General features: G+C 47.2%; 1 long non-coding RNA gene and 3 pseudogenes across 7 annotated transcripts; 3 read left to right on the top strand and 1 right to left on the bottom strand.

The window, feature by feature from the left end:
- The first annotated feature begins 48,195 nt into the window (after positions 1-48,195).
- Positions 48,196-50,455, top strand: LOC132476044 (phosphoethanolamine/phosphocholine phosphatase-like; annotated as a pseudogene).
- A 2,453-nt stretch (positions 50,456-52,908) lies between these two features.
- Positions 52,909-113,929, bottom strand: LOC132477079 (uncharacterized). 7 transcript variants are annotated; one of them, XR_009530178.1, is made up of 7 exons: positions 113,739-113,929; positions 112,493-112,589; positions 65,781-65,857; positions 65,121-65,363; positions 60,469-60,711; positions 57,973-59,651; positions 52,909-53,800 (listed from the first exon to the last, which is right to left on the bottom strand). It is a non-coding gene; the product is annotated as an uncharacterized LOC132477079 (long non-coding RNA). The 7 variants fall into 7 exon arrangements; XR_009530177.1 differs by lacking the exon at positions 112,493-112,589; XR_009530179.1 differs by lacking the exon at positions 112,493-112,589 and having other exon boundaries at positions 52,909-53,524.
- Positions 67,707-73,696, top strand: LOC132477078 (probable ATP-dependent RNA helicase DDX28; annotated as a pseudogene).
- Positions 75,726-77,418, top strand: LOC132477156 (dipeptidase 2-like; annotated as a pseudogene).
- Positions 113,930-144,179: the final 30,250 nt, after the last annotated feature.

Below are 144,179 nucleotides of genomic sequence, written 5' to 3'. Positions count from 1 at the left end.
CTTCTAACTCAGGCCCTGACATGATACCTAACGAAAGCTCTGATGCTAACCCTAACTAAGACCCTGACAGTGACCCTAACTAAGACCTTGACACTATTCCTACCTAAGGCCCTAGCCCTAACCCTAGCCCTGGCCCTCCGCTACCCGATCCCCATCCCTATCCCCATCCCCATCCCCATCCCCAGTCCCTGATGCTGATCCTACAGAGGCCCTTATGCTCCTCCTAGGTCTTGCCCTGACACTGTCCCTACCAAAGGCCGTGATACTGGTCCCAAAGAAGGCCCAGGTGCTCTCGATAACTAAGGCCTTCAAAGTGTCCCTTGCTCCGTTCCTGACTTTATCCCTAGTGGGTAGTTAATGTCCTGCCTCTTACCCTACCTGAAGTCCTAATACTGTGCCTAACTAAGGCCCTGACTAGTCATCACTAAGGCCCTGACACTGTTTGTAAGTAAGGCCTGGAAGGTGTCCCTAATGCAGGCCCTGCTGCCGGCAATAACTAAAGGCCTAACACTATCCTGAGCTAATATACTGACCCATCTCGAACCAAGGTCCTGACACTATCCCTAAGTGAGCCCTGATGCTGGCCCTAAATAAAGCCGTGAGGCTGTCCCTAACACAGGCCCTGAAGCTATCCGTCACTGAGGCCTTGACACTCCACCTAACTCAGGCCCTGATCATGTCTTTAACTAAGACCGTAATGCTGATCCTACAGAGGCCCTGATGCTGCTCCTGAGTCATGCCCTGACAGTGTCCCCAGCTGAGGACCTGATGCTAGGCCTCACTCGGGCCCTGTCGCTCTCCCTACATCAGGCTCTGACGCTGTCCCTACCTGAAGCGTACCCTGACACTGGTTCTAAAGAAGGCCCCGATATTCTCAGTAACTAATGTGTTGACACAATACCTGGGTCATGTCCTGACAGTATACCTAGATCATAACTTATCCCTGTCTTTAGCTAAAGTCGAGCCTCTTATGGCAACTAAAGCCCTGATGCTGTACTTAACTCAGGCCCTGAATTTAGCCCCAAGGCCGTGATACTGTACCTAACTAAAGCACTGATATTGCCCCTAAGTAAGGGCAGTACTCTCTTCCAAACTCTGGCCCTGCAATTATATATAACAAAGGCTCTGACGTTCGTCCTAACCAAGGCCCTGACACTGTCCCTCACTAAGGCCCTGACACTACTTCTAACTCAGGCCGTGACATTATACCTAACGAAGACTCTGATGCTAATCCTAACTACGACCCTGACAGTGACCCTAACTAAGGCCTTGACACTATTCCTAACTAAGGCCCTAGCCCTAACCCTAGCCCTAGCCCTCCGCTACCCGATCCCCATCCCTATCCCCATCCCCATCCCCATCCCCAGTCCCTGATGCTGATCCTACAGAGGCCCTTATGCTCCTCCTAGGTCTTGCCCTGACACTGTCCCTATCAAAGGTCGTGATACTGGTCCCAAAGCAGGCCCAGGTGCTCTCGATAACTAAGGCCTTCAAAGTGTCCCTTGCTCCGTTCCTGACTTCATCCCTAGTCCGTAGTTAATGTCCTGCCTCTTACCCTACCTGAAGCCCTAATACTGTGCCTAACTAAGGCCCTGACTAGTCATCACTAAGGCCCTGACACTGTTTGTAAGTAAGGCCTGGAAGGTGTCCCTAATGCAGGCCCTGCTGCCGGCAATAACTAAAGGCCTAACACTATCCTGAGCTAATATGCTGACCCATCTCGAACCAAGGTCCTGACACTATCCCTAAGTGAGCCCTGATGCTGGCTCTAAATAAAGCCGTGAGGCTGTCCCTAACACAGGCCCTGAAGCTATCCGTCACTGAGGCCTTGACACTCCACCTAACTCAGGCCCTGATCATGTCTTTTTTTTTTTTTTTTTTTTTGCGGTATGCGGGCCTCTCACTGTTGTGGCCTCCCCCGTTGCGGAGCACAGGCTCCGGACGCGCAGGCTCCGGACGCGCAGGCTCAGCGGCCATGGCTCACGGGCCCAGCCGCTTCGCGGCATATGGGATCCTCCCAGACCGGGGCACGAAACCGTATCCCCTGCATCGGCAGGCGGACTCTCAACCACTTGCGCCACCAGGGAGGCCCACCTGATCATGTCTTTAACTAAGACCGTAATGCTGATCCTACAGCGGCCCTGATGCTGCTCCTGAGTCATGCCCTGACAGTGTCCCCAGCTAAGGACCTGATGCTAGGCCTCACTCGGGCCCTGTCGCTCTCCCTACATCAGGCTCTGACGCTGTCCCTACCTGAAGCGTACCCTGACACTGGTTCTAAAGAAGGCCCCGATATTCTCAGTAAGTAGTGTGTTGACACTCTACCTGGGTCATGTCCTGACAGTATACCTAGATCATAACTTATCCCTGTCTTTAGCTAAAGTTGAGCCTCTTATGGCAACTAAAGCCCTGATGCTATACTTAACTCAGGCCCTGAATTTAGCCCCAAGGCCGTGATACTGTACCTAACTAAAGCACTGATATTGCCCCTAAGTAAGGGCAGTACTCTCTTCCTAACTCTGGCCCTGCAATTATATATAACAAAGGCTCTGACGTTCGTCCTAACCAAGGCCCTGACACTGTCCCTCACTAAGGCCCTGACACTACTTCTAACTCAGGCCCTGACATTATACCTAACGAAGACTCTGATGCTAATCCTAACTACGACCCTGACAGTGACCCTAACTAAGGCCTTGACACTATTCCTAACTAAGGCCCTAGCCCTAACCCTAGCCCTAGCCCTCCGCTACCCGATCCCCATCCCTATCCCCATCCCCATCCCCATCCCCAGTCCCTGATGCTGATCCTACAGAGGCCCTTATGCTCCTCCTAGGTCTTGCCCTGACACTGTCCCTACCAAAGGCCGTGATACTGGTCCCAAAGCAGGCCCAGGTGCTCTCGATAACTAAGGCCTTCAAAGTGTCCCTTGCTCCGTTCCTGACTTTATCCCTAGTCCGTAGTTAATGTCCTGCCTCTTACCCTACCTGAAGCCCTAATACTGTGCCTAACTAAGGTCCTGACTAGTCATCACTAAGGCCCTGACACTGTTTGTAAGTAAGGCCTGGAAGGTGTCCCTAATGCAGGCCCTGCTGCCGGCAATAACTAAAGGCCTAACACTATCCTGAGCTAATATACTGACCCATCTCGAACCAAGGTCCTGACACTATCCCTAAGTGAGCCCTGATGCTGGCCCTAAATAAAGCCGTGAGGCTGTCCCTAACACAGGCCCTGAAGCTATCCGTCACTGAGGCCTTGACACTCCACCTAACTCAGGCCCTGATCATGTCTTTAACTAAGACCGTAATGCTGATCCTACAGAGGCCCTGATGCTGCTCCTGAGTCATGCCCTGACAGTGTCCCCAGCTGAGGACCTGATGCTAGGCCTCACTCGGGCCCTGTCGCTCTCCCTACATCAGGCTCTGACACTGTCCCTACCTGAAGCCCTGACACTGGTTCTAAAGAAGGCCCCGATATTCTCAGTAACGAAGGTGTTGACACTCTACCTGGGTCATGTCCTGACAGTATACCTAGATCATAACTTATCCCTGTCTTTAGCTAAAGTTGAGCCTCTTGTGGCAACTAAAGCCCTGATGCTATACTTAACTCAGGCCCTGAATTTAGCCCCAAGGCCGTGATACTGTACCTAACTAAAGCACTGATATTGCCCCTAAGTAAGGGCAGTACTCTCTTCCTTACTCTGGCCCTGCAATTATATATAACAAAGGCTCTGACGTTCGTCCTAACCAAGGCCCTGACACTGTCCCTCACTAAGGCCCTGACACTACTTCTAACTCAGGCCCTGACATGATACCTAACGAAAGCTCTGATGCTAACCCTAACTAAGACCCTGACAGTGACCCTAACTAAGACCTTGACACTATTCCTACCTAAGGCCCTAGCCCTAACCCTAGCCCTGGCCCTCCGCTACCCGATCCCCATCCCTATCCCCATCCCCATCCCCATCCCCAGTCCCTGATGCTGATCCTACAGAGGCCCTTATGCTCCTCCTAGGTCTTGCCCTGACACTGTCCCTACCAAAGGCCGTGATACTGGTCCCAAAGAAGGCCCAGGTGCTCTCGATAACTAAGGCCTTCAAAGTGTCCCTTGCTCCGTTCCTGACTTTATCCCTAGTGGGTAGTTAATGTCCTGCCTCTTACCCTACCTGAAGTCCTAATACTGTGCCTAACTAAGGCCCTGACTAGTCATCACTAAGGCCCTGACACTGTTTGTAAGTAAGGCCTGGAAGGTGTCCCTAATGCAGGCCCTGCTGCCGGCAATAACTAAAGGCCTAACACTATCCTGAGCTAATATACTGACCCATCTCGAACCAAGGTCCTGACACTATCCCTAAGTGAGCCCTGATGCTGGCCCTAAATAAAGCCGTGAGGCTGTCCCTAACACAGGCCCTGAAGCTATCCGTCACTGAGGCCTTGACACTCCACCTAACTGAGGCCCTGATCATGTCTTTAACTAAGACCGTAATGCTGATCCTACAGAGGCCCTGATGCTGCTCCTGAGTCATGCCCTGACAGTGTCCCCAGCTGAGGACCTGATGCTAGGCCTCACTCGGGCCCTGTCGCTCTCCCTACATCAGGCTCTGACGCTGTCCCTACCTGAAGCGTACCCTGACACTGGTTCTAAAGAAGGCCCCGATATTCTCAGTAACTAATGTGTTGACACAATACCTGGGTCATGTCCTGACAGTATACCTAGATCATAACTTATCCCTGTCTTTAGCTAAAGTCGAGCCTCTTATGGCAACTAAAGCCCTGATGCTGTACTTAACTCAGGCCCTGAATTTAGCCCCAAGGCCGTGATACTGTACCTAACTAAAGCACTGATATTGCCCCTAAGTAAGGGCAGTACTCTCTTCCAAACTCTGGCCCTGCAATTATATATAACAAAGGCTCTGACGTTCGTCCTAACCAAGGCCCTGACACTGTCCCTCACTAAGGCCCTGACACTACTTCTAACTCAGGCCGTGACATTATACCTAACGAAGACTCTGATGCTAATCCTAACTACGACCCTGACAGTGACCCTAACTAAGGCCTTGACACTATTCCTAACTAAGGCCCTAGCCCTAACCCTAGCCCTAGCCCTCCGCTACCCGATCCCCATCCCTATCCCCATCCCCATCCCCATCCCCAGTCCCTGATGCTGATCCTACAGAGGCCCTTATGCTCCTCCTAGGTCTTGCCCTGACACTGTCCCTATCAAAGGTCGTGATACTGGTCCCAAAGCAGGCCCAGGTGCTCTCGATAACTAAGGCCTTCAAAGTGTCCCTTGCTCCGTTCCTGACTTCATCCCTAGTCCGTAGTTAATGTCCTGCCTCTTACCCTACCTGAAGCCCTAATACTGTGCCTAACTAAGGCCCTGACTAGTCATCACTAAGGCCCTGACACTGTTTGTAAGTAAGGCCTGGAAGGTGTCCCTAATGCAGGCCCTGCTGCCGGCAATAACTAAAGGCCTAACACTATCCTGAGCTAATATGCTGACCCATCTCGAACCAAGGTCCTGACACTATCCCTAAGTGAGCCCTGATGCTGGCTCTAAATAAAGCCGTGAGGCTGTCCCTAACACAGGCCCTGAAGCTATCCGTCACTGAGGCCTTGACACTCCACCTAACTCAGGCCCTGATCATGTCTTTTTTTTTTTTTTTTTTTTTGCGGTATGCGGGCCTCTCACTGTTGTGGCCTCCCCCGTTGCGGAGCACAGGCTCCGGACGCGCAGGCTCCGGACGCGCAGGCTCAGCGGCCATGGCTCACGGGCCCAGCCGCTTCGCGGCATATGGGATCCTCCCAGACCGGGGCACGAAACCGTATCCCCTGCATCGGCAGGCGGACTCTCAACCACTTGCGCCACCAGGGAGGCCCACCTGATCATGTCTTTAACTAAGACCGTAATGCTGATCCTACAGCGGCCCTGATGCTGCTCCTGAGTCATGCCCTGACAGTGTCCCCAGCTAAGGACCTGATGCTAGGCCTCACTCGGGCCCTGTCGCTCTCCCTACATCAGGCTCTGACGCTGTCCCTACCTGAAGCGTACCCTGACACTGGTTCTAAAGAAGGCCCCGATATTCTCAGTAAGTAGTGTGTTGACACTCTACCTGGGTCATGTCCTGACAGTATACCTAGATCATAACTTATCCCTGTCTTTAGCTAAAGTTGAGCCTCTTATGGCAACTAAAGCCCTGATGCTATACTTAACTCAGGCCCTGAATTTAGCCCCAAGGCCGTGATACTGTACCTAACTAAAGCACTGATATTGCCCCTAAGTAAGGGCAGTACTCTCTTCCTAACTCTGGCCCTGCAATTATATATAACAAAGGCTCTGACGTTCGTCCTAACCAAGGCCCTGACACTGTCCCTCACTAAGGCCCTGACACTACTTCTAACTCAGGCCCTGACATTATACCTAACGAAGACTCTGATGCTAATCCTAACTAAGACCCTGACAGTGACCCTAACTAAGGCCTTGACACTATTCCTAACTAAGGCCCTAGCCCTAACCCTAGCCCTAGCCCTCCGCTACCCGATCCCCATCCCTATCCCCATCCCCATCCCCATCCCCAGTCCCTGATGCTGATCCTACAGAGGCCCTTATGCTCCTCCTAGGTCTTGCCCTGACACTGTCCCTACCAAAGGCCGTGATACTGGTCCCAAAGCAGGCCCAGGTGCTCTCGATAACTAAGGCCTTCAAAGTGTCCCTTGCTCCGTTCCTGACTTTATCCCTAGTCCGTAGTTAATGTCCTGCCTCTTACCCTACCTGAAGCCCTAATACTGTGCCTAACTAAGGTCCTGACTAGTCATCACTAAGGCCCTGACACTGTTTGTAAGTAAGGCCTGGAAGGTGTCCCTAATGCAGGCCCTGCTGCCGGCAATAACTAAAGGCCTAACACTATCCTGAGCTAATATACTGACCCATCTCGAACCAAGGTCCTGACACTATCCCTAAGTGAGCCCTGATGCTGGCCCTAAATAAAGCCGTGAGGCTGTCCCTAACACAGGCCCTGAAGCTATCCGTCACTGAGGCCTTGACACTCCACCTAACTCAGGCCCTGATCATGTCTTTAACTAAGACCGTAATGCTGATCCTACAGAGGCCCTGATGCTGCTCCTGAGTCATGCCCTGACAGTGTCCCCAGCTGAGGACCTGATGCTAGGCCTCACTCGGGCCCTGTCGCTCTCCCTACATCAGGCTCTGACACTGTCCCTACCTGAAGCCCTGACACTGGTTCTAAAGAAGGCCCCGATATTCTCAGTAACGAAGGTGTTGACACTCTACCTGGGTCATGTCCTGACAGTATACCTAGATCATAACTTATCCCTGTCTTTAGCTAAAGTCGAGCCTCTTATGGCAACTAAAGCCCTGATGCTGTGCTTAACTCAGGCCCTGAATTTAGCCCCAAGGCCGTGATACTGTCCCTAAGTAAGGCACTGATATTGTCCCTAAGTAAGTGCAGTACTCTCTTCCTAAGTCTGGCCCTGCAATTATATATAACAAAGGCTCTGACGCTCGTCCTAACCAAGGCCCTGACACTACTTCTAACTCAGGCCGTGACATTATACCTAACGAAGGCTCTGATGCTAACCCTAACTAAGGCTTGACACTATTCCTAAGTAAGCCCCTAGCCCTAGCCCCAGCCCCAGCCCCAGTCCCAGCTCCTGCCCCAGCTCCTACAGAGCCCTTTATGCTCCTCGTAGGCCTTGCCCTGACACTGTCCTTAACTAAGGCCTTGACACTACTACTAAGTCAGGCTGTGATACTGGCCCTATCTAAGTCCCTGACAGTGTTCCTTACTAATTGCCTGACTCTCCTCCTAACTCTGGCCCTGCCATTATACATAACAATGGCTCTAAGGCTCGTCCTTACCAAGGACCTGACACTGTCCCTCACGAAGGCCCTGACACTACTTCAAACTCAAGCTCTGACATTATACGTAACAAAGGCTATGATGCTAACCCTAACTAAGGCCCTGACAGTGACCCTAACGAAGGCCTTGACACTATTCCTAACTAAGGCCCTAGCCCTCCCATATCCGATCACCATGCCCATCCCCATCACCAGTCCCTGATGCTGATCCTACAAAGGCCCTTATGCTCCTCCTAGGTCTTGCCCTGACACTGTCCCTACCAAAGGCCGTGATACTGGTCCCAAAGAAGGCCCAGGTGCTCTCGATAACTAAGGCCTTCAAAGTGTCCCTTGCTCCGTTCCTGACTTTATCCCTAGTCCGTAGTTAATGTCCTGCCTCTTACCCTACCTGAAGCCCTAATACTGTGCCTAACTAAGGTCCTGACTAGTCATCACTAAGGCCCTGACACTGTTTGTAAGTAAGGCCTGGAAGGTGTCCCTAATGCAGGCCCTGCTGCCGGCAATAACTAAAGGCCTAACACTATCCTGAGCTAATATACTGACCCATCTCGAACCAAGGTCCTGACACTATCCCTAAGTGAGCCCTGATGCTGGCCCTAAATAAAGCCGTGAGGCTGTCCCTAACACAGGCCCTGAAGCTATCCGTCACTGAGGCCTTGACACTCCACCTAACTCAGGCCCTGATCATGTCTTTAACTAAGACCGTAATGCTGATCCTACAGAGGCCCTGATGCTGCTCCTGAGTCATGCCCTGACAGTGTCCCCAGCTGAGGACCTGATGCTAGGCCTCACTCGGGCCCTGTCGCTCTCCCTACATCAGGCTCTGACACTGTCCCTACCTGAAGCCCTGACACTGGTTCTAAAGAAGGCCCCGATATTCTCAGTAACGAAGGTGTTGACACTCTACCTGGGTCATGTCCTGACAGTATACCTAGATCATAACTTATCCCTGTCTTTAGCTAAAGTCGAGCCTCTTATGGCAACTAAAGCCCTGATGCTATGCTTAACTCAGGCCCTGAATTTAGCCGCAAGGCCGTGATACTGTCCCTAAGTAAGGCACTGATATTGTCCCTAAGTAAGTGCAGTACTCTCTTCCTAAGTCTGGCCCTGCAATTATATATAACAAAGGCTCTGACGCTCGTCCTAACCAAGGCCCTGACACTACTTCTAACTCAGGCCGTGACATTATACCTACCGAAGGCTCTGATGCTAACCCTAACTAAGGCCTTGACACTATTCCTAAGTAAGCCCCTAGCCCTAGCCCCAGCCCCATCCCCAGTCCCAGCTCCTGCCCCAGCTCCTACAGAGCCCTTTATGCTCCTCGTAGGCCTTGCCCTGACACTGTCCTTAACTAAGGCCTTGACACTACTACTAACTCAGGCTGTGATACTGGCCCTATCTAAGTCCCTGACAGTGTTCCTTACTAATTGCCTGACTCTCCTCCTAACTCTGGCCCTGCCATTATACATAACAATGGCTCTAAGGCTCGTCCTTACCAAGAACCTGACACTGTCGCTCACGAAGGCCCTGACACTACTTCAAACTCAAGCTCTGACATTATACGTAACAAAGGCTATGATGCTAACCCTAACTAAGGCCCTGACAGTGACCCTAACGAAGGCCTTGACACTATTCCTAACTAAGGCCCTAGCCCTAACCCTAGCCCTCCCCTATCCGATCACCATCCCCATCCCCATCCCCATCCGCATCCCCATCCCCAGTCCCTGATGCTGATCCTACAGAGGCCCTTATGCTCCTCCTAGGTCTTGCCCTGACACTGTCCCTACCAAAGGCCGTGATACTGGTCCCAAAGAAGGCCCAGGTGCTCTCGATAACTAAGGCCTTCAAAGTGTCCCTTGCTCCGTTCCTGACTTTATCCCTAGTCCGTAGTTAATGCCCTGCCTCTTACCCTACCTGAAGCCCTAATACTGTGCCTAACTAAGGCCCTGACTAGTCATCACTAAGGCCCTGACACTGTTTGTAAGTAAGGCCTGGAAGGTGTCCCTAATGCAGGCCCTGCTGCCGGCAATAACTAAAGGCCTAACACTATCCTGAGCTAATATACTGACCCATCTCGAACCAAGGTCCTGACACTATCCCTAAGTGAGCCCTGATGCTGGCCCTAAATAATGCCATGAGGCTGTCCCTAACACAGGCCCTGAAGCTATCCGTCACTGAGGCCTTGACACTCCACCTAACTCAGGCCCTGATCATGTCTTTAACTAAGACCGTAATGCTGATCCTACAGAGGCCCTGATGCTGCTCCTGAGTCATGCCCTGACAGTGTCCCCAGCTAAGGACCTGATGCTAGGCCTCACTCGGGCCCTGTCGCTCTCCCTACGTCAGGCTCTGACGCTGTCCCAACCTGAAGCCCTGACACTGGTTCTAAACAAGGCCCCGGTATTCTCAGTAACTAAGGTGTTGACACTCTACCTGGGTCATGTCCTGACAGTATACCTAGATCATAACTTATCTCTGTCTTTAGCTAAAGTCGAGCCTCTTATGGCAACTAAAGCCCTGATGCTATGCTTAACTCAGGCCCTGAATTTAGCCGCAAGGCCGTGATACTGTCCCTAAGTAAGGCACTGATATTGTCCCTAAGTAAGTGCAGTACTCTCTTCCTAAGTCTGGCCCTGCAATTATATATAACAAAGGCTCTGACGCTCGTGCTAACCAAGGCCCTGACACTGTCCCTCGCTAAGCCTTGATACTACTTCTAACTCAGGCCCTGACATTATACCTAACGAAGGCTCTGATGCTAACCCTAACTAAGGCCCTGCCAGTGACCCTGACTAAGGCCTTGACACTATTCCTAAGTAAGCCCCTAGCCCTAGCCCCAGCCCCAGCCCCAGTCCCAGCTCCTGCCCCAGCTCCTACAGAGCCCTTTATGCTCCTCGTAGGCCTTGCCCTGACACTGTCCTTAACTAAGGCCTTGACACTACTACTAAGTCAGGCTGTGATACTGGCCCTATCTAAGTCCCTGACAGTGTTCCTTACTAATTGCCTGACTCTCCTCCTAACTCTGGCCCTGCCATTATACATAACAATGGCTCTAAGGCTCGTCCTTACCAAGGACCTGACACTGTCCCTCACGAAGGCCCTGACACTACTTCAAACTCAAGCTCTGACATTATACGTAACAAAGGCTATGATGCTAACCCTAACTAAGGCCCTGACAGTGACCCTAACTAAGGCCTTGACACTATTCCTAACTAAGGCCCTAGCCCTAACCCTAGCCCTCCCCTATCCGATCCCCATCCCCATCCCCATCCCCATCCCCATCTCCAGTCCCTGATGCTGATCCTACAGAGGCCCTTATGCTCCTCCTAGGTCTTGCCCTGACACTGTCCCTACCAAAGGCCGTGATACTGGTCCCAAAGAAGGCCCAGGTGCTCTCGATAACTAAGGCCTTCAAAGTGTCCCTTGTTCCGTTCCTGACTTTATCCCTAGTCCGTAGTTAATGTCCTGCCTCTTACCCTACCTGAAGCCCTAATACTGTGCCTAACTAAGGCCCTGACTAGTCATCACTAAGGCCCTGACACTGTTTGTAAGTAAGGCCTGGAAGGTGTCCCTAATGCAGGCCCTGCTGCCGGCAATAACTAAAGGCCTAACACTATCCTGAGCTAATATACTGACCCATCTCGAACCAAGGTCCTGACACTATCCCTAAGTGAGCCCTGATGCTGGCCCTAAATAAAGCCGTGAGGCTGTCCCTAACACAGGCCCTGAAGCTATCCGTCACTGAGGCCTTGACACTCCACCTAACTCAGGCCCTGATCATGTCTTTAACTAAGACCGTAATGCTGATCCTACAGAGGCCCTGATGCTGCTCCTGAGTCATGCCCTGACAGTGTCCCCAGCTGAGGACCTGATGCTAGGCCTCACTCGGGCCCTGTCGCTCTCCCTACATCAGGCTCTGACGCTGTCCCTACCTGAAGCGTACCCTGACACTGGTTCTAAAGAAGGCCCCGATATTCTCAGTAACTAATGTGTTGACACAATACCTGGGTCATGTCCTGACAGTATACCTAGATCATAACTTATCCCTGTCTTTAGCTAAAGTCGAGCCTCTTATGGCAACTAAAGCCCTGATGCTATACTTAACTCAGGCCCTGAATTTAGCCCCAAGGCCGTGATACTGTACCTAACTAAAGCACTGATATTGCCCCTAAGTAAGGGCAGTACTCTCTTCCAAACTCTGGCCCTGCAATTATATATAACAAAGGCTCTGACGTTCGTCCTAACCAAGGCCCTGACACTGTCCCTCACTAAGGCCCTGACACTACTTCTAACTCAGGCCGTGACATTATACCTAACGAAGACTCTGATGCTAATCCTAACTACGACCCTGACAGTGACCCTAACTAAGGCCTTGACACTATTCCTAACTAAGGCCCTAGCCCTAACCCTAGCCCTAGCCCTCCGCTACCTGATCCCCATCCCCATCCCCATCCCCAGTCCCTGATGCTGATCCTACAAAGGCCCTTATGCTCCTCCTAGGTCTTGCCCTGACACTGTCCCTACCAAAGGCCGTGATACTGGTCCCAAAGCAGGCCCAGGTGCTCTCGATAACTAAGGCCTTCAAAGTGTCCCTTGCTCCGTTCCTGACTTTATCCCTAGTCCGTAGTTAATGTCCTGCCTCTTACCCTACCTGAAGCCCTAATACTGTGCCTAACTAAGGCCCTGACTAGTCATCACTAAGGCCCTGACACTGTTTGTAAGTAAGGCCTGGAAGGTGTCCCTAATGCAGGCCCTGCTGCCGGCAATAACTAAAGGCCTAACACTATCCTGAGCTAATATACTGACCCATCTCGAACCAGGGTCCTGACACTATCCCTAAGTGAGCCCTGATGCTGGCCCTAAATAAAGCCGTGAGGCTGTCCCTAACACAGGCCCTGAAGCTATCCGTCACTGAGGCCTTGACACTCCACCTAACTCAGGCCCTGATCATGTCTTTAACTAAGACCGTAATGCTGATCCTACAGAGGCCCTGATGCTGCTCCTGAGTCATGCCCTGACAGTGTCCCCAGCTGAGGACCTGATGCTAGGCCTCACTCGGGCCCTGTCGCTCTCCCTACATCAGGCTCTGACGCTGTCCCTACCTGAAGCGTACCCTGACACTGGTTCTAAAGAAGGCCCCGATATTCTCAGTAACTAATGTGTTGACACAATACCTGGGTCATGTCCTGACAGTATACCTAGATCATAACTTATCCCTGTCTTTAGCTAAAGTCGAGCCTCTTATGGCAACTAAAGCCCTGATGCTATGCTTAACTCAGGCCCTGAATTTAGCCCCAAGGCCGTGATACTGTACCTAACTAAAGCACTGATATTGCCCCTAAGTAAGGGCAGTACTCTCTTCCAAACTCTGGCCCTGCAATTATATATAACAAAGGCTCTGACGTTCGTCCTAACCAAGGCCCTGACACTGTCCCTCACTAAGGCCCTGACACTACTTCTAACTCAGGCCGTGACATTATACCTAACGAAGACTCTGATGCTAATCCTAACTACGACCCTGACAGTGACCCTAACTAAGGCCTTGACACTATTCCTAACTAAGGCCCTAGCCCTAACCCTAGCCCTAGCCCTCCGCTACCTGATCCCCATCCCCATCCCCATCCCCAGTCCCTGATGCTGATCCTACAAAGGCCCTTATGCTCCTCCTAGGTCTTGCCCTGACACTGTCCCTACCAAAGGCCGTGATACTGGTCCCAAAGAAGGCCCAGGTGCTCTCGATAACTAAGGCCTTCAAAGTGTCCCTTGCTCCGTTCCTGACTTTATCCCTTGTCCGTAGTTAATGTCCTGCCTCTTACCCTACCTGAAGCCCTAATACTGTGCCTAACTAAGGCCCTGACTAGTCATCACTAAGGCCCTGACACTGTTTGTAAGTAAGGCCTGGAAGGTGTCCCTAATGCAGGCCCTGCTGCCGGCAATAACTAAAGGCCTAACACTATCCTGAGCTAATATACTGACCCATCTCGAACCAGGGTCCTGACACTATCCCTAAGTGAGCCCTGATGCTGGCCCTAAATAAAGCCGTGAGGCTGTCCCTAACACAGGCCCTGAAGCTATCCGTCACTGAGGCCTTGACACTCCACCTAACTCAGGCCCTGATCATGTCTTTAACTAAGACCGTAATGCTGATCCTACAGAGGCCCTGATGCTGCTCCTGAGTCATGCCCTGACAGTGTCCCCAGCTAAGGACCTGATGCTAGGCCTCACTCGGGCCCTGTCGCTCTCCCTACATCAGGCTCTGATGCTGTCCCTACCTGAAGCGTACCCTGACACTGGTTCTAAAGAAGGCCCCGATATTCTCAGTAAGTAGTGTGTTGACACTATACCTGGGTCATGTCCTGACAGTATACCTAGATCATAACTTATCCCTGTCTTTAGCTAAAGTTGAGCCTCTTGTGGCAACTAAAGCCCTGATGCTATACTTAACTCAGGCCCTGAATTTAGCCCCAAGGCCGTGATACTGTACCTAACTAAAGCACTGATATTGCCCCTAAGTAAGGGCAGTACTCTCTTCCTAACTCTGGCCCTGCAATTATATATAACAAAGGCTCTGACGTTCGTCCTAACCAAGGCCCTGACACTGTCCCTCACTAAGGCCCTGACACTACTTCTAACTCAGGCCCTGACATGATACCTAACGAAAGCTCTGATGCTAACCCTAACTAAGACCCTGACAGTGACCCTAACTAAGACCTTGACACTATTCCTACCTAAGGCCCTAGCCCTAACCCTAGCCCTAGCCCTCCGCTACCCGATCCCCATCCCTATCCCCATCCCCATCCCCATCCCCAGTCCCTGATGCTGATCCTACAGAGGCCCTTATGCTCCTCCTAGGTCTTGCCCTGACACTGTCCCTACCAAAGGCCGTGATACTGGTCCCAAAGAAGGCCCAGGTGCTCTCGATAACTAAGGCCTTCAAAGTGTCCCTTGCTCCGTTCCTGACTTTATCCCTAGTGGGTAGTTAATGTCCTGCCTCTTACCCTACCTGAAGTCCTAATACTGTGCCTAACTAAGGCCCTGACTAGTCATCACTAAGGCCCTGACACTGTTTGTAAGTAAGGCCTGGAAGGTGTCCCTAATGCAGGCCCTGCTGCCGGCAATAACTAAAGGCCTAACACTATCCTGAGCTAATATACTGACCCATCTCGAACCAAGGTCCTGACACTATCCCTAAGTGAGTCCTGATGCTGGCCCTAAATAAAGCCGTGAGGCTGTCCCTAACACAGGCCCTGAAGCTATCCGTCACTGAGGCCTTGACACTCCACCTAACTGAGGCCCTGATCATGTCTTTAACTAAGACCGTAATGCTGATCCTACAGAGGCCCTGATGCTGCTCCTGAGTCATGCCCTGACAGTGTCCCCAGCTGAGGACCTGATGCTAGGCCTCACTCGGGCCCTGTCGCTCTCCCTACATCAGGCTCTGACGCTGTCCCTACCTGAAGCGTACCCTGACACTGGTTCTAAAGAAGGCCCCGATATTCTCAGTAACTAATGTGTTGACACAATACCTGGGTCATGTCCTGACAGTATACCTAGATCATAACTTATCCCTGTCTTTAGCTAAAGTCGAGCCTCTTATGGCAACTAAAGCCCTGATGCTGTACTTAACTCAGGCCCTGAATTTAGCCCCAAGGCCGTGATACTGTACCTAACTAAAGCACTGATATTGCCCCTAAGTAAGGGCAGTACTCTCTTCCAAACTCTGGCCCTGCAATTATATATAACAAAGGCTCTGACGTTCGTCCTAACCAAGGCCCTGACACTGTCCCTCACTAAGGCCCTGACACTACTTCTAACTCAGGCCGTGACATTATACCTAACGAAGACTCTGATGCTAATCCTAACTACGACCCTGACAGTGACCCTAACTAAGGCCTTGACACTATTCCTAACTAAGGCCCTAGCCCTAACCCTAGCCCTAGCCCTCCGCTACCCGATCCCCATCCCTATCCCCATCCCCATCCCCATCCCCAGTCCCTGATGCTGATCCTACAGAGGCCCTTATGCTCCTCCTAGGTCTTGCCCTGACACTGTCCCTATCAAAGGTCGTGATACTGGTCCCAAAGCAGGCCCAGGTGCTCTCGATAACTAAGGCCTTCAAAGTGTCCCTTGCTCCGTTCCTGACTTCATCCCTAGTCCGTAGTTAATGTCCTGCCTCTTACCCTACCTGAAGCCCTAATACTGTGCCTAACTAAGGCCCTGACTAGTCATCACTAAGGCCCTGACACTGTTTGTAAGTAAGGCCTGGAAGGTGTCCCTAATGCAGGCCCTGCTGCCGGCAATAACTAAAGGCCTAACACTATCCTGAGCTAATATGCTGACCCATCTCGAACCAAGGTCCTGACACTATCCCTAAGTGAGCCCTGATGCTGGCTCTAAATAAAGCCGTGAGGCTGTCCCTAACACAGGCCCTGAAGCTATCCGTCACTGAGGCCTTGACACTCCACCTAACTCAGGCCCTGATCATGTCTTTTTTTTTTTTTTTTTTTTTGCGGTATGCGGGCCTCTCACTGTTGTGGCCTCCCCCGTTGCGGAGCACAGGCTCCGGACGCGCAGGCTCCGGACGCGCAGGCTCAGCGGCCATGGCTCACGGGCCCAGCCGCTTCGCGGCATATGGGATCCTCCCAGACCGGGGCACGAAACCGTATCCCCTGCATCGGCAGGCGGACTCTCAACCACTTGCGCCACCAGGGAGGCCCACCTGATCATGTCTTTAACTAAGACCGTAATGCTGATCCTACAGCGGCCCTGATGCTGCTCCTGAGTCATGCCCTGACAGTGTCCCCAGCTAAGGACCTGATGCTAGGCCTCACTCGGGCCCTGTCGCTCTCCCTACATCAGGCTCTGACGCTGTCCCTACCTGAAGCGTACCCTGACACTGGTTCTAAAGAAGGCCCCGATATTCTCAGTAAGTAGTGTGTTGACACTCTACCTGGGTCATGTCCTGACAGTATACCTAGATCATAACTTATCCCTGTCTTTAGCTAAAGTTGAGCCTCTTATGGCAACTAAAGCCCTGATGCTATACTTAACTCAGGCCCTGAATTTAGCCCCAAGGCCGTGATACTGTACCTAACTAAAGCACTGATATTGCCCCTAAGTAAGGGCAGTACTCTCTTCCTAACTCTGGCCCTGCAATTATATATAACAAAGGCTCTGACGTTCGTCCTAACCAAGGCCCTGACACTGTCCCTCACTAAGGCCCTGACACTACTTCTAACTCAGGCCCTGACATTATACCTAACGAAGACTCTGATGCTAATCCTAACTAAGACCCTGACAGTGACCCTAACTAAGGCCTTGACACTATTCCTAACTAAGGCCCTAGCCCTAACCCTAGCCCTAGCCCTCCGCTACCCGATCCCCATCCCTATCCCCATCCCCATCCCCATCCCCAGTCCCTGATGCTGATCCTACAGAGGCCCTTATGCTCCTCCTAGGTCTTGCCCTGACACTGTCCCTACCAAAGGCCGTGATACTGGTCCCAAAGCAGGCCCAGGTGCTCTCGATAACTAAGGCCTTCAAAGTGTCCCTTGCTCCGTTCCTGACTTTATCCCTAGTCCGTAGTTAATGTCCTGCCTCTTACCCTACCTGAAGCCCTAATACTGTGCCTAACTAAGGTCCTGACTAGTCATCACTAAGGCCCTGACACTGTTTGTAAGTAAGGCCTGGAAGGTGTCCCTAATGCAGGCCCTGCTGCCGGCAATAACTAAAGGCCTAACACTATCCTGAGCTAATATACTGACCCATCTCGAACCAAGGTCCTGACACTATCCCTAAGTGAGCCCTGATGCTGGCCCTAAATAAAGCCGTGAGGCTGTCCCTAACACAGGCCCTGAAGCTATCCGTCACTGAGGCCTTGACACTCCACCTAACTCAGGCCCTGATCATGTCTTTAACTAAGACCGTAATGCTGATCCTACAGAGGCCCTGATGCTGCTCCTGAGTCATGCCCTGACAGTGTCCCCAGCTGAGGACCTGATGCTAGGCCTCACTCGGGCCCTGTCGCTCTCCCTACATCAGGCTCTGACACTGTCCCTACCTGAAGCCCTGACACTGGTTCTAAAGAAGGCCCCGATATTCTCAGTAACGAAGGTGTTGACACTCTACCTGGGTCATGTCCTGACAGTATACCTAGATCATAACTTATCCCTGTCTTTAGCTAAAGTCGAGCCTCTTATGGCAACTAAAGCCCTGATGCTGTGCTTAACTCAGGCCCTGAATTTAGCCCCAAGGCCGTGATACTGTCCCTAAGTAAGGCACTGATATTGTCCCTAAGTAAGTGCAGTACTCTCTTCCTAAGTCTGGCCCTGCAATTATATATAACAAAGGCTCTGACGCTCGTCCTAACCAAGGCCCTGACACTGTCCCTCACTAAGGCCCTGACACTACTTCTAACTCAGGGCCTGACATTATACCTAACGAAGGCTCTGATGCTAACCCTAACTACGGCCCTGACAGTGACCCTAACGAAGGCTTTGACACTATTCTTAGTAAGCCCCTAGCCCTAGCCCCAGCCCCAGCCCCAGTCCCAGCTCCTGCCCCAGCTCCTACAGAGCCCTTTATGCTCCTCGTAGGCCTTGCCCTGACACTGTCCTTAACTAAGGCCTTGACACTACTACTAAGTCAGGCTGTGATACTGGCCCTATCTAAGTCCCTGACAGTGTTCCTTACTAATTGCCTGACTCTCCTCCTAACTCTGGCCCTGCCATTATACATAACAATGGGTCTAAGGCTCGTCCTTACCAAGAACCTGACACTGTCCCTCACTAAGGCCCTGACACTACTTCAAATTCAAGCTCTGACATTATACGTAACAAAGGCTATGATGCTAACCCTAACTAAGGCCCTGACAGTGACCCTAACGAAGGCCTTGACACTATTCCTAACTAAGGCCCTAGCCCTAACCCTAGCCCTCCCCTATCCGATCACCATCCCCATCCCCATCCCCACCCCCAGTCCCTGATGCTGATCCTACAGAGGCCCTTATGCTCCTCCTAGGTCTTGCCCTGACACTGTCCCTACCAAAGGCCGTGATACTGGTCCCAAAGAAGGCCCAGGTGCTCTCGATAACTAAGGCCTTCAAAGTGTCCCTTGTTCCGTTCCTGACTTTATCCCTAGTCCGTAGTTAATGTCCTGCCTCTTACCCTACCTGAAGCCCTAATACTGTGCCTAACTAAGGCCCTGACTAGTCATCACTAAGGCCCTGACACTGTTTGTAAGTAAGGCCTGGAAGGTGTCCCTAATGCAGGCCCTGCTGCCGGCAATAACTAAAGGCCTAACACTATCCTGAGCTAATATACTGACCCATCTCGAACCAAGGTCCTGACACTATCCCTAAGTGAGCCCTGATGCTGGCCCTAAATAAAGCCGTGAGGCTGTCCCTAACACAGGCCCTGAAGCTATCCGTCACTGAGGCCTTGACACTCCACCTAACTCAGGCCCTGATCATGTCTTTAACTAAGACCGTAATGCTGATCCTACAGAGGCCCTGATGCTGCTCCTGAGTCATGCCCTGACAGTGTCCCCAGCTGAGGACCTGATGCTAGGCCTCACTCGGGCCCTGTCGCTCTCCCTACATCAGGCTCTGACACTGTCCCTACCTGAAGCCCTGACACTGGTTCTAAAGAAGGCCCCGATATTCTCAGTAACGAAGGTGTTGACACTCTACCTGGGTCATGTCCTGACAGTATACCTAGATCATAACTTATCCCTGTCTTTAGCTAAAGTCGAGCCTCTTATGGCAACTAAAGCCCTGATGCTGTGCTTAACTCAGGCCCTGAATTTAGCCCCAAGGCCGTGATACTGTCCCTAAGTAAGGCACTGATATTGTCCCTAAGTAAGTGCAGTACTCTCTTCCTAAGTCTGGCCCTGCAATTATATATAACAAAGGCTCTGACGCTCGTCCTAACCAAGGCCCTGACACTGTCCCTCACTAAGGCCCTGACACTACTTCTAACTCAGGGCCTGACATTATACCTAACGAAGGCTCTGATGCTAACCCTAACTACGGCCCTGACAGTGACCCTAACGAAGGCTTTGACACTATTCTTAGTAAGCCCCTAGCCCTAGCCCCAGCCCCAGCCCCAGTCCCAGCTCCTGCCCCAGCTCCTACAGAGCCCTTTATGCTCCTCGTAGGCCTTGCCCTGACACTGTCCTTAACTAAGGCCTTGACACTACTACTAAGTCAGGCTGTGATACTGGCCCTATCTAAGTCCCTGACAGTGTTCCTTACTAATTGCCTGACTCTCCTCCTAACTCTGGCCCTGCCATTATACATAACAATGGGTCTAAGGCTCGTCCTTACCAAGAACCTGACACTGTCCCTCACTAAGGCCCTGACACTACTTCAAATTCAAGCTCTGACATTATACGTAACAAAGGCTATGATGCTAACCCTAACTAAGGCCCTGACAGTGACCCTAACGAAGGCCTTGACACTATTCCTAACTAAGGCCCTAGCCCTAACCCTAGCCCTCCCCTATCCGATCACCATCCCCATCCCCATCCCCACCCCCAGTCCCTGATGCTGATCCTACAGAGGCCCTTATGCTCCTCCTAGGTCTTGCCCTGACACTGTCCCTACCAAAGGCCGTGATACTGGTCCCAAAGAAGGCCCAGGTGCTCTCGATAACTAAGGCCTTCAAAGTGTCCCTTGTTCCGTTCCTGACTTTATCCCTAGTCCGTAGTTAATGTCCTGCCTCTTACCCTACCTGAAGCCCTAATACTGTGCCTAACTAAGGCCCTGACTAGTCATCACTAAGGCCCTGACACTGTTTGTAAGTAAGGCCTGGAAGGTGTCCCTAATGCAGGCCCTGCTGCCGGCAATAACTAAAGGCCTAACACTATCCTGAGCTAATATACTGACCCATCTCGAACCAAGGTCCTGACACTATCCCTAAGTGAGCCCTGATGCTGGCCCTAAATAAAGCCGTGAGGCTGTCCCTAACACAGGCCCTGAAGCTATCCGTCACTGAGGCCTTGACACTCCACCTAACTCAGGCCCTGATCATGTCTTTAACTAAGACCGTAATGCTGATCCTACAGAGGCCCTGATGCTGCTCCTGAGTCATGCCCTGACAGTGTCCCCAGCTGAGGACCTGATGCTAGGCCTCACTCGGGCCCTGTCGCTCTCCCTACATCAGGCTCTGACGCTGTCCCTACCTGAAGCGTACCCTGACACTGGTTCTAAAGAAGGCCCCGATATTCTCAGTAACTAATGTGTTGACACAATACCTGGGTCATGTCCTGACAGTATACCTAGATCATAACTTATCCCTGTCTTTAGCTAAAGTCGAGCCTCTTATGGCAACTAAAGCCCTGATGCTATGCTTAACTCAGGCCCTGAATTTAGCCCCAAGGCCGTGATACTGTACCTAACTAAAGCACTGATATTGCCCCTAAGTAAGGGCAGTACTCTCTTCCAAACTCTGGCCCTGCAATTATATATAACAAAGGCTCTGACGTTCGTCCTAACCAAGGCCCTGACACTGTCCCTCACTAAGGCCCTGACACTACTTCTAACTCAGGCCGTGACATTATACCTAACGAAGACTCTGATGCTAATCCTAACTACGACCCTGACAGTGACCCTAACTAAGGCCTTGACACTATTCCTAACTAAGGCCCTAGCCCTAACCCTAGCCCTAGCCCTCCGCTACCTGATCCCCATCCCCATCCCCATCCCCAGTCCCTGATGCTGATCCTACAAAGGCCCTTATGCTCCTCCTAGGTCTTGCCCTGACACTGTCCCTACCAAAGGCCGTGATACTGGTCCCAAAGAAGGCCCAGGTGCTCTCGATAACTAAGGCCTTCAAAGTGTCCCTTGCTCCGTTCCTGACTTTATCCCTTGTCCGTAGTTAATGTCCTGCCTCTTACCCTACCTGAAGCCCTAATACTGTGCCTAACTAAGGCCCTGACTAGTCATCACTAAGGCCCTGACACTGTTTGTAAGTAAGGCCTGGAAGGTGTCCCTAATGCAGGCCCTGCTGCCGGCAATAACTAAAGGCCTAACACTATCCTGAGCTAATATACTGACCCATCTCGAACCAGGGTCCTGACACTATCCCTAAGTGAGCCCTGATGCTGGCCCTAAATAAAGCCGTGAGGCTGTCCCTAACACAGGCCCTGAAGCTATCCGTCACTGAGGCCTTGACACTCCACCTAACTCAGGCCCTGATCATGTCTTTAACTAAGACCGTAATGCTGATCCTACAGAGGCCCTGATGCTGCTCCTGAGTCATGCCCTGACAGTGTCCCCAGCTAAGGACCTGATGCTAGGCCTCACTCGGGCCCTGTCGCTCTCCCTACATCAGGCTCTGATGCTGTCCCTACCTGAAGCGTACGCTGACACTGGTTCTAAAGAAGGCCCCGATATTCTCAGTAAGTAGTGTGTTGACACTATACCTGGGTCATGTCCTGACAGTATACCTAGATCATAACTTATCCCTGTCTTTAGCTAAAGTTGAGCCTCTTGTGGCAACTAAAGCCCTGATGCTATACTTAACTCAGGCCCTGAATTTAGCCCCAAGGCCGTGATACTGTACCTAACTAAAGCACTGATATTGCCCCTAAGTAAGGGCAGTACTCTCTTCCTAACTCTGGCCCTGCAATTATATATAACAAAGGCTCTGACGTTCGTCCTAACCAAGGCCCTGACACTGTCCCTCACTAAGGCCCTGACACTACTTCTAACTCAGGCCCTGACATGATACCTAACGAAAGCTCTGATGCTAACCCTAACTAAGACCCTGACAGTGACCCTAACTAAGACCTTGACACTATTCCTACCTAAGGCCCTAGCCCTAACCCTAGCCCTAGCCCTCCGCTACCCGATCCCCATCCCTATCCCCATCCCCATCCCCATCCCCAGTCCCTGATGCTGATCCTACAGAGGCCCTTATGCTCCTCCTAGGTCTTGCCCTGACACTGTCCCTACCAAAGGCCGTGATACTGGTCCCAAAGAAGGCCCAGGTGCTCTCGATAACTAAGGCCTTCAAAGTGTCCCTTGCTCCGTTCCTGACTTTATCCCTAGTCCGTAGTTAATGTCCTGCCTCTTACCCTACCTGAAGTCCTAATACTGTGCCTAACTAAGGCCCTGACTAGTCATCACTAAGGCCCTGACACTGTTTGTAAGTAAGGCCTGGAAGGTGTCCCTAATGCAGGCCCTGCTGCCGGCAATAACTAAAGGCCTAACACTATCCTGAGCTAATATACTGACCCATCTCGAACCAAGGTCCTGACACTATCCCTAAGTGAGCCCTGATGCTGGCCCTAAATAAAGCCGTGAGGCTGTCCCTAACACAGGCCCTGAAGCTATCCGTCACTGAGGCCTTGACACTCCACCTAACTGAGGCCCTGATCATGTCTTTAACTAAGACCGTAATGCTGATCCTACAGAGGCCCTGATGCTGCTCCTGAGTCATGCCCTGACAGTGTCCCCAGCTGAGGACCTGATGCTAGGCCTCACTCGGGCCCTGTCGCTCTCCCTACATCAGGCTCTGACGCTGTCCCTACCTGAAGCGTACCCTGACACTGGTTCTAAAGAAGGCCCCGATATTCTCAGTAACTAATGTGTTGACACAATACCTGGGTCATGTCCTGACAGTATACCTAGATCATAACTTATCCCTGTCTTTAGCTAAAGTCGAGCCTCTTATGGCAACTAAAGCCCTGATGCTGTACTTAACTCAGGCCCTGAATTTAGCCCCAAGGCCGTGATACTGTACCTAACTAAAGCACTGATATTGCCCCTAAGTAAGGGCAGTACTCTCTTCCAAACTCTGGCCCTGCAATTATATATAACAAAGGCTCTGACGTTCGTCCTAACCAAGGCCCTGACACTGTCCCTCACTAAGGCCCTGACACTACTTCTAACTCAGGCCGTGACATTATACCTAACGAAGACTCTGATGCTAATCCTAACTACGACCCTGACAGTGACCCTAACTAAGGCCTTGACACTATTCCTAACTAAGGCCCTAGCCCTAACCCTAGCCCTAGCCCTCCGCTACCCGATCCCCATCCCTATCCCCATCCCCATCCCCATCCCCAGTCCCTGATGCTGATCCTACAGAGGCCCTTATGCTCCTCCTAGGTCTTGCCCTGACACTGTCCCTATCAAAGGTCGTGATACTGGTCCCAAAGCAGGCCCAGGTGCTCTCGATAACTAAGGCCTTCAAAGTGTCCCTTGCTCCGTTCCTGACTTCATCCCTAGTCCGTAGTTAATGTCCTGCCTCTTACCCTACCTGAAGCCCTAATACTGTGCCTAACTAAGGCCCTGACTAGTCATCACTAAGGCCCTGACACTGTTTGTAAGTAAGGCCTGGAAGGTGTCCCTAATGCAGGCCCTGCTGCCGGCAATAACTAAAGGCCTAACACTATCCTGAGCTAATATGCTGACCCATCTCGAACCAAGGTCCTGACACTATCCCTAAGTGAGCCCTGATGCTGGCTCTAAATAAAGCCGTGAGGCTGTCCCTAACACAGGCCCTGAAGCTATCCGTCACTGAGGCCTTGACACTCCACCTAACTCAGGCCCTGATCATGTCTTTTTTTTTTTTTTTTTTTTGCGGTATGCGGGCCTCTCACTGTTGTGGCCTCCCCCGTTGCGGAGCACAGGCTCCGGACGCGCAGGCTCTGGACGCGCAGGCTCAGCGGCCATGGCTCACGGGCCCAGCCGCTTCGCGGCATATGGGATCCTCCCAGACCGGGGCACGAAACCGTATCCCCTGCATCGGCAGGCGGACTCTCAACCACTTGCGCCACCAGGGAGGCCCACCTGATCATGTCTTTAACTAAGACCGTAATGCTGATCCTACAGCGGCCCTGATGCTGCTCCTGAGTCATGCCCTGACAGTGTCCCCAGCTAAGGACCTGATGCTAGGCCTCACTCGGGCCCTGTCGCTCTCCCTACATCAGGCTCTGACGCTGTCCCTACCTGAAGCGTACCCTGACACTGGTTCTAAAGAAGGCCCCGATATTCTCAGTAAGTAGTGTGTTGACACTCTACCTGGGTCATGTCCTGACAGTATACCTAGATCATAACTTATCCCTGTCTTTAGCTAAAGTTGAGCCTCTTATGGCAACTAAAGCCCTGATGCTATACTTAACTCAGGCCCTGAATTTAGCCCCAAGGCCGTGATACTGTACCTAACTAAAGCACTGATATTGCCCCTAAGTAAGGGCAGTACTCTCTTCCTAACTCTGGCCCTGCAATTATATATAACAAAGGCTCTGACGTTCGTCCTAACCAAGGCCCTGACACTGTCCCTCACTAAGGCCCTGACACTACTTCTAACTCAGGCCCTGACATTATACCTAACGAAGACTCTGATGCTAATCCTAACTAAGACCCTGACAGTGACCCTAACTAAGGCCTTGACACTATTCCTAACTAAGGCCCTAGCCCTAACCCTAGCCCTAGCCCTCCGCTACCCGATCCCCATCCCTATCCCCATCCCCATCCCCATCCCCAGTCCCTGATGCTGATCCTACAGAGGCCCTTATGCTCCTCCTAGGTCTTGCCCTGACACTGTCCCTACCAAAGGCCGTGATACTGGTCCCAAAGCAGGCCCAGGTGCTCTCGATAACTAAGGCCTTCAAAGTGTCCCTTGCTCCGTTCCTGACTTTATCCCTAGTCCGTAGTTAATGTCCTGCCTCTTACCCTACCTGAAGCCCTAATACTGTGCCTAACTAAGGTCCTGACTAGTCATCACTAAGGCCCTGACACTGTTTGTAAGTAAGGCCTGGAAGGTGTCCCTAATGCAGGCCCTGCTGCCGGCAATAACTAAAGGCCTAACACTATCCTGAGCTAATATACTGACCCATCTCGAACCAAGGTCCTGACACTATCCCTAAGTGAGCCCTGATGCTGGCCCTAAATAAAGCCGTGAGGCTGTCCCTAACACAGGCCCTGAAGCTATCCGTCACTGAGGCCTTGACACTCCACCTAACTCAGGCCCTGATCATGTCTTTAACTAAGACCGTAATGCTGATCCTACAGAGGCCCTGATGCTGCTCCTGAGTCATGCCCTGACAGTGTCCCCAGCTGAGGACCTGATGCTAGGCCTCACTCGGGCCCTGTCGCTCTCCCTACATCAGGCTCTGACACTGTCCCTACCTGAAGCCCTGACACTGGTTCTAAAGAAGGCCCCGATATTCTCAGTAACGAAGGTGTTGACACTCTACCTGGGTCATGTCCTGACAGTATACCTAGATCATAACTTATCCCTGTCTTTAGCTAAAGTCGAGCCTCTTATGGCAACTAAAGCCCTGATGCTGTGCTTAACTCAGGCCCTGAATTTAGCCCCAAGGCCGTGATACTGTCCCTAAGTAAGGCACTGATATTGTCCCTAAGTAAGTGCAGTACTCTCTTCCTAAGTCTGGCCCTGCAATTATATATAACAAAGGCTCTGACGCTCGTCCTAACCAAGGCCCTGACACTACTTCTAACTCAGGCCGTGACATTATACCTAACGAAGGCTCTGATGCTAACCCTAACTAAGGCTTGACACTATTCCTAAGTAAGCCCCTAGCCCTAGCCCCAGCCCCAGCCCCAGTCCCAGCTCCTGCCCCAGCTCCTACAGAGCCCTTTATGCTCCTCGTAGGCCTTGCCCTGACACTGTCCTTAACTAAGGCCTTGACACTACTACTAAGTCAGGCTGTGATACTGGCCCTATCTAAGTCCCTGACAGTGTTCCTTACTAATTGCCTGACTCTCCTCCTAACTCTGGCCCTGCCATTATACATAACAATGGCTCTAAGGCTCGTCCTTACCAAGGACCTGACACTGTCCCTCACGAAGGCCCTGACACTACTTCAAACTCAAGCTCTGACATTATACGTAACAAAGGCTATGATGCTAACCCTAACTAAGGCCCTGACAGTGACCCTAACGAAGGCCTTGACACTATTCCTAACTAAGGCCCTAGCCCTCCCATATCCGATCACCATGCCCATCCCCATCACCAGTCCCTGATGCTGATCCTACAAAGGCCCTTATGCTCCTCCTAGGTCTTGCCCTGACACTGTCCCTACCAAAGGCCGTGATACTGGTCCCAAAGAAGGCCCAGGTGCTCTCGATAACTAAGGCCTTCAAAGTGTCCCTTGCTCCGTTCCTGACTTTATCCCTAGTCCGTAGTTAATGTCCTGCCTCTTACCCTACCTGAAGCCCTAATACTGTGCCTAACTAAGGTCCTGACTAGTCATCACTAAGGCCCTGACACTGTTTGTAAGTAAGGCCTGGAAGGTGTCCCTAATGCAGGCCCTGCTGCCGGCAATAACTAAAGGCCTAACACTATCCTGAGCTAATATACTGACCCATCTCGAACCAAGGTCCTGACACTATCCCTAAGTGAGCCCTGATGCTGGCCCTAAATAAAGCCGTGAGGCTGTCCCTAACACAGGCCCTGAAGCTATCCGTCACTGAGGCCTTGACACTCCACCTAACTCAGGCCCTGATCATGTCTTTAACTAAGACCGTAATGCTGATCCTACAGAGGCCCTGATGCTGCTCCTGAGTCATGCCCTGACAGTGTCCTCAGCTAAGGACCTGATGCTAGGCCTCACTCGGGCCCTGTCGGTCTCCCTACGTCAGGCTCTGACGCTGTCCCAACCTGAAGCCCTGACACTGGTTCTAAACAAGGCCCCGGTATTCTCAGTAACTAAGGTGTTGACACTCTACCTGGGTCATGTCCTGACAGTATACCTAGATCATAACTTATCCCTGTCTTTAGCTAAAGTCGAGCCTCTTATGGCAACTAAAGCCCTGATGCTATGCTTAACTCAGGCCCTGAATTTAGCCGCAAGGCCGTGATACTGTCCCTAAGTAAGGCACTGATATTGTCCCTAAGTAAGTGCAGTACTCTCTTCCTAAGTCTGGCCCTGCAATTATATATAACAAAGGCTCTGACACTCGTGCTAACCAAGGCCCTGACACTGTCCCTTGCTAAGCCTTGACACTACTTCTAACTCAGGCCCTGACATTATACCTAACGAAGGCTCTGATGCTAACCCTAACTAAGGCCCTGCCAGTGACCCTGACTAAGGCCTTGACACTATTCCTAAGTAAGCCCCTAGCCCTAGCCCCAGCCCCAGCCCCAGTCCCAGCTCCTGCCCCAGCTCCTACAGAGCCCTTTATGCTCCTCGTAGGCCTTGCCCTGACACTGTCCTTAACTAAGGCCTTGACACTACTACTAAGTCAGGCTGTGATACTGGCCCTATCTAAGTCCCTGACAGTGTTCCTTACTAATTGCCTGACTCTCCTCCTAACTCTGGCCCTGCCATTATACATAACAATGGCTCTAAGGCTCGTCCTTACCAAGGACCTGACACTGTCCCTCACGAAGGCCCTGACACTACTTCAAACTCAAGCTCTGACATTATACGTAACAAAGGCTATGATGCTAACCCTAACTAAGGCCCTGACAGTGACCCTAACTAAGGCCTTGACACTATTCCTAACTAAGGCCCTAGCCCTAACCCTAGCCCTCCCCTATCCGATCCCCATCCCCATCCCCATCCCCATCCCCATCTCCAGTCCCTGATGCTGATCCTACAGAGGCCCTTATGCTCCTCCTAGGTCTTGCCCTGACACTGTCCCTACCAAAGGCCGTGATACTGGTCCCAAAGAAGGCCCAGGTGCTCTCGATAACTAAGGCCTTCAAAGTGTCCCTTGTTCCGTTCCTGACTTTATCCCTAGTCCGTAGTTAATGTCCTGCCTCTTACCCTACCTGAAGCCCTAATACTGTGCCTAACTAAGGCCCTGACTAGTCATCACTAAGGCCCTGACACTGTTTGTAAGTAAGGCCTGGAAGGTGTCCCTAATGCAGGCCCTGCTGCCGGCAATAACTAAAGGCCTAACACTATCCTGAGCTAATATACTGACCCATCTCGAACCAAGGTCCTGACACTATCCCTAAGTGAGCCCTGATGCTGGCCCTAAATAAAGCCGTGAGGCTGTCCCTAACACAGGCCCTGAAGCTATCCGTCACTGAGGCCTTGACACTCCACCTAACTCAGGCCCTGATCATGTCTTTAACTAAGACCGTAATGCTGATCCTACAGAGGCCCTGATGCTGCTCCTGAGTCATGCCCTGACAGTGTCCCCAGCTGAGGACCTGATGCTAGGCCTCACTCGGGCCCTGTCGCTCTCCCTACATCAGGCTCTGACGCTGTCCCTACCTGAAGCGTACCCTGACACTGGTTCTAAAGAAGGCCCCGATATTCTCAGTAACTAATGTGTTGACACAATACCTGGGTCATGTCCTGACAGTATACCTAGATCATAACTTATCCCTGTCTTTAGCTAAAGTCGAGCCTCTTATGGCAACTAAAGCCCTGATGCTATACTTAACTCAGGCCCTGAATTTAGCCCCAAGGCCGTGATACTGTACCTAACTAAAGCACTGATATTGCCCCTAAGTAAGGGCAGTACTCTCTTCCAAACTCTGGCCCTGCAATTATATATAACAAAGGCTCTGACGTTCGTCCTAACCAAGGCCCTGACACTGTCCCTCACTAAGGCCCTGACACTACTTCTAACTCAGGCCCTGACATGATACCTAACGAAAGCTCTGATGCTAACCCTAACTAAGACCCTGACAGTGACCCTAACTAAGACCTTGACACTATTCCTACCTAAGGCCCTAGCCCTAACCCTAGCCCTAGCCCTCCGCTACCCGATCCCCATCCCTATCCCCATCCCCATCCCCATCCCCAGTCCCTGATGCTGATCCTACAGAGGCCCTTATGCTCCTCCTAGGTCTTGCCCTGACACTGTCCCTACCAAAGGCCGTGATACTGGTCCCAAAGAAGGCCCAGGTGCTCTCGATAACTAAGGCCTTCAAAGTGTCCCTTGCTCCGTTCCTGACTTCATCCCTAGTCCGTAGTTAATGTCCTGCCTCTTACCCTACCTGAAGTCCTAATACTGTGCCTAACTAAGGCCCTGACTAGTCATCACTAAGGCCCTGACACTGTTTGTAAGTAAGGCCTGGAAGGTGTCCCTAATGCAGGCCCTGCTGCCGGCAATAACTAAAGGCCTAACACTATCCTGAGCTAATATACTGACCCATCTCGAACCAAGGTCCTGACACTATCCCTAAGTGAGCCCTGATGCTGGCCCTAAATAAAGCCGTGAGGCTGTCCCTAACACAGGCCCTGAAGCTATCCGTCACTGAGGCCTTGACACTCCACCTAACTCAGGCCCTGATCATGTCTTTTTTTTTTTTTTTTTGCGGTATGCGGGCCTCTCACTGTTGTGGCCTCCCCCGTTGCGGAGCACAGGCTCCGGACGCGCAGGCTCCGGACGCGCAGGCTCAGCGGCCATGGCTCACGGGCCCAGCCGCTCCGCGGCATATGGGATCCTCCCAGACCGGGGCACGAAACCGTATCCCCTGCATCGGCAGGCGGACTCTCAACCACTTGCGCCACCAGGGAGGCCCCCCTGATCATGTCTTTAACTAAGACCGTAATGCTGATCCTACAGAGGCCCTGATGCTGCTCCTGAGTCATGCCCTGACAGTGTCCCCAGCTAAGGACCTGATGCTAGGCCTCACTCGGGCCCTGTCGCTCTCCCTACATCAGGCTCTGACGCTGTCCCTACCTGAAGCGTACCCTGACACTGGTTCTAAAGAAGGCCCCGATATTCTCAGTAAGTAGTGTGTTGACACTCTACCTGGGTCATGTCCTGACAGTATACCTAGATCATAACTTATCCCTGTCTATAGCTAAAGTTGAGCCTCTTATGGCAACTAAAGCCCTGATGCTATACTTAACTCAGGCCCTGAATTTAGCCCCAAGGCCGTGATCCTGTACCTAACTAAAGCACTGATATTGTCCCTAAGTAAGGGCAGTACTCTCTTCCTAACTCTGGCCCTGCAATTATATATAACAAAGGCTCTGACGTTCGTCCTAACCAAGGCCCTGACACTGTCCCTCACTAAGGCCCTGACACTACTTCTAACTCAGGCCGTGACATTATACCTAACGAAGACTCTGATGCTAATCCTAACTAAGACCCTGACAGTGACCCTAACTAAGGCCTTGACACTATTCCTAACTAAGGCCCTAGCCCTAACCCTAGCCCTAGCCCTCCGCTACCCGATCCCCATCCCTATCCCCATCCCCATCCCCATCCCCAGTCCCTGATGCTGATCCTACAGAGGCCCTTATGCTCCTCCTAGGTCTTGCCCTGACACTGTCCCTACCAAAGGCCGTGATACTGGTCCCAAAGCAGGCCCAGGTGCTCTCGATAACTAAGGCCTTCAAAGTGTCCCTTGCTCCGTTCCTGACTTTATCCCTAGTCCGTAGTTAATGTCCTGCCTCTTACCCTACCTGAAGCCCTAATACTGTGCCTAACTAAGGCCCTGACTAGTCATCACTAAGGCCCTGACACTGTTTGTAAGTAAGGCCTGGAAGGTGTCCCTAATGCAGGCCCTGCTGCCGGCAATAACTAAAGGCCTAACACTATCCTGAGCTAATATACTGACCCATCTCGAACCAAGGTCCTGACACTATCCCTAAGTGAGCCCTGATGCTGGCCCTAAATAAAGCCGTGAGGCTGTCCCTAACACAGGCCCTGAAGCTATCCGTCACTGAGGCCTTGACACTCCACCTAACTCAGGCCCTGATCATGTCTTTAACTAAGACCGTAATGCTGATCCTACAGAGGCCCTGATGCTGCTCCTGAGTCATGCCCTGACAGTGTCCCCAGCTGAGGACCTGATGCTAGGCCTCACTCGGGCCCTGTCGCTCTCCCTACATCAGGCTCTGACACTGTCCCTTCCTGAAGCCCTGACACTGGTTCTAAAGAAGGCCCCGATATTCTCAGTAACGAAGGTGTTGACACTCTACCTGGGTCATGTCCTGACAGTATACCTAGATCATAACTTATCCCTGTCTTTAGCTAAAGTCGAGCCTCTTATGGCAACTAAAGCCCTGATGCTGTGCTTAACTCAGGCCCTGAATTTAGCCCCAAGGCCGTGATACTGTCCCTAAGTAAGGCACTGATATTGTCCCTAAGTAAGTGCAGTACTCTCTTCCTAAGTCTGGCCCTGCAATTATATATAACAAAGGCTCTGACGCTCGTCCTAACCAAGGCCCTGACACTACTTCTAACTCAGGCCGTGACATTATACCTAACGAAGGCTCTGATGCTAACCCTAACTAAGGCTTGACACTATTCCTAAGTAAGCCCCTAGCCCTAGCCCCAGCCCCAGCCCCAGTCCCAGCTCCTGCCCCAGCTCCTACAGAGCCCTTTATGCTCCTCGTAGGCCTTGCCCTGACACTGTCCTTAACTAAGGCCTTGACACTACTACTAACTAAGGCTGTGATACTGGCCCTATCTAAGTCCCTGACAGTGTTCCTTACTAATTGCCTGACTCTCCTCCTAACTCTGGCCCTGCCATTATACATAACAATGGCTCTAAGGCTCGTCCTTACCAAGGACCTGACACTGTCCCTCACTAAGGCCCTGACACTACTTCAAACTCAAGCTCTGACATTAAACGTAACAAAGACTGTGATGCTAACCCTAACTAAGGCCCTGACAGTGACCCTAACTAAGTCCTTGACACTATTCCTAATTAAGGCCCTAGCCCTAACCCTAGCCCTCCCCTATCCGATCACCATCCCCATCCCCATCCCCATCCGCATCCCCATCCCCAGTCCCTGATGCTGATCCTACAGAGGCCCTTATGCTCCTCCTAGGTCTTGCCCTGACACTGTCCCTACCAAAGGCCGTGATACTGGTCCCAAAGAAGGCCCAGGTGCTCTCGATAACTAAGGCCTTCAAAGTGTCCCTTGCTCTGTTCCTGACTTTATCCCTAGTCCGTAGTTAATGTCCTGCCTCTTACCCTACCAGAAGCCCTAATACTGTGCCTAACTAAGGCCCTGACTAGTCATCACTAAGGCCCTGACACTGTTTGTAAGTAAGGCCTGGAAGGTGTCCCTAATGCAGGCCCTGCTGCCGGCAATAACTAAAGGCCTAACACTATCCTGAGCTAATATACTGACCCATCTCGAACCAGGGTCCTGACACTATCCCTAAGTGAGCCCTGATGCTGGCCCTAAATAAAGCCGTGAGGCTGTCCCTAACACAGGCCCTGAAGCTATCCGTCACTGAGGCCTTGACACTCCACCTAACTGAGGCCCTGATCATGTCTTTAACTAAGACCGTAATGCTGATCCTACAGAGGCCCTGATGCTGCTCCTGAGTCATGCCCTGACAGTGTCCCCAGCTAAGGACCTGATGCTAGGCCTCACTCGGGCCCTGTCGCTCTCCCTACATCAGGCTCTGACGCCTTCCCTACCTGAAGCATACCCTGACACTGGTTCTAAAGAAGGTCCCGATATTCTCAGTAACTAAGGTGTTGACAGTCTACCTGGGTCATGTCCTGACAGTATACCTAGATCATAACTTATCCCTGTCTTTAGCTAAAGTCGAGCCTCTTATGCCAACTAAAGCCCTGATGCTGTGCTTACCTCATGCCCTGAATTTAGCCCCAAGGCCGTGATACTGTCCCTAACTAAGGCCTAGATGTTGGTCCAACATCAGGGCGTGATACTGTCCATAACAATTCCCTAGCACTATATGTGTCTCAGGCCCTGACAGTGTACCTAACAGAAGGCCTTGACGCAAGTCCTAACCAAGACCCTGACACTGTCCCTAACAAAGGCTCTGATGATAGTCCTAATCAAGGCCCTGACACTGTCCCTAAGTAGGCCCTGAGTCTACGGCTAACTCAGGCCCTGACACGATAACTAACGAAGGCTCTGATGCTCGTCCTACCTAAGGCCCTGACACTGTCCTAACTTATGCCCTGACACTATACCTAACACAGACCCTGACACTGTTCCTAAGAGAGGCACTGATTTCACTCCTAACTCAGGCCCTGACACTGTCCCTAACTAAGGCCCTGACACTACTCCTAGCTCAAGCCCTGACAGGATACCTATTGAAGTCTCTGATGCTAATCCTAACTAAGTCTCTTACACTAATCCTAACTAAGGCCTTGACAGTATTCCTAACTAAGGCCCTAGCCATAGCCCCAGCCCTAACCCCAGCCGTAGACCCAGCCCCATCCACTGATCCTACAGAGGCCCTCATGCTTCTCCTAGGCCTTGCCTTGACACTGTCCTTAACTAAGGCCTTGACACTAATACTAAGTTCGGTCATGATAGTGTCCCTAACTAAGGCCCTGACAGTGTCCCTAACTAAGGGCGTGACTCTCCTCATAACTTTGGCTCTGCCATTATATAGAACAAAGGCTGTGATGCTCATCCTAACCAAGGCCCTGACACTGTCCCTCACTAAGGCCCTGACAGGACTTCTACCTCAGTCCCTGACATTATACCTAACGAAGGCTCTGATGCTAACCCTAACTAAGGCCCTGACAGTGACCCTAACTAAGGCCTTGACACTATTCCTAACTAAGGCCCTAGCCCTAGCCCTAGCCCCAGCCCCAGCCGCAGCCCTAGTCCTTGATCCTACAGAGGCCCTTATGCTCCTCCTGGGCCTTGCCCTGACACTGTCCTTAACTCAGGCCTTGACACTACTAATAACTCAGGCTGTGATACTGTCCCTAACTAAGGCCCTGACAGTGTCGCTAACTAAGGGTCTTTCTCTCCTCCTAGCTCTGGCCTTGCCATTATACATAACAAAGGCTCTGGCACTCTTCCTAACCAAGGCCCTGACACTGTCCCTTACTAAGGCCGTGATACTACTTCTAACTCAGGTCCTGAGATTATACCTAACGAAGGATCTGATGCTAACCCTAACTAAGGCCCTGACAGTGACCCTAACTAAGGCCTTGACACTATTCCTAAGTAAGGCTCTAGCCCTAGCCCCAGCTCCAGCCCCAGCCCCAGCCCCAGTCCCAGCTCCTGCCCCAGCTCCTACGGAGCCCCTTATGCTCCTCCTAGGCCTTGCCCTGACACTGCCTTAACTAAGGCCTTGACACCACTACTAACTCAGGCCGTGATACTGTCCCTAACTAAGGCCCTGACAGTGTCCCTATCTAAGGGCCTGACTATCCTCCTAACTCTGGTCCTGTCATTATACGTAACAAACGCTCTGATGCTCGTCCTAACCAAGACCCTGAGACTGTCCCTCACTAAGGCCCTAACACTACTTCTAACTCAGGCCCTGACATTATACCTAACGAAGGCTCTGATGCTAACCCTAACTAAGGCCGTGACAGTGACCCTGACTAAGGCCTTGACACTATTCCTAACTAAGGCCCTGAAGCTACGCTTAACTCAGGCCCCGACACTGTCCCTAAATAAGGCCCTGATGCTACACCTACAAGAGGCCGTGACACTGTTCCTAACAGAGGCACTGATGCTAGTCCTAACTCAGGCCCTGACAGTGTCCATTACAAAGGCCCTGCTGCTGTCAATATCTAAAGTTCTGACAGTGTCCTTAGCATATATCCTGTCCTATCTCTTACTAAGTTCCTGAAACTGTCCCTAAGTGAGCCTTGACGCTGTCCCTACGTGAGACCCTGAGCCTGTCCCTAAGTGAGGTCCTGAGAATGTCTTTAACCAAGACCCTGATGCTGATCTTATAGAGGCCGTCATGCTCCTCCTAGGCCTTACCCTGACACTGTCCCTACCGAAGGCTGTGACGCTGGTCCTAAAGAAGGCCCAGGCGCTCTCAGTAACTAAGGCCTTCAAACTGTCCCTTGCTACATTCCTGATTTTATCCCTAGCCCGTAATCTGACTCAGTTCATAGTTAATGTCCTGCCTCTTACCCTACCTGAAGCCCTAATGCTGTCCCCAACTAAGTCCCTGACTAGTCATCCATAAGGCCCTGACACTGTTTGTAAGTAAGGTCCGGAAGCTGTCTCTAATGCAGGCCCTGCTGCCGGCAATAACTAAAGTCCTGACACTATCCTGAGCTAATATACTGACCCATCTCGCACCAAGGTCCTGACACTATCCCTAAGTCAGCCCTGATGCTGGCCCTATATAAAGCGGTGAGGCTGTCCCTAACACAGGCCCTGAAGCTATCCGTCACTGAGGCCTTGACACTCCACCTAACTGAGGCCCTGATCATGTCTTTAACTAAGACCGTAATGCTGATCCTACAGAGGCCCTGATGCTGCTCCTGAGTCATGCCCTGACAGTGTCCCCAGCTGAGGACCTGATGCTAGGCCTCACTCGGGCCCTGTCGCTCTCCCTACGTCAGGCTCTGATGCTGTCCCAACCTGAAGCCCTGACACTGGTTATAAACAAGGCCCTGATACTCTCAGTAAGTAAGGTGTTGACCCTATACCTGGGTCATTTCCTTACACTATACCTAGATCATAATTTAACCCTGTCTTTAGGTAAAATCAGGCCTGTTATGGCAAGTAAAGCACCGATGCTTTGCCTAACTCAGGCCCTGAATTTAGCCCCAAGGCTGTGACACTGTTCCTAACTAAGGCCCTGAATAGTCCTGTTAAGGCCCTGACACTGTCTGTAAGTAAGGCCCGGAAGCTGTCCCTCATGTAGGCCCTGCTGACAGTAATAACTAAAGGCCTGACACTATACTGAGCTAATATACTGACCCATGTCTAACCAAGGTCCTGACACTATTCCTAAGTCAGCCCTGACGCTGTCCCCAAATAAAGCCGTGAGGTTGTCGCTAACATAGGCTCTGAAGCTATCCATAACTGAGACCCTGATGCTCTCCCTAACTCAGGCTCTGATCATGTCTTAAGATCGTAATGCTGATTCTACAGAGGCCCTGATGCTGCTCGTGAGTCATGCCCTGACAGTGTCCCTAGCTAAGGGCCTGACGCTAGGCCTCAGTCATGCTCTGACCGTCTCTCTGTCAGGCTCTGACGCTGTCCCTACCTGAAGCCCTGACACTCGTTCTGAACAAGTCCCTGATACTCTTAGTAACTAAAGTTTGACACTATCCCTAGGTTATTTCCTGATACTATACCTAGACCTTAACCTAACCGTTTCTTTATCTAAAGTTGAGCTTCTTATGCCAACTAAAGCCCTGATGCTGTGCCTAACTGAGGCCCTGACTTTAGTCCCAAGGCCGTGACACTGTCCCTAACTAAGGCCTAGATACTCATCCTAAGTCAGGGCCTCATACTGTCCCTACCTAGGGCCCTGACACTATTCCTAACTGAGGCCCTGACACAATCCCTAACAAAGTCCTTGACACTACTGCTAACTCAGGCCCTGACAGTGTCCCTAAATAACGTCCTGATACTACTCCTAACTAAGGCCATTGCATTGTTCGTAACTAAGGCTTTGATACTACTCTTAACTCAGGCCCTGACATGATACCTAACAAAGACTCTGATTTTAGTCCTAACCAAGGCCCTGACACACACTGTCCCTATCTAAGGCCTTGACATTGCTCCTAACTCAGGCCCTCACACGATTACTAACAAAGGCTCTGTTGCTAGTCCTAACTAAGGACCTGACACTGTCTCCAACTAAGGCCCTGACACTACTCCTAACTCAGGCCTTGACATGATACCTAACAAAGGCTGTGATGCTAGTCCGAACTAAGGCCCAACACTGTCTCTAACTAAAGCCTTGACACTACTCCTAAGTCAAGGGTTTTAGTTAGGTCCTGTTTCAGCGCCTTAGTTAGGAATAGCGTCAGAACCTTTGTTAGGTATCGTGTCAGGGCCTAAGTAAGGAGTACTGTCAGGGCCTTAGTTAGGTACAGTGTCAGGGGCTGAGTTAGGAGTACGGTGAAGGCCTTGGTGAGGACAGTGTCAGGGCCTTAGTTAGGACTATTCAGGTCCTTAGGTAGGGACAGAGTTAGGGCTTCAGGTAGGCTAATTATTACTTACTTAATAAGTAAGCCTTGTTAGGTATCGGGTCAGGGCCTAAGTTAGGAGTACTGTCAGGGTCTTAGTTAGGGACAGTGTGAGGGCCTTGGTTAGGACTAGCATCTGAGCCTTTGTTAGGGACAGTGTCAGGGTCTTAGTTAGGACTAACGTCAGGACCTTCTGTTAGGTACACTGTCAGGGCCTGAGTTAGGATTAGTGTTAGGGCCTTTGTTAGGGACAGTATCAGGCCCTGACGTTCGACCAGCATCTAGGCCTTAGTTAGGGACAGTGTCAAGGCCTTGGGACTAAGTCAGGGCCTGAGTTACGCACAGCATCAGGCCTTTAGTTGGCATAAGAGGCTCGACTTTAGCTAAAGACAGGGTTACGTTAAGGTATAGGTATAGTGTCAGGAAATGACCTGGGGATAGTGTGAATACCACAGCTACTGAGAGTATCAGGTCCTTGTTTAGAACCAGTGTCAGAGGTTCAGGTAGGGATCGCCTGGGAGCCTGTCTTAGGGAGAGTGACAGGGTCTGAGTGAGGCCTAGCATCAGGCCCTTAGCTAGGGACACTCTCAGGGCATGACTTAGGAGCAGCATCGGGGCCTTTGTAGGATGAGCATTAGGGTCTTAGTTAAAGACATGATCAGGGCCTGAGTTAGGAGTACGTTCAGGGCCTTAGGTAGGGAGAGTGTCAGGGCCTTAGTTAAGACTAGCATCAGAGCCTTTGTTAGGTATCGTCTCAGGGCCTGAGTTATGAGTAGTGTCAGGGCCTTAGTTAGGGACAGTGTCAGGACCTGAGATAGGAGTAGTGTGAAGGTTTTAGTTAGGGCCAGTGTCAGGGCCTGATTTAGCAGTAGTCAGGGCCTTAGTTAGGGACAGCATTAGGACTTCAGGTAGGATAAGAGGCAGGACATTAGCTACAGACTGAGTCAGGTTACAGGCTAGGCATGACGTCAGGAAATGAGCGAGGGACAGTTTGAAGGCCTTAGTTATTCAGATCATCAGGGCCTTATTTAGCACCTGCGTCAGGGTCTTATCTAGGGGCAGTGTCCACGCAAGGCTTAGGAGTAGCACCAGTGCTTCTGTAAGATCAGCATCAGGGTCTTTGTTTTTTTTTTTTTTTTTTTTTTTTGCTGTACGCGGGCCTCTCACTGCTCTGGCCTCTCCCGTTGCGGAGCACAGGCTCCGGACACACAGGCTCCGCGGCCATGGCTCGCGGGCCCAGCCGCTCCGCGGCATGTGGGATCTTCCGGGATCGGGGCACGAACCCGTGTCCCCTGCATCGGCAGGCGGACTCTCAACCACTGCGCCACCAGGGAAGCCCCAAGGTCTTTGTTAAAGACATTATCAGGACCTCTGTTAGGGACAGCCTCAGGGCCTCACTTAGGGACAGTTTCAGGAACTTAGTAAGAGATTGGTCAGGATATAAGCTTAGGATAGTGTCAGGACTTTCGATATTGACAGCAGCAGGGCCTTTATTAGGGACAGTGTCAGGGCCTGATTTAGGACTAGCATCAGTGCCTCTGTTAGGAACAGTGTCAGGGCCTGTTTTAGGTGTAGTATCAGGGCCTTATTTAGGGACAGTGTCAGGGCCTGAGTTAGGTGTAGCATCAGGGCCTTAGTTAGGAATAGTGTCAAGGCCTTAGTTAGGGTTACCATCAGTGCCTTCGTTAGGTATCGTGTCAAGGCCTTCGTTAAGGACAGTGTCAGGGCCTGAGTTAGGTGTAGGGCCTTAGTTAGGAGTAGTGTTAAGGGCTTAGTTAGGGTCAGTGTCAGGGCCTTAGTTAGGATTAGCATCAGAGCCTTCGTTAGGTACCGTGTCAGGGCCTGAGTTAGGAGTAGTGTCAGCGCCTTTGTTTTGGACAGTGACAGGGCCTTGGTTAGAACTAGCGTCAGAGCCTTTGTTAGTTATAATGTCAGGGCAGAGTTAGGAGTAGTGTCAGGGCCTTAATTAGGGACACTGTCATGGCCTGAGGTAGGTGTAGTGTCAGGGCCTTAGGTAGAGACAGTATCAGGGCCTGAGTTAGTGGTAGTGTCCAGGCCTTAGTTAAGGACAGTGTCAGAGCCTTAGGTACGATTAGCATCAGAGCCTTTGTTAGGTATCGTGTTAGGGCCTGAATTAGGAGTCGCACAAGGCCCTTCATTGGGGACAGTGTTAGGGCCTGAGTTAGGACTAGCATCAGAGCCTTTGTTAGGAATCGTTTGAGGGCCTGAGTTAGGAGTAGTGTCAGGGCCTTAGTTAGGGACAGTGTCAGTGCCTTAGTTAGGAACAGCATCAGAGCCTTTTTTAGGTATCGTGTCATGGCCTGAGTTATTAGTCATCTCAGGCCTTACTTAGGGACAGTGTCATTGCCTTGGTTAGGACTAGCATCAGAGCCTTTGTTAAGGACAGTGTCAGGGTCTTAGTTAGGACTGGGGTCAGGGCCTTCTGTTAGGTACTGTCAGGGACTGAGTTAGCCATAGTGCTAGGTCCTTAGATGGGGACAGTATCAGGTCCTGACTTTGGACCAGCATCTAGGTCTTAGTTTGGGACAGTGTCAGGGCCTTGGTTAGGAGTAGCATCAGAGCCTTCTGTTAGGTACAGTGTCAGGGCCTGAGTTAGGAATAGTGTTAGGGCCTTTGTTAGGGACAGTATCAGGCCCTGACGTTGGACCAGCATCTAGGCCTTAGTTAGGGACAGTGTCATGGCCTTGGGGCTAAATTCACGGCCTGATTTAGGTACAGCATCAGGGCTTTAGTCGGCATAAGAGGCTCGACTTTAGCTAAAGATAGAGTTAGGTTAATATCTAGGTATAGTGTCAGGAAATGACCTGGGGATAGTGTCAATACCATAGTTACTGAGAGTACCAGGGGCCTTGTTTAGAACCAGTGTTAGGGCTTCAGGTAGGGACAGCGTCAGAGCCTGATGTAAGGAGAGTGACGGCCTGAATGAGGCCTAGCATCAGGCCCTTAGCTAGGGACATTCTCAGGGCATGACTTAGGAGCAGCATTAGGGCCTTTGTAGGATGAGCATTAGGGTCTTTGTTAAAGACATGATCAGGGCCTGAGTTAGTAGTAGGTTCAGGGCCTTAGGTAGGGAGAGTGTCAGGGCCTTAGTTAAGACTAGCATGAGAGCCTTTGTTAGGCATCATGTCAGGGCCTGTGTTATGTGTAGTGTCAGGGTCTTTGTTAGGGACAGTGTCTGACCTGAGTTAGGAGTCGTTTGAAGGCTTTAGTTAGGGCCAGTGTCAGGGCCTGAGTTAGGAGTAGTCAGTGACTTAGTTAGGGACAGCATTAGGGCTTCAGGTAGGATCAGAGGCAGGACATTATCTACAGATCGAGTCAGGTTAAGGGCTAGGGATAATGTCAGTAAATGAGCAAGGGATGGTTTGAGGGCTTTAGTTACTCAGAACATCAGGGCCTTATTTAGAAGCAGCGTCAGGGCCTTATCGAGGGACAGTGTCCGGGAAAGGCTTAGTCGCACCACAAGTGCCTCTGTGGGATCAGCATCAGGGTGTTGGTTAAAGATAGTATCGGGGTGTCTGTTACGGACAGCCTCGGGGCCTCACTTAGGGACAGCGTCAAGGTTCACTTAGGGAGAGTTTCAGGACTTCAGTAAGAGATGGGTCAGGATGTAAGCTTAGGATTGTGTCAGGATATAGGTATTGACAGCAGCAAGTCTTTATATAGGGACAGTGTCAGGGCCTGAGATAGGAGTAGCATCGGTGCTTTTGTTAGGTTAGGGTTAGGGTTATGGATAGAGGTTTTGGGTTAGAGGTTTAGGGTTAGGGTTAGGTGTTAGGGTTAGGGTTAGCATTAGTGTTAGTTATGGGTAGGGTTAGGTTTAGGGTTAGGGTTAGGGATTAAGGTTTAGGGTTTAGGGTTAGGTTTAGGGTTTTAGGGTTTTAGGCTTTCAGGGTTAGGGTTTAGGGTTAGGGTCAGGGTCAGGGTCAAGACTAGGGTTTTGGGGTTAGGATTTAAGGGTTACAGTGAGGGTTAGGGTAAGAGGGTAGGCTCAGGGTTAGCATACGGGTTACAGTACAGGTTAGGGTATTGCTACGGCTTAGGCTTAGGGTATGTGTTAGGGTACATGTTAGGCTTAGGGTATGGATTAGGGTTAGGATACAGGTTAGGGTACAGTTTAAGGTTAGGGCACGGGTTAGGGTTGAGGTATGGGTTAGGGTCCGGGTCAGGGTCGGATTAGGGTTAGGGTTTAGGGTTTAGGGTTAGGGTTAGTGTTAGCGAACGGGTAAGGTTTATGGTAAAGGTGAGTGTTAGGGTAGCGTTAAGGTTAGGTTTAGGGTTAGGGTAAGGTTTAGGGTTAGGGTTACAGATTAGGGTTAAGGTTAGTGTTAGTGTTAGTGTTAGTGTTGGGTTAGGGTTAGGTTTAGGGTTAGGGGTTAGGGTCAGGTTCAGGGTTAGGGTTAGGTTAGGGTTAGGGTATGGGTTAGGGTATTGTATGCCTTAGTTTTAGGATTCGGGTATGGGTTAGGGTACGGCTACGGGTTAGGGTTAGGGTATGGGTTAGGGTACGGGCTAGGGCTAGGCTACTGTTTAGGGTGTGGAGCAAGGGTGTCCTGAAGGGAGTGGCTTGGGTTCAGGAGGCGGTGGAGACTGTATTTCGTGGGAGAGTCTTGCACACCTGTGACATTTCATTCTCGAGGTCAGCACGGCAGCGTGGATCCACCATCTGTCCATTTTTCTGTTCCTTCATCGCTCACTCATTCCCTTGCTCATTCGTTCATTGACCCTCTCAATCCGTGACTTGAGCAGTTACTAAGGGTGTACTGTCTGCAGCAAACACAGGATGCAGAGGGCCCGAGAGATCTGGCCATCGGTAAGACTAAGGCCTGCTCAGCGCGTCACTCATGGTGAGCCTGGGAGGGAACTGTGCACCAGGGCAGGGGCTCCAGGGGGACGAGAAGACCATGCAACTGGGGTGCTGCCGCTTCCCGCCTCCTCTCCCTCAGGCTCCCTGGCCTTCCCACGTCCCTGTGGCACAGCTCTGTGTTTGGTCACCCTTTGTGTGGTAGAGGCCTGGAGGAGATGGTCAGTGTCCTCATGGGAGGATCCTGCTGCCCACAGAGCACCTGGGACTCTGAATCCAAGTTCAGCAAGGGGAATACTCTGGAACTTTCTGACCCTCCAGGCACCAGAAGCCTGGGAGCTTGGCTGGGCTCCCGTACCCACTTCTTATGCAGTCTCCCTGGATCCCCCATCCCACCACAGTGAGTATCCAAAAGGTGCTTTGTGAGGCCCTTTCCAGTCTGGGCAGCACCAGGGCCCTGGGGCTCTTCCAGGCCCAGAGCATCTCTGAGTATGTTCCAGTGTAGTGAAAAACTGACAGTTTTCACACAGTGTAGAACAAGCCTGGCGGTTATTTATGGTTTGTGTTGTGTGTGATTTTTTATGGTCTTGGAGAGTCCTATCATTTTTTTTATGCATCAGCACATTTTCCCACAGCACGTGCTTGAGTCCACAGGCTCAGGGGGTATTCCTGGGTTCTCTGGTCAGGAAGGCCCAGTCAGACTGGAGGGGAGACTGACCACACCCAAGGCCTGGTCCTTGTCAGGCAGAGGGCAGGAGATAGTCCAGTTGAGGTAGGATTGAGGCTCATTCCAGGAGGGTCATCCTGACTGTGGTCTAAAGAGATGCTGCTGCTTCTGGGAATATTTTTTTCTAGAGGAGAAAAACAGAGATGTTGTATAGAGCATGACTTGGACTAACAGGCAAAGGCAAGTCCGTGCAGGCCTGCGAGAGGGGGATCATGTCTCCCAGATCTTCATGGACTGTAGACCCAGCACCTCTGCAATCAGCCCCAGGTGGAGCAGCATTAAGACATAGAAGAAGTGGACTTGGGTCAGACTGCAGGTTTGTGATTGTGCACAGAGACGGCTGACTGTTTCCCAACTCCAGGGTTCTAGAACTGGGGCCTCTGGAGGGCATAGGCATTCAGGAATATGGTGAAGTGCTTATGGAAGAGTAGTTAGCAAAATGTAAGCCTCAGCCCAGAGCAAGATACCATGCAAGATAACACAAGACCTCCTGTCAGGAAGTAGCACAGACATGACCTGCAACTGACACTGAGACTTGCTTCTCCCACGAGCTGCTGGGGCAGCGGAAGGCTCGGCTGAGGCAGCTGAGCAGGCTGGGTCTGTACCCCATGACTGGGCAGGACAGAGCGTGCTTGAGCCTTCAGCTAGCCTCTGTGACAGATGCAGGGCTGTGACCATCTTTATTTCCCAGGGACCATCTGGTGTCTCCTCATTCTTGGGGAGGGTGAAACAAAAACAAACTTTGTGAAATTTCCTGAGCCTTTGTGTGTATGTGTGTGTATTACGTGAGTGTGCACAAGCATGTGCATGTGTGTGCTGTCTGTGCACAGGTCTGTGTACATCCGAGTGCATGTGAGTGTGTTTATGTGCAGGCAGGCACATGTGTGTATGCACGTGTTTTTGCATGCGCAGCACATGTGATTGTGTGCCTGTGTGTGACTGCAGTCCATCTTTTCATGTGTGTGTGTACATGTGTGTGAATGCCGGTATGTACGTGCACATGTGTGTGTACACATGCGTGCTGTGGGGGGATGAGGAAGGCATGGGGTTGTTGCTTCCTGGTGTCGCCTTCCCCCACCCTCCCTTTTGCCATTGCCTCAGCACTTTGTGGTGAAGTGTAGAGACTCAAGGAGGACCACTACCCGCTACCGTCAGTGATCTGCCTGCTCATCCTCATGGTCATCCATCTGCCCAGTAAACATCCCTGAGCCTGTGCCATGTTCTGGGGCCTGGGGTCCACAGTGAAGCAGGCGCATGCTCTCAGCTCTGCTCAGCCCAGCCGGGCGCGGGGCAGAGAAGCTGCAGGCCAGGTGTGTCTGCGGAGGGAGAGGTTACCTCTGGCTGGTGGGTCAGCGGAGGTGGCAGCTGAGCTGAACTGAAGGAGCGGGATGGACGGAGCTCGCTCTAGAGGAGGGTGGGGGCAGGGGAAGGGGCTGGGTGCCTGGCTCGCGGGGAGGACGCATCACAGAGGGGCTGCAAGGGTGGCCAGACAGCTAGCTTTGACTTCGTTTTATAGACAGAGAGAACAGTTTTGGAACAAGAGTGACAGGATCAGGCCCACACATTTCCTCTGGTGGTGGCTGAGGGGTTTGATGGCAGAAGAGAGGAGATGGGCCGAGGAACAGGGGTGACGGTGGGGGCTGTGCCTCTGCCAGGCTTCCAGCCTCTTTGTGGTGGTCCCTTGGGTCCACAAGGTTAGCACGCACCTTGTGTGAGGCCGGAATGGGGCTTCCTCTTCATTCCCTCTTTCCCAGAAGTAAACGCAACACAGTTTGGAGTTGGTGAGACTGAGGGGGCCATCTTGCAGGAAAGGCAAGTGTCAGCGTTGGCTGGGGTGCCTACCCGGGGTCAAGGGGGAACCCTTAGCCAGACCCGCAGACCCCAGGGAAGGACACGGTGTGCTCAGAGAGGCAGGGATAGTCAGGAGAGCCAGGTGTGCAGAGAAGGCTCGGCCAAGGGGGCCCTGGGGGCTCAGGCACTCAGGGAGTGAGGGGAGGGGTGGCCAGACAGCCGTGAATGAGGCCCAGGGGTCGACGGGGTTGTGCTGTGTACAGGGTGGACACACAGGGCCCGAGGCTGTTCTGTAGGGAACGTCTCCCGGCTGCCATGGGCTCTGGAAATTGTCTGCGGGTTGCCATGCCTCCTGGGGCTCTCTGGCCCAGGCCCTAGCCGGGAGCTGCCTGTCCAGCCTACCCCGGCTCCACCTCCAGACTGCGCAAGGCTGGGCGGGCGGGATGGGCTCCGCGTGTCTCAGTTGCCATGACCTGTGACGTTTGCTTTCCAGTTGCCAGATTCATTATAAGGATATATGTACAGTTTGTTGCGTTGTCTTGCGCCACCCGTTGGCTTAGGGAAGAACTGCCCTAGTAGGTTGGCCTGCAAGGTGTGCTACTTCAGAGCCTCCATCTGACATACTCTTCCCTGTCCGAAATGCCAACACAGCACACACTCCCTGCCTGGTTTGGGAATGATGACACCTCACCTCTCGCCCCTCCTACCCTGTCCTGCCCACACTCCAACCTCAAGGACACTTCGGTTCCCCATCTGACTCCCGACCCCTCCAGCTGGCTGGGGACAGGCAGCCTCATGAGACAGTGTGCACAAAGCTTTCTGGCCGGGCTGTGAGGATGGGGACCAGGTCCCACCTGTGCCAGTGAAGCAGGCGTCTCACCTGGATTTGTCTCCGGGCTCTTGAAGGTGGACTGAAGGTCAGACAGTCCAGAGGCCAAGGGCCCCAGAGGAGGGGGGTGTGGGCACAGGTAGACCAGGAGCAGCCGCCCCTCTGGTCAGGAGAGTCCAACAACCCAGGGCTTTCTGGTTCCTGGGGGGAGGAGAGGGCAGAGGCAGTGGGGGCCCAAAGACAGGTCCTGCTTCACCTCTGGATGGAGCCACTCAGCTGAGCCCAGGTTTTGAGGAATTAGAGTTAAAGGATGCAGGCTAGAGGGTCAGGGTTAGAGGGTCAGGTTAGATGGTCTGAGTCAGGGTCAGGGTAAGGGTTAGGAGTTTACAGGTCAAGGTCGAGTATCTAGGGGCTAGGGGTTAAGAGCATTAGGGTTTAGGATTAGAGATGAGGAGGTTAGGGTTAGGGAGGGAACAGTAGAGATTTGGGCGTTAGGGTTAGTGGGTTAGTGTTAAGCACAACTGGCCCACGGCCCCCCTAACCCCACACCTCTGAGTCCTGTAGGATGGACAGGACTTGCCCGGGGTCACTCACGAGTGTGGGGTTCACCTGGGCTGCTGGTTATCTACCCCCATCCTGGAACCTGAGAGCAGAACGAAACGTCTGCTCTGGTCACTGACTGTTTCAAATCTACCTCAACCTCAGTCAACGGCTGTTAGGGCCTCAGAAGCCCACAGGGTTTCCTCCTACCATCTGAACTGGAAAGAGTAGTGCTGGCCCCACTTGGCCTGGGCAGCCCGGGTCCAGCACAGGCCTGACTGAGCTCACTCCATGGTCGTGTTATGAATTTATACAGAACTTGGTGCAGCGACCTACCAGCCCCCAGGTGCTGCCTCCTGAGGGCTGGTGGGGCCCTCCTGGGACTGCAGGCATCCTTTGTCCCATCTGAGTGGGCATCAATAGACATCAAGTCTCAGGACAGCCCTTGACCTCTGACCATCCAGGCAGTCATCTGTGGTCCTCCAGCTCAAGCCAGTCCGGTCTCTGTCAAGTCTCTGTGGCCAATTACTGAGCTGACCTTGCTGCTGGGCAATTGAACAGCTACCTGGGCAGCACAGACAGCCCTTTGGGATGTTTCAGTTACTAACATCCTTGTGGTTGAGAAAACGGCCTCCCCCTCACAGGCTCATAGCCTGGTATGAGCGAGGTAATAACCATCTAAACATTTGAGTGTGTCCCTGACACAACAACCATACAGCAGACCATGGCCTTGCAATCCTTTGGGCTTCCAGCTGTAACAAACTTTTGATATTCATACTCATTAAGAGTCAGAGATACGGGAGCAACTGGGCCACCCAGTAGACAGTTTCACACTGAGGCTGCATGGTCTTGGAGAGCCACGTGCACCCATGTGGTCTCTGAAAGCTGCCAATGATGGATTCCATGATACGGCATAAATCCTTGAGCCTCCCACTGCTTCACTGAGCAAGAATTTCCTAACTACCATAGCATTTAGTCTCTGCTCTTTGTAAAGGAGGGAGGAGACTGGATAAATGAGCAGTATTGTTCTTGGGGGATGGGTGAGTCATGTGGCCAGGGGGCAGGTGTGACTCCTGGGCTCCCACCACCAGAGACATCAAGGAGGGCTGTGCCTTTTGCAAGAGGAAGAGGTTCTTGCTGTTGTGGATGGACAGCAAGAGCACTGGATGGGTGGCTGCAGCCCCTGACCCTAAATCAGCCCCTTCCTTCCTTGCCCTTCAGATCCCACAGCTGTGCAGTGGGCCGTCAGTGGTGTGGAATCTGCCGCTTTCCCCAATCCAGCATCTGTTCTCATGCCAAAGTCCAGAACCTCAGCTTTTCTTTGGGAACTTACCTGTTTCCAGTCCAAAGAGTTCCAGAGGGCTGATGCTACGTTCCACCCACCTTGAAGATGGGCATATGATCCACATTTAGCCAATCCCATGTTCCATCCTAGGGGTGCTCTGATGGGTTCAAGGACGATGCTATGATCCAAACCAGGCCAATGATGTTTATTTTATTTTATTTTTTGGCCATACTGTGCATGCGGGATTTTAGTTCCCTGACCAAGGATTGAACCTGTGCCCCCTACATTGGGAGCTCAGAGTGTTAACCACTGGACCACCAGGGAAGTCCCATCCCCTCATTTTCAAAACTGCTATGGATTTAAAGCACACAAGATGGTTGTGATATGAGTGGCCTTTTCAGTATGACTTCTTTGACTTAGAATGTTTTCAATGTTTATCTATGTTGTAACATGTATTATCAGTGTTTCATTCATTTTTTTATTGTGGTTAAAAATACATAACATGGGGATGGGGGGCAAGTGGAGGGAACGGCCCAGATGCACACCATTCACGGACCCTCTGGACTGGAAGGACTCGTGAGAGCTGGAGCCCAGAAATCCGGGGATGGGTAAGATGCAGCGTCCCCTCCAATTCCCGTAAGCGCCCCTTGCTCCATCCTGCACCCAAATACCTCAGCTAGGCCCTCTCCCCACTCTTGACACTCCAGACTCAGCCGGGACAGACCTCTGCAGCCGCTGCTCCCCACCCTGCAGGAGAAGCTCAGAGGTCCTGTCCCCCTTTCCTCTGAGGGACTCTTTTTGGTGACCACAAAAGGATTTGGTCACTCAGGACAAAGCTGGTAGAGGACAGCAGGATGGCTGCGCCCGGCGCGCCACGCTTCCTCCTGACCTTCGACTTGGACGAGACTATCGTAGATGAAAACAGCGACGACTCCGTCGTACGCGTGCCGCGGCGGGCCAGCGGCTGCCTGAGAGCCTGCGTGCCACCTAGCGCGAGGGCTTCTATAACGAGTACATGCAGCGCGTCTTCCAGTACCTGGGCGAGCAGGGCGTGCGGCCGCGGGACTTGCGCGCCATCTACGAGGCCATCCCCCTGTCGCCCGGCACGGGCGAGCTGCTGCAGTTTGTGGCCAAGCAGGGCGCCTGCTTTGAGGTTATTCTCATCTCAGACGCCAACACCTTTGGCGTGGAGAGTGCGCTGCGCGCCGCCGGCCACCACGGCCTGTTCCGCCACATCTTCAGCAACCCGTCGGGGCCCGACCCTTGGGGGCTGCTGGCGCTGCGGCCCTTCCGCGCGCACAGCTGCGCTCACTGCCCCACCAACATGTGCCAGCACAAGGTGCTCAGCGACTATCTGCGCGAGCAGGCCCACGACGGCCTGCCCTTCGAGCACCTTTTCTACGTGAGCGACGGCGCCAACGACTTCTGCCCCACGGGGCTGCTGGCAGGCGGCGATGTGGCTTTCCTGCGCCGCCACTACCCCATGCACCGCCTTATGCAGGAGGCGCAGAAGGCCGAGCCCAGCTTCTTCTGCACCAGGGTGGTGCCCTGGGAAACCGCCGCCGAAGTGCGCCTACACCTGCATCAGGTGCTGAGGACGTGGCCTGCAGGGCCCGGGAGGGGGTGGGGCGGTGGGGGTCGGGAAAGAGAAAGCTAGTTTTATTATTCCCTTTCCCTTTCGTTTTGGTATATCCCTCCAGGATTTCCCAGAATCCCAGGTTGGTCCATTTGGGGACTGGAGGAGGGAGTTGGGAGCTGTCCCCATCTGTGCAGTTAACCGAGGTCAGCTGCCTCCCCCAGTTCCACTGCAAGTGAATTCCGGAGTCTGGCCGCAGCAGCGTGGCACGCATATCTGAGCAGGCAGCAGTGTTTCCACACACCTTGCCCTCTCAGTTGGGAGGACGGGGTTCCCTGTCAGGGTCGAGAAGGAACATGTCCCGCCGCGTTGCGGTTAACTGTTGCCTTGGGCTGCGTGGCCTCCCTCCTCCAGTCTTCTGTCCAGAGGACCTAGGCCCCGAAATGTACCCCCCAACCTCCCCCGCACCGGACTCCCCACAGAGAGAGGTGCTCCCTGCCGATGGTCCCAGGCCTAGATCTTGCTTTACCTACTGTGACTCTACACTACACTCCTTGCCCCCCCGCCCCCCCACCCTGTAAGCATCCCCACAGGATAAAAAGCTAGAGGGAACAGTCACCTCCTGTTGATGGAAGAGGTAGCACACTGTCCCGGGGCTCGGGTCTGGCCAGCCAGGGACCTCACAGAGCCCGAAGATGTCTCCTTGCACTACAGCCTCGTCTATGTAGCAAGAAACCAGGGACTTAACCAAAGTCGCCCCACTGACTGGGCCCTTTTGAGTCCCCCTCCTCCCGTATGGAACAGAAAGCCATGATGCTGTAAAGCAGAGCCAGTGGAAACCCAAGGCCCACCTTCCTCTTGTGGAGTTTCAGAGCTGTAAAGGAGGTAAAGGGGCGGAGGTGAGCAAGGTGTCTCACGCTGTCGTCTGGGGGATGAGGGCGAGGTGAGCTCTGCTCTCAGAAAGCCCCACCTAAGTGAGGGAGCTGATTCCCACTCTTGGAGGAGTGCCCAGCCTGGGGCACCAAGACTGAATACACAGCAAAGCAGGCAACAGGCAAAAGAGCAGGGTGCGGCCCACCTTCGCAGAGGGGCATGGGTCTAGTGTGGAGGGCTCAGTGAGCACCGAGGAGATGGGAGATACTGCTGCTTAGGGCAGGCAGAGGAGGCTCAATGAGCAGGAGCCTTACAGGTGGGTTGCCTTTCAGTCCCTCGGCCCGCTAGCCCTGCAGGGCAATCATCAGGAGGTCATCAGAATTTTATTCAAAGTTGGCACTTGCAGCTGGAGACCCTGTCTTGCATGGCGTAAGGGTCCCCTGTGGATAAGGTCACCAAGCTCCTTGGCTTCCAGTTCTTTCCTGTCTCCAGCAGGCCTCTGGGTGCCTCCTCTGTCTTTACCCGGACGCCTTCCCACTGCAGTGGGGGAAAGGAAGAGACAAAGCTCACAGCCCAGGAGATGTGCCAGGCTGGTCCAGTCTTGACTGGAGCAGGCTTTGGTGTGGGACTCAAGAGGCTCACTCAAGGCGGTGCTTGGGTCAGCATCCCAGAGATCCCAGGTTGTCAGCAGCTGGGCTGCACATAGTTCCCGGGGAAGAATCCAGACCCCTCTGAGCCGATGCCCTCACAGCAGCCATCGGAGTAGTGGCGGGTGATGCAGATAATGGTGCCCTCAGAGAAGGAGAGTTCATTGTTCTTCTGGCGGGTGTATGGGTACAGTGTCATTACTGCAGGGCGGGAGGAGAGGGGTGCCATGAGACGTGCCTCCTGCCCCGCCACAGGGATGCTTGTGCCCACATACTGGACTCTAGGGGGCAATGTGGGGAGTGGGGCAGGCGATGCCTTCTTCAAAGCCCCAGGACTCCTCCCCAGCTGAGCTAATATTCAGTATCAGGCCAGCTGCTTCCCTCCTCTGTGGGGGTGTGGTGGGGTGGAATAAAAGGCTCCACAAGTGTGACACAAGCCATCCCCTCCACTCCAAGAAACTTCAGTGTTTGAGAGCAGGGCCCCAGGATCTACCCATGTATTGTAATCTGCTTTCAGCCCCCGTTCATCCTGGTCTTTCCACAATGTCTCTGGCAGGTGCTGGAGGTATTGCTCAGTAGGTGCTCTAGTAGGTGCTCAGTAAATACAGCAACATTGAACAGTGTAGACTTGGCCGAGTGAGCCTTGGGCAAGTCACTTAGTTTAACCTCTCAGGCTCAGCTTCGTCTGTTAAATTGGAGTGTGAAGATCCTAGGAGGTTAAGTAAAAGTGAGAAAATGGATGAGAAGCTTCGACTCTGGGGTCTGGTATAAAGCAGGGGCTAAATTATGTTAAAACCCCCCACATAACATAACATTTACCATTTAAATCATTTTGAGCATACAGTTCTATGGCATTAATTGCATTCACGTTGTTGTACAAATATTCTCAGCATCCACCTCCGGAAGTTATTCATTTTCCCTATGGAAAGTTCTGTATCAGTTTCTCTAAATTTTTGCCAACATTTGTTATTTTTAGCTTTCTTGATTGTAGGCCTTCTAGTGTGTGGAGGGGTCGGCGTTGTGGTGTTAACTTGCATTTCATCACGACTAATGACGATTAACATCTCTTCATGTGCTTGCTGACCATTTGTATGTCTTATCTGGAGAAGGGTCTTTTGAAGCCCCTTTTTCCATTTAAAACATTGGGTTGTTTGCCGAGTCCCGCCAAGCGCTCCTCCTGGCGGCGTTGGTGTCGGTGAGTCCAGCCTGGAGCGGTCTCCGCGCCGCAGGGGCCCGCGCCCCGGGGCATCGCTAGCTGCCTCTCAGGAGAGGAGACGCCCGCCCCCCGGCGCCCGTGCCTGGAGCGCCGAGATAGTGCTGCGCCGCGCGGACGCGGCGCCGGCGGGGTGGGTCTTGCTAGGCATTGGGTGCGGGTCACCTGAGCACGGCGGCGGTCTGCGCGCCTCTCCCGGAGGAGAATGTCCCGCAAGTGGGCGTTCCGGCGCCCGTGCCTGGAGCGCCGTGATTGTGCTGCGCCGCGCGGACGCGGTGACGGCAGGGCGGGTCTTGCTCGGCATTGGCTGTGGGTCACCTGAGCGCGGCGGCGGTCTGCGCGCCTCTCCCGGAGGAGCGTGTCCCGGAAGTGGGCGTCCCGGCCAGAGCGCATCTGGCCCGGGGCATCCTTGGGGCTCCTAGCTGTTAGCGCCACACGAGCTTGCGGGGGTCTAGGAAGCCAGCGCTCGGCAGCTGGGAATGACCCGTCCCGTGGGTCCCAGGCACCCTAGCGGCATCCGAGCGTGGAGCGGAGGGAGTCTAGGGAGCTAGCACCCGGCGGCTGGGAACGACCCGTCCCGTGGGTCCCTGGCACCCCAGCGGAATCTGAGCGCGGAGCGGAGGGCTGCGGACCGCAGGTAAGGGGACGGGGGTTGGTGGGGGTGGGTGGAAGAAGGAACGAGGAATTACACCAGAGCTGTTTGGTACAGGGGCAGAAACAGAAAACTCAGACGTAGCACTGCAGAGGCCATGGGAGTTAAGTTGTAAATGCTGCTGGCTTTCAGTAGCCTGCAGCCATTCTCTTCTGTAGCTGATGGGATACAAAGCTCTACTGGGTTGTTCTTTGCATGGGATAGTCTTGTTTTGCAGAAATTCAGCTCAGAGCCATCCTTGATGTGTAAGTGTAAGGTCGGATCTTAACAAACGGCATCGCGAAACAGGAACGCTTCAAGTGAGCTTTATTAGGGGGCGCTCCCGGGCGAGGTTCACTGGTCCGAGAGAAAGGGACCAGAGAAGTCGCCCCCAGGCGAGGGCTGGGCAAGATTTTATAGGGGAAGAAGGGAAAGGGGTGTGGTGAATCTGGGAGGGCGCAGGGAATTCCTTATCTGGTGGTCTCTTCGGGTGTCGTGGCACTATCTGGTGCCGGTTACATTAGTCTTGGGACCGCTAGTCCCATCCCTCGAAAGGCGGGAAGGCTGGGCCGGGTGGAAATCCCCCAGGTCAGTTCCTGGAACTGGGTGGTCCGGAATGTCTCCAGGTCAGTTTCTGGAACTGGGTGGTCTGGAGAGTTTCGGTCTGATGCAACCTGTGAATCTGATTGCGTTCCCCTGCCTCGGGCCAGTTGGCCTTACATCCCGACATCTTTGGTGTAATGGGGCGGCGTTCCGATATCTGGCTACTTCATGCTGAATGCGGGCGTCGAAAGGGGAGTCGGGCGACCAGAGGTCCGAGGCTTAGGGGAGACCAGTGGGGGTTTCTGTAGGAAGCAAGGTGTAAGGACTAAGGAACATTTGGTTTGTGGCCACCCGAGACTTCCTCCATGCGCCGGTGAAGGAACCTAAGAAAACGGGGGGCAAACATGAGCAAGATACAGATGAGAATTAAGGGGCCTCAGATTGGTGTTAGCCATGTATAGAGGGTGGATCGCCACCAATCGGGAATTGGGGAGGCAGACTGTTGGTGTTTGCGTTGGAGTTCTTCTCTTAAGCGATGGAGGGCGTTTACAGCAGCATTCCTCCTGTAGGAAGAGGCAGGTACCTCCTTTGTCGGCCGTCAGGAGGTCCAGGGCTCGTCGATTCTGGAGAGCGACTCGGGCTATGGAGGTGATTTGGCACTGGAGAGAGGAGATGGAGGCGGCGGAGCCTTCAATGGCTAGCTGGAGTTTATGTTCTAAGTCGCGGGATGTTGAAACACTATGTGTTAGAGCTCCCCCCCCGCCCCCCCGAGGCCTGCAGCGACCAGGGAGGAGGCGAGAGAGATGCCTGCGACCAGAGGAAGAAAGATAGCTCTTTTTTGTCGGTTAAAGGGCGGCGTGATTAGCGAGGAAAATTCATCTTGGCTATACAGTGTGAGTTGTGGGACGAGAGTAACGGGGATACATGGGAAGGGGGAGGAAGAATTGATCTCTTTTGTGAGGGAACCATTGCACCACAAAAACATGCCTGGTGGTGCTTCAATTGATGTGTTTACCGTGAGGGATGTGTTGCAAAGAAACCCAATATCAGCTAGATTTGGGCGGCTGCCGTAACAGATGGTGAGATTTTTTTGAATCAAGGAATATGGGGACTTTTAACGGGGAAAAAGGTGGGTTTTGGGTTGTGTAGGAAGTAGAATTGAAGGGCTGGTCGAGTGGGACAGCAGCCAAGGGCGGCCGGCCAAGCGAGGCACATAGAAAGCAGTCGGAGATGTTACCTATTCCTGTGTGGTTGAGTATCTGTAGTGTTTCTTTGGTCAGTTCGGCTGCTGCTGCTAGGGCCCGAAGGCATGGTTGCCATCCCCGAATGGTTGGGTGTAGCTGTTTGGAGAGGTAAGCCACGGGGCGGTAGGAAGGCCCTACAGGCTGGGCAAGGAGTCCAGTGGCTATTCCGGCCCGTTCATCCACAAAAAGGTGAAAAGGTCGGTTTGGGTTGGGCAGAGAAAGGGGAGGAGAAGATACCAGAGCGTTACGGAGGGTGAGAAAGGCCTGTGGAACGGCGGAAGGAGAGGTGAGGGGTCCTTGAGGGGTTTCCTTAGCGGCTAGATATAAGGGTTTAGCGAGGAGAGCAAAGTTAGGGATCCAGTGTAGGAAAAATCCTATAAGGCCCAAAAAAGAGAGAATTTGTTCCGCTGTTTCCGGAGGCTGGAGTTCACGGATAATCCGGGTGCGATCGGCTGTTAGATCTTTTGTGGTAGGGGTAAGATGGAGCCCCAGGTAGGTTACAGAAGATACAGATAACTGAGCCTTGGCTGGGGAGACCCGATAACCGCGAGAGCCAAGGTGATTGAGGAGATCTGCAGTATGTTGTCTTGAGAGGCTGAGATGGGCTACAAAGGAGGAGGTCATCTACATATTGAAAGAGTGTGCTGGGGGTACTGGAGCAGGAAGTGAGGTCCTGTGCCAGCGCCTGACCGAAGAGGTGAGGAGTGTCGCGGAAGCCCTGGGGAAGAACTGTCCAGGTGAGCTGACCGGAAGTATGAGTATCCGGATCCGTCCAGGTAAAGGTGAAGAGGAAATAGGAGTCGGGATGTAGGGGGATAGTGAAAAAGGCATCTTTGAGATCCAGAACCGTAATGTGGGTTGTGGATGGGGGGATATGGGAGAGCAAGGTGTATGGGTTTGGTACTACTGGGTGGAGAGGGATTATGGCTTCATTGATTAGTAGGAGGTCCTGGACCAGGCGATAATCCCCAGAGGCCTTGCGGACAGGCAGGATGGGGGTGTTTCAGGGAGAGTCAGTGGGGATAAGGAGTCCCTTGGTTTAGGAGTCCTGTGATAATAGGTTGTAGGCCCCTAAGGTGAGTCTCAGAGATGGGAAACTGGGGCCTTGATGGAAATTTGGAGGGGTCCTTTAGGCGGATGAGGACGGGGGAATGGTGTGTTGCTATTATGGGCTTAGAAGCATCCCAGACATGGGGATTGATTGGGTTCCGTGTGATTGGAAGAGGGGGATAGGAGGGGGAGGGTTCTAGAGACAGGCCGAGAAGAGGAAGCAGGAGTTGGGAGGAGGGGACCTTAGGGTCGAATCTATCCAGCTGGAGGGAGGCCCCTAAGTGGAAAAGGACATCTCGGCCTAGCAAGGGAACTGGGCAGGATGGTATGACTAAGAAGGAATGAGTAAAAGGGAGTTCTTTGTTATGACATGGGAGTCGACCGGTCTGGAGTGGGAAGGATGGTTTGCCATCAATACCCATGACCGAGATCTGGGAAGGAGAAACTGGCTCAGAATAAGTAGGCAGGACCGAAGAGGCAGCCCCCGTGTCCACCAGAAATGAAATGGACTTATCCGCTACCTGTAGCGTTACCCTGGGCTCAGTGAGGGTGATGGGGGTCTTCGAGTCCGGGTGCCGTCAGTCGTCAGCCAATCCCAGCAGTTCGAGTGGTAATGCCATTGGGTCGGCCCGCCCCCCCACGTGGAGACGCTGAGGGAGGGCCAGTCGTAGGGCAGTCACTCTTCCAGTGGCCCGTTAACCCGCAGCTGGGACAGGGCTTAGAAGGAGGTCAGGGATTGGGACATTGGCGAGCCCAGTGGCCTTCTTTTCTGCATTTGAAGCAGGCCCCCGGCGGGGTTGCTTTTTGCGGACCCCATGGATGCTGTGATACATGGGAGATGGCCGGCCTTAGGGCGGCTACAAGAGGTTGGGTTTGGAGGGCCACCTTCTGGTGCATCCGAGCCTGTCAGCTGGATCCTGCTAAATCCTCACGGCCATTGTAGACTTTAAAGGCCATCTTTACCAGATCTCGAATAGGGGTTTGAGGGCCGTCTTCTGCCTGTTTTAATTTCTTTCGGATGTCCGGGGCTGATTGGGTGATAAAATGGGTGGCTAGGACCGCTGCCCCTGCCAGGGTGTCGGGATCCAGTTGGGTGTAGAAAGTTAAGGCCGCTGTAAGGCGATTGAGAAAGATAGCTGGATTTTCGTTAGGTTCTTGGATTATCTCTTTTAGTTTTTCAAAATGGACTACCTTATGAGCAGCAGCCTGCATGCCAGCCAGGAGGCACTGGATCATGAGGTCGTGTTTATGACGGCCATCTTGGCCATCCTGATAAGTCCAGCCTGGATTGGTACCAGGTACAGCAGTCACTCCGACAGGCATGGAGTTGTCGGTAAGGTGAACCTGATCTGCATGGTTTCGGGCAGCAGTTTGAATTCTTTCCCTCTCGTCAGGGGTCAGAGTAGAAGATAGGATCACAGAGATATCATACCAGGTTAGATCGTAAGCTTGAGAGAGGTAGCGAAATTATTTGATGTAGCGGGAAGAGTCCGCCGAAAAGGAGCCTAATCGCGTTTCTATTTGAGAGAGAACTTGGAGGGAAAAGGGAACATGAACTCTAATTAATCCTTCCGCTCCTTCTACCTCCCTCAGAGGGCAGAGGAGATTTGGATCTTGGGAGTCGTGAGAGAGTGTATGTGCACTAACTGGCAAAGCAAGGGGCGAGGGAGGAGAAACCGTTGAGGGAGGCGGGGGAGCGGTTGGATGGGCCGGGGCGGCTGCGGGATGAGGAGGGACCGCTTCAGGGTTGGGTGGAGGCTGGAGAGGAGCTCTGGAAGGGGGAGAGGCGAGAGATTCGGGTGGGTCGGCTAGTGGAGAGGAGTCATCATCAAAGGAAATTAGGGGCTTGGATGTAGGAGATGTCTGTTTGGCAAGAAAGATCTGGGAAGTGGAACAATCGACGTAGAGGGAGGGGCAGGAGCGTAAATACCAGAAGGCCTGAACATAGGGGACCTCGGATCATTTGCCCATCCTGCGGCAGTAATTATCTAGATCACGGAGGATGTTAAAATTGAAAGTCCCTTCAGGAGGCCATTTGGATTGATTGTCTAGAGGATATTGTGGCCTGGCCACAGTGGAATAGAAAATAAGCCGTCGGCAACGGAGAACTTGGGAGAAACCGAGGGCTGTAAAATTGGCTAGGAGACACCCCAGGGGTGTCTTAGAATCTGGTTTCGACTCTGAGGTTCCCATGACCCCCAGTCTGTCCCTGAGTGAATGGAGGAGAGAGGCGTGCCTGGTCTCAGTCTCCAATTCACGGCAGGTCGGAGGGCAGTCAGGTGATTGGGACGTCTCCACAGTTCCATAGACCTCACTTGCTATATGGTCGGTCTTTTGATATATGTATTTAATAGGTATTTGTACACGTATGGTAACCCTAATCTTAATTTTTCCATTCACCCCACCTATCCTTTTAGATAAGCATACTTCTAAGTCTGTGAGTGTCTTTCTCTGTGGAAATATGTTCATTTGTGTTAGTTATTAGTTAACACCTCTAAGTGATACCATAGGATATAGGTTTTTGCTTTCTGACTTACCTCATGTTCTGTGATTATCTCCAAGCTCATCTATGGTGCCTCAAATAGCAGTGTTTCATTGTTTTTCATGGCTAATATTCTGTTGTATAAATAGACCACTTCTTCTTTATCTGTTCATCTGTTGATGGACCTTTTGGTTGCTTCACTGTCTTGGCTATTGTGAATAAGGCTGCAGTGCAGATTTTGCAGCCCGGGTCTTCTCGATTCAGGTCTCAGGTGAGAGGCCCAGTGGTGTGACTGCTGGATTGAATGGTACCTCAATTTTTATTTTAATTGTAGCTCCCTTCTGTTCTCATTATTGGCTGTTACCACTTTACATCTCACCAGAAGCTAGAGGGTACAGTGTTCTCTAAAACCCCTTCAATATTTATTGTTTGTAGTCTTCTTGCTGATGGCCAGTTGACTGGTGTGAGTTGAAACCTTTTTGTAGAGTAGATTTGCACGAGTCTAATAATTACCAAGGTTGAGCTTTTATCCATTTTCCTTTTTTTAAAAGAGAGTGAGCCAAATTAACCTCTTCATATTATTTTCTTGAAAAATCTGCAGTTTTGAATTTTTTGGCCATTCCCTACCTCCGCACAGTTGTTTAGGGCAGGTGTCCTTTACAGCCGTGAGTCCTTCTGAATGTTAAGTGACCATTAGCTGTGGGTTTAAAGCCGCTCTTGTGGGAAACGGCCACAAGGCGGCAGCATTTCTACATTTCCAACTCTGGGTTTTTGGGCAACAGAGCTTTCCTGGAAATTGTGTTAGTAAGCAGCAAATTAGAGTGGAATGTGCCAGCGAAAAGCCCCAAGAGCATATATATCCTAAATTGTTTGCTTTTTAAATTTAATTTTTATTAATTATCAGAGCAAATTTGATAAAAATGTAGATTCTCCTAGGTGTACAGTTTCTGATTCATCCTATCAATGTATCTGTCTATTCCTCTTTGGATCCTTTCCCGTGTATATTATAGAATGTTGAGTAGACCTCTCTTTGTATTCCATAGGTATTGTGTGATTATATATTTCATATGTATTAGTACATGTCTATTAACCCCCATATCCTAATTCATACATTCCTTACACCTTTCCATTTGGTTTTCTGAATTTATGTGTGTCCTTCTCTTGGAAATTATTTCATGGGTATCAATTTTTAGGTAACACCTGTAAGTGATGTCATAGGATGTCTGTCTTTCGGTTTCTATCTTACTTCATGTTGGGTGATTATCTGTAGATCCTTCTATGGTGGTGCCAACGGCACTGTTCCATGCTTTTTCATGGCAATATTCCATTGTGTACATGGACGACTTCTTCTTGGTGCATTTTTCTGTTGATGGATATTTTGGCTTCTTCCAGGTCTTGGCTATGGTACATGTTGCTTCAGTGCAGGATTGCCAGCCTGTGTCTTTTTGATTCTGGTCTACTTATGTGATAGGCCCATTAGTGGGCCTACCAGATCACATGGTAGCTCCATTTTTACCCTTAAACGCATCTCCATTCTGTTCTCACTACTGGCTGTTACCAGGTTACATCCCACCAGCAGCTAAAGGGTACACAGTTCTCTAAAACCCCTTCAGCATTTATTCTTTGTAGACGTTTTTTTTGCTGATGATCATCCTGAAGGCTGTGAGGTGAAAGTTTTTGTACACTGAATTTGCATGGCTTTATTAATTCCTGATGTTCAGCTTTTTTCCATTCCTGTTTTTTTAACAAAAAAAGAAAGAAAAAGAAACAGAACACAAATGTGCGTAAAATATGCCTCTTGAAACTGTCGTTTTGAAATGTGGACGTCTTTTGAATTTTTTGTTCGATATAGGACCCCAGGATTTGTTTTCAGGGCAGGTGTGATTTACAGGCCTGCACTTACTTTGAATATCAACTGACCATTAGCGCTGGGATTAAAGCTGCTGTTGTGGGAAACGGCCACAAGGCGGCAGCATTTTTCCATTCCCAAATCTGGTTACTAGGGCAGCAGAGCCTTTCTGGAAGTCCTGTGATTAGGTTGTAAATTAAAATGGAATGTGCCAGAAGAAACCCCCATAAGTTTATCTTACATTAATTCTTGTTCGTTGTTTTAGTTTTTTAATCAGGGTAATGATTAGAATATTGTTTGTCCTAGGTGTACACAATCTGGTTCATTTGTGCATTATATATATATATATATATATATATATATATATATATATATATATATATATATATATATATATATATATATATATATATTCCTGTACAGAGCCAATTCCCATGTAAATTATTGCAGAGTGTTCCATAGACCTCCCTTGCTATATGGTCGGTCTTTTTAATATATGTATTTAATAGGTATTTGTACACGTATGGTAACCCTAACCTAATCTTAATTTTTCCATTCACCCCACCATTCCTTTTAGATAAGCATAGTTTGTTTTCTAAGTCTGTGAGTGTCTTTCTCTGTGGAAATATGTTCATTTGTGTCAGTTGTTAGATAACGCCTATAAGTGGTATCATAGGATATGTCTTTTGCTTTCCGACTTACCTCATGTTCTGTGATTATCTCCAGGATCAACTATGGTGCCTCAAAGAGCAGTGTTTCATTGTTTTCCATGGCGAATATTCCATTTTGTACATGGACCACTCCTTCTTTTTCCACTCATCTGGTGATGGACATTTTGGTTACTTCCATGTCTTGGTTATTGTGAAAATTCCTGTAGTGCAGCTGTTGAAGCCTGTGCCTTCTCGACTCTGGACTTCTCAGGTGAGAGGCTCAGCAGTGGGCCTGCTGAATGGAATGGTGGCTCAATTTTTACGTTTAAACGCAGCTCCTTTCTGTTCTCATTATTTGCTGTTACCACTTTACATCTCACCAGAAGCTAGAGGGTACAGAGTTCTCTAAAACCCCTTCAGCATTTATTGCTTGTAGACTTTTTGCTGATGGTAGTTGACATGTGTGAGTTGAAAATTTTTGGAGGTTAGACTTGCATGAGTCTAATAATTCCTGATGTTGAGCTTTTACCCATTTTCCTCTTTTTTGAAAATGAGTAAAACTTACCCCTCCATACTATCTCCTTGAAAATTTGCCAGTTTTGAATTTTTTTGGCCATTCCCTACCTCCGCACAATTGTTTAGGGCAGGTGTCCTTTACAGCCCTGAGTCCTTGGGAATGTTAAGTGACCATTAGCTGTGGGTTTAAAGTTGCTCTTGTGGGAAACAGCTACAAGGCGGCAGCATTTCTACATTTCCAACTCTGGGTTTTTGGGCAACAGAGCTTTCCTGGAAATTGTGTTAGTAAGCAGCAAATTAGAGTGGAATGTGCCAGCGAAAAGCCCCAAGAGTTTATATCTCCTAAATTATTGTTTGTTTTTTAAATTTAATTTTTATTAATCAGAGCAAATTTGATAAAAATGTAGATTCTCCTAGGTGTACAGTCTCTGGTTCATCCTATCAATGTATCTGTCTATTCCTCTTTGGATCCTTTCCCGTGTATGTTATTATAGAGTGTTGAGTAGACCTCTCTTCGTATCCCATAGGTACTTGGTGATTATATATTTCATATGTATTAGTACATGTCTGTTAACCCCCATATCCTAATTCATACATTCCTTACACCTTTCCATTTGGTTAAACATAATTTGGTTTTCTGAATCTATGTGTGTCCTTCTCTTGGAAATTATTTCATGGGTATCAATTTTTAGGTAACACCTATAAGTGATGTCATAGGATGTCTGTCTTTCGGTTTCTATCTTACTTCATGTTGGGTGATTATCTGTAGATCCTTCTATGGTGGTGCCAACGGCACTGTTCCATGCTTTTTCATGGCAATATTCCATTGTGTACATGGACGACTTCTTCTTGGTGCATTTTTCTGTTGATGGATATTTTGGCTTCTTCCAGGTCTTGGCTATGGTACATGTTGCTGCAGTGCAGGATTGCCAGCCTGTGTCTTTTTGATTCTGGTCTACTTATGTGATAGGCCCATTAGTGGGCCTACCAGATCACATGGTAGCTCCATTTTTACCCTTAAACGCACCTCCAATCTGGTCTCACTACTGGCTGTTACCAGGTTTCGTCCCACCAGCAGCTAAAGGGTACACAGTTCTCTAAAACCCCTTCAGCATTTATTCTTTTAGACTTTTTTTTGCTGATAATCATTCTGACGGCTGTGAGGTGAACGTTTTCGTACAGTGGACTTGCATGGCTTTATTAATTCCTGATGTTCAGCCTTTTTCCATTCCCATTTTTTTAACAAAAAAAGAAAGGAAAAGAAACAGAAGCCAAATATGCATAAATTATGCCTTTTGAAACTGTCGGTTTGAAATATGGACGTCTTTTGAATTTTTTGTTCGATATATGACCCCAGGATTTGTTTTCAGGGCAGGTGTCATTTACAGGCCTGCACTTATTTGGAATATCAACTGACCATTAGCGCTGGGATTAAAGCTGCTGTTGTGTGAAACGGCCACAAGGTGGCAGCAGTTCTCCTTTACCAAATCTTGTTACTAGGGCAACAGAGCCTCAATGGAAGTCGTGTTCTAGGTTATAACTTAGAATGGAATGTGCCAGGAAAAAGCCCCTTAAGTTTATGTCTCACTACTTCTTGTTCATTGTTTTTATTTAATTTTTATTTTTTATCACAGCAAGTTTGATTACAGGGTTTGGCTTGTTCTAGGTGTGCAAGATGTGGTTCTTTTATACATAAACGTATGTCTGTCTATTCTTCCTGGGATCCTTATCCCATGTACGTTATGACAGAATGTTGAATAGTCTTCTCTTGGTATTCCGTAGGTCTTTGGTGATTATATATTTCACCTCTGTTTGTATACATCTGTTAACCCCAATATCCTAATGTATCCAATCCTCACACCTTTCCATTGGTGAACCATAAATTTGTTTAATGAATCTCTGATAGCCCTTCTCTGTGGGAATATCTTCACTGGTATCAATTTTTAGGTAACACCTATAAGTGATATCATACGATATGTGTCTTTCTCTTTCTGACTTACTCCAGGTTGTGTGATTACATCTAGAATCATCTACGGTGCTGCACAGGGCAATGTGTCCTTTTTTTCCTTGGCTAATATTTTGTCTGTACTGGTACCAGTTCTTCTTTGTCCACTCATCTGTTGCTGGACTTTTTGGTTACTTCCATATCTTGGCTATTGTAATACTGTGCAGTGCACATTTGCCTTCCTGTGCCTTTCCAATTCTGTCTTCTTTGGTTATAGGTCCAGGAATGGGCCTGCTGAATGATATTGTAGCTCAATGTGTACCTTTTAAAGGCATCTCCATTCTGTTCTCATTAGTGGCTCTTTCCAGGGTACATCCCACTGAAAGCTGAGGGTATGCATTTCTCCACAACACCTTCAGCATGCATGCATTCATTCATTTATTTTCGTTTGTTTGTTTTGCGGTACACGGGCCTCTCACTGTTGTGGCCTCTCCCGTTGCGGAGCACAGGCACCCGCGGCATGTGGGATCTTCCCAGAACGGAGTACGAACCTGCGTCCCCTGCATCGCAGGTGGACTCTCAACCACTGCGCCACCAGGGAAGCCCCAGCATTTATTGATTATGGGTTTCGTGCTGAAGGTTATTCTGAGGGGTGTGAACTGATACCTCTTTGTGGTTGAATTTCCGTGTGTCTCATAATCCCTTGACATTAAGCTTTAAGGCATGTCCTTCTTATTTTTCAAACTGTGATTACAGCTTAGCTCTTCAAAGTGTTTTCTTAAAGTATGTGTCACATTTTGAAATTTTTTGGCCATTACCTCCCTCAAGACATTTTGAGGGCAGGTTTCATTTACAGCCCTGCAGTACTTGTTCACATGAAGTGAGCATTAGCACAGGCTTTAAAGCTGCTTTTGCAGGTAACGGCCAGACGGTGGCAGCCTTTCTAAGTTGCCCACGCTGGTACTAGGGAAACAGACCTTCCTGCCAGTGGTGTTCCTCGGTTATAAATTAGAGAGGAATGTGCCCAGATAAACCCCCAAATGCTTACGTCTCCTTACTTATGTTTGTTTTTAAATTTAATTTAAACTTTTTATTGGAGTAATATTCCATTGTGTACATGGACCACTGCTTCTTGGTACACTCCTCTGTTCATGGACATTTTCGTTGCTTCCAAGTGTTGGCTATGGTAAGTATTGCTGGAGTGTAGAATTGCCAGTCTGTGAGGTTTTGATTCTCATTTTCTCAGGTGACAGGTCCAGCAGTGGGTATGACTGATTGCCTGGTAGCGCAATGTTTCCCTTTTCAAAGCACCTCCATTGTGTTTTCATTAGTGGCCCTTACCACATCCCCCTTAGAACAGAGGGTACGCACTTCTCCACAATCGCTTCAGCATTTATTGCTTGCAGCATTTTTGCTAATGGCCATTCTGACTGCTGTGAGCTGATAGGTTTTTGTAATTTGGGTTTGCGTGTCTTTACAAATACCTAAAATTCATCATTTTTCCAAGCCGTTTTTGTTTCTGTTTAAAAAAAAGGAGAACAAAGTGTGCATACAATATACCTCTTGAAATTGTCTTCTTGGAAGTTTGCCCTCTTTTGAATTTCTTATTCGGTTTTCGACCCCAGGAATTTTTTGCTGGACAGGTGCCATTACAGAACTGCACGTTTGGTGAATAGTTAGTGACCATTAGCAGTGGGTTTAAAGCTGTTGTTGTGTGAAACGGCCACTAGGAGGCAGCATTTCTCCATTCCCCAATCTGGGTAGTAGGGCAGCAGAGCCTTTCTGGAAGTCGTGTTCCTAAGTTGTAAATTAGAATGGAATGTGCCAGGAGAAACCCCCATACGTTTATGTCTTATTACTTCTTGTTGGTTGTCTTAATTTTTGTAATCGGGGTAATGATTAGAATATTGTTTGCCCTAGTTGTACACAATCTGGCTCATTTGTACATTATATATGTCTATTCATATACAAATCCTCTTCCCATGCAAAATATTACACAGTGTTCTGTATACCTCCCTTGCTATATATGGTCGGTCTTTGTGACACATGTATATCATATGTATTGGTATATGTAACACTGATCTTAATTTATCCATTCCTCCCACCTTTCCTTTTAGATAAGTATAGTTTTTTCCTACATCTGTGAGTGTCTTTCTCTGTGGAAATATTTTCCTGTGGGTCAGTTATTAGATAACGTCTATAAGTAATATCATAGGATATACGTCTTTTGATTTCCAACTTACCTCATGTTCCATGATTATCTCTAGGCTCATCTGTGGTGCCTCAAAGAGCAGTAATTCATTGTCCTCCATGGTGAATATTCCATTGTGCACATGGACCTCTTCTTCTTTATCCATTCACCTGTTGATGGACATTTGGGTTGCTTCACCATCTTGGCTATTGTGAATAAGGCCGCAGTGCAACTGATACAGCCTGTGTCTTCCCGATTCTGGACGTCTCAGGTGAGAGGCCTAGCGGTGGGCCTGCTGCATCGAATGGAAAACGTAGGGAGTAACCAGGCAACGTCAGTTACCTTGGCAGCCCTGGGAAAAACATTACCATGTGACACGAACATTCCCAGGAGCCTACATTTGTTTCCACAATAGGTAAACCTTTCTCATTTCAAAGTACTATAATGTGAAATATGCATCTCAGTCAGAACTAGAGGTTACTCAGTGTCTGCTGTGATCGGAGGAAAAGAGAAGGGCCTTACACAGTATCTAAAGCAATGACACGAAGAAACTAGGGGCCACGGGCAGAGACACACAGGCTCAGACAGGCTCCAATCTCTATGACATGCTGAGGAGATTCACTTTGTAAGGGCTCGAGCACGAGAAAGCAGCCACTAACCAGCTACCCTACCCTGTCTCAAATATGTGGAGAAAGTCAATGTAAATGCTTACCTATGTATTATTCTTTTCTGATCATTCTTTCAGTGTATCCCTTCTGGCTTTGTGCAAAGCGATTCTTTGTTTTGTACCTGAAAAATGAGTGGCACATGTAAATGGATGAAACTTGTCAGAGCAGACATCCAAGGAGCTCTTCAGCTAACGAACGAGGAGCTCCGAGTTCTGGGAAAGAATCGTAAAAGTGGTGTAGAATCACAATATCTTAGAGCATCCTTTATATGAAATCCCCTCTTGCATATCACCAGTCACTGGTCATCAGCCTATACATGAACTTTGCAGTGACAGAAAACCCAGCACCGTCTAGACAGGTCTAGGCACTTCTAGTTGCTACAGCAGTCTACATCAAGTTCAGAATCTGACTCCCTGTCACGCATCAGTCCCCAGTCTGCCTTCTGCAATGGTACACCCCATGGCACACCTCATCTCTTTTCCATCTGGCACATTTCCCAAACACATGAGGACAATTTTGTTCTTCCTAAAGCTCTCTTCTCCCACGTCACCCTCCTAAATCACTCCTTCCTTCCTGTGTTTATGACTTTGAGGAGCCCCCAAGGTTTTCTCATCCCAAGGCCATGACAAGCAATGGCATCAGTGTGCCTGCTACAGATTCTAGGAAAGGGGCAGGGCCACACAAGGGTCTGGCAAATGTGACTGACAACCTGATGTGAGAGTACATGTGAGAACCTCAGCCTCTCTTCAGTCCTCAGCCTCTATCCAAGGTTTCTCCATAGCACACTATTGACATTTTGGGCCAGATAATTCTTTTGGGGTGGTGGGGAGGGCTGTCCTATGCCTTGTACGATATGTAGTAGCATCCTGGCCACTACCCACTAGATGTCTGCAGCACCGCCGCGCCCCCCCCCCCAAACCCCGGATGTGACAAAGAAAAATGTCTCCAGCCACTGTCAAACGTTCTGGAGGACGGGTGATGGCAAAATCACCCTCACTCAAGAGCCACTGCTCTTTCCAATGACTCTGTTCACCCATGAGGACTCAAAACCCTCTCCTCTGCTGGCTTAGCATTCAACTCTCCAGAACGTCTATCGTGTATCAAAATGCTATTTGAAATTTGATAGTATTTATCTCTATAACGGTATCTGATGAAAGTAAAACTCTTTCGCCAGATGTTAATAACCTCCCAGGTGATTAATCCACGTTTACCTTATCTCCTACCCAAGACACTGGAAATTACCGAAATGATCGGACACCCATTTTCGGTATCCGTTCAGGAAGTACCTGTTGTCTAAGGCTTCTTGGCAACCTGAACAACTGAACTAAAGTAAAATATTCTGCCTGACCGTGGCTTTGTGAGACAAGACACAAACCTGTAGCAGGACCCTCCTCTCTGCCGTTTACGGAATTGAGGTATCTGACTGGAAAGCCGTTGGAGGTGAACTACCCAAGAAAGCAGTGGGTTCAGGATGAGAATTTGGAAAGGGTGACAAGGGAGGGGAGAATGAACCTCAGCTGAAAAGAAAGGGGAAAAGTACCAAGAGATGAGTTCTCTTGACTGAAGAGAAGATACGCTGAAAGCCATCAGCTTGCCCTCGGGGCCCTCAGCTCTCTGGGGAGCTCTAAGGGAAGGGTGAGCCTGGACCTACGACTCCGGACTCCTGGTCTCGGCCCCCAGGCCCGACCCATTCACTCAGACTCTCAATAAATACTTGTATTCAAAGACCTTACACGGGGACCACATCTGGGAAAACATCGCCGCACCCTCATCATAAGTCACAGGGGGAGACCCGAACTGGCCAAGCCATGACAGGAGCTGTGAGGGCGACAAAAGAGCACGGCAGGGATCGGACATCGGATCGCCAGAAGCCCTCCGCCCTCCTGGTTCGTAATGCCGGGGCCCCATCGCCGCGCATCGCCGGACCCCGGTCCTGCCTCCGCCGCGCACCCTTCCCCAAGGTTGGCGGGGGTCTGGAGTCACCATCCCCGGTTCGGACCTACAGACCTCGCCGCTGCTGAGCTCTACAGATCCCGCTCCTTCCACACAGTTCGCCGAGTCCGCGGGCCTTACTGAGCCGCGCCGGCCACCGTCCGCGAGGCCTTGGCGCGCCTGTGACGTCACTGTCGTGCGCCTCTCCCGCAACAAGGGGTGTATGGCTCTCGCACGGCGGCTGCGGCTGTTGTCGCTCGCGGCTCGGTTGCTTCTGGCGCCTCGCCGGGACCTGACGGTCCGCGGTCCCAACGAGCCCCTGCCCGTGGTGCGCATCCCGCGGGCTCTACAGCGGCGGCAGGAAGAGCGGCATAGCGGCCAGCGTAGCCCCCCCGCGGCCGATGCTGGCGCGTACTGGGCTGACGCTGATGTCAGTGCGGCGACCCGACTTGAACCAGCCGGCTCACCTCACGCTAGGCTCTTGGAACTCGCGCCACTCTCTTCGTGGGGCTAGAGGAATCGGTGCACCCACGCGGACCATTTCTCCATCGAGTGCGTGCAACATGAGGCTCCAGCGCTGCGGAACCTTTCGCCCAAGGGCAGCTGCACTGAAGTGTGTCTGGAGCTCCCCGTTCTGAGCGCGCTACAGGAGGCTGCTCCCGAAGTTGTTCGGCCCACAAACGTGCAGTCGAGTACCATTCCCCCACTTCTTCGCGGCCGCCACATTCTCTTTGCCGCAGAAACCGGCAGTGGCAAAACTCTCAGCTACATGCTACCTCTCCTTCAACGGCTGTTGGGCCAGCCAAGGCTGGACCCCTGTCGTAACCCTGCTCCTCGAGGCCTGGTTCTTGTGCCTTCTCGAGAATTAGCCAAACTGGTGTGTGCCGTGGCCCAGGCCTTGGGCAGCTCCTTGGACTTCCAGGTGCTGGAGTTAGGGGGAGGCCATGGCATGAGGAGGATCAGGCTGCAACTGTCCAAACAACCTCCAGCAGATATTCTGGTGGCCACTCTGGGGGCTCTGTGGCAGGCCCTGAAAACTCAACTGATCAGCCTGGAGCAGCTCTCCTTCTTGGTGTTGGATGATGCAGACATGCTTTTGGATGAAATCTTCCTGGAACTGGTGGATTACATCTTGGAGGGGAGCCATATAGCAGAAGGCCCAGCTGACTTAAAAGACCCCTTCAATCCCAAAGCTCAGTTAGTGCTGGTGGGTGCCACATTTCCCGAAGGTGGAGGCCAGCTGCTGAGTAAAGTTGCCAGCTTAGACTCTCTAACCCCCGTTACCAGTGACAAGCTCCACTGCATCATGCCTCATGTCAGACAGACATTCATGAGCCCGAAGGGAACAGAGAAGGTGACTGGGTTGGTACAGATCCTTAGGCAGCATGACAGAGCATATAGGACTGGCACCGCAGGAACTGTTCTGGTGTTCTGTAATTGCTACAGCACTGTGAACTGGCTGGGGTATATATTCTGGATGACCACAAAATCCAACACTTAAGACTGCAGGGACAAATGCCAGCCTCAATGAGAGCAGGCATCTTCCAGTCCTTCCAGAAGGGCTCCCGAGACATTCTTCTCTGCACAGACATTGCCTCTCAGGGCCTGGACAGCACCCAGGTGGAGCTAGTCATCAATTATGATTTCCCTCTCACCCTGCAAGACTACATCCACAGAGCAGGGAGGGTGGGCCGGGTGGGGATCGAGGTGCCAGTTACTGTCATCAGCTTTGTGACCCATCCGTGGGACGTGAGCCTGGCTCAGAAGATTGAACTGGCAGCTTGCCAGAGGAGAAGCCTTCCAGGACTGGGGTCCTCAGTGAAGAGAGCCTTTGCACCAGCAAACCTTATTGCAGCAGGCTTATATATGATGCCATAACAGGGACCTTTCCCTCTGTGCTGGATGGGTGAGCACACTTGTCAGTAGGGTGCTCTGGGCTGCCTAGTCACCTTCTGAAGACCCGGGCTGCTGTCTGGCTTCAAAAGGTAAGTTGCTGGCCAACACTTGAGGGTGAACTACTGAGCTTGGCTCTCTGTAGTCTTTCACGTGAAGAATAATGTCGATCTTGGCTCTGTATTATGTCATGGTTTCTAACAATAAGCGATGTTTCTATGGGTGCCCCTTAATAACAGTGTCCACTGGGGCAGAATTCAGTAGACCCTGAGAAGATTCACACTCCAAACTACCACACTTAGGACAAAGGCTCTTTCAATTGATGTTTTAGTTTAAATTTCGTTTCCTGCCCCCAAACATCCATTAAGCCTCCAGGAGAAGGAAAAGGGGATGTGACTAGTAATAAAGAGAAATTTTCTTCACAACAATGGCCATGGCAAGCTTAGGCACTTTTGGTGAAATCTCTCTGGGAAGTACTGGCAGAGGAATAAAAGGCAAACTGACACAGAAATATTGCTTGGTGTGCATTTCCAGGCTCTGCCTTCTTTCTCATCTCTTGGTGGCAGGTGGAGGAAGAGAAAAAAAGGTTAAACTTTTTTATAAACCAGCAGAATAAGCTTATAACATCCTCTCACTATCTCTGCATAGGTTCTAGTCTCTGCAGCATTATATAAGCTTTGCCCAAAGTAATGAACTGTTGAAAGTCAAATGTAATACTTCACCAAACAACTTAAAAATGCTTGTGCACTGGAAAGGGTTAAGTTGCAGAGAACACAAATGGACCCAGAGCAACCTTTGCCGAAAGAGAATATTGTGCTAAATGTACAGTCATAGCTCTTTTCCATATGAAGAAACAGTCAGAAGGATAAAAGAACTTGGTCAAAATCACACAAGTCAGTAGGAAAGAATCTGGTTTGTCTGTCCTCAGGGTTGTGTTCTTTAACCACCAGGCTAGCTTTTCTCAAATCTGATTCATGCATAGAATAACTATACACCTCTGCTTGCCTTGAATATTCCCTGTTTATACATATGCCTGCTGCAGTTTTTTATATTGACCACTTTGACTCCCAAAAGCAACCGAGAATACACAATAATTTGGTCTCTCTATCCATGGACCACTGTGGTGGGACTGCCCAGGAAGCTTATGAAAAGTGCAGCTTCCTGAGCCCTACTCCAGACCTAGATAAGTTTTCTGAGGGTTGGCTCAAGAATCCAGGTACAAGGCCTTTTAAGTGGTTTGGTGGAACCCCCCAGGTGATTCTCTCGCTCTCTTAAGTTAATAAACCGTTTATTCTGCCTCCCCCAGATGCCCAGCCAGGTCCTGTTAAGGTAGGAGTCCCCACACCACATCAGAGGGATGCTCCCAGCAAAGTAATCTCTGGAGCCTTGGAGATTCTGAATGGTCTCATGCTGGCCCACCTGCCGTGACAAACCTCCGCCAGAGCATTCCCCTTCACATTTTACCTTCTACCACTCCCAAAGGCAGTCTGCTCCAATGAGGCCTGACTTCGTCTGTCCTAACGGGCACCCACTGATTCAAGCAGTTTAGGGATAGAAGGTGCTGTGGTTCTCAACCAGGGTGGCCCAACCTCTAAAAGGGTAGCCCAAGCAGTCTCTACCTCCTGGGCACATCCCCTCTGCAACAGCCCCAGTAAACGAAGGTCCCATCTTTGCTTTTTCAAGGTCGGCAACAGGGAGTCCCCTCCTAAAGAAGGTTCTCTCTCATTGCCACACTATCAAAGGCTGCCCCAAATGTGGTTCCTTCCTGTGGGCCTGATCAGGCTAAGGGCAGAGTTGTCTCTTTCCTTCTCTGAGTCGGACCAAGTCGTCTTACTAACCCCTCTTCACAGTGTTGACCATGATTTTCACGGGGGCTGCTGCTGAGCCTTTATCTCATCCTTTCATGGTGGAGAGAGAGAGGATTATAATGATTTTTACTTCTAGGGGAGAGGGGAGTGTAATGATTATGTTGTCATTTTGTATTGTGTCCTTTTGTCATGAATTTGTTTTGAATTTCATATTAAAATGGGCCCACCATTCCCACTTTGTGAGGTCATTCAGCACCCTCATTTTGCACCTTTAACATCTCTCTCAGTATCACTTGTAAATGTTTGAAACGGCATGAGTTGTCCTCACATTCCTATCAGCTGTAAATCCGGAGCCCCGACATGAACGTAACCATTGAGCAGAACCCCTCTCCACTAGCTGTGTAACACTAGGTAGGCTCCTTAACATCTTGGTTTTTCTAAGTCCTCAGGTGTAAAAATGTGAGGGTTCTATGAATTTATATTTGGGGCAGGACAAGGTCGAGAAGAGTGTGTCTTTGCTTGTATTCTTCCAAACTGGAATGTCTTCCCTCTCTTCCCCATGGGTCCAACTCTCACTTGTCCTTCAGGCCCACTGCCAAGGAGCCTTCCCTGATTCCCCAGTCCACACAATTCTCTGCCTCTTAGGGTCAGTGCCATACAACCTAGCTGTCTCTTAACGTTAATCTTGCCTCTCAAGCCAATTTCAGAATGTGGGTCTCTCTTGCCCTCCTGGGGCCCCTGGGGCTGTACCAGCCCACCTGCACGCCCCACGTGGGGTGTCTGCTAGACTAGGGCATGGGTGGGGAAGCCCAGGGGTGAGGGACCAGGCAGAGTACCTCTGCCTCCACCCTGCTCTCCTCCACAAAACTGCACCTCCTCCTGAAGCCTGACCCGCAATTCACAGGTTCCTTATTATGACCTCACTGGGTAGTGATGACCTCACAGGCCTTCTCACAGTTTCCATGGCAGCGTAACTATGGAAACGTGCTGCCCTCAGAGAAACTGCCCTACCAGTTCTCCACCAGATACCAATCTCTTTGGTTGTCTGAGAGAGAATGACCGGATCGTCTATATTTACTCAAACCTGTGCTCTGTTCCCTGGCTGGGCAGTGCAGCAGGTACACCGAGACCGAGCACCTGTAGAAGAGGCATGGTGTACACACAATCTCACCTGGCTGCCACATGTTCCTGTGGGGCTTGCCCACTACGTAAACCTCAGCACTTTCCCAGCTGTAAGTAATACCAGTGACCTGGGACACCTTCAGGGTCCCACAGTGCTCACTGCTGAGGACAATTGAAAGGTCATCCCTGAACTAGTGTGCAGGAAGCTTCTGATCTTTATAAATGTTGCCTTCCGCTTTGGGCTACAGGATGCTTCCATTCAGACCCTTTCCTGGTTGGCCTCTTAGCAAAAGGCAAGTGCATTTTTCTTGGCAGACAGTAAACGGAGCAGTTTGAGGAAGAGGACCACTCTTGAACCGCACCTTCAAACCCAGGCACCTCTGTGCTGTCATGTACACATCTATATCGGTCCCCTCAGACACATCCCATACTGAGCTGCTGAGTACTAGGGGAGAGGGTGGTGCCTTATTCATGGGAAGACCGGAAGAACCAAGGGGGGTGATGAAGTGCTAGTGAGACTGGAGGGCTGAGCAGATGGTGTCCCAGGAGGCTGGGTGGATGTGAGCCTACACTTGGTACCCAGAACCCGGTTCTGAGTCTCCTGATCACTCTGCCTCAGTATTTGGCCTTGTTCTAATCTAGATAAAAGTATCAGAGGGCTAGAGTTCAGTGTGGTTGTAACAGGCATTATAAATGGGGCCCAAGAGGGGTTGCCAAAGTGGGAGGGGTCCTTAACCAATTTATATTAGATTATCTTTTTCCAAAACTTGAAAGACGTTTCCATTAAAGCCTCAGAAGTGACACACTGCAAGAAATGTTTTCTCTGTTGTGGAAGGGAGAGATGGAGAGGATCATGATTGCAATTTCTTTCGGGTTCTACTGTTTTCCCTGGCAACGGTGAAGAGACTACCTCACCTGATGCAGCCGTAGGCTCTAGAAATTGCTTTTGCAGCCAGTGTCCCTTCTCTAGGGACTCATAGAGGTGATGGGCCAAGTCTGTGTTTTGGATGTCAAGTAGATTAAAGGTCTTCAGCCAGAAACTGGGAGAGACATGAGAGGGAAATTCTGGCAGGAGACTGTGTACAGCAGAAGTGACTGATCAGTTCTGATTTTCTTTGCAGCAGCTGTGACTCCCATTTCTCCTCCTAAACCTGGTCACTACCATGTCCTCAACCGAGGGTGTGGAGAAACGCAGTTGGGCCGGCATGGGGAGACATACTGCCTGGTTGGTGGCTACCGGGCCTACGGGGATGCTCCTTTGGCCATGCCAGCAAAGGCGGAAGCCGAGAAGCCAGTCCCCAGATGTGCTCCCGAGAGAAAGCACACTCCAGAAGAGTCGGACGAAGATCTCGGTTGCTCCAGACCCAAAATCCGGCGATTGTAGCATGGTGCCAGGAGGCGGACTCCACAGAATCTTGCTGGCTGAACCATTCTGAAGACAGGGCAATGGTTTAACTGCCTAAGACAGCGAATGCCTCTTCCTGCAGTGACCCCTCCCGCCCCCCCCCCACTGACCACTACCACAGATTAGAACCTGCGTCGTTCTGTCTGAGCCTTCCTCAGCCAGGAGCCTCCCTGCACACTAAATGGCCATAAGCCAGGAGCCTCAGAAAGTGAGGTTTGAAATGAAAGTCTGCCCTGAACATCCCAGGGCAGAAGCTGGCCTGGAAGAAAACCTGGCATTCCTCTGCTCAATCCTCACGGGCCCCTTTGTGAGCTGGAGAAAGTGAAGTCTGCCCTCTGCGAGCCGAGGAGGATGCAGGAGCAGAGACAGGGTGCAGGGAAGCCTTAGCAGTCTACCACATGGGCTCCTGCCCTGAGCCATTGTCAGCGGCCACCACCACAAACCAGTGGGGAGCTGGGCTTTTTGAAACTGAAAGCAGCAATCTGTGGCTTCACAAAGAGCCTCCTGCCTGGGGTCTCAGGAGGCAGGACAGAGAGGCCGAGGAAGCCCTGCTCCCTGAAGCAAGAACAGGATGGAGAGTCAAGCAGCACGCACCCCGCCCCGAGGTTCACATGCTCCTTTATTGCCAGCCCTTTCCGTCCCCAGTGGCGTCCCTTACTGCTCAATAAAATGTTCTTCTGTAACAGATTTGTAGGGTCGCCAGTGCTCAGACTTAGGTCACTAGCCCTGTGCTAGGCACTCCTGCCATCTGGGGAAGGTTCCAAAGGTGGAACAGCTCCAGGGGGTGCCAGGGATCAGAGAAAAAACTTGAGAGGCTGGGGATGCAGGAGTTTGGGCACAGTCCCTAAATCATCTCAGTGGTTGAGCTGCTGTGAGAAGGCACATCCCCAGTGTGCATGTGTGTGTGTTGGGGGGGAGGGGGTCCCTAGAGGAGGCAGCTAGCGGGAGGGCCTGAGGCTGGAAATGGAGAATGGCGTGCGGCCTCTGAGCAAGCACAGGCACTTAGCCCTTGAGGTTTCTGGGAAAGCTAGAGCCACAAGGGCCACGAGATAAGGCAAGTGTAGCAGCAGAGCCCAGGTGCCAGGTCTTTCTTCAGAACCTACACTTCTCCACGAGGCCGGGCCTTCCACGCTGAGGTAGGAGGGATCCTGGCCAGAAGGTCAGCCAGCAGCTCTGGGACGAAGGTTGCTGCGGTGGGGGCTCTTCTGCCATGGAAGCGACTTCATTTCCTTCCACACAAATAGCCTACTGAGTTCCTGCTCTGTTGAGTAAAAGGGTGTTGACTCTCCCCAGAAGGTTGTTCAGTTCACATCCCAAAAGTCCCTCTATTCAGGCCCTGGGGAGGTGTAGCAGCTCCTGAGGGCGCTCTCCTGAGGCTGGCTGACAGAAGTGGGGGAGGTTCCTGATAGTTCCCAGGCGCTGGTTCAAGTCCCCAGAGAATGGTCATGCAGGTTGGGGAGTCAAGTAGGAGGAGAGAGAAGGTCAGGGGCAGAGGGCCCCCTCCTGAATCCAGAGCTCACAAGGTTACCCCCCCATTTCCAGAAATTATCTCTTCCCCCACACCAGCCCCCATGGCCCAGTACCGGGAAACCGGGAGCCCAGAGCACTTGTGGCCACAGAGACCCTCGCACGCAGCCCTCGGGGTGGGCGGGGCCGGCTGCAGGCAGATGGGGACGAGGTGTGCTCCCGGGAGGCCATGGGCTGCAGGTGGCCCTCTGAGAGAAGCACCCCATTTTGGACAGGAAGGTTAGAGGCGGGGGAGAGCACCCTAGGGCGCCCCCTCGGAGCAGTGGGTGTGGGAAGAGGGGCGGGGGCGGAGGGAATCCGCGATGGGAGGCGAGTGGGCTCTCAGCAGAGGCCAGCTTAGCCCGCGGGAGCTGCCTCTGAGCAGGGGGCGGGAGGGCAGTGCCACCCTGTGGCTGCCGGGCTTCCCGGATCCGGATCGTGGCTCTCCGCACACGGGTCACAGGGTCCTGTGACTCTGTATCCCCTCGCGAGGCCGCGCCGCTGGGTGGCCTGTGTCGACGGGCAGAACCCCATCGCCCGCCCCTCTCAGACCCGCCTCTGCCCGCCTGCCTTGCCCTGCGCAGCTTGCGGCCCGGGGGCCTCGAAGGTCCCCGTGCACGCAGCCAGTGGCCTCTGCTGTGCCTGCTGCTCCTGCTGGGTCTGCTGCTGTGACCGGTAACCCTCGTGCAGACCACGCTGGGCACCTCCAGCACCCCAAGTCCGCGGGAGCGCACGCGGGCCTTGATGCGGGACTTCCCGCTTGTGGAAGGGTGGCTGCAGTGTGTGCGGGCTGCTGGGGGCCGGTGGGGGCCTAGCCTGGCCCTGGGCAGAGGAGGAGGTCCGGAGCATGTAGCGCTATTGGGGAGGCTCCCTCACACCACCCCTGGATGTCCTCTCCATCATCTATGGATGCCCTTCCCCTTCTCTGTCATCCCCTCCCTGGTGGGAAACCCTCAGCCCAGGCCTCAGCTGCTCCTAGTATAGTCTGTGTGACAGTGTGAGGTGGGGGACCCCCAGGCTGGCCCAGGCCAGGCAATGTGTCCTGCCCGATCCCAAGACCTAAGGAGCCCACCCATTTGCCTTGACCTCCCTCCAGCCACAACAACATGCCCCTGGTCCTGAGGCAGTTTTACCACAATGGGCTATACCATGGTAATCTGCGCAATTTCAGCCATGGCTAGACCAGCTTGGACAGGCTGAAAGATGGTCTCGTGGGTGGCCAGGTACCAAAGGGACACACAAGGTGCCACCATGGCTGCTGGGGAATGTGGGGCAGTTTGGGGGCCACAGAGGCCACAGGTTAGTCACATTGGAACGAAGTTACCATAGTGACCTAGAAAGTGCCATGCCATGGATGCTGGGGGCTACAGGGGTCACAGTGAGCCCACCTGATGGGCTTCCAAGTACCACAGAAAAAGCAACGCATTACATGTGACTTCTGGGCACAGTAAGTGCTGTGCCAGCTGAGGAAGCTATGAGAAGCCCAAGGAGTTCCAAAGCCCAAACTAAGCCCTGGCCTTCCCTCAGTTCTGGTCAGCCTACGTCCCATGCCAGACCCACGAACGGGATGCTGTGCGCCTCATCCTGGAACAAATTGACCTCATCCGCCTCATGTGTGCCTCCTATTCTGAGCTGGAGCTTGTGACCTCAGTTAAAGGTAGACGGGGGACTTCCCTGGTAGTCTAGAGGTTAAGACTCCATGCTTCCACTGCAGGGGGGTCGGGTTTGATTCCCGGTGGGGGAAGTAAGAGCCCTCATGCTGCGTGGCACTGCCAAAAAAAAGGTAAACAGACTGGTGGTAGTGGGTGTTAGGGACTTCAGTAAGCTACCCCTGCCTCTGAAAATGATCATCTGACCTATGTGCCCCCAGCTCTCAACAATACCCGGAAGTTGGCTTGCCTTACTGGTGTGGAGGGCAGGCACTCACTGGACAGTAGCCTCTCCATCTTGCGTACCTTCTATGCGCTGGGTGTGCGCTACGTGACACTCACCCACACCTGCTACATGCCCTGGTGAGCACCTGAATATATTCAGGAAAAAACACATTCGCCCTTTTTGGCCAACCAAAGAAGCGGGCAATGCAAATCAACACTGCAAAGAAGTCTCACTAGGCATTGGTCAAAAGGGCCATGCTGAAAAAGTGTAAAAACCAGAAATGCAGGGCAAGTCAAGGAGAAAAGGGAGCTTTTTTTCGCTGATGGGCGTGATATAAATTGCCAACGGCCACTCTCGAAAATTGTATGGTGTTTCCTAAAACATCTAAAAAACAGAGCTACAGAGCACAGGGCACTTCCACTCATGGGCTTATATCTTGAGAAAACCAAAAATCGACAGGACACAGGCACCCCAAATTTTAGGGCTGCTGTGTTCACAAAATCCTCGACTCGGGTACATCTTAAGTATCTCATGAAAGAGAAAAATGGATAAACAAGTTGTAGTACTTATGTACAATGGAATATCACTCAGCCATGAAATCAATGTCCTAAGGCTAGTAGCAGCATAATGAGTGGATTTAGGTACGATGATTCTAAGAGAAATACATCACACAGATAAAGAAACTTATCATAAGATATCAGTTATAGACGGAATGTAAAAATCGCTACATGAACTAAATTACAAAACAGAACAGAGTCACACATTTAGAAAACACGCTTATGGCTGCTTAAGGGGAAAGGTGAGGTGGGGTGATGCATAAAACAACAGTTTGAAATTAGCACAGATACCGTTCAATCAACCAAATATGTAATAGAGAAGACATACTCATTGCTCAGTGAACTGGACTCAACACACCTTATTCACCACAGAAGAATATATCCGCGTAGTAAGAATCTTAAAAAGTATTTATTGATATTTCTTGGTAAGTGAATATAGTGGGTGTAAAGGGGCACAAACACAGCATTGAAAATCAGCTAAATCCCATTATAAATACAAATTACAAAAAAAAGCAAAGATACTGAAAGAGAGAGAAATTCTTACAAAATTCATTCAGTGGCTGTGGTGCAACCTGGATTGACCACATCTAGACCCACAGCTGGAAGAGACATAAGGCTGGACACTCTTGGGGGCGACCGGATTGGTGAGGTTGCGTGAGCAAATGCAGACCCTTTAAAGTAATACTGCGTGCTACCCATTCCATGGGTCAGAAATCTCCAGGTTCAAGGGAATCTTCCTACAGCTAAAACATGCATGGGAAACCCAGAGGATGGTACACCATATGATCAGGAAACGTTTCTAAAACGCACCTCATTTTTCATCTCGTGGTGCTCGGGTTCGCCATTCCAGCTGCTTTACCAACAATCTCCCCACTTGGAGAATCAGCACCTTTAACCTCCTGTTTCGTACAGTTTGCAATTTGTCCAGAGGTTGAACGGGTAGAGGGGGAACCAATGAGAGATCAGCTCTAGGTGTTTGGACAGACACATGTCACTCTAATTTCCAATCAGGAAGAAGAATTAACCAAAGGCTCTGCCTGCCCCCCAGAACCAGAATAGGGCCTGAAGCAATCCTGCGGTTTGGAGGCCAGCTCCCAAAAAGGCGAGTTGAAAAATGAATCTCAGAGGCACTAAAATTCACAAACCTGCAGGATAATAAATGATAACTTTCGTACCTTATTGAGGTAAGGCAACGAAGAGGATTTGAAAACAAGGCAGAATTGCAGGAAACCGTTTTCAAGAGGTAGATCGGAGTCGCCTTTAAAGCACATGAAAAGCGGCAGAACTTCGACAATGATGCAGTTGGCCAAAATGGGCATACGTTTTTTTTTCCTGAATATATTAAGGAAAAAACGCATAGGCCCTTTTTGGCCAACCAAGCAAGTGGGCAATGCAAATCAGCACTACAAAGAAGTCACACTTCGCATCGTTCAAAAGGGGTTTTACCATATTTGAAATTCCAATATTTTAGCCTGACACGTTTTTGGATTTTAGAAAAAAAATATTTTAAATGAGACAAAAAATCTTTTTTATGACCCAAAAAGACAGCAATAGTTTTATATTTTTATCTATTTCACTTGCACACAAAAGTCTCATGGGGTTATGTAAAGCAGTCCTGTTGGATGCTGTGCATGGTGCAAATATGGATTAAAGCTTTGGAATCTTAAGCTTCACTCACCTGAAACTTTTAAATTAGGATGCAAGCAATCCTTTCCAACATGTGAACAGAGAAGGACACTGTCTTTATTTTATTTGTCAGGTAATTAATCTGTCTTTTGCCCCAAGGAGAGAAACACCTGGCACTTCTATCACTGTGTTGTACAAAAATCTTTGAACACAGAGTGCAAGCAGAGGCTGATACAAGATGTGAAAGAAAAAAAAAAAGAGAGAGACCCCTGTGGCATTTTCTCCTAACTTATTGCAATCTCCCATTTAAAATGTGGGAATAATCAATCTTCTGAGGAAAAAGGCCCAAGGAAGCTTTTTGCTTTTGTGGAATAATGCAATGCCTAAAGATTTCATGAGGCAAGAAGAATTAATGAGAATGACCATGAGAAATCAAGAAAAGTCAGATCCATGGATGAAGTGATGTTTACCTCTGTGAATCAATGAGAAGTAGGAGCAAATGAAAAGAAAGCTGAATACAACATTTTCTGAATAAATGTAACCTTTCAGCTGTCACAGACAAATTAATGCTCACTATGATACAACATATTTAGTTCAGAAAGTTAACTTAAATTTAAAGCTTAACAATTAATTTATTGAAGAAACGAAAACATATTTGTGGTTTAGAATATATAATGTGTTCTGCAACAGATAAGATTACATAAATAAGTAGAAATAAGACTAAATAGAGGAAAATAACAAATTAGATGTTATTAACATTAAAAACTGACACTCATCTAAAGAAAGAGGAAAGACAGAAAGACAGAAGAACTTATATCAAGTATATATTTAAAACTCCTAAATAGGAAGTCTTCAGATGTTAAAAAAAAAAAAGTCTTCAATAAGAAGATAATGTAATAGCAAAGATGGGAAAAATATACCAAAAGATATTTCAAGAAAGAGAGTACAGAACGTTAAGTAAACATATCAAACGATGCTTGGCTTCTTAGTAGTCAATTAAATGCAAAAAAGTCATACCTGGAATTATCACTCACCAACCAGAAAGTTCAAATGAAAATGACAGGTATTATCAAGTTTGACAAGAATGTGTGTAATCCTTGAATCTCATTCACTGCTGCTGAGGATGAAAAATCATACAAATGTTTTGAAAATATTTACAAGTATCTTAAAAGATAAACAGATGAAAGCTATGAGTCAAAAATTTTACTACTACATGTATATTGAACAATAATTTATACACATACCACCAAAGCTCAAGTTCTAGTATGTATATACCAGTGCAATTCTCAATAGACCCAAACTGAAAATCACTCATATTGTAATACATTTTGGAAAAAATTAATTAATAGTTAAATATTTACACTATGGAATCCTTTGCAACAGTGTCAGTGCATGACAACAACAGGCAACCATATAGGCGTATTCATAAACAACATAAAATAAAAAAGCCCAATCCAAAAGTGATTTTACTGTGCCATTACATTTATATAAAATACAAAATACAGGTAAAGTGATCTTTTTGTTAGATACCAGAACAATATTAAACCTTAAGGGGAGTCACTAGAATTGGACAAGGGGGGCTCTGAGTATCTGGCAATTTTCTGTGTCTGTATCTGGAAGCTACGTATAGAGTGTATGCAGATTCTGAATTTTCTGAAATTTGTCATTTCCTTACAAACCATGCATATTTTTAGTTGTTTTTTATACATAACAAAAAGTAAAAATGATAGACTAGGGAAGGTAATTATATTAGCACTTTAATATCCATGCTTTTCAAGGTGGAAGTGAAAGGTATTAAATACTTGACACTGTGATTACTTCTTAAAAGTAAGGTGAAAATTTCAGATTAATAAATAAGACATACTTCTTTATATATCATCCTCAAAGAGGAGGGGTAGAAAGGAGTATTATTATTTTTTATTTAATATAGAACAGTTAAGACAGAAAATAATGAAAACAGACTAGGTTTAAAAAAGAGCACACTGGACTTCCCTGGTAGCTCAGTGGGTAAGAATTTGCCTGCCAATGCAGGGGACAGGGGTTCAATCCCTGGTCTGGGAAGATCCCACAGGCTGTAGAGAAACTAAGCCCATGTGCCACGACTACTTGGCCTGCGTTCTAGAGCCTGCAAGCAACAACTACTGAGCCTGCGTGACACAACTACTGAAGTCCATGCACCTAGAGCCCATACTCCACAAGAAGAGAAACCACAGCAAGGAGAAACCCATGCACCACAATGATGAGTAGCCCCTGCTCGACACAACTAGAGAAACCCTGTGCAGCCTCGAAGACCCAACACAACCATAAATAAATAAAATTAAGTATTGTGACTTGTGAGATGACTCACTCATGTGGCTGTAAGTAAGAGGCCTCAGCTCCTTGCCACATGAATCTCTCCTTAGGGCTGCTTGAGTGTCCTCATGACATGGCAGCTGGCTTACCCCAGGATGAGTGATCTAGCAGAAACCAAAGCAGAAGCTTCAATATCTTTTATACCTTTGGAAGCTGCACTTTGTCATTTCTGCAATGTCTTCTTAGTTAAAACATCAGCCCTTTTCAACTGTGAGGAGGCACACAGGTGCATGATGACTGGGAGATAATTAGGGTATGATTAGGGCCTTCTTGGAGGCTGGCTACCAAGGTGGCTGACTCACCGAACACTGAATTTTGTTTTCTTCACTGATGGAGAGAAAATGGTGAGTGAATCTCATTGGTGTTCTTTGAGATGTACCAAAGCTAGCTCTTGCTCTCACCCCCAGCTGTGTGGCTGAGAGGGTCTTGGTGCTCCAGCCGGGTGTCAGGCCTGTGCCTCTGAGTTGGGAGAGCAGAGTTCAGAATATTGGTCTACCAGAGACCTTGGGCACCTTGTAATATCAAAACGGCGAAAGCCTCCCAGAGATATCCGTCTCAATGCTAAGACCCAGCTCCACTCAAAGACCAGTAAGATCCCGTGCTGGACATCCAATGCCAAACAACTAGCAAGACAGGAATGCAGGCCCACCAATTATCAGAGAGGCTGCCTAAAATCATAATAGGTCACAGACACCCCAAAACACAACACTGGATGCGGACCTGCCCAACAGAAAGACAAGATCCAGACAAACCCACCAGAACACAGGCACCAGTCCTCTCCACCAGAAAGCATACACAACCCACTGAACCAACCTTAGCCACTGGGGGCAGACACCAAAAACAACGGGAATTACGAATCTTCAGCCTGCGTAAAGGAGACCCCAAACACCGTCCACAAAGCCAAATGAGAAGACAGAGAAACACAGAGCAGATGAAGAAACAAGGTAAAAACCCACCAGACCAAACAAATGTAGAGGAAATAGGCAGTCTACCTGAAAAAGAATTCAGAGTAATGATACTAAATATGATCCCAAATCTTGGAACTGGAATGGAGAATATACAAGACATGTTTAACAAGGACCTAGAAGAACTAAAGAGCAAACAAACAATGATGAACAACACAGTAAATGAAATTGAAAATTTTCTAGAAGGAAACAATAGCAGAATAACTGAGGCAGAAGAATGGATAAATGACCTGGAAGATAAAATAGTGGAAATAACTACCACAGAGCAGAATAAAGAAAAAAGAATGAAAAGAATTGAGGACAATCTGAGACACTTCTGGGACAATGTTAAACACACCAACATTCGAATATAGGGGTCACAGAAGTAGAAGAGAAAAAGAAAGAGACAGAGAAAATATTTGAAGAGATTATAGTTGAAAACTTCGCTAATATGTGAAAGGAAATCGTTAATCAAGTCCAGGAAGTGCAGAGAGTCCCATACAAGATACACCCAAGGAGAAACATGCCAAAACACATATTAATCAAACTATCAAAAATTAAATGCAAAGAAATAATATTAAAAGCAGCAAGAGAAAAACAACAAAAAACATACAAGGGAATCCCCATAAGGTTAACAGCTGATCTTTCAGAAGAAACTCTGCAAGCCAGAAGGGACAGGCAGGACATATTTAAAGTGAAGAAAGGAGAAAAGCTACAACCAAGATTACTCTACCCAGCAAGGATCTCATTCAGATTCGACAGAGAAATTAAAACCTTTACAGACAAGCAAAATCTAAGAGAATGCAGCACCACCAAACCAGCTTTACAACAAATGCTAAAGGAACTTCTCTAGGCAGGAAACACAAGAGAAGGAAAAGACATACAATATCAAACCCAAAACAATTAAGAAAATGGTAATAAGAACATACATATCAATAATTACCTTAAATGTAAATGGAGTAAATGCTCCAACCAAAAGACACAGACTGGCTGAATGGATCTGAAAACACGACCGGTATATATGCGGTCTACAAGAGACCCACTTCAGACCTAGGGACACATACAGACTGAAAGTGAGGGGATGGAATAAAATATTCCATGCAAATGGAAATCAGAAGAAAGCTAGAGTAGCAATTTTCATATCAGAAAAAAGAGACTTTAAAATAAAGACTATTACAGGAGACAAAGAAGGACACTACATAATCATCAAGGGATCAACCTAAGAAGAAGACATAACAATTGTACATATTTATGCACCCAATATAGGAGCACCTCCATACATAAGGAAAAGGCTAACAGCCATAAAAGGGGAAATCGAAGGTAACACAATCGTAGTAGGGGACTTAACACCCCTCTTTCAACAATGAACAGACCATCCAAAATGAAAATAAATAAGGAAACACAAGCTTTAAATGATACATTAAACAAGATGGACTTAATTGATATTTATAGGACATTCCATCCAAAAACAACAGAATACACTCTTTCTCAAGTGTTTGAGGAACATTCTTCAGGATAGATCATATCTTGGGTCACAAATCAAGCATTGGTAAATTTAAGAAAATTGAAATTGTATCATGTATCTTTTCCGACAATGCTATCAGAATAGATATCAATTACAGGAAAAAAATCTGTAAAAGAATACAACCACATGGACGCTAAACAATACACTACTTTATAACCAAGAGATCACTGAAGAAATCAAAGAGGAAATTAAAAAATACCTAGAAACAAATGGCAATGAAAACATGACGACCCCAAATCTATGGGATGCCGCAAAAGCAGTTCTAAGAGGCAAGTTTATAGCAATACAATCCTGCCTCACGAAACAAGAAACATCTCAAATAAACAAGCTAAGCTTACACCTAAAGCAATTAGAGAAAGAAAGAAACAAACAAAAAAACCCAAAGTCAGCAGAGGAAAGAAATCATAACGGTCAGATCAGAAATAAATGAAAAAGAAATGAAGGAAAGAGCAAAGATCAAAAAAACTAAAAGCTGATTCTTTGAGAAGATAAACAAAAGTGATAAAACCATTAGCCAGAGTCATCAAGAAAAAAAGGGAGAAGACTCAAATCAATAAAATTACAAATGAAAAAGGAGAAGTAACAACTGACACTGCAGAAATACAAAGGATTATGAGAGGTTACTGCAAGCAACTATATGCCAGTAAAATGGACAACCTGGAAGAAATGGACAAATTCTTAGAAAAGCACAAACTTCCAAGACTGAACCAGGAAGAAATAGAAACTATAAACAAACCAATCCGAAGCACTGAAATTGAGACTGTCATTAAAATCTTCCAACAAACAAAAGCCCAGGACCAGATGGCTTCAAAGGCAAAGTCTATCAAATATTTAGAGAAGAGTTAACACCTAACCTTCTCAAACTCTTCCAAAATATAGCAGAGGGAGGAACACTCCCAAACTTATTCTATGAGACCACCATCTCCCTGATACCAAAACCAGACAAAGATGTCACAAATAATGAAAACTACAGGCCAATATTACTGATAAACATACATGCAAAAATTCTCAGCAAAATACTAGCAAAAAGAATCCAACAGCACATTAAAAGGATCATACACCATAATCAAGCTGGGTTTATCCCAGTGATGCAAGGATTCTTCAATACATGCAAATCAATGTGATACACCATATTAAAAAACCTGAAGGATAAAAACCATATGATCATCTCAATACATGCAGAAAATGCTTTCGACAATATTAAACAGCCATTTATGATAAACCTCTAGAAAGTAGGCATAGAAGGAACTTTCCTCAACATAGTAAAGCCCATATATGACAAACCCACAGTCATCATTGTTCTCAATGGTGAAAAAGTGAAACCATTTCCACTAAGATCAGGAACAAGACAACGTTGCCCACTCTCACCACTATTATTCAACACACTTTTGGAATTTTTACCTACAACAATCAGATAAGAAAAAGAAATAAAAGGAATCCAACTCGGAAAAGAAGAAGTTAAGCTGTCACTGTTTGCCACTAGATGACATGATACTATATATAGAGAATCCTAAAGGTGCTACCAGAAACCTACTAGAGTTAATCAATGAAGTTTGTAAGGCTGCAGGATACAAAATTAATGTACAGATATCCCTTTCATTCTCATAAACTAAAGATGAAAACTCTGAAAGAGAAATTAAGGAAACACTCCCATTTACCCATGCAACAAAAGGAATAAAATACCTAGGAATAAACCTACCTAAGGAGACAAAAGACTTTTACTCAGAAAACTATAAGACACTGATGAAATAAATCAAAGATGACACAAACAGGTGGAGAGATATACCATGTTCTTGGATTGGAAGAATCAACACTGTGAAATGACTATACTACACAAAGCAATCTACAGATTCAATGCAATCCCTATCAAAATACCAATGGCATTTTTCAGAAAACTACCACAAAATATTTCCCAATTTGTATGGAAACACAAAAGACCCCGAACAGCCAAAGCAATCTTGAGAAGAAAAACAGAGCTGGAGTAATCAGAATCCCTGACTTCAGACTATACTACAAAGCTACAGTAATCAACACAGTATGGTACTGGCACAAAAACAGAAATATATATCAATGGAACAGGAGAGAAAGCCCAGAGATAAACCCAGACACATATGGTCACCTTATTTTTGATAAAGGAGGCAAGAATATACAATGGAGAAATCACGGCCTCTTCAATAAGTGGTGCTGGGAAAACTGGACAGCTACAGGTAAAAGAATTAAATTAAAAGACTCCCTTACACCATACACAAAAATAAACTCAAAATGGATAAAAGACTTAATGTAAAGCCAGACACTATAAAATTCTTAGAGGAAAACATAGGCAGAACACTCTATGACATCAATCACAGCAAGATCCTTTTTGACCCACCTCCTAGAGAAATGGAAATAAAAATAAAAATAAAAACATGGGACCTAATGAGACTTAAAAGCTTTTGCACAGCAAAGGAAAACGTAAACAAGATGAAAAGACAACCCCCAGAATGGGAGAAAATATTTGCCAATGAAGCAACTGACAAAGGATTAATCTCCAAACTTTACAAACACCCCCTGCAGCTCAATATCAAAGAAACAAACAAGCCAATCCATAAATGGGCAGAAGACCTATTAGACATTTCTCCAAAGAAGATATACACATTGCCAGGAAACACATGAAAGAATGCTCAACATCACTGATCATTAGAGAATTGTAAATCAAAATTACAATGAGGTATCATCCCACACAGGTAAGAAGGGCCATCATTCAAAAAATCTACAAACAATAAATGCTGCAGAGGTGTGGAGAAAAGGGAACCCTCTTGCACCGTTGGTGGGAATGTAAATTGATACACAGACACTATGGAGAACAGTATGGAGGTTCCTTTAAAAACTAAAAATAGAGCTACCATATGACACAGCAATCCCACTACTGGGCATATACCTGGAGAAAACCATAATTCAAAAAGAATCATGTTCCACAATGTTCATTGCAACTCTATTTGCAATAACTAGGTCATGGAAGCAACCTAAGTGTCCATCAACTGATGAATGGATAAAAAAGATTTTGCACGTCTTCAATATAAAATGGAATATTATCAGCCATAAAAATAAATGAAATTGAGTTATTTATAGTGAGGCGGATGGACCTAGAGTCTGTCATGCAGAGTGAAGTCAGTCAGAAAGACAAAAACGAATACTGTATGCTAACACATATATATGGAATCTAAAAAAAGAAAAAAAATGGTTGGGAAGAAACTACGGGCAGGACAGGAATACAGACGCAGACGTAGAGAATGGACTTGAGGACACGGGGAGGGGGAAGGGTAAGCCGGGACGAAGTGAGAGAGTGGCATTAACTTATATATACTACCAAATGTAAAATAGATAGCTAGTAGGAAACAGTTGCATAGCATGGGGAGATCAGCTCAGTGCTTTGTGACCACTTAGAGGGGTGGGAAACGGAGGGTGGGAGGGAGATGCAAGAGGGAGGAGAAATCGGGATATATTCATATGTATAGCTGATTCACTTTGTTATACAGCAGAAACTAACACACCATTGTAAAGCAATTATAGTCCAATAAAGATGCTAAAAATAAATAAATAAATAAATAATTTATACCTCCCCCAAATTAAGTCTCTTTAAAAATAAATAAATAGGGCTTCCCTGGTGGCGCAGTAGTTGAGAGTCCACCTGCCGATGCAGGGGACGTGGGTTCGTGCCCTGGCCTGGGAAGATCCCACATGCCATGGAGCGGCTAGGCCCGTGAGCCATGGCTGCTGAGCCTGCACGTCTGGAGCCTGTGCTCCGCAACGGAAGAGGCCACAACAGTGAGAAGCCCGCGTACCGCAAAAAAATAAATTAATAAATAAATAAATAAATAAATTAAAAAGGGTACTCAATAACATGGTAACTCTAAACCTAAGTATTTTCAATACTACAGCAAAGGTAAATGGATTAATGTCTCCTATTAAAGTGTAATTTTTTATATTATGTGCAACTAAAATTTTTTCCCAATATACAGGTAAAATAAAATAATTACTTTAGAAAGGTGAAAACATTCCATGTATTTAAAAACAGTAAAACGATAAGCATATGATATGCATCTTAGATAAAGTAGTGTTTAATTTCAGAACAATTTGTCATTATTGTAACTAGTACTGTTATCCCAATTTCTTAAAAATATTTCAATACTTTTTCTATTTGAAAAAATACTTTAATATTTTTTTCTCTGCTCTTTTGTGGTCTAATACATGGTAAGTATTTAGCTGCTAACATAACTTAAAAATATATGTTGTTTTTTACAGCCAAACAAAACTGAATCAAGAAGAAATAGATAACTTGAACAGACTGATCACTACAAGCAAAATAGAAACTGTAATTTACAAAAACTCCCTACCCACAAAAATCTAGGATCAGATGGTTTCACAGGCAAATTCTACCAAATATACAAAGCAAAACTTACACTGATTCTTCTCAAACTCTTCGAAAAGATTGAAGATTAAGGAATACATCCAATGACATTCTATGAAGCCACCATCACCCTGATATCAAAACCAGATGGGGGGGACTTCCCTGGTGGCACAGTGGTTAAGAATCCATCTGCCAATGCAGGGGACATAGTTTCAAGCCCTGGTCCGGGAAGATCTCACATGCCGTGGAGCAACTAAGCCTGTGTGCCACAACTACTGAGCCTGTGCTCTAAAGCCCACGAGCCACAACTACTGAGCCTGATAGCCACAACTACTGAAGCCCACGCACCTAGAGCCCATGCTCTGCAAAAAAGAAGCCAGTGCAGTGAACAGCCCACACACCACAACGAAGAGTAACCCATACTCGCCACAACTAGAGAGAGCCCGTTCACAGCAACAAACACCCAATGCATCCAAAAATAAATAAATAAATAAATTTACTGAAAAATAAAAAAACACAGATGGGGACTTTTCTGGTGGTCCTGCAGTTAAGATTTTGCCTTCCAGTGCAGGGGTTGTGGGTTCAATGCCTAGTGGTGGAGCTAAGATCCCACATGCCTCACAAATAAGAAACCAAAACATAAAACAGAAGCAATACAGTAACAAATTCAATAAAGGCTTAAAAAAAAACACAGAGAAAGACACTAGCAAAAAAGAAAATTGCAGGCCAATATCTCTGATAAATATGGATGCAAAAATTCTCAACTGAATATTAGAAAACCGAATCTGACAGCACATAAGAGGATCATACACCATGATCGAATTTGATTCACCCCCGTGTCACAAAGTTGTTTCAACGTATGCAAATCAATCAACATGATACACTCCATCAACAAAGGAAAAACACAAAACAAATGATCATCTCAATAGATGCCAAAAAAGCATTTGAGAAACTTCAACATCCATTCATGATAAAAACGCTTACTAAAATGGGTATAAAGGAAACACATCTCAACATAATAAAAGCTATTTATGACAAACCCACAGCCAATATAATATTCAATGCTCATGACAAAATATCAAAGAAGCACGGAAAAGTGATGGAGGAGATGGAGAAACTTCTCAGTGTGCAGGTGCAGGATCAACATCAGCGCTAAATCCTGCTCAGCTTATGGTGATTCAAGAGAAAGCTAAAAGCCTTTATGAAGACTTGAAGAAGAAACACGGGAAAGAATCAGAGGGCATATTTTTTAATGCCAGCCATGGCTGGTTTCATCGGTTCAAGAGTAGAGCCAACCTCAACAAGGTAAAAGTAAGTGGAGAGGCAGCAGGTGCAGATAGGGTAGCTGTCCAGGAACTTCCTGAAACACTTCGAGAAATTATTGATGATGGTGTGCATTTACCCAACCAGGTGTTTAATGTGGATGAGACACAACTGCACTGGAAGAGGATGCCAGACCGAAGTTACATCAGTAAGAAGGAAAAGTTGATGCCGGGCTGTAAAGCAGCAACAGATAGGCTAACTGTTGTTTGGTGGCAATTCTTCCAGTGATATGAAGCTGAAGCCTCTCTTAGTTTATCATTCAGAGAACCCAAGAACCCTTAAAAACATAGCCAATGACTCTTCCTATTGTGTGGAAGTGTAACCCCAAATCCTGGATTACACAGGCCACGTTCCAGGACTGGTTTTGCCAACACTTTATCCCAGATGTAGAGGAATACTGCTCGGAGAAGGACGTCCCAGAAAAACATTCTCTTGCTGCTTGACAATGCTCTGGGCCACGCCCCTTTCATGGATGACTTTTCCCAACGTCAAAGTAGTGCATCTGTCACCGAATACTGCATTGCTCATCCATCCTATGGACCAGGAAGTTATAGCGACTTTCAAGAAATAATATTTATGTCACACTTTTTGTCAGGCAGTAAAGGTAAGTGAGAAATCAGGAAGAACCTAGGGACAATTTTGGAAGGACTATAACATCTACAAGGCCATAAAAAACATTGACTTTGCATGGTGTGAGTGTATGTTGGTCACCATGAATGGGGTTTGGAAGAACCTTTGCCCACAGTTTGTTCATGATGTTTGTGGATTTGAGAAGGCAGATCAGAAGTCTGAAGAGGTCTTCAGCAACGTAGTGACCGTCAGTGAGAAGCTGGAGCTAGATCTGCAAGAGGACGATTTCACTGAACTCCTTGCTGTGCAACATGAGGAGCTTACTGATGGAATTGGAGGCGCAGAGAAAGGATGAAGAGGGACAGGAGGAAGAAGAAGTAACTGAAGAACTGAAGAGATTCACGGCACAGAAAATGCCAAGGGCATCTTCTAAATTTGAGGAGGCACTGTTAGTTTTGGAGGCACAGGGCTCGGACCTACAATGGAACCCAAAGGTGGCAGCAGCCGTTCAGAACGCAAACCAGTGCTACCATGTCATCATCTATGATGAGAAGAAACGAGCTACAACCCAGACATCAATGGATCATTTTTTCAAGAGGGTAGATAGAATTAAATCCAGCAAGGAACCAGAACCTGTGTCATCCATGTCAGGTAGGAGTGAAATTGGAGCTTGCCCCCTGTCTCCCACTGCTGATAATCCTTCACCTCTACCATCTCCCACCTCCTCTCCCTCCTCCAATCAGTAACTCTTCTCGCCTGTTCCCTCGATGCCAGCCCCAGTATCCCAGCTGTTGTACTGTATTACTGTACTTTTCAAGTCACTGTACTGTAAGACTAAAAATGTCTTCTTTGTTTTTGTGCTTGTTTCTTATATACTGTTTGTGTGAAAAGTATTATAAACCTATTATGGTACAATACCATATAGCCGACTGTGTAACCTGGGTACCTCGGCTAACTTTGTTGGACTTACAAACAAGTTGGACTTACAAATGCACTCTTGGAACAGAACTTGTTCATACGTAGCGGACTTACAGTAAAAGCAAAAAAGAAACAGGAACTAATCAAACTTATAAGCTTTTGCACAGCAAAGGAAACCATAATCAAAATGAAAATACAACCTATGGGCTGGGAGAAAATATTAGCAAATGATGAGACTGACAACGGCTTAATTTACAAACTATACAAACAGCTCCTACAACTCAATAACAATATAACAAATAACTCAATGGAAAAATGGGTAGGAGACCTAAATAAACATTTCTCTAAAGAAGACATACAGATAGCCAATAGGCACATGAAAAGATGCTAATCATCACTAATTATTAGAGAAATGCAAATCCAAATTACAATGAGGTATCACTTCACACAGATCAGAATGGCCATCATTAAAAAAAATCTACAATTAACAAATGCTGGATGGGGTATGGAGAAAAGGGAACCCTTCAGCACTGTTGGTGGCCATGTAAGTTGGTGCAGCCACCATGGAAAACAGTATGGAGGTTCCGCAAAAAAACTATAAAGAGAGTTGCCATATGATCTAGCAATCCCACTTCTGGACATATATCTAGACAAAATTATAATTCAAAAAAATATATATAACCCTATGTTCATAGACGCACTATTTATAATAGCCAAGACATGGAAACAACCTAAATGTTCATTAAAAAATGAATGTATAAAGAAAGTGTGGTATACGTATACAATAGATATTACTCAGACATAAAAAAGAATGAAATAATGCCATTTGCAGCAACATGGATGGACATAGAGATAATGATACTAACTGAGGTAAGTCATAAAGGGAAAGACAAATACCATATAATATCACTTACATGTGGAATCGAAAACAGGACACAAATGAACATGTCAGCAAAACAGAAACAAACACACAGATATAGAAAACAGAGTTGTGGTTGCCAAGGAGAGAGTGATGGAAAGATTGGGAGTTTTGGAATAGCAGAAGCAAACTATTCTACATAGGATGGACAAGCCACAAAGACCTACTGTACAGCAGGGGAAACTATATTCAGTATCCTGTGATAAATCATAATGGAAAAGAATATATATATATATATATATATATATATATATATATATATATGACTGAATCACTTTGCTGCACAGCAGAAATTAATACAATAATGTATAAAGGCTGCAGAGGGTGTGGAGAAAAGGGAACCCTCCTGCACTGTTGGTGGGAATGTAAACTGATACAGCCACTATGGAGAACAATATGGAGGTTCCTTAAAAGCTAAAAATAGAACTACCATATGACCCAGCAATCCTACTACTGAGCATATACCCGGAGAAAACCATAATTCAAAAAGATACATGTATCACAATATTCACTGTAGCACTATTTACAAGAGCCAGGACATAGAACCAACCTAAATGTCCATCGACAGAGGAATATAGAAAGAAGATATGGCCTATATATATAATGGAGTATTACTCAGCCATAAAAAGGAATAAAATTGAGTTATTTGTAGTGAGGTGGTTGGACCTAGAGTCTGTCATACAGAGTGAAGTACGTCAGAAAGAGAAAAACAAATACTGTATGTGAACACATATATATGGAATTCAGAAAAATGGTACTGACGAACCTAGTGACAGGGCAGGAATAAAGACACAGATGTAGAGAACGGACTTCAGGACACAGGGCTGAAGGAGACACAGGGACGTAGTGAGAGAGTAGCACTGACATATATACACTACCAAATGTAAAAGAGCGAGTGGTAAGCTGCCGCGTAGCACAGGGAGATCAGCTCGGTGCTTTATGTCCCCCACAGGGGTGGGATAGGGAGTCTGGGAGGGAGCCTCAAGATGGGGGGATATGGGGATATATGTATACATTAAGGTGATTCACTTTGTTGTAAAGCAGAAACTAATACAGTGTTATAAAGCAATTATACTCTAATAAACATGTATTTTAAAATACCACAACGTTGTAAATCAACTACACTAGAAAATATTTCTTAAGTGAAAAAGGTTTTTTGAATGTATGTTTTATTGTGTGTGTGTACCACAGGTTCAAGATATATGAATTATGTCAAATTGATTACATTGTTCTTCAAAATAAAGAATTTTTGATATTCTACATCAGCTGCATAATATAAATGCAGAAAAACTATATTTTTTTTCTAAAGTTCAGAAATACCCATTTTGCTCATTCAGTATACTATAAACCACTAACTGTTAAAAAGGGATTCATGACCTCTTTCTTCCAAAGAAATATTTCTGCACTCACACAAGTTTAATAGAATGTTCCACCATGAACTGGCTTCCCACCTTAGAGACACGAGATTTACATCCTGAAATCTCTTTCTTGCAAAAATGTCCAATTAGCATCCTAGCATTACAGAAAAGAAATGCTTTTTGCCAGATCTCAAATTACATACAACTTTATCACGACATCATGTATGTTTTTTTTCCACACACACAGACTGCATTTTATTTTTACAAGAGAAAAATCAACTGACACCAAACATTGTAAATGTATGACCACAGCAAAAGCAACAATGACTGTAATTACCAAACATGAAACACACTCATACTATTGTCATAATATTGACATTCATTCCAGGAATCCTCCACAGCTCCTTTATTTTGCAGTGAAAGACACCATTTTTTTTTTTTTTTTTTTTTTGCAGTTCGCGGGCCTATCAGTGTTGTGGGCTCTCCCATTGTGGAGCATAGGCTCCGGACGTGCAGGCTCAGCGGCCATGGCTCACAGGCCTAGCCGCTTCGTGGCATGTGGGATCTTCCAGGACCGGGGCACGAACCCGTGTCCCCTGCATCGGCAGGCGGACTCTCAACCACTGCATCACCAGGGAAGCCTGACATCATATATATTTAAATTATCAGCACTCACCTGAGATCTTCAAAAATCAACAAAAACATAATTTTGTGCTCTCTTTCATTTATTCTGGTTCTAAGTGGTCATTTCTAAACGAAAGTATTTAAGTATGTTAACATCATCTTATAACATCATATTTCAAATGACTACCGTCTCTCCAAAGATGCAATATGAGGAACTCATAATTAGGCTCTCCAAAGTTTTACTCTTTGAATCTGTATTACACTTCTGCTGAACTTCACACTGTTCATTATTCTCTGAGAATATTCTTTTTCTTGTATGCCCATCTCACATGCTCTTTCATTTCATGAAGTTTTTTCCTACAATTTTATGCCTAGTTTATTTCTGAGAAAATGCATTATTCCAGATTGATAATTATAGACACAAAGACTTCTATATAATTCCCTGAGAGTTTCAAAAACTCCTTCTTTTTTTTTAAATACGTAGATTCTGAAGCTCTCCACAAAGCATTACTAAAATTGCATTTACATAGTATCTACATATTAATCACACATTAATGCATTTACAATTGTATTATGCTTTATTGCTAATTTTGGAGCGTAAACGTAGCTGTCTTATTTACCACCCTCTTGGAAATCACTTTAATATTTGCACTTAGGACTTGAAAGAGAATGGATAAATAAAAACCTGAAGAATATGCAAATACAATTTATATATTTCTCATAAAATTAGGTGATTATCTAACCTTTATCCAGAAAAAAGAAGAGCCCACATACTCTGCAGTCATGATACTCGAGAATGTGTGGTCTTCCAGCAGGAAAACATGCAGTAATCCACGTGGCAGAGTTTACCTGTGACCAGCTGGGGTTAGTGTCCTATGCATTCCTTACATGCAACATATCAGGAGTGGCCAAAGTGAATTTGTCAGTTGTGGCAATAAGTATAATGAAGATTTGTAGCAGGTCATGCTCATATATGCAGCACAGGTACAATCAACATTTTGCTCAATTCTGGTAGATCTAAATCTGTATCTGTTACCTTGTCTTTAACGAGGAAATGTCAGAACTGACTTACCAAAAAAAAAATGTTTTGTTTGTTTGTTTTAATTACAGTCACAGTGAGTAAGACATAGCTCAGAACAACTAATGTGACTTAGTGATTCTCTCATCAGGAAATGCAGTTTCTACTTCCCTGTTTATTCTCCACATCTTGTAGTAAGTTAAGTTTCAGTGAAAGATAAATCTACAGGGTGAAAAGAAAAGAAAACTTACATGTGTTGATAAGATCATTCTGACAGGTTTTACCACGTATGTCAGTGCTTCTGGTGATGGACACAAGCTAGAGCTCCCTACTCTGACATTTTCACTGATGTCATTCCCCTTGACCCTCAATTTGAAAGTGGATAAAAGTTTTCTATGTTTTCCTCTTTAAGAAATTAAATAAAGAATGCTGTCTAGACATGATCCTCTAATGACTTTCAGTCAGTGGTCATCAAGAGAAGAAAAGCACAGAATCTCATCCCCACAGAAGGGTGACATTCAGTCAGGTAAGAAAATTCTCCCCAAAATCAGAGCTTCATCTTTAACATTCAATCAAAGGCTTTCACAGGTTCTTCATACTCTGCACCCAGCTTTACCATACGGGATTGGCTCTGAGAATCTCACACCAGATGACTGACAAACATGTCATAGTACACTGATCTGGGACCAGATCCTGCCTCTCTTAATGATCTCCCGCAGGGACATTGCAATATTCTAGGATATTTCCTGGAGCCCTCTACTCTATACAAGTACACTTCCAAGTAGAAACAGAAGCTTTGATTCTCACTGGGACCCCTGCTCTGTCCAACCAACCTCTCTAGAAATATGATGTTCTAATCTCTCCTGATTAGAACATTGCACGGTCTCTCACTGTGCTAATTTAGTAAAGGTAAAAGAGAAACAAGAAAGAGCAAACTATGCAGGGAGCAATATATAAGATTCCTTTACTTAATGTATTTATCTGATATACACAAATATTGAGAAATATAGATTCATTTCATAATGGTCAAGAAAAGAGGAGGAGGAACCTCCATGCCAACAGTATATATAAATTGGAATCAATCCTGCATAAGCTCCAGCTAAAGCTTAGCTACAAGGTACTAACTCTTCTCATAAAGCAGCAATAGTTCTCCATCATTTGAAGCACACTGAGGACTCAGACAGCTGGACACTGAGGGTGTAGTCTCCTCACTCGAATTCTGTACCTGCATCACAGAGCAATGAAATATTCCCAAAGAATTATTAAGGATGAGGTGGGGAGCCGAAATAAAAAAGATGAAACCACAGTCTGCCCTACCATCCGTTCTGCTGGATATTACCACCATCTTGGCCCAGTATGACCTTCCCACTTTTCTCTGGGCCTCCCTACTTCACACCTCCATCCTCTCATTATATCTTACCTCCACTTGGAAACGACTCTAGTTTTTCCACTGATCTTCATCAACAAGCAATCCAAATAGCAACTGTGTATATAACTCCTTAGAAACTTCAGGTATGACTCAGTAATACATGACCTTCGAAGTCAAAAGTTTTCCTAATTCCCTTTATTATTATTTTTTCCAATTTCCATGTACTTACACTCTCAGGACCTCCACTGTCCTCAGGTTCGTCTTCCCTGCAAAATCTGTCAACTTAGACATAGACTTAAGTACCACCTTCTAATTATCTTCTAGGGAATCCAGTTTTTAAAAAAGCCTCAGCAAGCCTTATGGACTTTATTAAAGACTCTTAAAGATAACCCATGGGAGATAGCAGTACACCCACAGATATCTATTTAATACACCCTCAGAGGAATTTGTTTTCTTTTTTATAAAGTCTCTTCTGTCCAGTGAAGACTCTCAGCTCTTCTTCTTCAACATATGCAGTGTCTCACCCTTCTGATTACTCTCTGCTGTATCCCAGGGCCACTCCCTTTCCTGATATTACATTCTTTCCCAATTTTGTATGTTAGTAACATCAAATAACATAAAGTATAACATGTTAATTATTATAAAGTGCACCGTTCAGTGATATTAAATACATTCATATTATTGGGCGATCAACATCGCCATTTATCTTTCTAATTCTTTTCTACATTTTAAAACTGTAACTCTATATCCTTTAAACATAACTTTCCTTTTTGTTCCATAACCACCTGAAAAGCATCATTACCCTCCCAATTTCTATGGTTTTGACTACACTAAGTACCCCATATAATTGAAATAAGTAGTTGCATTGTTATGACTCACTAAAAGTCACAAAAATGGCATATTTGGTAGCTAAATTTCCTCAGGATTCATCCATGTTGTAGCATATTCCTAGATGTTTTCCTTCTTAACACTGAATAATATTGTATTATATGGGTATACCACACTTTGCTTATCCAGGAACTAGTGGATGAACATTTAGGTTGCTTTCATATTTTAGCTACTGTGATTATTACTGCTCTATACACTGCAGTACAAATATTACTTTAAGACCCCGATTTCAATTCCTTTGGGTATACCTCATAGTAAAAATTTCCTGGATCATGTAGTAATTCTATTTTTCAATATCTGAAAAATTGCCATACTCTTTTGCAAAGCAGCTGTATCATTCTACATTCCCACTGACAGAGCACAAAGCTTCCAACTCCCTCACATCCTCACCAATACTTGTTTTCTGCTTGTGTATGTGTGTGTGTGCTTGTGTGTGTATGCATGCACACAAATATATAAACATGCATTTAATGATATGGAGCATCTATTCAAGTGCTTAGTCATTTGTACATCTTTTTGAAGAACCATCTATTCAAGTCTTTTATCCATTTTTGAATCAGGGTGTTTGCTTCTTGTTGAGTTGTAGGAGTTCTCTGTATATTCTGAATAGAAATCTCTTGTCAGATAGATGGCTTTCAAATATTTTCTCCCATCTTGTGGGTTGCCATTTTATTCTGTTTACATTCCTTTGATACACATTTTTTAAAATATGTACTGCAAATTGTTTATTTTTTTGTTAGCTGTACCTTTGTTGTTCCTTCGTTTCATATTGAGGAAATCACTGCCAAATACAATGTCATGAAGCTCTTCTCCTGTGTCTTCTTCTAAGACTTTTTATTTTATTAGGTCTTATATTTAGTTTTTTGATATGTTTTCATTAATTTTTGCATATGATGTTAGGTAAGAGTCCGTCTTCCTTCTTTTGCATGTTGACAACAAGACTTCTCAGCATCATTTGTTGAAAATACTATCCTTTCTACTTTGAAAAGACTTGGCAACTTGTCAAAACCCATTTGGCCATATATCAGGGTTTATTTCTGGGTGTTCTATTCTATTCTATTGGTCTTGAATAAGGGAAAAAATAGTATAACCTATCCAGGTTGATGAAGAACATAAAGAAAAACCAGGACTGAGAATTAGGAGGGCAATATAAAAAAGCAGGGAGTAAAAGACAGTGTGAGAGAAGATCTTGTACTTGCAAGTTCATGGAAATATGATCATGTTAAATCACTAAACGCCTGACTTTGAACAATACCGTAAATGTGCTAGCAAGAAACGTAACACTTACCCATCTCTGGGAAATAAAGTATGGGCAAAAAGATAAACTACACACAAATGTATTTAAAAGGGAAGGGTTTTCATGGTGTGAGAATATTGTGGGATTTGAAATACAATTTACTTCTGTTCTACCATTGTCTCTAAAATTTATCAAAGTGTATATACAAGCAATTCCAATTCTGGTAATGTGCTTGACAGGTTTAATATGAACTTCAGCAGACCAGTAAATGTACATTGATAGTAGGACTGTTCCCTAATCCAAAAAACAAAACACAAAAACTGGAAAGACTAGAGTTCACTTTGTCAACACACATACAGATGCAGCGATGGTTAACGGTCCAAAAAAAGAAGGTGAGCATGGGTGCAAGAGGTTAATCCCCAGTGTGGTGTGGGGTGCAGAGTTTGAGGGTAAAACCGGTAGAAAATGCTTTTGTTCTACCCTTGATTTTTGAGGTATGGAAATTCACAGGTCACTACCTTCATTTCAAAATGAATGAATGCACTATTCAATTTTTTTTAAAACAGGTGAAGTAAACATGAGTGATAATAAATTTTAAACTGTCGCTGGTCAAATAAGATACTAAGAAAAATTAAATCATATGATTTAAGAATGAAGTGGAGAGATTGTCTAAGATGGTAGCATTCAAAGACCCAGAGCTTGATGCCTCTCATGGGCACACCAAAGTCACAACTGTTTACAGAACAGCAATTGATGAAAAAGGCCGGGACCTACCATAAAAGATGTTTTAGAGCTAAAGATATAAGGAAGGCACCTCGGCAAGACAGGAAGGAAGGGCAAAATCTCAACAGAGTCAAGACCCATCCCCCCAGGTGGGTGGCCCACAGATGGGAGAATAATTACAATTTCTGAGGTGCACCCAGGTGGCAAGGGGTATGAACCCAACATCAGGCTCCCAAGCCCAGGGACCCTGTTCTGGAAAGAAGGGTTCCTAGAAAGTTGGGCTTTGAAGACCAGTGGTGCTTATTTTCAGAGAGCCAGAGGGTTGTGGGAAATAGAGATTCCACACTTAAAAGATGCTCACGGGGCTTCCCTGGTGGCTCAGTGGTTGAGAGTCCACCTGCTGATGCAGGGGACACGGGTTCGTGCCTTGTTCCGGGAGGATCCCACATGCCGCAGAGCGGCTCGGCCCGTGAGCCATGGCCGCTGAGCCTGCGCGTCCGGAGCCTGTGCTCCGCAACGGGAGAGGCCACAGCAGTGAGAGGCCCGCGTACTGCAAAAAAAAAAAAAAATGCTCACAAAATCCCACATGACCCGAGAATCAGAACGGAAGCAGTCATTTGAATGGATCCTGGGTCACACCTACCTCCTGGTCTTGGAGAGTCTCCCAGAGAGTCCAGAGGCAACTACAGCACAGCCTCAGGGACACAGACACTGGCAGCAGCCACTTGGGGGAGCTCCTTCTACCTCGTGGCCACTGGTACCAGCAAGCGTAATTTCAGAGTCCTCCCTCTATCTTTTTAGCCTCAGGGTCTAGCCCTACCCATTTCCACCAGACTATAGACACAAGTACTAGGATGCTGCAGGCCAAGCAACTGACTGAGCAGGGGCATAGCCCCATCCACCAGCAAACAGGCTGCTTTCAGACCCTCTCAATGCACAGCTGCCGCTGGACATGGGCCCAGCCACCAAAAGCCCCAGGACCAGCCTCCACACCTCAGTGGAGAGGAACCAGCCCCAGAGTCCTTGGCCCCTCTGACAAGTGAGCCGGCTCTGGCCTTGGAATCAGTCTCACCGCCGGCAGGTGATTACTGCACAGGGACTGGATGGAGCTTGGACCTACCCAACAACAAATCTGCTCTAGCAGTGGGATCAGCCTCATACACCAACAGGCACACACCAGCTCCAGGAATACCACAGCCCAGCAGCCTGTGTGACCAGAACACTCACTTGCAGGCCAGAAGCAGCCATGGACTCGCTTGGGTCTTGACCCTGCCCATCAGAATGACAGCACAAGATTAGGGATACCCCAGACCCTGCAGATAGCTGTGTCAGGAACAGTGATCCAACACCAACTCTGAGACTCCTGGGCCCTGCAGCCAGAACTCAGGACCTGTGTCTTCCTCCCAGTAGCCAGCATCACCCCAGTGACTGGGCACTAGCCCTGATATCACCTGGACTGCAATTCTACCCATAAGTGAACCAGCACTAGATTTGGTGTCCCACAGAGTCGTGCAGCCAACTGCCTTATGATTTAGCCTCACCAAGCAGCACAGACAGCCTCCATACAAGGCAGAGTCTGTCAAACAAGCCGTCTGGGGGCAGCCAAGCCTACCAGACCACCCACAGCAGTCAGCCCACCACAATAGAAGAGCCCAAGTAGCCAACATAGGGGGTACACCTAGAACATATAGTTCTAGTGACCAGGGGACAGTGGGCTTCTGGGACACATAGGACCTCTCCTACAAAAGGCCACTTCTAGAAGGTCAGGAAATGTAACGAACCTACTACATACACAGCAGTAAAAACAGCAAGTTAAGAAAAATGAGGTGACACTGAAACACGATCCAAATGAAGGAACAAGGTAAGAGCTCAGGAGAGGATCTATGTGAAGTGGAGGTAGTCAACCTCCTCAACAAGTAGTTCAAGGTAATGACTACAAAGATGACCAAAGAACTCAGGAGAGGATCTACGTGAAGTGGAGGTAGTCAACCTCCTCAACAAGTAGTTCAAGGTAATGACTAGAAAGATGACCAAAGAACTCAGAAGAGGATCTACGTGAAGTGGAGGCAGCCAACCTCCTCAAAAAGTAGTTCAAGGTAATGACTACAAAGATGATTAAAGAACTCAGAAGAGGATCTACGTGAAGTGGAGGTAGCCAACCTCCTCAACAGAGAGTTCAAGGTAATGACTACAGAGATGATCAAAGAACTCAGAAGAAGATCTACGTGAAGTGGAGGTAGCCAATCTCCTCAAAAAGTAGTTCAAGGTAATGACTACAAAGATGACCAAAGAACTCAGAAGAGGATCTACGTGAAGTGGAGGCAGCCAACCTCCTCAACAAGTAGTTCAAGGTAATGACTATAAAGATGATCAAAGAACTCAGAAGAGGATCTACGTGAAGTGGAGGTAGCCAACCTCCTCAAAAAGTAGTTCAAGGTAATGACTACAAAGATGATCAAAGAACTCAGAAGAGGATCTACGTGAAGTGGAGGCAGCCAACCTCCTCAACAAGTAGTTCAAGGTAATGACTACAAAGATGATCAAAGAACTCAGAAGAGGATCTACGTGAAGTGGAGGTAGCCAACCTCCTCAAAAAGTAGTTCAAGGTAATGACTACAAAGATGATCAAAGAACTCAGGAGAAGATCTACGTGAAGTGGAGGTAGCCAACCTCCTCAACAAGTAGTTCAAGGTAATGACTACAGAGATGACCAAAGAACTCAGGAGAAGATCTACGTGAAGTGGAGGTAGCCAACCTCCTCAAAAAGTAGTTCAAGGTAATGACTACAGAGATGATCAAAGAACTCAGAAGAGGATCTACGTGAAGTGGAGGTAGCCAATCTCCTCAAAAAGTAGTTCAAGGTAATGACTACAAAGATGATCAAAGAACTCAGGAGAAGATCTACGTGAAGTGGAGGTAGCCAACCTCCTCAAAAAGTAGTTCAAGGTAATGACTATAAAGATGACCAAAGAACTCAGAAGAGGATCTACGTGAAGTGGAGGTAGCCAACCTCCTCAAAAAGTAGTTCAAGGTAATGACTACAGAGATGATCAAAGAACTCAGAAGAAGATCTACGTGAAGTGGAGGTAGCCAATCTCCTCAAAAGGTAGTTCAAGGTAATGACTACAAAGATGATCAAAGAACTCAGAAGAAGATCTACGTGAAGTGGAGGTAGCCAATCTCCTCAAAAAGTAGTTCAAGGTAATGACTACAAAGATGACCAAAGAACTCAGGAGAAGATCTACGTGAAGTGGAGGTAGCCAATCTCCTCAAAAAGTAGTTCAAGGTAATGACTACAGAGATGATCAAAGAACTCAGGAGAGGATCTACGTGAAGTGGAGGTAGCCAACCTCCTCAAAAAGTAGTTCAAGGTAATGACTAGAAAGATGATCAAAGAACTCAGGAGAGGATCTACGTGAAGTGGAGGTAGCCAATCTCCTCAAAAAGTAGTTCAAGGTAATGACTACAAAGATGACCAAAGAACTCAGAAGAGGATCTACGTGAAGTGGAGGCAGCCAATCTCCTCAACAGAGAGTTCAAGGTAATGACTACAGAGATGATCAAAGAACTCAGGAGAAGATCTACGTGAAGTGGAGGTAGCCAACCTCCTCAAAAAGTAGTTCAAGGTAATGACTACAGAGATGATCAAAGAACTCAGAAGAGGATCTACGTGAAGTGGAGGTAGCCAATCTCCTCAAAAAGTAGTTCAAGGTAATGACTAGAAAGATGATCAAAGAACTCAGGAGAGGATCTACGTGAGGTGGAGGTAGCCAATCTCCTCAACAAGTAGTTCAAGGTAATGACTAGAAAGATGATCAAAGAACTCAGGAGAGGATCTACGTGAAGTGGAGGTAGCCAATCTCCTCAAAATATAGTTCAAGGTAATGACTACAAAGATGATCAAAGAACTCAGAAGAGGATCTACGTGAAGTGGAGGTAGCCAATCTCCTCAAAAAGTAGTTCAAGGTAATGACTACAAAGATGACCAAAGAACTCAGGAGAAGATCTAAGTGAAGTGGAGGTAGCCAATCTCCTCAAAAAGTAGTTCAAGGTAATGACTATAAAGATGACCAAAGAACTCAGGAGAAGAGTGGACGACCAGAGCAAGAAGGTAGAATTTTTTTTAAAAAGAGTTAGAGCACTAAAGAACAACAAAACAGAGATGAGGAATACAATAACTGAAATGAAAAATACACTAAAAGGAAACTACTGTAGACTAAATGACACAGAGGAATGAATCAGAAAACTGAAGGACAGAGTACTGGCAATCACTGAAGATGAACTGTAAAACAATAGATTAAAATGAAATGAAGAAAGTTGAACAGACATGTGAAACATCAAGTGTACTAATATTTGCATTATACTGGTCCCAGAAGCAAAAAGGAAAGAGAAAGCAGTGTAGAGCATACCTGAAGACATAAGAGCTGAAAACTTCCATAAACTGGGAAAGAAAACAGACATCCAAGTCCAGTAAACACAGTAAGGCCAAAACAGGATCAACCCAAAGAGGACCACACCAAGACTCATTGTAATTAAAATGGCAAAAAAATAAAGATAAAAAGACACTATTAAAAGGAGCAAAGGAAAAGCAACAAGTTACAAACATGCGAACTTGCATTAAGTTATCAGCTGACTTTTCAGGATAACCTCTGCATTCCAGAAGGGAGTGGCATGGTATATTTAAAGTCATGAAAGGGAGAAGCTTATAACCGAAAATACTCTACCCAGCAAGGCTCTCCTTCAGATTTGATGGTGAGATCTAAAGTTTTACAGAGAAGCAAAACTAAAAGAGCACAGTATCGCCAAACCAGCTTTATGAGAAATCTTAAAGGGGCTTTTCTCAGTGAAAAAGAAAAGGCCATGACTGAAACATAAAAATTAGAAAAGGAAACTTACTAACAGAAAAACCTCATTGGATAAGGCAAATATTCAACAAAGGCAGTAAATCAACCATGTACACAGCTAATAGGAAGGATGAAAGAAAACAGTAATAAAATCATCTATATTCACAATAAGAAGTTAAGGGACACACAAAACAAGTAGATGTAAAATATAAGGTCAAATTCAGTAACTGTGGGGGAGCAGGGTAACAATGCAGGGTTGTTAGTGTCCATGTAAAATTAAGAGCTCAGCAACTTAAATAATCACACACACACACACACACACACACACACACACAACTGAAAGAAATACAAACATAATATTAAAGATAGTCCTCACATCACAGATGAATAAAAGGGGAAGAAAGGAACAGTGAAGAAATTAAAGAGGGATTCTAAAAATACCCAAGAGAAATGAAAATGAACACACAGTGATCCAAAATCTATGGGACACAGCCAACGCAGTTCACAGGGGGAAGTTATAGTGATACAAGCTTATTCTTAGGAAACAAGAAAAATATCAAATAAACAACCTAACATTACACCTGAAGGAATTAGAAAAAGAAGAAAAAACAAAACTCAAAGCTGTCAGAAAGAAAAAAATTAAGAAAACAATACCATATGCAATCACACTAAAAATAATAAGATACCTAAGAACAAACACACCTAAGCAGGTAAAAGACATGTACTCAGAAATGTATCAGCCATTGGTGAAAGAAGTTGAAGGCAACAGAAAAAGATGAGAAAATATAGCAGGTGCATGGACTGGAAGAATTAATACTGTTAAAATAACCATACTGCCAAAGACAATCTACAGATTTAATGCAATCCCTATCAGAATACCAAAGCATTTTCATAGAACTTGAAAAAGTAATTTTAAAATTTGTATAGAAACACAAAGACCCCAAATAGCCAAACAATCTTGAGAAAGAACAGAGCTGGAGGCATCAGGCACCTTTACTTCAGATTATACTGCAAAGCGACAGTAATCAAAGAGCATCGGGCCAGAGCAAAAACAGACACAAAGATCACTGGAATAGAATAGAGATCCCAGAAATAAGCCCACACGCGTATATTTAATTGATTTATGACAAAGCAGGCAATATGGAGAAAGAACTGTCTCTTCAATAAGTGGTACTAGGAAAACTGGTCAGCTACATGGAAAAGAATAAAATTAGAGTATTTTAGCACACCGTATATAAAATTAACGCAAAACTGAATAAAGACCTAAATGTAGGACCACAAAACCCCGAGAGGAAAAAACAGAACATTCTTCAACATAAATGATAGCAACAGTTTTGCGTTCAGTCTACTAAGGCAAATGAAACAAAAGCCAAAATAAACAAATGGGACTTCACTAAACTTAAAAGATTTTGCACAGCAAAGGAAACCAAAGACAAAATGAAAAGACAACCTGCTGAAGGAGAGACAATATTTGCACATGATAAGAGGTTAACACCAAAAAGATGACCAAGCAAGGGTTCATATCTAAACTACAGAAACAGCACATACAACTCAACATCAGAACTGCACCCAAAATATTTTTTTAAAAAATGAGAAGACCTAAATAGACATTTTTCCAAGGAAAAAATACAGATAGACAGCCAGAATGCACAAAGATGCTAAACATAGCTAATCGGCAATAAAATGCAAATCAAAACTATGAGATATATCACCTCAGTCTTGTCAGAATGGCTGTCATCAAAAAGGTCACAAATAACAAAGGTTAGTGAGGATGTGGAGAAAGGGAAACTCTTGTAAACTCCTGATGTGAATGTGAAGTAGTGCAGCTACTGTGGAAAGAAGAATGGAGGTTCCACAAAAAACTAAAAATAGAACTACCATAATATCCAGCAATTTCCCTCTTGGGTATATCAGAAGAAAACAAAAACACTATTTAAAAAAAAATAATAACTGCACACCAATGTTCATAACAGCGTTATTTGCCATAGCCAAGATATAGAGTCAAACTAAGTGTTCATCAATAGGTTAGGGGATAAAAAATGATATTTATGATGACTTCAGCAAAAAATGAAATTTTGCTATTTGCAAGAACATGGATGGACTTGGAGGGTATTATGCTTAGTAAAATAAGCCGCAGAGAAAACAAGCCTGGTAGGTTATCACTTACACGTGGCATCTAAAACATTGAATACAACAACAACAACAATGAAACAGACTCACAGATTAAAGAACAGACTAGTGCTTACCAGCAGGGAGAGACAGGGTGGAGGAGCAAAATAGTGGTAGGAGATTCTGAGGAAGAATCCACTATGTATAAAATCAATAATCTACAGTGACGTTCTGTATAGCATGGGGAATAGAGCCACTCTTTTATAATAAGTATAAATGGAGAAGAACCTAAACATTTATGAGTCACCATGTTGTACCTCTGAAACTAATATAATAATGTAAATTAACTATAGATCAATAAAATATAAAGTAAGAAACAATAAAGGAGAGACGGATTATTAGATAGAAATCAATTAAATAAACACAAGTTTTGGAAATCAAGGAATTAAAAAACAACATGTAAGACAACATTGGCCTTTAAAGTGTACGATCTGTTCATTTAAAAGAAATCATTTAAGTGGTGAAAAATGGTACCCATTCTCACAATTTTGTATATCTAGGATAAATTATTATCTACAAAAATATGTTACAAATATTCACTCAAAAAGAAAGAGAAAATTTGGATTAACCCATTTTAGTATACAAATTTAATATCAAAGTCTCTATGTAACATTGATGTGAATAAGTTCTGTTAGCCACTTCTAGTTTCTTTGTGATGTAAAATCTTTTAAAGCATAAAAATCAGCCTTTTTACATCATTCCATTAGACATACATAGAAGTTAAAAGAAATGAGAAGACAGAAAAATCAACCAGGAAGGTGAATTTACTGAGAAACAGCCATTCGTTCTCCCTCCTCCTTTGCTTTTCCTCCTTTTCCAGGTCTCTTTCGGTTCCAATCAAGAGAAGTCTTGAGAATTCTGAGAATATTTCTTTGAGGGCTTCAAACCACCATACCTATGTCCTCTGCCACAACTACACACACGGGAACAAAAATAAACCTCTGCTATCTACTCATGTAGGAGAGATTCATGTAAAATAAACTCCTACATGGAGACCAACAGGTGAGTTTTCTACCTGTTCTTTATAATGTCCTTCCATTATAGTAAATCCCACACATTATGAGGCAGAAGGGGTTATGTGAGCTCTTCCTTGAAGTCAAAAACCTTGCATTCATTTCAAGTACCTGGTGATCACAGGGTACAGCCAGGGAAGGTGCCATCACCCTCGGGAGGGGGGGGGCGGTGAATGGGCTTCCGCAACCATGCACCTCCTGATGAACAGATTCTGAAGAAACAAAGGGCGGTCACACCGCAGCCAGCCTGTCAGACTGTCGGGCCACTGGGCAACCCCACCAGTCTGGAAGTGCCCCATAAGTTGCTCAAAGCAAAACTCTGTCCCCCCGTGAAGCCAGGCAATTTGGGCCAGAGAGTCAGAGGAGACCGGTAATCAACTCCTCCTCTCTGCTCACCTCCTTGGGGTTACAGCAACCCCATCTCCAAACCCAACTCTGATCCTGGAGTGCCAAGGTGGGAGAGCAGGTGGGCTCTGCCGGTGCTTCAGCGCCTTCTGGGAAGCCCCCTAGTTTGAAGATGATTTGAGTTTGATCCTGAGAAACCATCAGAACTTCCCACCAGAGATAAATGAGGAGATTCTGGCCTTTATTAGTGCGCACGGTGAGCCCGGTCGTCCTGGCTGTACTTGCCAACCCTCCTATTTTACGCACCTATGTTTATCCACCTTCCTCCCTGTGAGTACCTTTGATTAACCCTGAGCTCAGACTCCTGACCTATTACAGTGACTTTTTCAGTCTTTCTTTAAAAATGTACAGGTAGGGTTTCTCTGGTGGCGCAGTGGTTGAGAGTCCGCCTGCAATGCGGGGGACACAGGTTCATGCCCCAGTACGGGAGGATCCCACATGCCGTGGAGCGGCTAGGCCCATGAGCCATGGTCGCTGAGCCTGTGCGTCCAGAGTCTGTGCTCCACGACTGGAGAAACCACAACAGTGAGCGGCCCGCGTACCGCAAAAAAAAAAAAAAAAAAAAAAAAAAAAAAAAGGACAGGTAATAAAATGAATGTAACCTAGAAGCAGCAGCTCAGTAAGGGAAATAAAATCATCAGAAGTTATCTAATCACAGCCACAGCCATCCAGGGCCCTGTCTTATCTGCTGGGACATAAGAATGGGACCTTCCTAAACTTGAAGGGCATCCAATCAGATAAGTTGATTACGCTCACCTCTGGCTCTTGGAGGGACTGCTAGGCAGTCTACCCAGTGTATACTGACTGCAAAACACGGTCATGGTTTTGAAACACCTATGCTCCAGGAAAGATTTTTGCGGTGCATGGGGAAGGTTTCTTTTTGACATCAAGCAAAAAATAAGTCACCAAGCCCTTTGAGCACAGGGCTTCTTAAGAGTGAAGTAGAAGGAAGGAATGGGCAGAAAACATGATCTCCTCAGAAGTGCAGGGCGTTTTTCCAAAAGAGTAGGATTTAGTCTCAGTTTAAGGAGAACACCTTTAAATAGCTGGGACAGCTCCAAACTGCAGTTTAGGGAACGAGTGCTCCAAAAGAACAGTGCTTTACAAGTCCTGGCCAGGCAGCAAGAGGATGAAGAGTTGGTTTTGCATAGTTTTGAACGCAGGAGTAAAGAAACCGAGGCATCCCTGACTAAAAGGGCCTGAGATCCTATGGCATCAGTGGGTCAGTCAGTTGCAGGGGGCAGGGGGTGTGGGGGGCGATATTTCTATCTCAACGTCTCCCAGGGCAGCCACCCCTCCCAACCCCACCCCCCTACTCCCTTCACCCTTCCTCCCTCCACTGTCGGGTCCCCAGGGACAGCACTTCTTAAGCTGGAGCGCTCAAGCACCATCTCTGCAGTCTGGATTCTTCCTGGAGCCTGGCAAGTTCTGGGACAGGAAGCCAGGTCTGCAAGGCCACTGGGGTGCAGTCAGCCCTGGAGGTCTGGAGGGGAAATGGAGCCCTGAAGCCCACCCACGTCCTTGAAGCCGAGGGAGGAACACATCCTTCTAACAGTACTTCTCAGGGGTCAGCATGCTCCCCACCCGACGGTGATCCATACTCACTTGAGGCAACAAGGACTGCCTCTAACTGGCCCCCTCGATTGCGCCTTAAGGGTCCTCACACATGTGTCATAGCGCAGGCCCTGGATCTCTTTAGTCAGCCCAGGCCAGTGCTGCCGGGGTCCCTCCAGTCCCATCCCCCAGCCCCTCCCTCTGGGACTGTATCTAATAGAAGAAAGAGCACAGAGGAATTGGCTAAATCAAGGGACCTGGGAGCCTGGGTATGAGTTTGAAGACCGAGAACCTAAGGCACAATTACATATTATCGGAGACTCTTGTGGGGTGTGTGGGGTGAGGTTAGGAGGCTGAGAGGCTGAGTCGACCTGGTGAGTCCAGCCCCAGGACACCACACAGCCCCGTCCCCCCTTCCCTGCCATCAGACAAGGGGTGCCGCAACTCCAGCTGGGACTCTGCACTTCCCCCTCCCTGATTCTCCTCCAGAAGAGCAGGTGGTCCCGCTCTGAGGGCAGCGGCAAGACAACGGACCAAGTCCCCCCGCACTAAGGCGCTACTGGAAGCTCTTCCTGCACAGCAGTGCTGGCTTGGAGCAAACCCGAGCAGCGCCAAAGTTGGTCTCGTCCTGCAGCGGAGGGACGGAGGGTTTAAGCCAGCTGCCCTGGCTTTAAAGCAATCAGCCCCCCCCTTTAGGTCAGGTGACCCGACTTTAAATCACTGTGTGCCCCTCAAGCCTGCAACTTCAAAAGGTGGGAACTTCGGGCTTCCCTGGTGGTGCAGTGGTTGGGAGTCTGCCTGCCGGTGCAGGGGACGCGGGTTCGAGCCCTGGTCTGGGAGGATCCCGCATGCCGCGGAGCAGCTGGGCTTGTGCGCCACAGCTGCTGAGACTGCGCGTCTGGAGCCTGTGCTCTGCAACGGGAGAGGCCGCGATGGAGAGGGGCCCGCGCACCGCGATGAAGGGTGGCCCCCGCTCGCCGCAACTGGAGAAAGCCCTCGCACAGAAACGAAGACCCAACACAGCCATAAATAAATAAACAAATAAATAAATTTATATATATATAAAAAAAGTAGGGGGCATTACCACAGAGGGGAAGGAAGGAATTCTGTGTAAAAAAAAAAAAAAAAAAAGGTGGGAACTTCACTTTGATCCCAGCACCTCACATAGCTGAATGCACACTAGTCACCCCCAAGCCTGGCTTAGAGGCAGAATATAAGGTAAGGGGATGGGCGTGCACTCATGGTGATGAGGGTGTACTTCATGTACCAGAAGGGTCTAGGCACTCTGGGGTACAGCTAGCAGTGCACGATACAGCAGCTCCCTGGCAAAGCTGGTGAGGCCCAGGGAGAGCAGACACACCCATGCGTGCAGAGGTTCCAGGACGGGAGCTGGGGCACAGCCAGCCAGGAGGGTGTGAAAGTGGAGGATCTGAGCCTTTTGTGAAAGGCAGACACAGAGGATGGATGAGAAACAAAGACCAGATGAAATATGGAGTTGAAAAACACACCCTGCTCTTGAAATTGGGGTGGGGGGGCACACCAGACTTGAGACTTCTTATTCCCCAGTACCTAGTGCTTTGGCCTTTGCCCAATTACTTATAAAATTTACTGATAGTATCTAACCCATAGAATACTGCATTTGTAGTGGTATTGCATGTTAATGTTTCTATAGTGGAAATATCTTTTCTACAAGAAACATGTACACTATCTGAAATCAATTAAAACCCCTCTTTATAAAGTACTATATTGGACTTCCCTGGTGGTGCAGTGGTTAAGCATATGCCTGCCAACGCAGGGGACATGGGTTCGAGCCCTGGTCAGGGAAGATCTCACATGCTGAGGAGCAGCTATGCCCATGCACCACAACTAGTGAACCTGCAGGCCACAACTACTGAAGCCCGTGTGCCTAGAGCCGGTGTTCCACAACAAGTGCAGCAAGAGAAGCCACTGCAATGAGAAGCCCGCGCACCACAACAAAGAGTAGCCCCCCGCTCGCCGCAACTGGAGAAAGCCCGCGCACAGCAACGAAGACCCAATACAGCTAAAAATTAATTAATTAATTAATTAATTTAAAAAAGTACTATATCCTTCTGTACAACTTCTCTGGGAAGAACAGAGATGGCGTGGGAGAGTGAGAAAGACCAATATTTAGTGCACATCTCTCATGCAGGTGCTCTGCTGGCTCAGATACATTTATCCCCACTTTACAAAGGAGGAAATAAGCTCAGAGAGGTTTAGTAATTTTCCCAAAGCCAAACAGCTATTGAGTGGCAGAACCAAGATCTGAACCAAGTCTGTTACCTCCAAAGCCTAAGTCCTCATCACAACAAAACTCAATTAATATTTACATTTATCGAATTACATTGCAGCCTGGGGAGTTCTTGGCACAATCCTGAATAAGAGTGAGAAAGAAAGAAATAGCATTGTTCCTACAGTCAACCAAAATTTTTGGAGCGGCGGCTAGATGCCTGGTCCTTTTTGGGGTTCAGCAGTGATCACGACAGGAAAAGTCGTGCTTTCATGAACCATGTAGTGGGGAGGAGAGACGGGTGCAACTTGGTTGAGGGATTTCACCTTGCTGGGCCTCTGTTTTCTCATCTGGAAAATGGGTGTTCCTCATTTTCTGGGATTGTCCGGCTGGACATTCTCTGATTCCATAGGAAGCATTTGTTTTCCTGTTTCTTTAAAATTCATTCAAGCCATGAGCCGTGATGCATGTTGTTAGCTGCTCCCCAAATCACTCTTCCCCACCCTTTTCCTGTGATCAGGTCTTTCCCGAAACATGACTCACAATCAGTCAAGTCACAGAACCTAAGGGGCACCCAGCAGAAAAATTCCAGCCCTTGCTTCTCAGGAGCTCTGTGGTCTACCTGCCAGGTAAACTTAACTCACCTGGGACAAGGTGGCCATCCCTGGTTTCACATCAACATGATCTCAGGCACAAACCTCCTTTTTTTCCATTTGGTCTTTAAGTTACTTGTTGAAACAACTGTACAAATATGACAAAGGTATAAAATCAGGCATCTTCTGCCCCCAGCGCCTACTAATACATGATGTTCTGCCACTTTAAGGATAAAGATAGAACATTTCAACATTCTGCTGCCCTCATTATTTGTCATTTTTGTTGATATTTCTATTGAATACATCTTTCAAAATTTTAACAATGGAACATTTATTTAGGTTGCTCCAGACCCAGCCTTTAGTGGTAAGGGGTTTGTTGTTATATTTCTATTATGTTTCCTTTAAAAACCATTATCCTATTTAAATGGATTAAGTCAATTCTATAGGCATGTATCTTATGATATTCATGAAGTTAATACATAGAGGGCAGTAGTACAAGTTGATCACACTTGAGAACCTCTAGTAGCACAGTTAAGTGTACATATTATCTATATGTAAACCAAAGTGCATGCCGAGTGAGATTCTCCTACCCTTTTCACTCTGTGCCCCTCAAGCCTGTGAGAAATGGAATATTTCTTGCCATCTCAGTAAACAAAGGATATCACAGTCATCAGCCCTTGCAGCCCTCCAGTGTGAGCCGCGAGCCCTGAGGATCTCAGGATATGCAAATAGAGAATGCAGGCCCCAGAGCGCTGAGGTGCATATGAAAGGAAGGAATTCAGGGAGCCCAGACTCTGGCATCTCAGCAAACAAAGAAAAGCGCTGCATTCCTCACGTTGGGAGAGCCGGTTTTCCTTAGTTAACAATCACCTGCTGATGGTCCCCATTACCTGCGCCAGTGCCCTGCCCTATCCCCTCCCCCCGGTCCTTTAGCTCAGGGAGGAAGGAGGGCAGAGGGACTCCGCTGAATAAGGGGCCTGCGAACCTCGGGAGGAGTTTTTAGCCGCTTTCCCCGCAGTCGGGGGGAGGCGCGCTGACGCTGCAGCCGGGCCCTGCGCCTCCCTTGCCCCGTTTCCCCTCAGGACACTCAGGCCGACCCCCTCCCCACGCCCCCCAGGCCCCGCGAGCCAGGCCGAGGGCAGGGGCGAGAGGAGGGACCGAAGTTCCCGGGACCAGAAGCTGGGGGCCGCCCTTTCTGCACAGCAGCGGCGGGTGGCAGCGAACCCCTGCCCCTCAGAAGCTGGTCTTGCCCTGCCGCCAGGGCACCGTACCAGGCGGAGGGTCGGCGCCCACTTACCCGGCCCGCCGTCCGCACGACTGTCGCGGCTTCGGCCTCCGGGGCCCCTCCAGAGCCGGCAGCGTCAGTGAGGCCGCCCTCGCCGCGGGCTCCGGGGCAGTTCCGTGAAGGCGGAGGGAAGAGACCCCGAGCCGGGAGCTCCAGCTCTGCGGAAACGCGGGCTCCGTTCTGGGCGCAGTGGGTGGGACCGCTCTGCCCCGAGGCCTTCTGGGAGGGACGGAGGCGCCGGGGGAGGGAGCCGCCAGGAGCGCAGGGCCCCGTCGGGGGTCCTGGAGGGGCGGCCCCGCCCACTGTGACCGCAGCCCAGGCATTTTTCCGGGAGTCCTACACTACAAAGTTAGAAAGATACACGGTCTATAGTAAATATTCACAAATGATTGTTGCTGCTGTGCTTACTATCCTATTAAAGGTGTAAAATCCATAAAACACTTTAAGTTCAAAATTAAATATGAATTTTTACCTTTCTAATTATGTCTCTGCTATTCACAATTGTCGTTAATGAATCAGAGACTGTGGCATCACTAGTTAAAAGTGAGCTTGTTAAAAAAATAGAACTCAGGCCCACCGGACCTACTGAATCACAATCTGAACTTTTACAGTCTCCCCAGTGTACTTGTGTACCCATGAATAGTTGAAAGGTACATTTCTACCTCGACACGTCTTTTCTGTCTGAGAAATACACACATTTTATCCAATTTGATATAAATAAAACACTCAAAAATGCATATGCCTGTGTTGAAACCATCATTTTATCATTTCTTTTCCAGATAAGTATAGTCTCTATACTGGTTTTGTGGATCACATGCCACACTCTTTTCTTGTAGTTAGAAATAAGATAGAGAAACTTACTTTGTAAAAAAAAAAAAAAAAAAAAAAAAAAAAATATATATATATATATATATATATATATATATATATATATATATATATATATTAGTGGGTAATTGAAGACACTCTTCTAAATTAAAACCAGTTCTCTTAACTTGCTCTTTTCTTCTTGGGTCACATTATGAACTCTTCCCGTGGCCACACGGTATGTGTACTTTTAATTTCAGGGACTGCTGACATTCCAGAATATGGCCATAGTTTTCTCTCAAGAGGACAGGCAATGCCTGGACCAAGATCAGTGGGAACTGTCCAGGTATGTGATGTTAGACAAGTATAGGAACCTGCTCTCCTCGGGTGAGGATACCTTCCTTCCAGAATTCCTTATCCAACCACAGGGTTTAGAGTCCTTCATTTGTAGAATGTCTCCTGGAATCTTCTGCTTCCTACAATAGGGTTCCAGATTGCAACGTTTCAGGAAAGATTGGGAGTTTGTGGGTATAATTTATCTTATTCTTTTAACATTGCAGCCTCCCTCAGCCGCATAGCACAGGGAGACCAGCTCAGTGCTTTGTGACCACCTAGAGGGGTGGGATAGGGAGGGTGGGAGGGAGGGAGATGCAAGAGGGAAGAAATATGGGAACATATGCTTATGTATAACTGACTCACTTTGTTATAAAGCAGAAAATAACACATCATTGTAAAGGAATTATACTCCAATAAAGATGTTAAAAAATAATAAAAATAATAAAATAAAATTGCAGCCTCCCTTTTAATATACTTTGTAACTGCTTGGGCTGTGTCTATATGAACTGTGTACTATATGCTTCTGTTAGAGTCCTTACAATATTTTATTGTCTTATTTTCTGTAACAATTCTCCATGGATTCTTTGGGCTTAAGGTATACTAAAAGGGAGACTGCGATTCTGGGACTTCCCTGGTGATGAAGTGGTTAAGAATTCGCCTGCCAATGCAGGGGACACGGGTTCGATCCCTGGTCTGGGAATATCCCAGTTGCCACAGAGCAACTAAGCCAGTGGGCTACAACTTCTGAGCCTGTGTGCCACAACTACTGAAGCTGGTGCGCCTTGGGCCCGTGTGTCATTTATTTTTTGGAGAAGCAACCACCTCTGAGTGATCAAAATTTAGACCAACTAGTCAAAATGCTTTATCACCTGTTCTAAAACACTGATCAACAGAACAAGTTTTACTAGGGATAACAGTGTAATTGTATTCTGGAGTTCATAGCGGCAATATGGTTTATGACCTTGATGCTGGATCACGACATTTCAATGGTATAACTGCTTTTAATTGTTCAACGATTAAAGTCTCACGTGATCTGAGTTCAGACTGGAGTCATCCTGGTTGCTTTCTGTCTATTGCAGATTTCTGCCAGTAGGAAAGGACAAGAGCATTACGGCTTACTTTACAAAATGTCTGGAAACTAAATGATGATATACTCTACATTCAATTAATTTATACATACCCTACTGTAGAACCATGTTTGTTAAGGTGGCAGAGCCCGGTAATTATGTAAAACTGAAACCTTTATCTGCACTGGTTCAAGTCCTCTTCCTAAGAATATGTTTATAATCAACATTCTTTCACAAATGACCCAATTTAATTCACCATAGCATTCCTCATATTAATTAAATGGAAAATCCTAGGCTATATACAAATCCAGAAAGGGCCAACAATCCTCAGCCCCCATGGATGATTACAAACCATTGCTGAGGCATACAAATTACTTCTTAAAGAACCACTATGTCCATCAACATCATCAATTTATATATTATTGCCCCAATGCTAACCTTAACCCTGGCTCTCAAAACATGAATTCCTCTTCCCATATCTTACCCACTAATTAATATAAATGTTGGCATATTATTTATATTAGCCATATCACCCCTAGCCATTTATTCCATTCTCAGATCTGGATGAGCTTCACATTCAAAATACTCACTCACTGGAGCCCTAGGGACAGTAGCACACACACTCTCATATGAAGTAATGTAGCAGTTATTCTACTCTCAGTCTTACTGATAAATGGATCATTTACACTTTCAACAGTAATTATTACACGAGAACGCCTATGACTAGTTTTCTCCTGACCCCTACCCAGAATTTGATTATCTCCGCGGTAGCAGAAATCCAATGAAGCCCCACTTGAGTTAACAGAAGTAGAATCAAAACCTGTATATGTCTTCAATGTAGAAAATGTAGCAGGCCCATTTACCCCGTCCTTCCTAGAGAATATGTCAATTTCCTTATAATAAACGTTTCCACAACAATCTATTTTTAGGAGCATTCGACAATCCTTAGGTGCCAGAATTATAGATTCTTTCATCTTGTGAATGTAGTTTTTTTAAAAAAATAATTTTTTATAGTTTTACTGCCTTTAAACAAAATGTACTCCATTGCTGTGGAATATTCCTTCATAGGAGCGTGCATGGTTCATTTCTGCATCTGCTTGTGATGGTCTTCAGGTTCTTTCAGGTTTGGCTCCTGTGGCTGCAGAGTCCATGTCCGTGTGTCCTGGTGCAGGGCTGGGGGGGTTGTGTTCAGCTGGGAGGAACACTGTGGGTCTGTGTGCACGGACTTCGCTCTCTGAGGCCCGATTGTTTCAGAAGTGGTTGCACCCCCCGCTGCGCACCAGGCTTTCCATTGCTCCACATCCTGCTGATATTTGATACTGTGTCTTCATGTCTGCCATTCTGGTAGGTGTGTGCACAGTAGTTTTCTTATGGTTTTAATCCCTCGGTTGTTAGTGAAGTTGTGCATCTTGTGTTATTCATGGACTACTTCCTGTTGTTTTTTTTAAAAAGTTTTAAAAATTGTGGTCCAATACACAAAACATAAACTTTATTATCTTAACCGTTTTTAAGTGCACATTTCAGGGTCCAGAAGTAATTCGCACTGTTGTGCAAACCTGACCGCCATCGTCCTCCAGAATTTTTTCATCCTGCAAAATTGAAACAGTCCCCATTAAACACTCAGTCGCCATTGTCCCTCCCTCAGCCCCTGGCACTCACCATCCTACTTTCTGTCTCTATGTTTCCGACTGCTCTAGGGGCCTTGTATGAATGGATCAAGCACTGTTTGTTTGTTTGTGTCTAGCTTACATCACTGAGCATTAATGCCCTCAAGGTTCATCCCTGCTGCAGCCTGTGTCAGAATTGCCTTCCCTTTTAGGCTGAATAACATTCCCTTGTATTGATGGACCATGTTTTTCTTCTCCATTCATCCATTAGTGGACACATGTACTATCTACATTCATTTCTCCTGTCATATTTGTGGAATAACGTCAGAAAGTCCTATGAATCAAAAGTCATTTGCCATTAACTTTTTCCTTAAACTTTTTATTGTGAAAAACATCAAAGCTAAGAAAAGGGAAAAATACATGCCAGCTTCACTTGTGTTCAGGACTTAATGCTTTACGGACTCACTTTATGGATTCACTTTATTCCCTGTGTGTGTGCTATGTACATGCGTGTGCATGTGCCTGTTTGCATACCTATGCTGTGCATGTGCATAGGTATGTGCACTTGCACACGTTAGTTAGTGTGCACTTGCTCACGTTAGTGTGTGCATGGGCATATGCGTGCATGTGTGTTCATATGCTAGTGTGTGAATATATTTGTGTTGTGCACCTACATATGTTTATGTGTGTGCTGTGCCCGCCTGTGTGCACAACTGTGTGTTTGCTGGAACCACTTGCAGATATATCCACACGCAGCTGCTCTAACAATCCTGCGTAGCCACGTAAAGGTCACAGATCTCAGGGATTTAAATGGATGGAGCAGGATGTCCTGACACAGAGTCTGTCTTCCAATGACTGTCACGGTCTCAGTAACATCCTTCACACCTTCTTTAAGCCCCATTCAGGGTGCAGTTTAGACCCCCATTACATTCAGTCACCTGCCCCAGGTCCCCTAAAGCTACAATGTCACAGTTGGAGAGCCCGGCCAAGGCTGGGGATGCCCCTCCTGTTGGCCTGGCCTCCAGGCCCTGCACTTGGCTCCTGTGTTCCCATCTCTCAGCCAGGCCCCGACTTGGATGGGGCCGCCACCTCTTTCCTCACAGTGTCCTATCGCCCAGTCAAGGGGGTTCATTCTCCCAAAGTCAGCATCAGGAGTGGGGGCGTGACAGTCCCCACTGGGTCTCCTTCATGTGAGACCTTGTCCTTTTGAAAGAGCAGGCGCCCTGCCCTCGGGGGTGGGGGCTGGGGGGTGACATGCGGCCCACGATGGGCAGACGGGTCACCAGGTGGGGCGAGCCAGTGTGCAAGGAGCTCCGCGGTGGGTTCTCCTCTCCAACAGCTTCTGTGCCCCTACCTCTCCCCGTGACTCCCCTCGAAGACAGCGCGGTGCCCGGGACGGGAGCCATGGGAGCCGTCAGCCACCACCCCCTCTACATACCCCCACACTCACACGCACACACACACGCACACGCACACACACATGCACATGCACACGCTGCAGGGAAGCAGGACCTGAGTGCAGGGCTCTCAGCGGCCCTGAGCGCCCCACCCGGAATCTGCCAGTGGAATGGACAGACCGGATCTCCTGGCCCGGACCATGCGGGACTGTCCTGCCTGGGCTTCCAGTGCGGCCGCCTCCTTCTGGAAGCCTGGGAGGCTGGAATCAGGCCACTTCTTGTCTGTCCTGGCAGCAGACGGGGCTGCACTCTCAGAAGTTCGTGGCTCACCCATGGATCCTGACCATCAGGTGGCCAGAGATATTGGTAACATTTTGGTTTTGCCTGTTGAAATGTTTAATGACAAAGATTTTGTTCAGTTTCCTGATGTGGGTGTCCAAAGATAAGAGACCCATGTGTGTGATCTGTATCTCCTATGAGATCAGCCCTAAGCTAGTTTAAACATGGTCAAGTTCTGTCTACACGGTAGATTTAGACCTCTGCATGTCCTTTCTACTGATTATGTTCAGAGCTGACCATGTGTTGTCTATAAGAAGAAGATTTAGGCCTGACCATGTTCTGTGTACGCTAGGACTATGGGAACCTGGGTAGAAACCCAGCCTGGCCTCAGGAGTGGGAAGCTCCGTGCCTGCATCTGAAGGTGAGTGCTTAAATGTCTGGGGTCTGGAACTGAGGTGGGCTTCTCTAAGTAACAGCCTCTCTTCTGAGTGTGGTTACTTGGTCCTCCCAAGGGTCAGTGCTGTGGTCGGGGCCTTAGTCTTAATCCCTGTAAGGTTCACCTTCCCTGGGGCTCGTGGAGAATCCACAGGAGGGCTACCTGGCAATAATTCCAATTCACCAGCATGTGCATGGTGCGTAGGGAGGCAGGTTTAGCTGGTGAATTGATTGCAGGGCACGCAGATCGGGCAAAAGCCCGATGGGTAACAGCTGAGGCTGCTGCTGAGCTCTCCTTCCATTCTACCGTCCCTACTCAGAAGCGTCCAGAGCTGCCCCTCTGCTTTCAGCCCTGCTGTCCTGTGAGTTATCTCAACAAGCATGTGAGACAAGAAAGGACTGAGCCTGCCAGAACCAAGTAGTGTGTTCAACTTTAGCATGAAAGCTTTAAAAACAGGTAAAATCAACAGAATCAAACTGAAAAGAGGAGGACTTCTCTGGTACAAGTGTGCGGAGAGGAGACCCACCTGCCACATTTTCCCATCCCAGGAGGCCCCAGGAACACAGCTTGTTTCCACATGAGGGGATCCACCAGCAGAGCCATGGTGTCCTGACCAAGGGGACATGTCACCCCACGTGCAGGGTCTGGGGAGGTGAGGTCACCCTGGAGACTGTGCACGTGTGACCCCAGTTGGGGGAGTCTGGGGAGGGCGGTTCACCCTGGGACTGTGGACATGTGACTCCGGTGGAGAGGTCTGGGTAGGAGGGGTCACCTGTTGAGAGAGAACGTGTGACTTTAGGCGCAGGGTCTAGGGAGGTGGGGTCACCATGGTGAGTGTGGACGTGCGACCCCAGGTAAAGGGTGTGGGGACTGTGTGGCTCTCACCACATCTGCATGGGTCAGGATCACATGTACGGGGAGAGCCCATATGTGCTCTTTGCCTGCAGTGTGTCTTTTCCCCTTTGAGATTTCCAACCTCTACATTAAGGGTGTTGACCTGATTAACCTGTGGTACCTTTTCTTCTCTTAGTCTTCTCACATTCATGTGAGGTCAGGCATGTTTGAGTGGGTTGCTGCTCTGTGTTCTGGTGAGTGACAATGCTTGGTAGTATCATATTAATAACATATCATATCATATGTCTAATCTATGGGGGTCACCACTGCCTGGGTCCCCCTGGACAGAGGTCAGGTGAGCACAGACTAACCCCCCCTAAGAATGGCCTCCCATGTGCCATGTGAGGGTACCGTGATGGCCCCTAAGGTAGGGGACTGTGTCTGGGCCTCCGACATCTGTGATGAAGGGGAGTCGAAATGGAATCACAGCGAACAAGACATTATTTTAAGAATTTATTTTAAGTGAAATAAAACACACGTCACATACCCTTTACCATCTTCACCATTTTAAGTGCACGTTTCTGAGGCATCAGATCTATTCACTTTCTCGTGGAGCCATCACCACCATTCCTAGAACTTTTCATCTTGCAAAACCAAAATTCCACAACCACGAACGTCTTACTCCCCATTCTCTCCCACTGCCCCTGGCACCGATATCCACTTCAGTCCCTGAGTTGTGGACTCCAGGGCACCCACTGGAGTGGAATCCTGCCGTGTTTGCTGAGGGGTCACTTTGGAAGAGCTGACTTTCAGCCTGAAGCTCTGCCTGTTTGCATCTGAAGAATCTGCATTTAAGGAGAGGGTGTATGAGGAAGGGGCTGTATGAGGGACAAAGGTGTCTGGGGTGCAGATGAGCCAGGACCTGACCAGCTGCCTTTTGGGTCCTCTGGATCCATCTCTTGGTCTGTGCCTCATCTGCATCATCACTGTTCCCGCTGGCACCCCTGGGGTGCTGTCTGAGTGAGATTCCCCTGGTGCCCCTGCTCTCCTCCCCTCCTCCTGCTGGTTGGGGAGGAAACTGCTTGCTGTGGGGTCTGTACTCCTGAGGCAGGAAGGACCCTGCAGCGTGGACCTGCAGAGTGTGGGTGTGGCCCCAAGAGCAGGGGACCCACATAGGACACAGCATTGGGGCGTGACAAGTGCTGGGGCTGCCCCATCACCGACAGGGAATGTTGCCAAGATGCTGCTCGGGGGGCGTGGTGGGTGGCCTGGGACCCCAGAGGCCCCATTCCTATCCTGGAGCTTGGAGGGTGCATCCCCATGGGCTCCAGATTCACCCCATATCTCAGCCATATCCCTCTGTCCTGTCTTTGAACTCAGGAAAACGACCTCTACTGATCATTGTCCACAACATAGGCCTGGTCCTGTCGGTATTAGGATTCTTTAATTTAGGCGTCCTGGGAGAGCAGCTCTTTTTAGGCCTGAGAAGGAACAGCTCAGGAGTGTACAACAATTTCAGATGAAACTAATATTCAATGACTATCTCTATAGTGCTAGGTTGTTGACTTCTATTAATCACTATTCTCCTGGTTTTAGCTCTGATGTGGGGATTACAGAGCAGTCAACATTTAAATCTTCATAATCTGTGTATTTGTAGCATCAGTATCATTACTGACCCATAGTTTTTATGCTTTGGGAAGAGTAATTGATTTCATGTATCATGTAAAGGATTCACAATGATGATAGAGCAGCTAAGATTACAGTAATGGCTGGTAAAATGTTCAAATTTTCTCTACCTGTGCATCTATTGTACACATATGAGTTAGTTTAATTGTCAATATTAGTGAAATAATATAGAGGACTAGAGAACTTCTTTTAAAAATCACTATTAATGTGTGTGATGAAAATGTAAAAGTTCTTCCATAATCGGTGATGTTGTATCTTGAGAGCCTAGATGAAATTGATATGCCTTCGTGATATACACTATTTTAGCCTATAATTTCACTTTGAAAATTTTACATCACTTTTTACTTTTATCTCATTTATTGAGAAAGACATAATTGTTATGCTGTTGGCTTCAAACTGCTTGAAAAGGACTTGAGTCCTACCTTATTTTACATTTACATAGGTAGGACTTCAAATATAGGATATGGTGGAGGGCATCCGTGCAACCATTCTAGGTTAGGAGCAGCAGTTTCCACTGCTGAGACTTCTCGTTTGGACACGAATGGTTTTCACAGTATGAAGATTATTAGCATTACTGCTGCTACTGAGACGAATGAGCCTAAAGACAAAATATTTCATGTTGTGTGTGCCTCAGAGGAATGTAGTAACCTCCCTGAGAGGCCAAGAAAGTGCTGCAGGAAGTCATATTTACTACTACAAATATACCTGTGAAGTGAGTTTTGCTACTGCTGAGTTAACTGTGTAACCTGAGAATAGTGGGAATCAGTGTAGGAAGCCTCCTATAATAGTGAAGACTGCTCCCATGGGCACTACGTCATGGAAGTGTGCTACTACGTAGTATGTATCCTGGAGGACAATGTCTGGGGATGAGTTGGCTAAGATGATTCCTGTCAAACCACCTACTGTAAAAAGGAAAATAAAGCCTAAAACTCATAATAGAGTGGGATCTCATATAATATTACCTCCGTGAAGAGTTGCTAATCAGGGACTTCCCTGGTGATGCAGTGGTAAAGAATTGGCCTGCCAATATAGGTGAAACGGGTTTGATCCCCGGTCCAGGAAGATTCCACATGCCGCGGAGCAAAAAGCCCGTGCGCCACAACTACTGAGCCTGCCCTCTAGAGCCCGTGAGCCACAACTACTGAAGGCCACATGCCTAGAGCCTGTGCTCTGCAACAAGAGAAGCCACCGCCATGAGAAGCCTGTGCATGGCGACGAAGAGTAGCTCCCGCTCACCGCAACGAGAGAAAGCCGGTGCGCAGCAACGAAGACCCAACGCAGCCAAAAATAAAAAAATAAAAAAATTAAATAAAGAGTTTCTAATCGGCTAGATACTTTTACTCCTGTAGGGATAGAAGTAATTATGGTAGCTGATGCAAAGTATGCTACTGAGTTGACAGCTATCCTTATGGTAAATATAAGATGGGCCCACAAGAGAAATCCTAAAAGGCCAGTGGACATGACTCATAATATTCCCAAATAGCTGAAAGGCAGTTTTTGTCCTAAATCGTATGTAATGATATGTGAAATTATAACAAACCCTGGTAGGCCATGAATACACACTTCAGGGTGACCAAAGAATCAAACTAGGTGTTGCTATAGGATTCGGTTTCCTCCTGCAGGGTCAAAGAATGTAGTGTTGAGATTTCTATCTCTTAACAGTCTGGCAATTCTGGCTGCTTGGACTGAGAGTGGTAATTATAGTAATATGGCTATAGTTAGGGAAGACTAAACAAATAATGGTGTTTGGTATTGGGATTTGACTGCTGGTTTTGGATTAAAGACTATAGTAATACAAGAAATAGCACGAAGAATTGAAGAGACACCTGCTAAAGGTAAGGAGGAAATGGTTAGGTCGACAGAGGCTCCTGCGTGGGCCAGATTGCAGGCTAGAGCTGAATATACAGTTCCACTTTTACCAGAACCAGCTTCTACTATTGGTAATATGAGTAGGAGTAAGAATGGTGGGGGAAGTAGTCAAAAGTTTACATGATTTATTTGGGGAAATGCTACCTCAGGTGTCCCAGTTATTAGTGGCCCAAGTCAGTTTCTGAACCCTGCAGTATAATGGGTACAACTATAAAGAAAAGTATTACAAGTGCAGGGACTGTTATGACTACGTTAAAGATTTGGGCATTTCCAAGTAGCGCTCCAGGTTAGCATAGCTCAGCCAGGATTAATATACTCAAGGCGCTGCCTGCTACTCCAGCTCAAGCACCAAATAGTAAGTATAAAACACCGATATCTTTGTGATTTGTTGAAAATAATCAGCAGTGTATGAACAGAGGTAAAATGACTTGAGCTCGCATTAGACTGTAAACGTAAAGACAGAGATGGAGCCCTCTGCTCTTGTCCCGTTTAACTGTGGATCTAGATGGGGTCAATGCAGGTTTCATCACAGCTCCTGAACGAATTTTGTAACAGTTTCTCCTTGGTTTTTTTTTTTTTTGTAATTTATTTTTATAATGGGGTATAGCTGATTTTCAATGCTGTCTTTCTTGCTGCTGCACATCCACTTGATTCACTTACAGAGAGACATCCATAAATTCTTTTTCAGATTCTTACCAGTCGTATATATTCTTTTATGGTGACTAGAGTGTGCCCAGTCTAGTTTTTTGAGCTATAGAGTAGGTCTTGTCAATTACCTATTTGGTCTTTGGAACCCTATCTGTGCTAATTTCAACCCTCTGGTTTATGCCTCACCCCACCCCACCTTTCCCCTTTAGCAGCCTTAAGTTTGTTTTCTAAATGTGTGACTCTCTTTTGTAATTTAGTTCATGTGTAGCCATTTTTAGATTCCACCTATAAGTGATATCTTATGCTAAGTGTCTTTTTGTGTCTGACTTATGTCACTTAGAATGATTGTACCTAAGTTAACCTGAGTTGCTGCAACTGGCCTTATTTCATTGATCTCATGGCTGAGTAATATTCCATTGTACATAAGTACCATATCATCTTTATCCATTTTTTCCTTCCAAGGACATTTATATTGTTTCCAAGTCGAGGCTCCTGCAAAAGGGCTGCACTAATAGTTGAAGTGCCTGTGTCCTATGGGTTTATGGTTCTCCCGAGATACACACCCAGGAGTGGAAGTGCTGTATGCTCTGTAGCTCTATTTTTTTAAATTAATTAATTTTCTTGGCCTGTGTTGGGTCTTTGTTATTGCACGTGGGCTTTCTGTAGTTGCAGCAAGTTGGGGCTACTCTTCGTTGAAGTGCATGGGCTTCTCATTTCAGTGGCTTCTCTTCTTGCAGAGCATGGGCTCTAGGCTTCGGGCTTCAGTAGTTGTGGCTCACGGGCTCTAGAGCACAGGCTCAGTAGTTGTGGTGCACGGGCTTAGTTGCTCCGCAGCATGTGTTATCTTTCTGGACCAGGGCTCGAACCCATGTCCTCTGCATTGGCAGTTGGATTCTTAACCACCGCGCCCCCAGGCAAGTCCCTATAGCTCTGTCTGTATTTCTGGCATGGTATGACATGGCTGTTTTGATAAGTACTTTATTTTCTAGTAAATTTCAAGTGTATAAAAAACTTTAAATAGCAGTATAAAGTTTTCCACATTCACAAAATACTCCAGTTTGTTTTATCCTGTGAGAGTAGGAGGGCCACTCTCCCAGGGAACGAGCACATAACCCCCAAATGAGGAATAATTATGGTTTCCACATTATAATCCTATCTACAGACCTGCTTCAACTTTCACCAGCTGCCCCAGCTTTGTGGAAATGTATTTTTCTATTCGAATCCAGTTTTCTTTTCTTGGAACCATCACTGGGGCTTTTCCTCACTTGAAAAACCTTGCTGGGTTTAAAGTGTACAAGATGAGCATGATCTGGGTGGTTTTTCTGTATGGCTTCTTTCACTTAGGATGTTTTCAGTGTTTATCCACATTGTAACATTGATCATTATTTCATTCATTTTTTCCATTGTGATTAAAAACACATAACATTTACCATTTAAATCATTTTTTAAAAACTTTTTAAAAAATTATTTTATTTTATTTTCTATTTTTTGGCTGTGTCGGGTCTTTGTTGCTGCACGCAGGCTTTCTCTAGTTGCGGCGAGCGGGGCTACTCTTCGTTGCTGTGTGCAGGCTTCGCATTGCGGTGGCTTCTCTTGTTACGGAGCACGGGCTCTAGGCGCACAGGTTTCAGTAGTTGTGGCACGAGGGCTCAGTAGCTGTGGCTCACGGGCTTAGTTGCTCTGCAGCATGTGGGATCTTCCAGGACCAGCGCTTGAACTCGTGTCCCCTGCATTGGCAGGCAGATTCTTAACCACTGTGCCATGGGGAAAGCCCCATTTAAACCATTTGTAAGTACACAGTTCTGTGGCATTAACTACATTCACATTGTTGTAAAAATATCCTCACCATCCATCTCCAGAGCTTTATTTTCCCCATGTGAAACCGTAACCATTAAACACGAACTCATCTCAACCCCTGGCAACCTTATTCTACTTTGTCTTTGAGTTTGACTTATGTGGATACCTCATACTAGTGGAATCATAGAACATTTGTCCTTTTTGTGTCTGGCTGGTTTCACTTAGCATAATGACTTCAAGGTTCATCCACATTGTAGCATGTGTGAGAATTACCTTAGTTTTAAAGGTTGAGTCATATTCCATTGTGTATATACTACACTGTACTTATCCATTCATCTGTTGAAGGATGTGTTGTGTTGCTTCCACCTTTTGGCTATTGTGAATAACGTTGCTATGAATATGGGGTACAAATGTCTGTTCCAGCCCTTGCTTTCTAATATTCTGGGTGTACACCCTGGAGTGGAATCAAGGGATCACATCCATGTTTTTTAGGAGCCACCATACAGTTTTCCACAGCGGCTGTATAATTTTACTTTATTCCTTTATATGACAGAATAATGTAGCTTATGAATCTACCTTATTTTGCTTATCCGTTTACCTGCTGATGGACATTTAAATATTTTCTACCCTGGGCTATTGTGAACAGTGCTGCTATGAATAATTGGTGTACAAGTTTTTGTTTGAATGCCTGTTTTCCATTTTTTTGGTATATATCTAGGAGTGGAGTTGTTGAACCACATGGTAATTATATTTTATATTTTTAAGTAAATGGTAAAGGTTTGTACGCATAGACTGCACCATTGTGCATCTCCACAAGTAACTTTTAAGGGTTCCAATTTCTCTGCATTGCTGCCATTTGTTATTTTTATTTATATATTTTAAAATTGATTTAAAAGTTTATTTTTATTCTAGTGTGTGTGAAGGGGCATCACACTGTGGCTTTCATTTACATTTTCATCATGACTACTGACGTTTGACATCTTTCCATGTCCTTGTTGACCATTTGTATGTCTTGCCTGGAGAGCAGTCCATGCAGCCATTTGTCTGTTTCAAAAATGTTGTTGTCTTTGTGTTGATGAGTTGGAAAAGTCCTGGGTATATTCTAGGTAAAGAGTCTTATCAGATATAGAATGTGCCAATATTGTCTTCCATTCTGTGGGCTGTCTTCTTCCTTTCTGGATAGCCTCTTTTGATGCATAAAGGTTTGTAATTTTGAGGAAATCCAATTTATCTATTTTTTTCTTTCATTTCTTATGCTTTACTGTCAAATCTAAGAAACCATTGCTAAATTCATGGTCAGGAAGATTTAATTCCTTGGTTTATTTGAGAGTTCATACAGTCATCCCTCGGTACCCACTAGGCCAGGCTTTAGGCCTGGGTTTGAGTCAGTGTGAGGGTTCAGGGGTCACAGTTTAGGGTTAGGGGTCATTGTTGGAGCATCCTGGTAGAGGGCTGTGGCTAAAGGGTCGGGGGTTAGAGTTTAGGGGTCGGGGCAAGGGTCTAGGGGTCTGGGGCTAGGGTTGTTAGGGGGTTATGGTTAGAGGTTAGGGTTCTTAGGGTAAAGGTTAGAGTTAGGTTTAAGCACAATTGGCCCTCATTGCCCTCCCCTCTCTTTCTCTCTGAAGCCTCCAGAATGGATAGGACTTGCCCAGGGTCAAACAGGAGTCAGGGAGCTGAGATCAATAACTGGTTTTCTGGCATCCCTTCCCCCAGTCCTGGGCTCTGAGAGAAGAATGAAATGTCTGTTCTTGTCTCGGACTATTTCTTATCCAACTCAACCTCTGTCAAGGATTGGGGAGGGTGTCAGAAGTCATGCATGGTTTCCTTCTGCCCTCCTACCTGGGAAGGGTGATGCTGGCCCTACTCTGCCTGGGCAGCCCCAGGTTCCAGCACAGCCAAGACAGGAGGGCACTCAGCGGACACGTGTGGATTTATACAGGACTGGGGGTAGTGACCTGCCAGCCCCCAGATGCCGCCTTCTTAAGGGCTGGTGGGGCCCTCCTCGCCCTGGAGGCATCCTTTGTTCCATCTGAGTGGGCATGAATAGATGATCAAGTCTCAGGCAGGACAGCCTTTGACCTCTGACTATCCAGGCAGGCATCTGTGGTCCTCTAGCTCAGTCCAGCCTGGGCATTGTCAGGCCCTCATGTACAGTTACGGAGCTGACCATGATGCTGGGCAATTCAAGAGCTACCTGGGCAGTGTAGACATTTCTTTGAGAAGTTTCAACTACTAACATGCATGTGGCTGAGAAAAAGGCCTCCCGCTCACAGCCTCATAGGCTGCCAAGAGAAGTAATAATCCCCTAAACATTGGAGTGTGTCCCTGACACAACACCCATACAGTAGACCATGGCCCTGCAATCCTTTGTCCTTTCAGTCGTTAGAAACTTTTGACATGCATATTCATTAAGAATCAAAGATATGGAAGCACCTGGACCGCCCAGTGGGAGGTTTACACTGACACTGCCATTGTCTTGGAGAGCCATATGCATCCATGTGGCCTCTGGAAGCCTGCCAATTATGGGTTCCATGGCATGGAATAATTCTTGAGCCTCCCGTTACTTCATTGCACAAGAGTTTCCTTACCACCCTAGCATTTGGTTTCTTCCCTTAGAAAAGGAGAGAGAAGAAACTGGAAAAGGAGCAGTATTGTTTTTCAGGGATGGGTAGTTAATATGGCCAGGGAGATGGCATAACTCACGGGATCCCATATCTCAGGGGCAGGAATGAGGCCTGTGGGTCTTCTGAGGGCACATGGGCTGTCCTGGGCCAGCCTCTGAGATGTGAGGACCTGATGCCCAAGGAAACAGACTTGAGTTTACCACCACCAATGATCCTGACTTTTCAGCAAGTGAAAGAACTTCTTGCAGTCTTGGGAGGGACAGTAAGAGCACTGGATACATAGCTGCAGCCCCTGACCCTAAGTGAACCCCTTTCTTCCTTTTGTGTCAGATTCTGTGCTGTGCAGTGAGCTGTCATTGACTTAGAATCTGTTGCTTTCTCCCAGCCAACATCTGTTCTCAGGCCCAAGTGCCTCAGTTTTCCTTTGGGAATTACATCTCACCTGCTTCCAGTCCAAACAGTTGCAGAAGGATGACCCCATGTTCCACCCAGCTCGAAGAAGGGTTTACAACCCACATCTAGCCAGTCCCATTTTCCATCTTCTGGTGTTGGGTCAAGGATGAGAATGCAAACCAAGCCAGATCAAAGGCATTTAAAACCATGACATTTTGGAATCCAAGAAAAGGAGAAACTCTTTCTCGGAAAATGGATGGTGAGTGGTTGTCAGCCTAGAACTGCTGTTGGCCCAAGGGCAGTGAGAGAGCCTGTGCCTGTGAACGGGGTCCCCCAAAGGCACTGAGTGGGACAAAGGTTTGGAGGGAAGCAAGATCACACTGAGACAGTGTGAGCCGCTGGAACTGCCAGGTCCAAACCCATTCTTCAACTTGTCACTTGCAAGTATTAATGTATTTCTACCCTTACAATAAATACTAATTTATTTTACTTCCGTGTGTCCAGTCGCTGGGAAAAGAAAAAGTCCTGGTTGATACATCTGAGTCAATAATCCCTGATCCTTCCTCAGGTGTCCTCACTGGGTAGGCGTGGCTGGGGGAGGTGAAGACACTGAGTGGGGTCATATACTAGGGGAGCTGCCAGACATCTCTGTCCCTGCTCCTTCCCTATCCCAGGAGAGGGAAACCCTGGAACAGTGATAGGATAACCAGTAGAGGAAGAGGTTCCTCAGTGATTAATTGGCCTTTTTGTGTTTTCCTTAATTTAGGGACCATTTTGGTAATGTGTTTTTACAAAGAAATCCCCCTTTTCCTCAAGGTTTCCAGTTTGTTACAGTAGGTTTCTCTTATTTGACGTTTACTTTTTCCTGTCTAATTTTCTACAGAATCATGACAAATAATGAACAAATACTGATACTTTACTATTAACTGAAGTCCCTATTCACTTTCCCTTTGTTATACCTTTCCTTGTTCCAGGGTCTCAAAGGACATGGGGTCATCATGTCTGTTTAGTCTCTTCTGGGCTCTGACAGTTGCTCAGACTCTCCTTGTTTCCATGACCTTGACAGTGTGGAGGAGGACTGGTCAGGTATTTTATAGACTGCCGGGCACTGGGATTTGCTTGGTGTTTTTGTCGTGGTTAGACTTGGCTTTGAAAAAGCAGATCACAGAGGTGAAGTGCTTCCTCTTCACTATATATCAAGAGGACAGGCTCTTAAGGAAACTTCTCACTTATATTCTTAACTTTGGTCACCTAGCTGAAGTAGTGTTTGTCAAGTTTTCCCACAGGTTAATTTTTTTCCCATGTCCATCCTGTGTGTCTTATTTAGGAGGAAGTCATAATGCAGAAGCCACACTTGAGGAGAGAGGTGTTACAGCTGAGTGTCTATATGAATTGTTTAGAAGCTTTGTGCATAGTAGATTTCTATTTAACACCATTCATCGAAAACTATGTAATTTATTTTTACCAGTTTGGACACGTGAATGATTACTGTAAACTTTTGGTTATAATCCAGCACTACATTATTAGACTGCTTAGTTCATTCTTGCTTTGGCTGTTGAGAGCTTTTTCCATTTGCTCCTGTTTTCATTTTACATAATTTTCCTTTTGTGGGTTTTTAAAATTTTGGGTACTTCTTTACTTTCTGATATTTTAAGATTATGCTGCTTCATATATTTACTGTCTCAGTCCTAGCATCAGCCCTTTCTTCAAAGAGCCCTTGTTCCTTTTATTAGAGAATGGTATTAAAAACTTACATGTGGGAGCTCAATATGCTCAGCTGACAGTACATAGAAATACATGCATGTATCCCAGCCTATGCATATACACATAATTATAAAGATATCCATGTGGAACTATGTGTAGGCTAAAGATAGTTTATACCGATGTCTCCAACCGGATCTGTTATGACATGGATATCGTAACCTTTTCCCTTTGTTTGACTGTAACATCCCACTCCAGTGGTAAGAAACCTGGCTTCCACCATTTGTCATTTATTAAATTCAGTGCTTGTTGCATTCGATTACTGATAGTAGTTTCAGTACTGTTAGCTACTACCCGTCATGGGAAAGAACTTAGAGTCCACTGTGTATGTATGGCACATTTTGTCTTTGGCCTACAGATTCTGTACATTTCCAAAGTTAACTTAGGTCAGCCCATTTGTCCCACTACCAACAGTGAGTTTTTCCATACATTTCTGAAACAGTTAGATTCTTTGTTACATTCTGTATTCCAGGCTTTGACACTCCCATGTCCTAAGTAGCTAAGTTTGAATAGATTGTAAATTACTTGTTGTGTTGTAAAAATCTGTGGGTGTAGACAAATTCATAGTGACAGGTATTCACCACTAAAGTATCATATGGACTATTTCTACCACATATTCCTTAAACTGTTTACCAGTGTCAGTTTTACCTTTTCTAGAATGTCATATAAATGAGGTCATACAGTGTGTAGCACTTCAGACTGGATTCTTTCACTTAGCAATGTACGTGTTATTTGCATCTATATATATTTGCATGGGTTGATGATCCATTCCTTTATATCTCTGAATACTATTGCACTGCATGTATATGAGAGGAAAAATAATTTTCCCTCTACACTTCTATGTTCTTTATTGAGATCTCCCTTGTAATGAAAAAGAGACGAACTGGAGAAAGCAATCAGAAGTTTAATATATACCATGCGTACCTCCTGTATACTTGAAAGATACCCAGGAAAACTTAGTCACTCCCTGAAATGGCCCAAGCCATTACCTTAAATGCTATCTTCTGCTGAGAACAAAAGAAAGATGTTAGGGAATGGAGGAAGCCATTTAAGGGATGTTATTAGTCAAAGCCCAGTAAACAAGGGTATGGTTGTTACACAGATTTACATCCAGGCTTATTTCATTGACAAGCTTTGTTTTTTTTTTTTAAACATTTATTTATTTGGCTGCACTGGGTCTTAGTTGCAACCTGTGTAATCTTTAGTGGCAGCATGCAGGCCCTTAATTGCAGCATGTGGGATCTAGTTCCCTGACCAGGGATTGAACCCTGGTCCCCTGCATTGGGAGTGTGGAGTCTTAACCACTGGACCAGCAGGGAAGTCCCAACAAACTTTTCTTGATATTTAGTCATCTTTCAATTCCTGGTCCAAAGAGGGACATACCCTTACAAATGGAGATATCCTTAATAAATGAAAATTTACCTCCTAAAAGGGCATTTTCTACTTTATTTATTTATTTTTTTTTTTGCGGTACATGGGCCTCTCACTGTTGTGGCCTCTCCCGTTGCGGAGCACAGGCTCTGGACGTGCAGGCTCAGCGGCCATGGCTCATGGGCCCAACCACTCCGCGGCATGTGGGATCTTCCCACACTAGGGCACGAACCCGTGTCCCCTGCATCGGCAGGCAGACTCTCAACCACTGTGCCACCAGGGAAGCCATCTACTTGGTTTTGAAAGATTCTCCTGGGTCTGCTGTTTCTTAAATTAACCAGTCCAAAATAATCCTTTTGTCAAATGGGCATATTTTGGGGTGGTGTATTCTGCTCCCCTTGACATGTATGTGCCCTAATTTGCTTATGAATTCATCTACAGAAGGACATCCTGATATCCTAAGTTTTTAGCCATTATGAATAGAGCTGCTGTGCATTACTTGATGCTAGTTTTGGTTTGAACGCAGTTTTTCAAAGCAGTTGTCTAAATACAAGAGGTACACTTCTTGGATCCTAAGGTGAGACTTTTTAGATTTGGAAAAAACTGCCAAACTGTCTTCCAAAGTTGGTTGTACATGCATTCCACCAGCATCTTGAGTATATTCTTGTATGCTTATTTACTGCCTGTTTATCTTCCTGGGCTAGGTGTGTGTTTCAATCTTTACTAAATTTTAATGGCGCTGTTGGCATAATTTGAGTACAAATCCTTTATCAGATATGTGTTTTGGAAATAGTTTCTTTCAGTTTGTGGTTTGTCTTCCTGTTTTCTGAATAAGGTCACCAGACCCAAAGTCATGTAGATTACCTTTTTTTTGTCTAGGATTTTTATAGTTTGGTAATTTAAATTTGTCTATGGGCAATTTTGAGTGAATTTTGGTTTAAGTTGTAATGTTTGTGTCTACATTCATTTCATTACATATGGTTTGTAATTAATTGCTCCTTAACCAATTTTAGAGAAGATACAGTGAGACACTTGGCTCCATTTCAGTTTGGATTTCCAAACTTAGTATATACAGCAGAACTGCCTTCCGGATGAGGCCTCTGGGTTTGTGAGTGCGGCACTCCCGGCACTTTTCTCACGTCCCACAGGGGGCGCCAAACCCACCTGTCTGACCCTGGGGGCACAGGTGCACCCTGCCCACAGACTTTGCTCTGTGACAAGCAGACGGGAGCTTTGTCTCCTGTCAGGGCTTAGGTTTCTGGAACATGAGGCATTGTCCACACTGAGAGGAGCTAGGTTTTCTCAGGAGCCACTGGTGAGGAGACTCCGCAAGAGGAAAAAATGAGCAAGTGTGGAGAATCTTCCTGTGAAACTGACTGCTGGCTGGGTGGGTGCATCTTCAGGGGACTCAGGAGAGAAAGAGTTTAATGTGGAATACTGTGTGCTTTTAGTTAGCTTTATATGCAGTGTAGATGGTGACCACTGTCGTTCTTTGGAGTCCGGTGTCTAGTTTTCCAGGCACTGGTTGTTGATGGCTTTAGGTAGAATAAACATTTTTTTACAACTTTATTGGAGTATAATTGCTTTACAATGGTGTGTTAGTTTCTGCTTTATAACAAAGTGAATCGGTAAAACATATACATATGTTCCCATATCTCTTCCCTCTTGCGTCTCCCTCCCTCCCACCCTCCCTATCCCACCCCTCTAGGTGGTCACAAAGCACCAAGCTGATCTCCCTGTGCTATGCGGCTGCTTCCACTAGCTATCTATTTTACGTTTGGTAGTGTATATATGTCCAAGCCACTCTCTCACTTTGTCACAGCTTACCCTTCCCCCTCCCCATATCCACAAGTCCATTCTCTAGTAGGTCTGTGTCTTTATTCCTGTCTTACCCCTTGGTTCTTCATGACATTTTTTTCCTTAAATTCCATATATATGTGTCAGCATATGGTATTTGTCTTTCCCTTTCTGACTTACTTCACTCTGTATGACAGACTCTAGGTCCATCCACCTCATTACAAATAGCTCAATTTCGTTTCTTTTTGTGGCTGAGTAATATTCCATTGTATATATGTGCCACGTCTTCTTTATCCATTCATCCGATGATGGACACTTAGGTTGTTTCCATCTCTGGGCTATTGTAAATAGAGCTGCAGTGAATATTTTGGTACATGACTCTTTTTGAATTATGGTTTTCTCAGGGTATATGCCCAGTAGTTGGATTGCTGGGTCATATGGTAGTTCTATTTGTAGTTATTTAAGGAACCTCCATACTGCTCGCCATAGTGGCTGTGCCAATTCACATTCCCACCAGCAGTGCAAGAGTGTTCCCTTTTCTCCACATCCTCTGCAGCATTTACTGTGTCTAGATTTTTTGATGATGGCCATTCTGACTGGTGTGAGGTGATATCTCATTCTAGTTTTGATTTGCATTTCTCTAATCATTAATGATGTTGAGCATTCTTTCGTGTGTTTGTTGGCAGTCTGTATATCTTCTTTGGAGAAATGTCTATTTAGGTCTTCTGCCCATTTTTGGATTGGGTTGTTTGTTTTTTTGTTATTGAGCTGCATGAGCTGCTTGTAAAGTTTGGAGATTAATCCTTTGTCAGTTGCTTCATTTGCAAATATTTTCTCCCATTCTGAGGGTTGTCTTTTCATCTTGTTTATGGTTTCCTTTGCTGTGCAAAAGCTTTGAAGTTTCATTAGGTCCCATTTGTTTGTTTTTGTTTTTATTTCCATTCTCTAGGCAGTGGGTCAGAAAGGATCTTGATGTGATTTATGTCATAGAGTGTTCTGCCTATGTTTTTCCCCTAAGAGTTTGATAGTGTCTGGGCCTTACATTTAGGTCTTTAGTCCATTTTGAGCTTATTTTTGTGTATGGTGTTAGGGAGTGATCTAATCTCCTACTTTTACACGTACCTGTCCAGTTTTCCCAGCACCACTTATTGAAGAGGCTGTCCTTTCTCCACTGTACATTCCTGCCACTTTATCAAAGATAAGGTGACCATATGTGCGTGGGTCTGTTATTATAGGTCTTTTCCTTCTCTTGTGTTTCTTGCCTAGAGAAGATCCTTTAGCATTTGTTGTAAAGCTGGTTTGGTGGTGCTGAACTCTCTCAGCTTTTGCTTGTCCATGACGGTTTTAATTTCTCCATCCAATCTTAATGAGATCCTTGCTGGGTAGAGTAATCTTGGCTGTAGGTTGTTCTCCTTCATCACTTTAAATATGTCCTGCCAGTCCCTTCTGGCTTGCAGAGTTCCTGCTGAAAGATCAGCTGTTAACCTTATGGGGATTCCCTTGTGTGTTATTCGTTGTTTTTCCCTTGCTGCTTTTAATATGTTTTCTTTGCATTTAATTTTTGACAGTTTGATTAATATGTGTCTTGGCATGTTTCTCCTTGGATTTATCCTGTATGGTACTCTCTGTGCTTCCTGGACTTGATTAACTATTTCCTTTCCCATATTAGGGAAGTTTTCAACTATAATCTCTTCAAATATTTTCTCAGTCCCTTTCCTTTTCTCTTCTTCTTCTGGAACCCCTATAATTCAAATGTTGGTGCGTTTAATGTTGTCCCAGAGGTCTCTGAGACTGTCCTCAGTTCTTTTCATTCTTTTTTCTCTATTCTGCTCTGCAGTAGTTATTTCCACTATTTTATCTTCCAGGTCACTTATCCGTTCTTCTGCCTCAGTTATTCTGCTATTGATCCCTTCTAGAGTATTTTTAATTTCATTTATTGTGTTGTTCATCGTTGCTTGTTTCATCTTTAGTTCTTCTAGGTCCTTGTTAAATGTTTCTTGCATTTTCTCTATTCTATTTCCAAGATTTTGGATCATCTTTACTATCATTATTCTGAATTCTTTTTCAGGGAGACTGCCTATTTCCTCTTCATTTGTTAGGTCTGGTGGGTTTTCATCTTGCTCCTTCATCTGCTGTGTGTTTTTCTGTCTTCTCATTTTGCTTCTCTTACTGTGTTTGGGGGTCTCCTTTTTGCAGGCTGCAGGTTCATAGTTCCCGTCGTTTTTGGTGTCTGTCCCCAGTGGCTAAAGTTGGTTCAGTGGGTTGTGTAGGCTTCCTGGTGGAGGGTGCCTGTGTTCTGGTGGATGAGGCTGGATCTTGTCTTTCTGGTGGGCAGGTCCACGTCTGGTGGTGTGTTTTGGGGTGTCTTGGACTTATTATGATTTTAGGCAGCCTCTCTGCTAATGGGTGGGGTTGTGTTCTTGTCTTGCTAGTTGTTTGGCACAGGGAGTCCAGCACTGTAGCTTGCTGGTCATTGAGATAAGCTGGGTGTTGGTGTTGAGATGGAGATCTCTGGGAGATTTTCGCCGTTGGATATTACGTGGAGCTCGGAGGTCTCTTTTGGACCCGTGTCCTGAAGTTGGCTCTCCCACCTCAGAGGCACAGCACTGACTCCTGGCTGCAGCACCAAGAGCCTTTCATCCACACAGCTCAGAAGAAAAGGGAGAAAAAGGAGAAAGAAAGAAAGAAAGAGGATAAAAGAAAATAAAGTAAGGTCAAATAAAATAAAGTTATTAAAATAAAGAATTATTAAGAAAAAATTTTTTAAGTAAGAAAAACAAAACCCCCTCAAAAAAACGGGCGGATAGAACCCTAGGACAAATGGTGAAAGCAAAGGTATACAGACAAAATCTCACACAGAAGCATACACGTACACACTCACAAAAAGGAAAAGGGGAAAAAAATCATAAATCTTGCTCTCAAAGTCCACCTCCTCAATTTGGGATGATTCGTTGTCTATTCAGGTATTCCACAGACGCAGGGTACATCAAGTTGATTGCGGAGCTTTAATCCGCTGCTTCTGAGGCTGCTGGGAGAGATTCCCCTTTCTCTTCTTTGTTCGCACAGCTCCCGGGGCTCAGCTTTGGATTCGGCCCCGCCTCTGCGTGTAGGTTGCCGGAGGACGTCTGTTTTTCGCTCAGACAGGACGGGGTTAAAGGAGCCGCTGATTCGGGCGCTCTGGCTCCCTCAGGCCGCGGGGGAGGGAGGGGCACGGAGGCGGGGCGAGCGTGCGTCGGCGGAGGCCGGCGTGACGTTGCGCCAGCACGAGGCGCGCCCGTGCGTTCTCCCGGGGATGTGGTCTGTGGAGTCGGGGACTGTGGCGGTGGCGGGCAGCACAGGCTCCCGGGAGGGGAGGTGTGGAGAGTGACCTGCGCTCGCACAGGGGCTTCTTGGTGGCGGCAGCAGCAGCCCCAGCGTCCCTCGCCCGTCTCTGGGGTCCGCGCTTTCAGCCGCGCCTCGCGCCCGTCTCTGGAGCTCCTCCTTTCAGCAGCGCTCTGAATCCCCTCTCCTCACGCACCAGGAAACAAAGAGGGAAGGAAAAGTCTCTTGCCTCTTCGGCAGCTCCAGACTTTTCCCCGGACTCCCTCCCGGCCGGCCGTGGCGCACTAACTCCCTTCAGGCTGTGTTCACGCCGCCAGTGCGCTCTGACTGAAGCCCGAGCCTCAGCTCCCAGCCCCGCCCGCCCCGGCAGGTGAGGAAACAAGCCTCTCGGGCTGGTGAGTGGCGGTCGGCACCGGTCCTCTGTGCGGGAATCTCTCTGCTTTGCCCTCCGTACCCCTGTGGCTGCGGTCTCCTCCGCGGCTCCGAAGCTGTCCCCCTCCGCCACCCGCAGTCTCCGCCCGCGAAGGGGCTCCTAGTGTGTGGAAACCGTTTCTCCTTCACGGCTCCCTCCCACTGGTGCAGGTCCCGGCCCTATCCTTTTGTCTCTGTTTATTCTGTTTTCTTTTGCCCTACCCAGGTACGTGCGGAGTTTCTTTTCTTTTCTTTCTTTTTTTTTTTTTTCGGTACACGGGTCTCTCACTGTTGTGGCCTCTCCCGTTGCGGAGCACAGGCTCCGGACGCGCAGGCTCAGCGGCCATGGCTCACGGGCCTAGCCGCTCCGCGGCATGTGGGATCTTCCCGGCCCGGGGCACGAACCCGTGTCCCCTGCATCGGCAGGCGGACTCTGAACCACTGCGCCACCAGGGAAGCCCCGTGGGGAGTTTCTTGCCTTTTGGGAGGTCTGAGGTCTTCTGCCAGCGTTCAGTGGGTGTTCTGTAGGGGTGGTTCCCCGTGTAGCTGTATTTCTGATGTATCTGTGGAGAGGAAGGTGATCTGCGTGTCGTACTCTTCCGCCACCTTCCCCCTCTCCCAAACATTTTAATAATAGTAATTTTTCTGACGCATGAGCATGGAATATTGTTTCCTATTGTGCCTTCAGTTTCTTTACCAGTGCTTTATAGTTTTCTGAGTATAGGTCTTTCGTGTCCTTGGTTAAATTTATTGCTAAATAGTTCGTTCTTTTGGATGGAATTGTAAATGGGATTGTTTTCTTAATGTTTCTTGCTGGTGGTTCATTATTAGTGTATAGAAACGAAACTGATTTGTGTATATTGAGTGCATATTTTGCAACTTTACTGAATTTATTTTTTAACATAGTTTTTGAAGTAATGTGAACAATTGCAATACTAAAATCTCACCGTTTCTACTGCCCCCCAGGTGATCCACAGGACCCACGACATGGTAGCTACTAATACACTCTTCCCACGGTGCCTCTTAATACCGTGCGGACTCCTACAAGGGAAATAGGTATCACAACTTTGGTTGAACGTGGTCTGGGTAAGTGTTGGCCTCTATAAGAAAAATTTGATGTCTGTCTTCTCTGATTTTCTGGCACGATACTGACATGGTTGTCTAGAAAAGTAATTTACTTTCCAGTAATTTAAAATGTACAGAAAAGTTGCAATAATGTCAAAAAGTACTCACATTTGCCACTTGACACAAAATGCTCAGTGTGTTTTGCCCAAGGCGCCAGCACATAACCCCTAAATGAAGAAATCCTGATGTCCACATTATAATTTAATACTCAGCCCCACTTCAACCTTCACCTACTGTCCGAACGGTATGAAAATGTCTTTTTCCGTCCTGATCCAGTTTTCTTTTTCTGGAACCATGACTGAGTTTCTCCCTCATTTGGACAACCTTGATGGATTTGAAGCAGACAAGATGAGTATGGGATCTAGGGGGCCTTTTCTGTATGGCTTTTTTCACTAAGAATGTTTTTAACGTTCATTTTTGTAACAAATACCAGTGCTACAGTTTTTTTTCCATTGTCATTAAAAATACAAAACACGACTTTAGCATTTAATTCACTTTATGTATACAGTTTTGTGGTATTAACTACCTTCATTTAGTTGCACAAACAAGTTAACTAACATGTGTACCTCCTGTGTGCATGGCAGATACCCAGGAAATTGAGTAACACCCTGAAACGGCCCAAGACATCACCTTAAATACCGTATTCATCTGAAAGGGAAAAAAAGGAAGGCTATAGTTGTTTTTGTCTACAGTCACTTGATTGTATATGGTTTCCAATTGATGTTGTATAACTAGTTGTGGAGAAGTCATGGGATAGGTGGCTTCATTTCAGTTTGAATTTCCAAATTTAGTGGATTCTGCAGGCTTGTTACAAGGTTTACAAGCTTCATATTGGATCAGGACATCCCCTGGTGTAACTGGTATTCACGGTTTGTTCAACAGTTAAAGGTCTGTGTGATATGAGTTCATCCGGGAGTAATCCAGGTTAGTTTCTGTTATACATTTGTCCCAGGATGAAAGGACAAGAGAACTAAGACCTAATTTATAAAAGTGCCTTCAAACTAATTGATACTGACGTATAGTTAACCTACAATGTTGTGTTAATTTCTGCTGCACAGCAAAGTGATTCATATATACGTACATACATATGTACATATTTTTCATATTCTTTTCCATTATGGTTCATTACAGGGTATTGAATACAGTTCCCTGTGCTGTACAGGAAGACCTTATGTATCCATCCTATATATAATAATTTGCATCTACTAATACCAAACTCCCAATCCATCCCTCTCCCCTGTCTTCCCCTTGACAACCACAAGTCTGTTTTCTATATTTGTGAGTCTGTTTTTGTTCTTTAGATAGGTTCATTTGGGTCTCATTTTATAATCCACATATAAGTGATATCATATGGTATTTGTTGTTCTCTGTCTGACTTACTTCACTTTGTATGATAATCTCTAGGTCCATCCATGTAGCTGCAAATGGCATTATTTCATTCTGTTTTATGGCTGAGTAATATTCCGTTGTATATATGTACCACATCTTCTATATCCATTCATCTGCTGAGGGACATTCAGGTTGCTTCCATGTCTTGGCTATTGTGAATAGTGCTGCTGTGAATGCTGGGGTGCATGTATCTTTTCGAATTATAGTTTTGTCTGGATATGTGCCCAGGAGTGGGATTGCTGGGTCATATGGTAATTCTAGTTTTAGTTTTTGAGGAACCTCCATACTGTTTTCCATAGTGGCTGCATCAATTTACATTCCCACCAGTAGTGTATGTAGTACACCACACCGCTTCCAGCATTTCTTTCTAGACCTTTTAATGATGGCCATTCTGACCACTATGAGGTGATAACTCACTGTAGTTTTGATTTGCGTTCTCTAATAATTAGCGATGTGGAGCATCTTTTCATGTGCCTATTGGCTATCTGTATGTCTTTGGAGAAATGTCTGTTTAGACCTTCTGCTTATTTTTTGATTTTTTTTTCTTTTTTGAGCTGTATGAGCCGTTTGTATATTTCAGAATTAAGACCTTGTTGGTCGCATCATTTGCAGGTATTTTCTCCCAAACAGTTAGCACAGGTAGTGGAACAACTGGATACCCACCTGCAGAAGAGTAAAGTTGGACCCTTACCTCCCCCCACCCCATATACAAAATCAACACAAAATGGACCAAAGGCCTAGGTGCAAGAGCCAAAATTATAAAACTCGTAGAAGAAAACATGAGAGTAAATCTTCATGACCTTGGATTTGGTCATGATATCTTAGATCTACCGAGAGCACAAGCAACAAAAGACAAAATAGATGAATTAGACTTCCTCAAAATGAAAAGGAGTTGTGTGTAAAAGGAGCAAGGAATAAGATAATCCACCATCCAAAATGGCGCAGGATGTTTGCAAACCATGTATCTGATAAAGGACTGTATGTAGCCCACCGGCCAAGCCCGCGGTGGTCCAGTGGAGTCTCTGTGCGGCCCCTCCCGTCCTCGGTGATCAGGGAATTTCAGGCCCCACGGCACCCGAGGGGTGGTCACTGGTCATCCTCGGCACCCTCAAGGAGTGAGTGAGTGCTGGATGGTTTTGAGCCCCGATGCACTCCCATTACTGCCCTCAAAGGCTGAAGCCTTCAGCATGCCTCCAGAAGGACACAGAGTATCTGCAAGTCTTTGAGAGCCAAGAGAACAGTCTTCACTTTTCTGAAAAGGGCATCTTACTGTCTCACAGCATGACCATTTTCAATCTGGCTCTCGGGGTGCCCTCCCACCTTCTTTATTTCTCTGAGAGTGGCCATGGTGGTTTGGCTGTCCCCAGTCCCCACACCAGGTGACAAGGCCAGTGGGGCCAGATCCTGGTGGCCCTTATCTTCGTTGGAGATTAACCCAGACCCTCGGCCTGTGATTGAACGGGGATGCCCCTGCTTCTCCCCATCACCGATTCTCATCTCTTCCTCTATCTCTTTTCCTCTTGCTTTTCAGTCTCAGATTTACCTGATGGTCACCACTCACAGCTCCCGCAGAGCCCAGAGATTTCTCCTTGAAGGAAAGGTTCTGGAAAATCAGAGGGATAAATAAAGGATGCAGCTGATTCCCGCCTTGTGCTGACACCCAAGAGGGTGAGGAGAGTGAGTGTTTTCTCATTAGAATTTTAAATCCTGCAAGTAATAGATCATTGGGGGTGGGGGGCATCCAGTGTTTTCCTGCTCATTCTAATAATGTCATTCCTGAATTTTTATGTGGTAAGTAATTTATATTATTTATCAGTAATTTGATTATTGCTACAATCAAATTATTATCAAATTATCCTGAGGGGGATATCCATTTAAAACATGTTAGAGGTAACTCCAAGGGATTTACAACAAACAAGGACACAGAACCCGTTCTCCAGACGCTGGCTGAGAGATTCCTACCCTGAGCCGCAGTCCCCTGGAGGGCGGAGTGGCCATGACTCTCCTCCCACAGGTGAGCCTACACAGGCACATCCCACGTGGGACCACTGCATCGCAGAATCTCAAGAGTGGCCAATGGCAGGCAGCTGGCCAGAGATGCGGACAAGAGAAAACTGCCCAACAGCCTGGGACAACGCCGGGGTGAGGCCTTAGGAAGGGCCAGTGTCAGAACCTCAGAGATGACTTGAAGAGCGTTCAGGCTGTTAAGGACATCGTCAGAGATGCACTTAGGGACATATTCAGGGCCTTAGTTGTGGACAGGATCGGGGCATTATTTAGTGACAGCTGAGACTCTAGGGGACAGCATCAGGGCCTAAGTTAGGGACAGTGTCAGTGCTTCCGTTAGAGAGAACGTGAGAGCCTTAGCTCGACACAGTTCGGGCTGTTACTTAGGGGTCTCTTCAGGGCCTTAGAGCCAGCATCGTGGCCATAATTAGAACCAGTGTGAGGGAGTTAGGTAGGGCCCAAACTGTGGTGTTAGTTAGGGAAAGAGGTCATTAGTTACAGACAGTGTCAGGGTTTTAGGTGGGGACGGCGGCAAGTCCTTAGTTAAGAAGAGTGTCAGGGCCCACTTAGGGGCAGCGTCAGGATGTTAGGGAGCGTCAGGACATGAGAATTTCAGATTCTGAGGTAGAGACAGCATCCGGGCCTTAGTTAGGAAGAGGGTCAGGGCCTTGGTGAGGGACAGGGTCAGGACAATGGTGAGGGACATCTAAGACGATTAGGGACATCGTCAAGGCCTTAGACTGGGCCAGCATCAGGGCTGTGGTGTCGACCAGTGTCAGGGCATTAATGAGGGACAAAATGAGGGTGTTAGTTAGGAAAAGAGTCAGGTCATTAGTGACAGACAGTTTTAGGGCCTCAGGTAGAATGGGCATCAAGGCCTTAGTTGGGAAGAGCATCAGGGCCTCAGTTAGCTTCAGCATCAGGACGTTCGTTAGGGCCAGCAACGGGGCCTTAGTTAGGGACAGTGTTGTGAGGCCCTCAGAGATCACTTGAGGGCCTTCGTAAGAGACAGTTCAGGCCGTTAGTTAGGGACACTTCAGAGACTTTCTTGGGGATATATTCAGGGCCTTAGTAATAGAATCAGGGTGTTATTTTGTCACCGCTTAGGCACTAAAGGACAGCATCAAAGCCTCAGGGAGGGTGTCAGCGTCCTGGGGATAGTGTTAGGGACTTTGTAAGTTATAGCTTAGGCCATTAGCTAGGGACAGTGTCAGGGGCTTATTAAGGGCAGTGTCAGAGACTTCATGAGGGACATCTTCAGGGCCTTAGTTATGGACAGGATCAGGTCCATACTTGGGACCAGTGTCAGGCCGTTATTTAGGGGCAGTGTCAGGGCCTTCTGTAGAAACAGCAGCATACAGGTGTGAATGTCCATGTTGCCTTGCACAGATGCTTTCTAGGAATTGAAAGCAATGAGGAATGAACAAGTAGCAACAAGGTGCAGGATTTTGCCAAAGAATCATTTTTTTAACATCTTTATTGGAGTCTAAT

Source organism: Mesoplodon densirostris, chromosome 16 (genome assembly GCF_025265405.1).
Source record: "Mesoplodon densirostris isolate mMesDen1 chromosome 16, mMesDen1 primary haplotype, whole genome shotgun sequence".
In the NCBI taxonomy this organism is placed as follows: domain Eukaryota; kingdom Metazoa; phylum Chordata; class Mammalia; order Artiodactyla; family Ziphiidae; genus Mesoplodon; species Mesoplodon densirostris.
Note: the sequence above shows the minus strand (reverse complement) of the source record. Positions and strands in the feature narration are given on the sequence as shown.